The sequence below is a fragment of the Talpa occidentalis genome, unplaced genomic scaffold, assembly GCF_014898055.3.
Source record: "Talpa occidentalis isolate TD23 unplaced genomic scaffold, MPIMG_talOcc4v2.1, whole genome shotgun sequence".
In the NCBI taxonomy this organism is placed as follows: Eukaryota; Metazoa; Chordata; class Mammalia; order Eulipotyphla; family Talpidae; genus Talpa; species Talpa occidentalis.
The window spans coordinates 103,494,153-103,638,331 of NW_026555331.1; the positions used below are offsets into that span (position 1 = coordinate 103,494,153).

Below are 144,179 nucleotides of genomic sequence, written 5' to 3' on the forward strand. Positions count from 1 at the left end.
ATAATGTCACATGAATTTTTCAGTTTCCAGGGACATATTGTTGTAGAGTAACCCCGATACAAAACAGGGTACCTGACTGTGGGTCCTCACCTGCACGCTTAAAAGGACTTATCAATGCTCTACTGCAGGCACACGCGAAAGGTTAATAAAAGGTTTATTTACAAAGGAAGAGAAATGAGGAAATGTACAGCTCAGGGAGAAAAGTGGGAGACAAAGTTTTAAATGAGTCCTACCCGATCTGCCAATCAGGAATCCCAAATGGCGCTCTGAGAGCTGGCTGCAAGCCAGGAGCTGTGTAACCAGGAGGCAGCGACAGCGAGCCCCCCAAGGCCCACGTGTTTGGTTTTTATATCCAACCTGGCTGCTTAACTCCACCCTCAGGTCCCAGCCACCCTCCCTTTGGTGGTGATGGAATTTGTCTTTCCCAATGTCTTGATGGCTTTAGTCTGGAGTGGGGGTGGGGTCCACAAAGCCTGTATGGGATTAACTCAGGACATCATTTCCCCCTAACAATATGAGTTATGTTTATACTTAGTGTATTTGGTGTGCAATGATATGTCTAAAATGCACATACCTTAAATCTGACACAGTGACATCAAGTGAGGACATGCTGTTGGGAAAATGGCAGTAGTAGACATACTTGATGCAGAGTTAACCACAAATGTGTTAACATCTGCAATGCACAGTAAAGTAAGGCAATAAAATAAGGTTTGCATTTCAATCTACTTAAAACTGATATGTAAAATAAGGCAGATATTTTGATGATTAACCCTGATACTCATTTCTACTGATTTTCAAAATCCATACAGAAGAAAAGGAAATACTACAATAAACTATTACACTCATGTAGTGTGTAACACAGTCAACAACAGGCTATGGAGGTACAGCCAAAATTGCTAATTGCCCGGTCAGTGTTGTAAGGCCATGATGTTTCACACTGGCAACAGTCTCATACCACATGTTGTGATAGCATCATTTTCACTTCTGTTTGATTTAAACTTATACTTTGCTCATCATGGCCCATAACTACAAAATGTACTGGTAATGTGTTTGCGAGGTGAAATCACCTAACAAAGCATTTCTTTTATGATGTATCCCCATTGTTGAGTGATCTCCTTACAGATTAGCACCGCTTTCAACAATAGGTGCACAGATGATACAGAACCTTCTGTTCATATCAGAAGTTAATAACCTACATAAATTTTAGTTTAGCAAGGGCATATCTGGAAATGTATGTTGTCCATGTATTACTTTATTATCCCTTATTATATTGCTTTCTTACTGGCAGTGTTAAAAATTGCCACAAATTTAATGACTTAAAACAACACAAAAGTAGGGCCTCCCCGGTGGCGCAGCGGTTGAGCACTGGCTTGCAAAGCTGCCCTCAGCCTCTGCAGCACCGGTTCGATCCCCGGCTGCCAGGTGAGGGTCCCACATGGCGCACAGACCTCTCCTGCCGCCAGCTGCTCCCCTTAGCAGTGTACTTCGTCAGTCTGACTGCTCTGCTGTCCGCTCTGGCTCTGGTGAATTCTCTCACCCTCCTGCGCTTCTGAATGTACCCAGTGCTTGTATAAATAAATCTTTAAAAAAAAAAATAACAAATTACAAAAAAGTGTTAAAGGTTCTGGAGGTAGAAGTCTGAAATAAGTCTTACTGGGCTAAATTATCAGCCCAGCTATTCCTTCTAGAATCTGATGGCAGAATCCACTTCCTTTATCTTCTGTTCCCAGAGACTATGTACATTCTCCTGACTCCTTCCGTCTTCCAAATAAGCAGTGCAGCTTAGTTGCTCTCTCAACAGATTCACTTCTCTGTGCCTCATTTTACTCCTTATAAAAATAGAAATTAATCACAAACTTGTATAAAGATAAAATATATGCAGGTGAGCAACTTCCTCAAAGCTACTTTATATTTAGTTACCAATATATTACATCTATTGTTTTTGATAGGGGCATATTAGAATTACATGGAGGTTCCCCAATTAACCAGTTGCTGGGTAAGAGTTCTTTGTAGTTTTCCTATTAGATTAATATAGATACATTAGATATATATAATTTATGTAAATATTCTTACATATAAATGTTCTAGATAATCTTACAATGTGTAATGACAAGTCTATGTAAATGGATTCCCATTAGTGAAGTCAAGCTTATAATTACTTTCCTATCAGTAGCCATTCATTACCCTATATCCTCACTTATATTTCAGCTAATAATATTGATCTTATTTTTAGCCAATACAGTGGCATCCTGTTTTAATCTGCATGTCTGATGTTTTTGATGAGCATTATTTTCATGCTTAGTGCTATTTGCATTTTTTCACCTATAAATGCCAATTTTGCAAAAAATTTTAATCGGCGGTTTTTTTTAAAAAAAAGATTATTTTTATGCATACAGGAGCTGGGATACAGGCCAGAGGTGCAGGGAGGGGGTGTGTGAGAGGATTCACCAGAGACAGAGTGGGGAACAGAACAGGGAGATTGACTGAAATACACTGATGAGGGGAGCAGCGGGCAAGTGAGGAGAGGTCTGCTGCGCCTTGTGGGTTGCTTCCTGGCCGGGGATTAAACTTGTGCTGCAGTGGCTGCAGTTAGCTTCATGGGTTGCCTCTTAACCCCTTGCGCCACCAGGGAGGCCCTGGCTCTTTTTTTTAAAGATTTATTTTTTTTATGCATACAAAAGCTGGGGTGTAGGTCAGAGGTGCAGGGCGGGTGAGAGGATTCACCAGAGATGGGGAGCAGAACAGGCAGATTACTGAAATACACTGCTAACAGGAGCAGTGGGTGAGAGAGGAGAGGTCTGCTGAACCATGTGGGTCAGCTCCCTGGCTGGAGATCGAATTCATGTTGCAGTGCCTGGCAATGGCTTGATAGCACTGAGACATTAACCCCTGCGCCACCAGGAAGACCCCTAGTTGATAATTCTTTTTGTAAGAATATTGACACTTAAATTGGTTGTTACAAACATTTTCTCCCACTGTGTATTTTTACATGATTTATGGTATGTTTTCAGAATTGTATGTTTTCAACTCTTACCAGTCTGTATTGTCGTGGTATCATTGCTAAATTTAAAAACCCCAAGTCTCCATTCCTTGCCCAGAAAGCAAGTTTGGGAGACTTGCATGGATAAAGGAAGTGGATGGGACACCATGGGAACATGGACATTAAGCTGATGATCTGAAGGGCTGATCATTATCTATGTTAATTCAGATCATCAGTCAGGGTACACCCAAGACTAGTCACCCTAACCAGTCAGTGATGCCGGGAGTATAAATAGAGTCTCAGACCATCACTCTGGACACAGCAGACCTCTCCTGTCTAACAGTGTATTTCAGTAAATGTGCCTATTTTGTTCTTCACTTGTCTCTGATCAATTCTTTCACCTCTGTACCTCTGGTCTACACCCGATTCTCCCCTATGACATGTATATGATCTCAACTTTTTGTTTTGTTTGAAAATACCTCTCCAGTTCTGAAGATGCAGTCATATAGACTTTTCAATTTTCTTCTATTTTCATTGTATCATTTTTATTTATTGTCTGGTTTAATCATCAAGTCCAAGAAAAAAAAAATCTCTAGGATAAATAAAGACGGTGCTTATAGTATTAAATATGATAAGTATTCTTAGAATTTGACAGAAATTTCTGAAAGGCCTCACATTTCACTTCATGGAAAGGACTTGTACTAAAGACTTCAACTAAATCTTAGGTGTGTGATGTTCACAGTGCTCTTGTTATAGGGCACCCCGATACAAAACGGGGTGCCTGACTGTGGGTCCCCACCCGTGTGCTTAAAAGGACTTATCAATGCTCTACTGCAGGCACACGCGAAAGGTTAATGAAAGGTTTATTTACAAGGGAAGGGGAAATGAGGAAATGTACAGCTCAGGGAGAAAAGTGGGAGACAAAGTTTTAAATGAGTCCTACCCGATCCGCCGATCTGGAATCCCAGATGGCTCTCTGAGAGCTGGCTGCAAGCCAGGAGCCGTGAAGCCAGGAGGCGAGCAACAGCGAGCCACCCCAAGGCCCACGTGTTTGATTTTTATACCCAACCTGGCTGCTTCACTCCACCCTCAGGTCCCAGCCACCTTCCCTTTGGTGGTGATGGGATTTGTCTTTCCCAATGTCTTGATGGCTTTAGTCTGGAGTGGGAGTGGAGTCCACAAAGCCTGTATGGGATTAGCTCAGGACATCATTTCCCCCTAACACTCTGACTGGTAACAGAAGATGCTAGAGGTGCTAAAGTAAATCTAACCCCATTCAATCTGGTAGAATAGTTACACTCACAACCAATTAACAGACAATTCTCATATGGGGGTGGGGGGTATAAGGTGGTGTGAGTCAACCATAAATTTATCTCAATTTTTATATCATTTGCTTTCCATTTTAAATAAGGAATCACCCACGATAAGTAAATTCACATGTAGATTTATTACATATTTTAAATTGTACTAACTTTACTGATATGTTCCCTAGGATAAATGCAAATATTAAGTATGTGAGATCTTTCATAAAATCTCTCTAATCCAACTGGTGTGTAAAAATTAAATGATTTGTTTTTTACAAGAATAGTTATGTCATTGATATTAGCCCCAACTAATTTATATTCCCACTTAGGTCTTTTAATGCCTACTAGCTTTATCCTAAAGCAGATACAAGCAAACTTTCTTTGTACAGGAACACACACCACATATTTTAGATTTTTGTGGACCATATGATTTCTGTTATTAACTACCAATTCTGACCCTATAACATGAAAGCTACAGACAAATGAGCCTGGCTGTGTTCCAGTAAATCTATTGACATGAAATTTGAATTTCATGTATTTTTCACAAGTCATGAAATATTTTTTTTTTTTAAATCTTCTCAGCCACTTGAAAATGCAAAAACCACTCTTACCTTTTGGGCCACAGAAAAACAGGCAGCTGCCAAACAAAAACATACAAAGGGTAAGATTTAGCCAGAGGCTTTAAATTCACCTATTCTTGTTCTATAGGATTAAGGTATGTAGATAAACCTCTCTAAAAGAATGGTTAAAAAGCTTTATCTTACAGTAATCATACCCTTGTAGCTTCTTTTTATCACCGCGTATCATTACCTTCTGGGACCAATGTTTGGAAAATTCTGTTTGAGTCCCTCCTTCTCTCAGATTTCTCTCTTTCCCTAGGCTGTTTTCTGTGTGTGTGGGGGCGGGGGGGGACCCAGGGCACTGTACTGGGGACTCCCATACCTCTGCTTTAAACTACTTCCCCTAATGTCAGACACGGAGGCCCTATGAAATTAATCAAAACTTTGTGATGTGTGTGTTAACTGGAGAAATGGTCTATGTATAACTGCTGGGTCTCATCATTAATAACCAAAAAGTGGGTTTAAAACTGTTGGGGGGAAGGATGCCCTGAACGAACTCTACAAACACAGATTTTATGGTTTCCACCCCTACTCCAGACCAAAGAGATCCAAGACACCAAAAACTACAAATCCCATAATGTCATCACCACCGAAGGGAGGGTTGCTGGAAACTAAGGGTGGAGTTAAGCAGCCAGGTTTGGTATCTAACTAGACATGTAAGCCTTGGAGTTCACTCTCTGGGCTTTTCACCGGCTTTCAGCATGCTATTGGATTTCAGCTCAGCAGAACCGGTAGGACACATTCATTCACCAATTTATCTCCCTCTCTCTTCCTGAGTTACTCATTTCTTCATTTCCCCTTCTTTTGTAAATAAAACCTTTATTAACCTTTTGTACGTGTGCCTGCAGTTGAGTCTTATTTTAAGTCCCTTTTAAGCACACGAGTGAGGACCCATAGTCAGGCAACCCATTTTATATCGGGGTTGGCTGAGAACAGTTTGGTGCCCAATGTGGTTCACCACATTACACCATGGTTGACCAATCCAGGGTAACTTTCCTTGCATTTGTCACCATAAGCCTGTAACAAAACTACTGTTTTTGTTCTTCCCTGTAGCATTCTTCAAATATTTGGTTTTTTTTTTATTTTATAATAGATTTATTAACCTTAACCTTTTAAAATCTGAACTTATAGGCATGGCAGACCTCTCCTGTCTCACCTGCTGCTCCCCTCAGCAGTGTATTTCAATCAGTCTGCCTGTCTGTTCTCCACTCTGTCTCTGGTGAATCCTCTCACTCTCCCGCACATCTGCCTTGTACCCCAGTCCTTGTATAAATAAATAAATCTTAAAAAAAAATCTGAACTTATCTATTAGATTTAAGTTTAAATTTAAAAAATGGTAGTGGATGTTCCTTCATGAGACACCATCATAAATAAATCCACAAGATTCTGAAAAAAATGTCTCTTGAAATGGTGATATCAACTTAATTTCCACAGGTATTATTTCCTACCTTTCGGAACCATACCATACAGTATTTGGAGGCATGTTAAGCAAAATGTTCTCTCTCTCTAGACCTGGCAAAGGTGGTTTGTGTGTGTCAATCTGGGCAGGGCTATGACACATCTAGGGTTGCAGCTTAGCTGCATCAACAGGTGACCATGGAGGCTTCCATAAAAATCTAGAGAAGAGAGGGCCTCCCCTGGTGGCGCAGCAGTTGAGCGCTGGGCTGCGAAGCTGCCTGCAGCCTCTGCAGCGCTGGTTTGACCCCCGGCCACCGGCGAGGGTCCCACATGGCGCGGCAGACCTCTTGTCTTGCCTGCTGCTCCCCTCAGCAATGTATTTGGTCAGTCTGCCTGCTCTGCTCCCCACTCTGGCTCTGGTGAATTCTCTCAACCTCCTGCGCTTCTGACTGTACCCAGTGCTTGTATAAATAAATAAATAAATAAATAAATAAATAAATAAATAAATAAATAAATAAATCTTTAACAAAAAATCTAGAGAAGAGAGAATGTACCCTGGCCAAAAAAAAAAAAAAAAAAAAAAGTATTTTTGTTCACTTGTATTTATTAAAAGAAAAAAAGGTTGGGGGGGTGGTGGCGGGAATCCCATGGTGTCCTTATTCTGTGGTAAGATTTAATAACTTAAATAATAAAGTCACAAAATTTCCCCACTGCCCCCCCACCAAGGTACTTTTTCAAGATGAAATAAGTAAACTAGGGGACTACTTTGCCTTCCTTCCCCATCCTTTTCATATGTGTGCACTTCAACAGGATCCTAAAAACACCTCTCAAACATAATTTCACTATTAGACCCGCAGTGTCCCGGGGGGTCTGGTGGGCTTGTGGTGGGTCCGAGGTTGCTCCTGTCGTCTTGGAAATGCCCTGCCATCCTGTGATCTCTCTTTTCTTGTACTTTGTTCCTCCATTTCTTCTTACCTACTCCTTTCTGCTTTCAGTTACCCTGTACCTACTGATTTACATTTTTCCTCTAAAAAGAAATTTATGAGTTAGACTTCCTGCCTGAGCTTCCTGTCTCTACCCAGTCACACCTCTTTACTCTCACAGTCTGTCTTGAAATTACTAGTTCATTTGCCTGTCTTTCTATCACAAGCTCCTAGGGGGAGGACCTGTATGTGGCTCACTCTTTTAGCCTCTGTGCCTAGCACACACATAACAGGTTCTGATTAACCATTCAGCAAATAGATGAAGAAAATCTCAAATAATCACCTATTCAAGCACCATACACATTAACCTACTCCCAGAGCCTAAAAACTGTTTCCACCTAAATTTATAAGTTCCTTCTTTGCAATGTCATTACCAGCCATTAGCTAAAAATTCAACTTGCTTCACAACCCAGACACTTTAAGGTTTAGACAGATGCAGTTCATGCATGTATATGACATCTCCCAAAACTCCAAATAATATCTCAACATCGCAGCACATCTGCACCACACAGTGTAACTCTTTCATAGCAACAAAGGAGGCACTAGATTGATTATTTGACTCCACACCAATAATTTTTAACCCATTTGCTCCTACATAAAGGAATCCATTCTCCAGGAAGAGCCCTCATCTATAAACATGAGCTGGACACCCCCAAAATTACCAAGAAACCTACTCTTCAATAAAGCCAAATTGGGAGGAAGGGCAAATTGCTTGAATTTTGTATTATTTTTAAACCAGAGGGCTAAAAGTTCCACAACTTACTGTCACTCCTGATGCAGTTCTGGAACTTTTTTTTTAAGATTTATTTATTTATACAAGTACTGGGTACAGTCAGAAGCACAGGAGGGTGAGAGGATTCACCAGAGCCAGAGCAGGGAGCATGGCAGGCAGAAGGACCAAAGTACACTGCTGAGGAGAGCAGCGGGTGGCAGAAGAGGTCTGCGCGCCATGTGGGACCCTCCTCTGGTGCCGGGGAGCAGCCGGGGATCGAACCGGCGCTGCAGAGGCCGCGGCCAGCTTCGCAATCCAGCGCTCAACCAGGGCGCCACCGGGGAGGCCCAGTTCTGGAACATTTTAATATATTTAAAAAGCTCTAGTAAGTAGTAAGATTTGGGGACTGTATTATCCAATCATTCACTCATTTCCAGCCCTCTTCTTTTCTTGGAAAATGTTCCCTTTTTCTAAATTATGGATGTGTTGAGCTTGACCATTGCATTGCATTGCTTCTGAATTGGAATCATTAGAAAGCAGGGTATAATTGTGACTGGAAAGTTTACAGGAAGGTTGGGGGAGGAAATGCCCACATTGGCAGCAGCTCTGAAAGGGACAACAACCTCTGGCAGGTGGGGCATTTCTACTATTTGCGGGTCTACCTGACTCTTGCCTGCCTTTCCCCACCAGAATGTAGACTTCATTACATTGCAAAAAATTTGAATTTTGTTTTCTCCTATATCTTTATTGTCTAGAACAGGCCCAGTTAGAATAGACACTTAGTAAACATTTGATGAAGGAATGATTACTGGGGAGATCACGTCTCCAGTACAATTAACCCAATCTCACCTTTTCCTTCCTGTCCTCCACAGGTTGGATCAAGTTGGCTTCAGAATGTAGAAAGTCATGTATCCTCAGGGATCATGGCTTCTTATTGGATTACACCTACAACCCAGCAACAATAAAGAGCAGATTTCTCAACATTTAATGGACAATCTTAATAATAAATAAATTTTATATTAGGACACCTACGTCCACCCACCCACCTGCACTTCCCCTCACCTGTCTTTGGGGGCTGGTGGTTCACTCAATAATTGAATGCCTATCTCCATAAATCTGTTAAATGAGGCATGTGGCACATGCCAAGCAAAATGTCTAGGACCAGGAGATACAGTAAGTTATGACATAGATACATTTAGGACTATTAATGAAATAATTTGGGTAAAGACAGTGAACCTAGACTATATTGCTAATGTAAAATTATTTCTATGTAGCTTTACATTATTATCATACATTTAATATAATACTAAGCAAGAGAAAGAGAAGAGGGAATGCTTGAATTTTTGGAGGTGTTTGTCACTGGGAGGTGAGATTATAGAATTTTTTGGTGGAATAGGTAGAGTAGGAAGGGAATTACCTCATAAGATAGCATAATCAGTAGATTTTGGAGTTTAAAATCCTAGCTGGTGCAGTGGTTGAGCGCTGGGTTGGGAAGCTGCCAGAAGCTTCTGCAGCGCGTGTTCAATCCCTGGCTGCTCCCCAGCCACCGGAGGAGGGTCCCACATGGCGCGCAGACCTCTCCTGCCGCCCGCTGCTCCCCTCAGCAGTGTGCTTCGGTCCTTCTGCCTGCTCTGCTCCCCGCTCTGGCTCTGGTGAATTCTCTCATCCTCCCGTGCTTCTGACTGTACCCAATGCTTGTATAAATAAATAAGTAAATCTTTAATAAATAAATAAATAAATAAATAAATAAATAAATAAATAAACAAATAAAATAAAATCCTAGCTGTGCCACTTAACTGCATTACTTTTGGCAAGTTGACTTTCATCTCTCTATGCCACAGTTTGCTCTTCTGTAAAATGAAGATAATGTTAATAATATTAGTGACTTCTTTAGAAGATTGATGTGAGGATTCAAGGAAAAGAAGGTATTATATTTAGCACTAGAGCCTGTCCTATATTAAACAAGCAATAAACTAATAACTATATTCACTTTGCTGTGTTTTCTGAATTGCACGTATTCCTTTTATAACAAAAAGAAACAAAATGAAAGTAAAGGCATGTTTCACTGCCTACTGAACCATCAAAAAAACAAATCATATGAGCTGAGAGAATGATATCTGTGACAAATCAAACATATAATATAAATAAAATATTAGCAAATATTTAACATCTACTACATCCTGGCTCATGATTGCATTTTTTTAAATTTCCAAATGATTTTTATTTCTTTGTATTTTGGAGTGTGGGATTGGATTTGTGGTAAGAATTGGGGCAGGACACCAGAGTATGTGCCCCCCAGGATGGCACAGTACAGAATCTGTACAACCTCGCATGTCAGTGGAAACATGGTCAGGTATGGATGGGCGTGGTGGAACAGGCATCCCTCAATGAGGGGTCAAGAGTGGGTCTTGAAGCCAGTGGGTTTGGGCCAGTTTTTGAGGCAGACATAAGTCAGGAGAGGCAGGCACCAGGCAAACCCAACCTAGGCCTCTTCTAATCATGCTCATACTTGGCTGAGTCACAGTTCTAGGAGCTCAGAGTCCTGCCTTGCTGGGTCACTCAGTGTGCCTGGTGTCATTGTGAAGTTCTGGTTGGTCACTGTGTTACCCTATCCAAGATTACAGATTCCCAGACCAATCGCAGATTCCTAAAACTAGCCAAAAATGTAATCCAGCACATTTCTACAGCAGTGAAAATAGAATCTTCCTGTTATTGACTGAACACAAGCTCCTTCATGTAAGTGGCACACCTGGATTTTATCTTTTTTTTTTTTTAAATATGTAGTATTGATTTTTATTTATTTTTTTAAAAGATTTATTTATTTATTTGTTTGTTTGTTTGTTTGTTTGTTTATTTATTTATTTATACAAGCACTGGGTACAGTCAGAGGCGTGGGAGGGTGAGAGAATTCACCAGAGCCAGAGCGGAGAGTAGAACAGGCAGAAGTGACGAAGTACACTGCTGAGGGGAGCAGTGGGCGGCAGGAGAGGTCTGCGCGCCATGTGGGACCCTCCTCCGGTGGCCAGGGAGCAGCCGGGGATTGAACCGGCGCTGCAGAGGCTGCGGGCAGCTTCGCAACCCAGCACTCAACTGCTGTGCCACCAGGGAGGCCCACACCTGGATTTTAAACTCCAAAACTTACCAATTATGCTACCTTATGAGGAAATACCTCCTACTCTATCTGGTCCCCGCAAGATTCTCCTATAATCTTACCTCCCAGTGACAAGCACAACTAAAATTTCACAAATAGTATATGAAAGTTGATTGAAATGGTAGAATAAAATGACTATTCCACAAATTGTGTTTTACTATTTATAACACTGTTCTTCTGTAAGTAACTTTCAAGTATGTTTCCATTTTAAAAAAATGAAGAAATTCATGCAACAATTCTATTTCTAGAAATATATCTGAGAAAATAACCAAAACAAAAAGAAACATGTAGATTTGAGATTATAAAAGAAGCATGATTTATAGTAGAGAAAAATTAGAAACAACCGTAATGCTAAAAATAGAAGGCCAGTTACATCATGGGAATAGGGAAATAGTTCTAAAAGTGTTAATATTATCCTTTAAAAAGAATAAGTATGCACAGTTTAAAGCAATATGTGAAAATGTTTTCAAAATAAATGAAAACAAATGCATCACGTTGCACCGATGACAATGCTGTGAAACACGTATTGGGTGGGACAATTAGAGATTTTCTGTAGTACTTTCTGAGATATAATTTAGATATGATAAAATGCATCAATCTGAAGTGTACAGTTCCAAGATTTTTTATAAATGTATACAATTATGGGGTCATCACCCAGGAGAAGAGAGAGAGTCCTGCTTTCTTTCCAAAAAATTCATTTTGACCCTTTTCCACTCAACCCTCACCAACCCTTCCCCACACAGTGGTGACCGTGATTCGGGCCTTCGGAGAGTATCATTTAACAAAAATGTTAATATTTTTATTCTAAGTTGTTTAGAAATCCATTCAAGAAAAATTCAAGAGGTCCCTGGTGGTGCAGGGGTTAAAGTCTCAGCATTATTAGCTATCACCAGCCACTGCAACATGAGTTTGATCCCTGGCCAGGGAGCTGACCCACTTGGCACAGCAGACCTCTTCTGTCTGGCCTGCTGCTCCCCTCAGCAGTGTATTTCAGAGGATCCACTTGTGTTGCTCCCCACTCTGTCTCTGGTGAATGCTCTCCCCACTCCACACCTCTGGCCTATACCCCAGATCTTGTATGCATAAATTAATAAATAAATAAATCTTTTTAAAAATTCAAGCAGAATGTAGTTGTGTGTTCATACCTGAGGTCTGGCCTTCACTGACCTGGCCCATGGGGAAATCACAGATGGTTTTTGTACCCCACTGTTCCTCATCTGTTTAATGAGGAGAAGAAGAAGGTAAACATATTGTTGTGGGAATTCAGAAGTGTTGTAAGTAAGGTCTCTGTGGTGCCTGCTTGTGGGTGGCACTTCCTGAGTCTTTGTATTTTTTCCCTGTAGTGGTCAGTGTCCCAGGGGTTGCACGCTGGATCTCTATCGTCTCACAGTTCAACTGAGATGCCTGTCAACTTTTAGTCTACCTCTTTTTCAATTTAATCATCTATAAATTAAACACCTTGAAATTTTCAGAATACATAATACTCTGGGAAGGATGTGAGAACCTGCAAGTGAAAAGACTTCAAAAACTGTTAAATAGCATTACCCAGATTGAGGGCACTACTCTGAACACTGGCAGGCCTTCCCAGGCGCTGGTTTAAACCCTTGTGAGAACAGGGGCCTCCCTGGTGGCACAAGGGGTTAAGACACAACCTATGAATCTATCAGCAGCCACCGCAGCATGAGTTCAATCCCCAGCCAGGGAGCAACCCAATGGCGCAGCAGACCTCTCCTGACTCACCCGGGGCTCCCCTCAGCAATTTCAATCAATCTGCCTGTTCTGTTCCCCACTTTGTCTCTGGTAAATCCTCTCACTGCCCTCACCTCTGGCCTGTACCCTGCTCTTGTATGCATAAATAAATAAATAAATACAAAAATTAAAAAAAAATAAAAAAATAAACCCTAGTGGAAACAGGCTCAGAGGGTCTTGGATACAGCGAATTAGTGATGGAACTAAGATGAGAATTTAGACTAGGGTTTTGAGTCACCTCCCAACCTCCCAAGTTTGACCTCACAACACCGACATGTCACAACACCTCATAACCATGTAATTTAAAAAAGAACAATGAAAGCATAAAACACATATTGGAAACCATTGCTGAGTTTTCTTTCTCTGACTTGAATTTCTTTTTTAAAGAACTACTTTGTCTCAGAGACTACATAATTACTTCATATTATCTTGCCATCACATACTTTTTAAGCCAACTTAGTGTCATCTATATCCATGACAACAGGTTCCAATGTCTACTTCTGCTTTCACCATGGGAACGTGGAAAAAGAGGCATAATTGAGAGAAAAATCCCCAGAAAATTGGATTTAATACAAAGTGGGGAAAAAAAAAGCTAATCTTGGTGAAATAAATAGTCATTAGTATAAGCATCTTCCTAGTGAGAGCAAAGTGGAAACTTCTCATTTACAGTATGTTATTAAAGGCAAAAAGGAAAAGTAGTGCATTGAAGCATTTTAAATAGAGCTTTTTTTTTTTTTTCAGTTCCAAAGGTAATTCTTATTCATTCTAAAAAGAAATGAAAAGAAATGAAGGGAATTTAAAAAATTCACTGTGAATAATTTGATGTATGCTCTTCAATCTTTTTCACCCTTTTTTTTTCTAAATATGAGAGTCATGTTAGATATAAACTGGCACACATGAATTCTAACTTTTTAATTCTTCACAACGAAACAATATGGTTTCAATCCCTCTTCAATCTAGGAATAGATGGAATGAAATCCCAATCAATTAAATCTCACACTCTTTTCTGTCTGGTCTGAGCTTTTTCACCTTTGAATTTTAAGAATATTTTTCTCTTCCACTGATATAATGGCTACTGCATACTGAACAGAGATAGAGCAAATGATTCTAGGAAATGTGGGGGGATCCTTTGTTAATATTTAAAAAATATAATCACATAGAAAATTTTTTTCACTTGCCTATTATTCTAGTCTCAATATCTTTTTTTTTTTGTTTTTTTAAAACTTTATTTATTTTATGCATACAAGAACTGGGGTACAGGCCAGAGGTGTAGGGAGTGATTCACCAGAGACAGAGTGGAGAACAGAACAGGCAGATCTACTGAAAATACACAGCCGGCGAGTCGGGAGAGATCTGCTGGGTCATGTGGGTAGCTCCCTGGCTGGGGATCGAACTCGTGGTTCAGTGGCTGCAGACAGCTTCATAGGTTGTGTCTTAACCCCTTGCGCCACCAGGGAGGCCCCTCAATATCTTTTTTTAAAAAAAGATTTATTTTTAATCTATGCATGTAAGAACTGGGGTGCAGGCCAGAGGTGTGGGGGTGGAGGGTGAGAGGATTCACCAGAGACAGAGTGGGGAGCAGAACAGGCAGATTTACTGAAATACACAGCGGGTGAGACGGGAGAGGTCTGCTACGCCATGTGGGTCAGCTCCCTGGTTGGGGAACTAAGTCGTGCTGCAATGGCTGGCCAGTTTGATGCTCATCCGAGAAAGTGTAGGCATTGAGGGAGAGAGGCAACTTAGAGACAGGGATGGCAAGTGACCAGGTCTGAAGCAGACTATACAGATAGCACTGGAGTGTTCAGCGCCATGTAACCCAGTTCAATAATCTAGATGGAATCTGAGGTCAGTGTGAACTGTTATAATTAAGAAGGGTCAAAATTAATCACTTATATTGTGTTTTAAGAAAGAATTAACAAAAAAAGGGTAATTTGCATGGGTGTATTTAACCATTTCTATGCTGGGGAAAGGGAACATGAAACTGGATAGTTCATTCCATTTGACCAGGACCTGCCTGGATTTTTAAAATTCAGCAAAATGGGCCTACCAGGTGGCCTAGGGATTTGGTTTTAGCTATCACCTCTATGGCCTGAATTTGATCCCGGGCCAGGGAGCTAACCCACATTGCACAGCAGACCTCTCCTGTCTCCTCTGCTGCTCCCCACTCTGTCTCCCTTGAATACTCTTGCCCCACACCTCTGGCCTACAACCCAGTTCTACACAAAAAGAAAAAAAATTCCAACCTTATAAAAAAAAAATTCAGCAGAATCACTTCTCCCCACGAAGGAAATGTGTAGTTCATGGTTTAAAATATACAAATAATGGGCCTCCCCGGTGGCGCAGCGGTTGAGCGCTGGGTTGCGAGGCTGCCCGCGGCCTCTGCGGCGCCGGTTCGATCCCCAGCTGCTCCCCGGCCACCGGAGGGGGGTCCCACATGGCACGCAGACCTCTCCTGCCGCCCGCTGCTCCCCTCAGCAGTGTACTTCAGTCCTTCTGCCTGCTCTGCTCCCCGCTCTGGCTCTGGTGAATTCTCTCACCCTCCAGCGCTTCTGACTATACCCAGTACATGTACAAACAAAACAAACAAACAAACAAATAAATAAATAAATAAAACATGCCTCTAAAAAAATATATATATATATACAAATAATGAATAAAACATCATTAGTGTCTATACAGTGAAAACCAGTGTTCTTGTCTTAAAATTGGCAGAATTAGAAACTGCACCCCCTTTCCCTCAATGGGTCTAATAATCCTAATGACTATAGCTTGCATTGTTTTAGAGATTAATATATTCCAGAAACTAAATGTCTTACTTATGTAGTTGACTCCAACTCCTGACACCCCTCTGAATATGTATTGCTTCTCATCCTCATTTTTCAGATAAGAACTTGTATCACAGAGAAGTTCGGTAAGTTCCTCAAGGCTGCACCATTTAAGAGAAGTGGTTCTGGGCCTCAGACCCAGAGGATCTGACTTCCCTGCCTGTTTGCGTAATCTACACATTTGCTTAATTCTATAAATTGTAGTGAGGTGGACATTTCTGGACACAAAGAAACAAGGGCCCAGTCAGACGGCTTGGCGTTATTCGCCATAACTAGAGAGGCTAAGCAAATTTCATCTTCCTGATCCCTGATCTGGTGTGGCTCCTTGAGTGGTTGGGGTGGATCCAAGTGGTCGATCACAGCTGCCCACTGTCTTATGGATCTTATGTCTTATCGGTCCTTAGTGGATGTGCAAGTCTATGGCTGGTTTCTCTATAATTTTTAACCAAGAGGTTAAAATTCACCTTGTAAGTTTTTTTTTTTTGGCTTAAAAGAACTCATTCTTCTTATTTTTTAATCAGTTGATACTCAATTTCTTTATTTAACCAAGCCCTAGTAATGGAGGTTTCAGATGTATCTAAACAATGATGCAATGACTAACTGTGGATATGTCCTTTGCATAAGCGAAGGTCACACTATATTCCTAGTAGTGAAATTATTATATCCGAGGGCATAAGCATTTTTTTAAGACTTTTTTTTTTTTTTTTAAGATTTATTTATTTATTTATACAAGCACTGGGTACAGTCAGAAGCACGGGAGTGTGAGAGAATTCACCAGAGTCAGAGCGGGGAACAGAACAGGCAGACTGACAAAGAAATACACTGCTGAGGGGAGCAGCGGGTGGCAGGAGAGGTCTGCACACCATGTGGTACCCTCACTGGTGGCCAGGGATCTAACCGGCTCTGCAGAGGCTGCAGGCAGCTTCTCAAGCCAGAGCTCAATCGCTGCGCCACCAGGCGAGGCCCAAGGGCATAAGCATTTTAAAGTTTGATTGTACTTCATTACCCTCCAAGGGCATTCCCACCAAAAATATATGAAAGTATATATATGAGAGCATCCACTTTTTGGATTATATGAAGATATAAATAAACACATCTTTAGATTGACATCCCCTTGCTCCCTGAATCCAAAACACAGATTTCATTCTTCCAGGCAACATTTTGGTAAGGAATTATGCCCCCTTGGGCAGAAAAGAAACACTGTGAATAGAGAACATGTGTCTATTCCATTTATTAGAAAATTATGCTCTCTCCCTTGTAGAATTAACCAATAGGTGTGGCCATGGTTACCTTAAATCTGTCTGCTTAATTCTGTGTTGTGGACAAAAGCAAATTTCTAAAGCTCAAAATGTGTGCACGAGACCCAGAATGCTGTGGTTACAGCAAGGCACTGGTCACCACAGATGGGGCCAAAGAAACCTACCATAGGGTAGGTTTCTTTTTGTCTCTTGATAAGTGTTTTGTTGTTGCACAAATTTAATGCTTATTCTACCTTTGTGCCATAATCTTGGATCACCAATGTTACATAAGTAAAAAAAAGAAAAGAAAAGAAAAGCAAACAAAAAACGGACATAAGAATCACTAATGTTATTAAGTAAGGAAACAAAGTCTAGTAGCTGTCCGCAACAGTACAGCAAAGACAATGCTGTAAAAAGAAACACAGAAAATTGTTAGGAATCTGTATGCATCTGTGGACTATGGTGGAGGACTATGAATGTTTTGGTGGTGGGTGCACTTTGGTGGTGATACCTAACGGGGAGGGGAATCTTAATGTTACCTCAATTGAAAAAATAAATAACAATAAAACAAAGGAATCTATATGCATCAAACTCATTCAAACTAGCAAAATATGATCCTGCATGCAATGGAACATAGACTTTTTTTTCCTGTAGGATATGGAAATACATGTTCTTTTTTAATATTGTGAATGAGTAAAATGTGTTTGTAATAGTGATTCAACTAAGCTATTATACAGTAAGCCAGGAATACACTTGTGGATTCTGGGGATATGTATTGCATATGCTTTGAGTGGATGGTAGACATTCTAGACAAAATTTATGTATATATATATATATATGCATGTATGTTTATGCATGTGTGTATATATACACATTTCTGCATGTACACATACATGTCTATATATGTACAGAAATAAAGACAAAGGTGAACGAGACTTCTCTTTAAACTCAGCAACATTTAGATGGAAATCAAATTTAAATTCAGTCCACTCTGCTTCTGAAGAGGTTTTGCTTTTGGTTCAGCTCCCAAGTCTCTGCTGCTTGTTGTAGTCTCCCATGAGAATACTCAGAAGGTGTCTTTTTAAAAAATAAACCTATTTTTAGTGATAGAGCCACTCTCTAGCTATGTCTGCCTGGGACTGATAGCTAATCATATCTCTGGAAGTCACCCTCCCTAAGTGTGTGACACCCTCTCCATTTTCACCCTTAGCTATACTATTGCTAACAACGGCTCTACAAAAATCTGTTGAATGCTACTTGTATTGCTTACAAAAAAGGAAGTGAATGTTGCTACTGTTAATTTCATTTTCTCTTAACTGGAAACTGAAACAGGCTCTCTGGATAAGTAAAATTTTTTAAATTTCCAGCATCAACTCTACCTAGGGCTACCCCAAGGTGTAGCTGAGGAAGAAAAAAGAACCTCTCATTGATTTGAAGCAAAGATATGGGCTATTTATTCTCTTCTTAAAAAGTGTGTGGAGTTTTGGTTGTTTTCAATTCCCTTTGCTTTGTGGAATGGATATTATAGGAGAAATCCATATACCCTAGCTAGCTCTTCTCCATGCATTACCAAAATAGTTGGAGATGAATTTCTATGGAAAAAGGTGTCTGGATTTGTTTTAATCAGGTGTAGTAAGACAGCAGACATGGACATCGTGGTCTTGAAGAAAGGAGCTTGAACTCACAGATCCCCCACGCAGGAGGCACACCCCATCACCAAGGGTCCCTGGGGAAGAACCAGGGACAGTCTGGAGGCAGAAGAGTAAGAAAGGGCAGAGGATAGTCCACAGCATTTGGTGAACTTTTTAAGGGAAAGAATGGATTCTGCAAGACTGGTACAATACACATTTAGGATTGGATAGTTTGATTAATGTCAGTAAACTCTGGGCTATAAGGGTGCTCCCTAGTTGTACAGCACCTAGTCCTGGGGTGATTTGTGGTGGTGGGAATACTGGCTTGGTGTGTGAGTTTGATAAAGGAGACAGTTGGGGCTGTGGGTGCTGGATTGGTTGGTTTGTGTATTAGAGATGCACTTGCAAGGTAGTTGTTTGCTATCTATAGCAATTAGCCCTGGGGAGGGTCAGTTTCTCCAGGTTCAATGTCCCAAATAGCAAAGCATCAAGAATTCAGAACCTAAAAATATGTAACCAATATCTTAGGATCAGCTGTTTGAGGTTTTCTTGGTAGGGTTTTTCTAAAGTATAACTTTTCAGTTTGCTACCCTCTTCCTTTCACTCCCCTCCATACAGCCTAATGACCATCTTGGATGTACTGCCTGTGTTGGGCACTGTTTGGGGGAGCTCTGGAACCCTGCAGGCACAGTCCCTGCATCCAGGAAGCTCACAGACTGGTGGGGAAGGTGGACCTCAACCTTGAGATGGAATTGGACATTCAGGGATCTTCACAGACTTTCTTTCAAAAAATATTTCTCTTCTTTCTAGTTTGGATGTCTTCCTCTAACATTTCCTGTTCCCTCCTGCTTTCTGGGTTTACAGGAATAGTCAAGAATTACAGGAAATAAAAGGAAAAGAGATCTAGCTCAGTTTTAAAGATCTCCCTACCTATGAAGTGTGGGCATATAATAATTAAGGGTCTTGGTTATAGACACTTGTATGGGCCAGAATCCTCTAGTTAAGAGGGGTGGTATTCTTTTGTTTCATCTCATGTGAAAAATGTGTGGCACTATTTTCCAAAGATATCAAGCAAATGAGTTATTACAGAGACAAGGGAGTATATACCAGAGAGCACCTTACTTGACACTTATGTTCTTTGACCACTGGCATGGCAGGGGCATTGATGATAAAGTATGGTGAACAAGAATGCCTGGGACTTCCATCATGGCAGCTGTTTTCAAAGTCAGTGCATTTTCTCTGCAACGCTGCTCTCACTCACAGCCAGACCTGGGACTGTCTCAAGAGCCCTTCAAGAGACCTTGGTGTCTTCAGTCTTAAGATTGTGATTGTCGGGCCTCCCTGGTGGCGAAAGGGGTTAAGTAAGCACAGCACTGTGAAGCTCTCAGCAGCCTCTGTAGCACAGTTGGATCTCTGGCCGGCCAGGGAACTACCCACATGGCATAGCAGACCTCTCCTGTCTCACCTGCTGCTCCCCTCAGCAGTGTATGTCAGTCAGTCTGCCTGTTCTGTTTCCTACTCTGTCTCTGGTGAATCCTCTCACCCCCCGCATCTCTGGCCTGTACCCCCGTTCTTGTATGCATAAATAAAGAAATCTTTAAAAAAATATTGTGAGTATCTCTCTTCTACCAGATTTTTAATGTTTAAATCCTTGAACCATTCATGTTACATGAATTCAAATAATGTAATTGTGAAAAACATGAGAAATAAAAGCTTAGCACAATGATATATTTATGGATTTGCCTTTTCCAGACATTTTATAAAAGGGGATCATGTGGGGTCTCCCTGGTGGTGCAGGGGTTAAAGACACAACACTATCAAGCTATCACCACCACTGCAGCATGAGTTTGATCCCCAACCAGGGAGCTAACCCACATTGCGCAGCAGACCTCTCCTGGCTGGGGATGCAACTCATGCCACAGTGGCTGGCAATAGCTTGATAGCGCTGAGACTTTAACCCTGCGCCACCAGGGAGGTCCATATATGTGTCTTCTTTAGGAAATAAAAATGAGGGCCTCTCCTGGTGGCGCAGCTGTTGAGCGCTGGGCTGCAAAGCTGCCCGCAGGCTTTGCAGCACCAGTTTGATCCCTGGTGGCCTGCAAGCGTCCCACATTGTGCCACAGACCTCTCCTGTAGTGCCCGCTGCTCCCCTCAGCAGTGTATTTCATCGTCTGCCTGTTCTGTTCCCTGCTCTGGCTCTGGCTCTGGTGAATTCTCTCACTGTCCCGCGCTTCCGACTATACATAGTGCGTGTATAAACAAACAAACAAACAAACAAATAAATCTTTAAAAAAAGAAATAAAAATGAAAGTATAATTTACATATCTTTTATTACCTGCCTTTTTTCACAAGATGTGATATCATAAACTTCTTTCCATCCTTATATATATTCGCTTGCTTTTGTTAACTCCTTTCGTTTGCTGTTCGCATTAGTTGCTCCTTTTTCCTTCCTATTTTCTCTTCATCCAGTTGTCTTTGTATTTTTAGTGAACTTACATGTGAACACCCTAATTTTGTCTGTGGAGGGAAATTGGAGAGTGTGCTCCCTTAGGTCTGGCTATTGCCATGACAAGGTGACCTTTGTGCTGCTGGGAGAAAGTTTGTCAAGTAAGCTAGTGCCCGCCAGGATTTAGGAGGAAACCAGGGCTCAAGGTGTGTTGGCCTCACAGGAAACCACTCTGAAGTCGTCAAGTTGCCTGAGTTCCTCTAATGCTTCTCAAAGTCTCCTTGTATTGAGGAAAGGGCCTAACAGTCTTCTCCTGTGCAGCTGCATAGCAGTGGGTGGATCTGACAAGGGCAGATTGTCTCAGGCACTGGAAGGCAACGCTGAAACTTCTGGACTGGGGCTGGGCTCTATTAAGACAAAAGAGAAAAAGATTCTTTCCCAATTTGCCTCCATTACAACAAAATACAAGAACTTCTTTGAAATAACTTTGTGAGCAGTGGATAGCAACATGTGATTGTTGGAGCAGGAGAGGAAGATTATACTGATTCCAGGTGGTGATTGAAGATGACTCATCTGAGGACTCCTTTGGGGGCTTCTAAAGTGACTGGAAGAGGGACCTGGGGAGAGAAGCTGAAGTTCTACTTTTTTCTTTTAACCTTTTTTTTTTAAAGATTTATTTATTTATGCAAGAACTGGGGTACAGGTTAAAGGCGTGGGAGGGTGAGAGAATTCACCAGAGAGAGCGGGGAGCAGAACAGGCTGATGGACTGAAGACACTGCTGAGGGGAGCAGCGGGCGAGACAGGAGAGGTCTGCTGTGCCATGTGGGAATCTCCCTGGCTGGCCAGGAATCAAACCTGCGCTGCAGAGACTGCGGACAGCTTCACAGTGCAGCTCTCAACCCACTGTGCCACCAGGGAGGCCCCTGAAGTTCTACGCTTGGGCAAGAGACAACTCAAAGTGTTGTGATTTGGGGATTCACATAGATGCGCCATTTATTTATACTTAGAGATAGAGTTCATTGGTGGGAACTTCAGGTGGGTTATTTTGATAGGTCTGATGTTAACTATCGCAATAGTATTTTATTAGCTAGTATATCTGTAGCATATCTGTACAAACTAGTTACATAAGATTTTTAGGAAAGAGTTATTTGTTAAATATACATGTTGTGTCCTCTCTGAGGAAATACAATAGATCTTCCCACAAGATGATTGTGACGTTGAGTGATGATCACATATACACACACCAAAAGAACCAGAACAAGTGTTCTTTCATGGGGTTGTCCAGTGGGGAATGTAGGGTGGTTCCCAAGCAGATATGAAAATAACTCGAGAGCAGGAGAAGGGGCAGACTTGGCCTAGTAGGGTGTTTGGGGGTAAGGCCAAGCGAGAACTCTGAGTCTGCTTCAACTTCCTGTTGGTGCCGAAGTGGAGAGCACCAGACTTCCTTATCAGTTTGCCCAGATGAGAGACAGAAGAGGAAGAGGGAGTTGTGAGACTTAAAAGCTGTCAGGAAATATTAAAAAATATACCAGATTCTTTTTAGAATATATGACCTTGATAAATAATTATCTTGATGCCAGCTAGTTGCAACTGACATTTTTTTTTTTCCACAACATACTTTCATGCAGACACAATGACAAACCATTAAACTTGAATTTTTTTTTTTTTTAAAAGGACTAAGTCACATACAAAAGAGACAGTCTGCTTTACACACCCCAAGCCTTGCTGCATCCTAAGTTCTTTTCCTTTGGATTAGCTCTGGGAGTTGCCCCTATGCTGCCCCCAGGAATATTAACAATGACACTTCTGTGAGCTGCAGTAGGTTATCATTTGTGTCTCTGGAACAGGGGGCCATGATGGCTTGGTAGCATTCAGAAAACTACATTACAAGGTGTGGTAAATGAGAAAAAATGCGTCATCATGCAGGAATTAATGCAATAGTTACATCTAGTTGGGATTGCAGAAAATTTGCTCACAAAGGCTATTTACCCCACTTTGATGAATTTAATGAAATAAAATTATTCATAATTGTCTCAAGCATGCTTTGCAGAGCTGTAAAACCAGGCTGCGTTGACTCAGGGAAAATGTAATTCATGCTTATGTAAATGTTGATCAGGGAAATTCTTGAAACTCTATTTGTATTTTCCAATGGTGCTTATCAGCACACTTAAGAGGCCATGGAAAGAAAATTGCAGACATTGAAGCAATGAAACATGTTCTTATGAAGGGGAAGCCAGGAACACTGCTGGTACAGCAAAATAATAGGCTTGACTTAAATGGTTATTCTGGGGTGTTATAAGGTTGTAGGGGAAGGCATCTCACACAGTGGAATACTTTTGGGCATATGACCTTCCTTGGGACCAAATTCTAACTAGGAGCCTGCAGTTTCTCATTCTCAAGAGGGAATCCTTGGAAGAATCTTTGTACAGCTTATAGGAGGGAGACTATATCCAAGTCTCTTGGCTGGGCAGGGGCTGAACTGCAAGATACCACATGTGAAGAGAATCAAATCAGACTTCTTGTCTTCTCCATACACATGTGCACGAACACTAACCAGATGAAGAAACAGAACATTATCCCATGACCCTTTCAGTAACAACTTCCCACTGCTGTAACTAATAGTGCTACAGATAACATTTATCTGTTATGTGTTTTATACACTATTTATGTTTGGATTCATTCCATGACATTTTTCTATGAGTCATCTATGTGCTGTGCTTGCAATAGGTGCATTTGCCGTCAGTGTTCTGAATAAAACAATTTATTCATCTCTCCTGATGTTGATGGTCATTTGGGTTAGTTGATGATTTAGGATATTGTGAAACATGTTGCTACATAACATTGCTATATTCTCATACATAGGTAGTGCACGTATGAGTGCATTTGGGGGGCGGGGATTCTTGCAATAGCATATTCATTATCCATAGGATATATGATTGTTTAACTTTAGTAGATAATAGTGTAAGATTTTTCCAAAGTACTTAGGAGAGTTCCAGTTGCTCCACACCTTCAGCCAAATTTAGTATTACAAAATTCTTTTGGTCAGCAGTTTTAGTGACTTCTTTTGATCGTAGTTTTAATGATTATTTTCCTGGTAACTAATAAATTCGAACACCTTGTTATATGTTTGTATATTTATTGTTCATTCAAATATCATCTGGGAAATTCAAGACTTCGCTTATTTTTCTACTGAGTTGTCTTGACTTTTAAAAATTGATTGGAAAGAGTTGTTTATTTTGGATGTAAGTCCTTTGTCAGATTCACATATTGCAAATGTCTTCTCCCAAACTAATTTTTTACCCAACTCTTCTGGTACCTTTGATGAACAAAACTTCTTAATTTTAATGTTATCTACTATATCAAAATTTTTTTGATGATTACTGCTCCTTATGCCCTGTTTAAAAGAAATCTTTATCTATCACAAACTCCAGCAAATAACATCTTAAATATTTTTCTAGAAGATGAATATTTTTATCTTTCACACTTTGGGTTTATATATGTTGCATCTTGAAATGATATTTCTGTATAGTGTGATGTTAGTTTTATTTTAAATGTCTTTTTTTTCCTATAAACAATATACATACACACAACACACCTATGTATCCATAAATGAGTTACTAATGTTTATAGGCCCTGGGCCAAGAGTAAAATAGACACACATGCACCATATGTCTAAATATTGAAAAGTTATTAATCAAGCTAACAAACAGTTAAATATACCATAGTCTTTTCTTCTACCTTGACAGATCTATATTCATAAAGTCAAAATTGAAAAATATGTTCATTCTCATGTTTTCACATGATTGATTTTTGGTAACCAATCAGAGATGACTAAACTTAATTACTATTGGGTATGTCTTGGTGTTCTGCTGATAGACTGGTAGTGTTCGTGCGAATGACAAAGTAATTATGTCCAAAACTCATAAATTGTTACATGTTTTTATCGTAAAGTTGCTTTTTTTAATGTTTATTTTAGATAGATCATAGATTTTATTGTTATGACCAAGATTTTCACATATTTGGTGTTCTACTGACAGCAATAACCTAAAGAATTAAATATAAGCTGTAACTATGGACAACAGGAACAAAACTTGAATATAGTTCTATTAAAAATATCAGATGTTTCCAAAAGTCATTCTGCTAAAATAGCCATATACCTATTAAAATTAAAAAGCAAAATCAATATTGAAAATTTAATTAAAATTTTTTAAATAAACTAACAATTTTTAATTTTATTTGTTGAAAAATGAATGGCCTGATTTTTCATACAGACAAAATTCTTTATAATTTTAGTGTTCACTGCAAATTTAGTTGCCCACATAAATAATCAGTATCACATATTACCCAATTTATGTCTAAATCCCACACAGATAGAAATTTAACAGTAATTGGAATTGTTTACAATTCCAAAAAAAATTTTAAACTTCTATGAATAATTGCTGCAAAAACAATTCTTGAGGCCTCCTAAACATGATCTGAAACCAACAAAGCATTGTCTGGTAGTACAGAGAAATGACACTTCGTTATGCAAAATTTGCTGCACACCAACCATGTCAAAGGAAGGATTTGAGAGGTAGAGTGTCAGGCACCCACCCTTTGCTGCTGCTCACCCTGTGCTTCCTGCACTCGGAAGCAGTATGTCTCTGATGCTGGCAATGACATAACCCACAAGCCTCACTGTGCCGGCACTGAGTGGTCTTTGTACACTGAAATGCATTACATGCTAAATTTTTAGCACATAGAAAACTAACTGATGTTTATCCATGTGACCAAGTTAACTTGCTTAATCGACCTGAAGATGAAATCTGATCTCAGTCTTATTGTAAAAAGTTCAGTTGTTAACACACAAAGAGCAAGTCTTCTAGGGCCACAGAACACCATCTGCAGGTTGTCCCTGAACAACGGTAGGGGGCACTATTCAAAAATTGGTTTTACAAGTTTTAATAAAATGATAGATTTCCAGCAGATGGCAGTACATGGTCTGAAAGGGAATCTTTTTTTTTTTTTTAAAGATTTATTTATTTATGCACACAAGAGCTGGGGTATAGCCCAGAGATGCAGGGAATGAGGCTCCACCAGAGACAGAGTGGGGAACAGAACAGAGAGATTGACTGAAATACACTGCTGAGGGGAACAGCGGGTGAAGACAGGAGAGGTTTGCTGAGCCATGTGGGTTTCTCCCTGGTGGCGGGGGATCGAACTCTTGCTGCGGAGACTGTGGATTGCTTCATGGTGCGGTGCCCAACCCCTTGCTCCACCAGGGAGGCCCAGGGCCCAGAGGGGATCCTTTTTAAAATGCTCACAAATGTTGTTTTATGGGCTAGCATTGGTACTGGGTCATTCTTCTCCCTAGAGGTATTCATTGTTTAAAAGTTGAAGCTGGGCCTCCCCTGGTGGCTCAGGCAGTTGAACGCAGCGCTGTGAAGCTGTCCACAGCCTCTGCAGCACAAGTCGATCCCAGCCGGCCGGTGAGATTCCTACATGGCACAGCAGACCTTTCTTGCTTTGCCCGCTGCTCCCCTCAGCAGTGTATTTCAGTCAGTCTGCCTGTTCTGTTCCCCGCTCTGTCTCTGGTGAATCCTCTTGCACCTGTGGCCCGTACCCCATTCTTGTATGCATGAATAAATAAATCTCAAAAAAAAAAAGTTTGAAGCTGTTTTTTCTAGACAACATATTTACATATATTATTTATCTATCAATCACCTATTTATTATATATTACATATGTACACAGAACAAGGTTTTTAAATTTAAAGTTTTTTTTAAAGATTTATTTTGTTTATGCATACAATAGCTGGGGTGTAGGCTAGAGGTGTGGGGTGGGGTGGGGAGGTGAGAGGATTCACCAGAGATAGAGTGGGGAGCAAACAGGCAAATCTACTAAATTACACTACTGAGGAAGCAGCAGGAGACACAGGGGAGGTCTGCTGCGCCGTGGTGTCACACTCCCTGGCTGGGGATCAAACTCATGCTGCAGTGGCTGCCCATAGCTTCATGGTCGTGAGACTTAACCCCTTTTGCCACCAGGGAGGCCCCAAAACTTTCTTTTATATAAATAGCACACTATTATTTTCTATTTTACTTTTTTCACTTAATAAGTCTTGAAGATTTCTCAATGGCAATTCATAAACAGATTTACTCATTCTCTAATTTGAAGCATAGTTTTCCATCCTATGGTTACAGATTAGTCAACATTCCTGTATTGGTGGACTTGGAATTTGCTTCCAGAATTTTGCTGTTACAAAGCTGCAATGAACATACATAGTCTCTATCACATGCATGAGGGTTTCTGTAGGAGAGAGGAGTGCTGAGAAGCAGTATTGCTGGCTTGTACTGATATTTACAATATTAATTTTGATAGAACACCGCCAAACTGCTCCCCCAATTGCTTTTTCAATTTATACCCTCATGAACACAGCATGAAATATCTGTTATAAATATGTGATAGTCTCAATAAAAATTTTTACTATTGAAAAATGGATTTTCCTTTTATGCTTATTAGCTATTAGTATGTTCTCTTGTGAACTATCCATCTTTTGTGCTTGTCTTCTGTTAACATATTTTTGAATGTGCTCTATGACATTTGAAAGGTTCAGAAGGGTATGGTGTGAAAAGTAATCTTTCTGTGCCTCTTGTCCCTACCACCCTGTTTTCCCTCACCAAAGTGTATCTTTTTTTTTTAATTTATTTATTTTGAATACAAGAGCTAGAGTACAGGCCAGAGATGCGGCGGGGGGGGTGAGAGGATTCATCAGAGACAGAGTGGGGAACAGAACAGGCAGACTGACTGAAATACACTGCTGAGGGGAGCAGTGGGCGAGTTGGGAGAGGTCTGCTGTGCTATGTGGGTTGTTCCCTGGCCGGTTGGGGATCGAACTCATGCTGCAGATGCTGTAAAGAATTGCTTCATGGTGTGGTGCCCAACCCCTTGCGCCACCAGGGAGGAACCAAAGTGTATCTTTTCAGATCTATTTCATATATATGGATGGGCTATTTTAAAAAAAAATCTAGGCTTGTGCATGTCCATTCACAGAAAATTGTATGATGAGTATGAGTATATTCTCTTCTGTAGGAGAGTTTGGATCTGAGGTAACCATTAATTCAGGAAAGATGAAATGTGCATTACAGACAACAATATAGAAGTAATTTTTATGAAATTCTTTCTCACTCTACATTGTTTATATACATTATCTCTTAAATTCAACTGGATAGGTACTACTTCATAGGTAAGAAAATAGACTTGGAGAATGAAATGACTTGCCCAAGGTCATTTGGCTACTAAGTAAAAACTTTGGGGAAAAACTGAGCTTTTGGTTCTGGAGCCTTAACCACTGCTCTCTGCTCCCTCGATATGGCTGTCAACTAGAATGCACATTTGATCCAGAGCAAGTACCTTGTGTATGCGTTTCCATTTGTCTTGTTCTAAGCTTCCTTGTAGGTGCCTGCAATTTATGGCAAAGGCCTAGAAATTAGATGACTTAGGGCTGGATTTATGTTCAAGACATGCTCAGTAATGCTAAACTTATTTGCTTTTTGGATCAGTTTTAACCAATTTATTACTTTTAGCTTGTAATAATAAAATCCCATCATTGAAACCAATGCTTTCAAAATGCATTTTTTGATTAAATAAAGTTTTATTTGCTCTTTCTTTTTCTCTTTCTTTTATTTTTTTAAGGAGTGAAGCTATGTTGGCAGAGCAGAATGGCCAGGATGTGCCTGCTGCATGCATTCATTAGGTGGGCTCTGTGGAATAGTGGGTAAAGTACCCACCTCTCTGCTGAAAGTGTGCACCTACTGGTAGTTGTGAAATAATAGAAAAAATGTGAATGGTCTCCACTCGCAGTTTCTGGCACAGAGTTCTTAAAATCCTTGCAGTTTCCTGAGTGATAAGAACTTTAGGAGAGTTTTTGTCCTAAGATTTGCTCTTTAACCCTACTTCTTGGTATAACACTCCTAAATCCCTTTTTATTTCCAAGATCCCTTGTAGTATTTTTTGTTGTAATGAGGCAACTCTTGGGTTCCTGGATAGCTTTAGGATTAGAGCTGGTCACCAGGAAGTCTAAGGCATGATTAGAAGCTTGGAACTTCCCACCTTCCCCATCCTGTAGAAAGGAAGAGGGAGTAGAGACTGAGTTAACATTTGATACTCTTATGTGATGATGCCACTTACCTAGTCCACAAAAATCCCCCATATCCGGATTCAGAATTTCTGGTTGGTGAACACATCTATGTGCTAGGACAGCGGTGTTAACCAACTCCATGGAGAGAGAAGCTTCTGTGCTCCTGCGCCATGTCCTTATCTACCTCTCCATCTGGCTGCTCCTCTGTTACCCTGAGTTCTGTGAACCATTCTAGCAAATGTTTGAACACAGAAAGGGTCATGTTCAACAAAACTGCTTCTGGTGGCCATTGATTTCTTTATGTAAATAAGTGTCACAAAGTGGAATTCTTCAATATAAACTTGTATAGTATGTCTTTGTATATATGTATTATATTATAAATTAATGCATACTAATGGTTTTTCTCTCTTTTATAAATGGGATCATTTGAAAAAAAGGATCTTGTTGCTAAAACTATTTGAAACCACTAAATGTGACTATTGTTAAGAGGCTAATATAGGAGCCTCCCTGGTGGTGGGACGCAATCTATGAAGCTATCCATAGCCACTGAGGCATGAGTTTGATATCCGGCCAGGGAGCTGCCCACACGGTGCAGCAGACCTCTCCTGACTCACCCACTGCTCCCATCAGCAGTATATTCAGTCAATCTGCCTGTTCTGTTCCTCACTCTGTCTCTGGTGAATCCTCTTACCTCCCACACCTCTGTCCTTACCCCAGTTCTTGTATGCATAAATAAATAAATCTTTTTTTAAAAAAAGAGGCTAATGTATTCTGAGAGAGCTGAGAGTTTGGATAGGAGAATGGAAAGTAGGAGGTGAGTTCCCCTGAGATCTGACCATGATGAAATATATGGGGCTTGGACTTGAATGGCTAAGGGGAAGGGAGCAGGTCAAAGGTGAAGTGACAAAGTTAGTAGATTTGGGGTGCTGAGAGAACAATAGTCCACTAACAAAATGAAGGAAGATGAGGGGCCAAAAGGTGAATGAGCAGTCTCAGTCTCTTCATCTTACAGATAGTAAGCATGTGCAAAACTTTTTTTGAGTCTTTTTTGCCAAGGAGTACATAAGAGAGGTATTTTGGAAAAAAATATATTTATTCAAAGAAAAGAGACAAGGGCTTAAAATGGAGCCAGTGATGCTAAACTCCATATCACCAAACCAAGTCTGAATAGCTAACTTAATCAGTTTCAGCCCCTCCCAGGATTGGAATCTTAAAGTTTCCAATGTGAAAAGAGGTCCACACTGGTGAGGACATCTGCTGGATAGACCTCTGTGTCCCCTAAAGGAAGGTGATCATGCCACGACCATCCCACTTTTATCCTGTCCTGTTGCCTTCTGCCTATAAAAGTCTTTCATTTGTATAGTTTTTGGAGTTCTTCTATCAGAACTAGCTCTCTCAGGTCTCTGCCTAGACTACAAGTAGAGAGATAAAAATGAAATGTCATCTGTCCTTTCCTTTTCAAATTCAGGACCAGTGCTCTCCCAAGCAGACATATTGCCTTCCTATTTTTTTCATTTACTCTGGCTTGGCCTGGCAAGATAATGCCATTGTTTGTATCTCCTAGGCCATTGTTTGTTTGTTTGTTGAAAAGGGTGGGGGAGGCAGGACAGAGAGGAATAATCTCTGAGACTATTGGTTTGCCACTATTCTCGTGATTCTGTCTTCTTCCTACCACAAACGGCTCTCTGATTTCCAATGTTTCATTTTGTTGAAAAACAAACAAACAAACAAACAAACAAAAAAACAGCTCAGCTCTTCCCTGCAGTATGAGACTTCTTAGCTTTGTGGGTCTGTTTTTCCATCTTTGGCTAACAACCCCAACCCAGGGGACCTGGAGTCCAGGTTTCATAAAAAAAGAGACACGGGCAAGGGAAACAGAGTAAAGCCACTTGTGTGAGCCACAGACACTCACATTTTACTGGCTTCCATAGCAGTCATCTTTCCCTAACTCTGGAAGATGTTGCAGAATCTGCTACAGTAATATATACTCAAAAAAGTCCTTAGAATCTCTGGCCAAAGTTGTTATAGACTTTGATTGTCCTTTAGGTAAGAAAGGGGGTGTCTGTGCTATGACCAATACTACTTGCTAATACTTCTAGGAAAGCTGAAACTCAGTTACATTAGGATCACTGAACAACCTTCTTGCCTTCAAAAAGGGTCACTCCTCCAAGGGTGTTTTTCTTTGATTGGTTTTGGTCTTAGGGATCCTGGCTCTGAGGTCTACTCAGAGATCTCATATTGGTAATTAATATTGGGAATTATCCTGCTTATAGTTATTGTAATAATCTCCCTGGTACTTTGTATTCTCAAACCTTTAAATCTTGTCTGCAGCCACTAATCACCAAACAGTAATCTCCTTACGACTGAACCATCAGCGAAGGAATGAAAAGAATGACCTATTTCAAGAAGTGTGTCAAAAGTCCTGATCTAAATGACTCAGAGGATCAGTGAAAACCTTGAGAACTTAAGGGAAGTAGCTGGAAGTAGCACTGGCCCAAGGCCATGCTCTTAGGCTGAGAAGCAAATGAAAATTCAATTGTTAAAAATAAGAAACACCAGGCCCAAAATGGAGTTGTTTAGGTCAACCCCTACCAAAACATAATACCTAATCTAATAATAGTTTTAGCCTCTTCCAAAAATGGTATTTCTTTTTTTAAAGATTTATTTTTATTTTTTAAATACTGAGTAGATATATATATATATATATATTTTATATAGAGGCATGTTTTATTTATTTATTTATTTGTTTGTTTGTTTTGTTTATACAAGCACTGGGTAGTCAGAAGCGCGGGAGGGTGAGAGAATTCACCAGAGCCAGAGCGGGAGCAGAGCAGGCAGAAGGACCGAAGTACACTGCTGAGGGGAGCAGCGGGCGGCAGGAGAGGTCTGCGCACCATGTGGGACCCTCCTCTGGTGGCCGGGGAGCAGGTGGGGATCGAACCGGTGCCGCAGAGGCCGCGGGCAGCTTCCCAACCCAGCGCTCAACCGCTGCGCCACCGGGGAGGCCCTTATTTTTATTTTTATTTATATATTAATTAATTTATACAAGAACTGGGTACAGTCAGAAGTGCGAGAGGGTGAGAGAAATCACCAGAGCCAGAGCAGGGAGCGGAGCAGGCAGAAGGACCGAGGTACACTGCTGAGGGGAGCAGCGGGCGGCGGGAGAGGTCTGCGCGCCATGAGGGACCCTCCTCCGGTGGCCGGGGAGCAGCCGGGGATCGAACCAGTGCTGCAGAGGCTGTGGGCAGCTTCGCAACCCAGTGCTCAACCGCTGCACCACCGGGGAGGCCCCCAAAATGGTATTTTAAACCAATCAATCTGGAATTTCCTGGTGTGCGCTAGTGAGATAATTTGCATAATTACAATTACCTGTTTTTGCAAAAGAAGGGTGGCTTTGTCTGATGTAATCTAGGGAAGCCTTCTTCCTAACTCTAAGTCTTCCATTTTGTGTTGCTCTTAGCAATGCCTTTCTACTTGCTACATGGTTTGCTGTGTGCTGAACTTGTTACAGGGTAGGGAGAGGGGCACCCCAGACCCAGCAATCCTGCCTGTTCTAAATAGGTTCTGCCATCTGCCGCATTAATACAAAACATGTAAGACTTTAATGAGAAGGAACTTTAATACAATTAGTAAACAATACAGGAAAGACAACGAATATAGTTTCTAAATGTAGCACTCAAAGTTACCCATCCTCTCATTGGTAAATGTCCGGCCAAAAAGGGTTGGCCCAAAGAAAGGCCCGAAAACCTTCTCTAAGTCTGAAGCACCTCTGTCAGGGACCACAGAAAAGAATCAGAAACAACCAGACAAGTCTGGAAGGAAAAGAGCAAAATCAAAATCAAGGTAAAGCTGCCATTGTTATCCTCCCCTGGGGTGTCTCACCCACATCTGTTTCAACCAGTCCACCACCAAAAGGCAAGCGCAGTTTCTTCACGTCTCTCTGCTCCATGTGCCTCCTTCAGTCTCCTTCTGGTTCCCCATCCTGCTTCCTTTCTTCTTCTGTTTCTTCCCCAGCTTCTTTTCTTCTCTTTAGTTCCACCCTTCTTTGGGTGGGACAGGGAACCTGAAACTTCCCTTTTCCTGGGGCCTACCCTGTTACAAAGTGTTTAATAAAGCCAATTTGATCTTCAATTTTATTTTGAGGCAATTTTTTGTTAATGGTACCATGACTGTGTTTCTCAAAAGCCAACCAAGCCCATTCATGCAATGTTAGACACACACTATAGTTTGCTTTTCAGTCAATACTTTTGGGCATAGAGACAAGAATTTGAAAAGCACACTTTGATTTTCAAAAGGGATCTCCTTTACATTCACTGCTGCGGTATGTGACTTGAGTGCAACTTTAGGAAATAAAATACCAGTGATTCAGATTCAGCAACTCAGGTTCAGGACATTTTGGTATTTTAGATTCAGAAATTTTGGTATGTAAAGTCAATTTATGTGTGGACAATAAATACACATTTTTAGGTTGGCCTGACTCAGCAGCCAGGTGTGTCTAAAAGGAAAATTTGCGCTTGAAAAGTGAAATATTAGGGTACATTTATTGTTCCGTTATTCAGTTATCCATGAGCAGTTTCAGTGATTATTGCAGTGGTTATCCATGCAAACAGGTGGGTAAGACACAGCCCAAGGCCATCTGTGAAATGACTAATTCGGGCCCCTTGACAGATCTCATTTATGTCCCCCAGTGCCCCATTTAATCATTACAGATTTCAAACATACAGAAAAGTATAAAGAATTCTACAATAAACATCACCTAGATGCTCTCATTCTTGTTTATCACATTATCTATCCTTCTCGCTCCCCTTTCATCAACCTTCCCCATAATTTAGGGGGTGAGCTTAGCAAGCTCAAGGTAACTTTCAAGTGAGACTTCCAAAGGTCAAGCCTGAACATCTTCAGGCTTAGCATCTGGGCACGGAGGGTGCCCACCTCCCCTTTTGGAACTCGCCAACGCGGGAGTAGCAATTCCAAGTGGGTAGCGCCGCGGCGCCCCCCGGCGGCGGCTCGACGGCCACCCAGCCGCCAGCCGGGCCGGGTTCGGACTCCTTTGCCGCGGCCTGGAGGGCGGGGCGCCCGGCCTCGGCGGGGCTGGGCTGCGCCTGGCGGCGGGGGGCGGCCCCCTGCGGGCTGCGGGCGCTGAGCGCGGGCGCGGGGCCGCGGCGTGCGTGGAGAGCGCGGGCCTGCGCTCGCGTGCGTTCGTGTGCGCCCCTGAGCGCTCGCCGCCCCGGAGCCTTTGAGTCAGCAAACTCCGCCGCCTGCCTGCCTGCCGGCCCTGCTGGCCCCAGCCGCCGCGAGCACCCGCCCGCCGGTGAGTGACAGGAGACCCGTCGCGGAGGCCTCCCTGCGCCCCCGGGGCCGGGCTCGCGGCGGGGCGGAGCGCACACCGCCCTCTCCGCGCCGGGGGCTCGGGGCCCTTCCCGGTGCGCCCAGGGGCGGCTCCCTGCGGGCGGGCCGAGGCTTGGGTCCCCCGGGGAGGAGGCCCGGGAAGCTGCCTCCTCCTCAGACAAGAAGTGCAGGGGCAGCAGAAATGGTCGGTTGGTTTGTCCTGGGAAAACGTGGGACTGTTGGTTCAGGTGTCACGGCTGGAAAGACACCGGGGAGAGAGGGTGGCCGGGGGCCGAGACGGTGTTCTGGATGCCAGAGAAAGTGCGGTGGCACCTCACGCCAGGCCGGATTTGAGTGGGCATTTATTTATTTATTTTTTCAATTCGGGAGAGGGTAGTCTTGAGTTTGGAAATTGGGAGGGGACAGGCTGTGAGACTGAGGGAAAAGGCCCTGGAGGAAATCCACGATAACTGATAAGGCAAGCCGGGTCTGGTGCCTCGGGAAAGCAACAGCCTGCTGTTCAGTTCTGATGTGTCATACTTCTGGTAGGTTACACGGGTGATTGAGGGAAATGTGACGGGGACGTTGAGCAACATGTCCTGCTTTTAAAGGAAGGGCTTCTACTTCTGCAAATCACGTTTCCATATCAGAGTGAAGGAATGAGAAATTCGGAGCTGGAAGAAGGCTTTCACGTGATCGTGTTCAAACCTTTCATTTTATGGACGGCGAAACTAAGGCTCCGGGAGAGGAGTCCTTCAATCAGGTGGATGCAGAAACAGGCCTCGATTCCGGGGACCTGAGCTTGCCGCCGCAGAATTCCCCTGTGGGGGTCCTGGGGCAGTCTCAGGGAGAGATGCGGGGCTTGGAATACGTCAGCTTCCCCTCTTCCCGGAGCGGGTGGGGTGAGCCGGTGAGAACTGCCTCCTGCCTGTGTGGACCCAGCTCCTCTGGGGCTCCACAGTGGGAGAACAGGGGAGGTGCCTCTTGTGCCGCATCTGCCTTCACCAGCAGTGATTCCTATTCCTAAGCCCCTCCCATTTTTTTTTTTTTAAGGAAAAAAGCAGTTTTGAATGAAGATTCCGAAAAATACATTTAGACGTAAATGTAGGAAATTGTGAAGTATCGCGGTTAGCGTTGACTTGTAGGTAACCAGGCATCCTTTTCTTCTGTTTGTCTATTTCATGCACCATTAATAGCAACGGAGGTTGCTGTCCTGGTGAGGGGATTGTTGAAAGAGCCTGGACACTGCACCTCACTGGCGGCTCCCTTGACTGGCACCCTGCTTCTTTCCTCGCCATTCTGGGCTGTGGTAGGAACTTCCTCTTACTTTACTTAGGGGGAGACCTCCTGGAGTTTGGTGTCCTGAAAATAGAAATAAGAGCGATTGCTCTTTTCCAAGTAGCATGTATTAATTAAAGACGAAAGTGTGTATTCTACAGCCTTCTACCTGACTTTTCAGCACTTTGATGTCTTTCCTCAGCTTAGGATCTCTACTTTCATTTAAAGCGGTTGCCTTGCTAGTTAAACTATTGTGGAAAGTGGCTTCTTTTTCCTCTTTCAAAGTCAGGGCTATGGTTAACAACCACCTGTGAAGGACTGAGACCAGGGTGTGCCGTCTTGCATTACAAAGAGTTGCAAAGAAAGGTTTTGGCCAAAGTGATGGTTTGCCTGGATGGGGAATATTGCTAACTTCAGACTGTTATCACCAACTTCTTTCTCCTAGAAACCTAATAGGTATGAGTCAGCTTTTATGTTCTCTATGCTCTGTTCAAATAAGAGATTATATGGGGTAAGAGTTATAACTTCTGGTTTTCGACTCATTGGACTTGATATCATGGCACATTCATTTGCCAGCAGAGCTATTATTACTGGCAGGGCACTTAACCTCTCTAAGTCTGACATCCTTTATTCAGAAATTTTAATAGGTAATGGTAATCCCTGCCTCCTAGAATTGTTAATATCAACAGCTGACATTTATTGAGCATTTATTATGTGCTAGGTTGTGAAAAGAGTTTTTATATGGCAGTCTTACTAATCTTTACAACAAACATTATGAAACAGATTCTCTTTACATCTGGGGAAACTAAGGCATCAAAGTATTTATGACTTCCCTAACTCATCAGCTCATAATTTTAACCACTAGCAAATTCCCAGATTTTTATAGTAGCTAATAGTTAGTTAGGGCTTAGTGTGTGTGTCAAACCCTTGAAAAAGGTACTTTTTCCTTGAAATAGGCACCTTTTTTTAAATTTCCTACTCTCTTCCCACCATTTTTTCCCCCTGCAGATTAAGAAACTGAGGCACAGAGCCCAAGTCACAATTGGTTAGTGATGGAGCCACAATTTATTTATTTATTTATTTAAAAGATTTTTTGCAAGTATTTATTCATGCATACAAGAACCAGGGTACAGGCCAGAGGTGGGGAGGGGGTGAGAAGATTCACCAGGGACAGAGTGGGGAACAGAACAGGCAGACTGATGAAATACACTGCTGAGGGGAGCAGCAGGTGAGTCAGGAGAGGTCTGCTGCGCCATGTGGGTATCTCCCTGGCCAGGGATCAAACTCGTGCTGCAGAGGCTGTGGGTAGCCTCATAGGTTGCGTCTTAACCCCTTGCAGCACCAGGGAGGCCCTGGAGCCACAATTTAAACTAGGCTTCCATCTCTGGAATAAGTACTCTCAGCTTCTTGCCTGTGATTGCACATAAAGCTTAACCAGGCCTAATTGGTATTTCATTTATTTTTACTAAGTAACCACTCCTTCTTCCCTCCCAGTCTCTGTGGAGGACCTGCTTTTAGTTCTGTAAACAGTTCAACTTTGCTTAAGGTTTTGTGATTTTTGTATATGTTTCTGTTGTATTCTTTGTTATTTTTAAAAGCTGTGGTAGGTCTCAGTGATTTTTTTTTTTTAAGATCTTATTTATTCATTTATACAAGCACTGGGTGCAGTCAGAAGAGTGGGAGGGTGAGAGAATTCACCAGAGCCAGAGCAGGGAACAGAACAGGCAGAAGGACCGAAATGCACTGCTGCGGGGAGCAGCGGGCAGCAGACCTCTCCTGCAGGAGAGGTCTGCGTGCCATTTGGGACCCTCGCCGGTGGCCAGGGATCAAACCGGCGCTGCAGAGGCTGCGGGCAGCTTCACAGCCCAGCGCTCAACCGCTGCGCCACCAGGGGAGGCCCAGGTCTCAGTGATCTTGACCCTGGGAATACAGAGAGGCTTTAGGGACTGTGAATCCCTTGAAAATGTATTATATTATACTCATGTGCAAAAGTGTATTATTCTGGGCGAGAGAATCCATAATTTAATGTCAGATTCTTAAATGGTGACCCATCCATGGTGGAAAGAAAGGTTAGTAATGACTGTTCTAATAATCTCACTTCACAAACGAGGCAACTGAGGCCAAGTGAAGAGACAGAACAATTTAATCTGAACTACATAGCTAATTAGTAGTAGAAAGGGCAATAAAACTCAGCTTTCCTTACTTTTGGTCTCTATTAAATCTATCACATACCACTATTTCCCTTTGGAATAAGTGGTGCCAGGTGAATAACTAAGAAATGCCAGAAGACTTCCCCTGCTCCCCACTAGGCTGCCCTAGTGTATAGGAGACCAGCTAAGCTTCCTGGGCAGGCCCAGAAAAATACAACATCCTTTGGCGGATCATCTTGTTAACTGAACCACTTTACTATCATTTAGGATGGGACTATGCAGCCCTGACAGATATGGAGGGGAGAGATGAAAATTGGGGAGGTGAGGAAAGATTCAGAACACACATTGGTAGACACAGGGAGGCCACTCAGCTCTCTTAGTAGAATTGTAAGCGTTGGCAGTTTTCGCTGAGAGATTTTTAAATTCAAATAAAATTCCATGAAGCCTGAGGTTTCTGTGTAGTGTATGAATGAATCACTGGGAGGTCATGACACCTCTTGGCCAAAGGTTGATGTTCCAATGACTAAACAAGACTGAGAGGTCGTGAGATCTTTATTATTTAGGCCAGCCCTATAGCTTCACTTAATTTTTACAGACTGATAAAGCTTACCTGAAAAAAATTTTTTTGGAATGTGTTGTTCAGCCAGAATTCAAAACATACAGACATGGTTCCACTGTGAAAGTAATAATAGTGTGTGATAAAATCAACACTGGTGCGGCCTGTTGGGACAGTTCACTATCCACGTGGGAAAAAATGAGTTCTCTGCCTCATATTATTCCCCAAAGTAAATTCATTTAAAGGGTTAATGTCAAAGCCTAATTGTAGATAATAAAATATACACATAAATATTTTTTAAAGCAACTTGGAGTTGGAAAGACCTTGCCAAGTTTAATAAGACTCAGAAACCGTAGAAAAAATATTGATCTCCATGAAACATTTTTATAAGGAAAAAGGTGTCATGAACCATGTTAAAAGGCAGATGACAAATCAGTAAAGCAAATAGTTGCAACATGTATTAATAGGCATGAACTCTTAGATAGCAATAGGAAAAAAATAATCCAGTAGAAATATGGGCAAAAGCTATTAGTAGATAATTCACAGGTGTGTGTACGATGCTTGCCCTCACTAATAATCAGGTGACTGTAGATTAAAAACAACCATGAAACCATTTTTACTTACTTGTTGAGGGTATGGGAAAATAAATTGTCGTGAGATGTGTAAATTGGTACAATCTTTTGGAAAGGTACTTGGCAGTGTTTATAACATTGAAAAAATTATGTTCTTTCTAATGCATCGAGGACTTTACCCCTTGGAAATAGTTGCCTACTTGAACAAAGGAGAAAGTTGCCATAAATGAGCTGATAGGGAGAATGTCCATTATGTCCATTATATATTCATGAATGAAAGCAAAGTGCAGCACTGTAGTATGATCTCATTTTTTTTGGCAGCAGGGAGTGGGGGGAGGAGGAAGTGGCTGCCAGATATCCAGTTGTAGACAGTCATTACCTTTGGGGTAGATTTAGAAAGGGCCTGGTAGTAAGGAGCATTTCACCTGTAGATTCCTATTTATTTTTTTTTAAATTTTGAAATGATTTTAAACTTAAGGAAAAACTACCAAAGTAAACTTTTATTAAAAAAAATTATATAGTGGGCCTCCCCAGTGGCACAGCGGTTGAGCACTGGGTTGCGAAGCTGCCTGTGGTCTCTGCAGCGCCAGTTCCATCCCCGGCTGCTCCCCGGCCACAGGAGGAGGGTCCCACATGGCGCGCAGACCTCTCCTGCCGCCCGCTGCTCCCCTCAGCAGTGTACTTCGGTCCTTCTGCCTGCTCTGCTCCCCGCTCTGGCTCTGGTGAATTCTCTCACCCTCCCGTGCTTCTGACTGTGCCCAGTACTTGTATAAATAAAAATAAATAAATCTTTAAAAAAAAAAAATTTCTGTAGTACTGGGGGAAACAAAGGACGGTACCTAAAATGCCAGGGATAAAAAAATGACAAAATGACTTGTGTTATGAGGGTTCTCTGCCTAGAGCCTTTAAGCTTGGCGGACTGAGTAAGAAATGGTCTTCACTTGCTTGGAGGGCCAGTCTTCTGTATTTTAGTTGAGTATTCCCAGCCATCTTTCTGCTACTCCTTCCAAGAATTGTGCCCCAGCCTCCACTCCTGAAGGTTGGAATTGTATAAACCAAGAACATTACTCAATTCAGGAGTGTATTTACTCTAGATTATGAGGTCTTTCAGCATTCACCTCTCAGTTTAGTTTCATTTCCTGGGTCTAGTTTTGTTTCCTACAAAACTAGTTCTACACCTCTCATTGGTATTATCTCAGAATAACTCCTCCCCTCTCCTCCCAATGGCCCACCTTTTTAATTTCCAACTTGGGCTTTCTCAACCTGGGCTTTTACAGTTTGGGTATCATATTATCTTTATGCAGCTAAAAATCTGTATATTCTCTTGCTCTTAAGAAATCTGGCTCATTAATAGGGGGATTTATAAGGAACTACATATGTAGATGTCCTTGATTCCACCCCTCTCCCATAGCCTGGATACCCTTAGATAAGGAAGGGAAGCCTTTTGGATTTAGACCAGAAATTCCTAAATTCCTATTAGCTGTCATTGTGCCCTCTACTAGGATGCCCTTGATTCCTGGAGATGGATTAACAGAAAGGGGGGAGGTGAATATAGGGGCCACCAGAGGACAAGATGGACTTTGCCTACGTCCAGCCCTGTGTCCAGGGACCTGATAAAGCTTTTGATTTGTTTCCAGGAACATTTTACATTTATTTGGCATAGTGACATATTTTAGGAAAGAGATGGGGACCGACATCTATGCAGTACTCACCCCACACCACACTCTGCTCCAGGATTTTGATTTACATGCTATCATTTAATCTTACAAAATGGGAATTAACACAGCCATTGTCTGCTGCCCAGAGATATTTTATGACTTGAATAAGTCACAAGGCAGAATTTGAACCCACAGCTGCTCCCATGTCCATCTTTTTTTTTTGACCTTCAGTGCTCTGTTTTAAGGTTCTCACCATTGTGTTTGCTTTTAGGGCCCAGATGGCATTCTTTCTGATAAAACAATTAAAGGAAAAATCTTGAAGCTACACCAGGTACCTCATTAGCCTCAGGTAGAACCCTGAGGCATGCATTTCTGAGCCTCAGACATACTCCAGGCAGGTTGTAAAGGTTGGGGGTTGGGTTATCATAATTTTTTTTCTCTGACATCATGGGAAATCAGGACATTGTCCTGGTTACTTACAAAAAACTGTGAGGTAGATGTAAAACTTGAGAGTATTTAGCTTTGAGATCAGTGGTGGTACAGAGTTATTTTCTTCTTTTTTTCCCATCTCAGGTATGCATTTTTCTTCTTTGTGCCTATTTATGCTGCCCTGATTCCACTGAGGTCCCTGTAGTATTTGGCCAAAGTTCCCAGGGTATCAGAGAAAACATGGAAAGACACAGCTCAAGCCTTGTGAGTCCTGAACATTGTGCATGGGCACCTCCCTGACCTGGACTTGAGAGACCTCCTTTGCACCCAGGAGACAGATCCTACCTGCCTGACACCAGCAGTAACAGTGTGAGCTGCCACCTCTGCAGCTCTGAGAGGAATCCTGCATTAGACTGTTTTCCAGCCAGACGACCTTCCTCTATCAGCAGCCACCCTCTCCTGTCACAGTCTGACTCAGACTGCCCCATCTACGTGCAGCTGGGACTTTCATGTGATTTGTGCTCATTTTGCGTGTTGTGTGCTTTTACCCTTCATTTTCCCCCAGCACATCTTTCTACAGAATGTACATCCAGGATTTCTGTGACTCCCTGGTTCCTGGGACCACGTTAGCCTCATGCCCACAAGGGCTGGGCTTGTCAGAGCCATGGATCCATCAAGTCCAGTTTTGCCACGTGTAGGCAGAATCTTCTATTTTTGATTGTCTCAGAAATGAGAAAGAGAGTGAGAGAGAACCTTAAGGGAAGGAGATTAGAAGCAACATGTTGATTTAGATTCTTATCAGCCAGTTTTGGGAGTTTGCGTGCATTGGCTTCAGCTCTGTTGGAGCGGATCACCTAAGGACCTTGCAAGGCTTTATCACTTACTTTTCTTTCAGGTTTTATAGTATGCTTGCTAATTCATCCCTTTGTCTGTTAGCTGTTGCTGGATATAAGGATTGGATATATACGGAAGAGAGACCCCCTAAAGTTAGCATTGGCGGTGGGAGGCTTATGGATGGAGGCAACTCTCAGCAACCACTGGGAACTGGAAAGTTTGAGGCTGAGGTCGCCCTTGCCCCCTCCGCTGTATTTTCCACGCGTACGTGGCTTGAAGCAGCTGGCTTGGCCCCACATGATTTTCCATTCAGGTGCTCATCCAAGTGCTCCGAGCGTCTCTCAGGCCCCTCGCTATACCCGCCTTTTCATCTTGTGTGCTGGAACACCCATCTCCAGCTTTCTTCTGAGTTTCTTCTGCTACTTCTGCTCCATCTGCTCCCTGCACTCTCCCCTGCACTAATTGGCAGCTCCTCAGGACTGCCCTGGGTCTCTTCCTTTTCTCTGCCCATTCTCTCTAGAGCTGTGGTTTTCCAGCATTTTTATGCATGAGAATTATCTGGGAAACATTGAAGCTGATTTCTGGGCCTTTCTTCCTAGATAATTTAATTCAGTAGTTCTGGGTTGAGACCTGGGGGAAGGGGTCTGTTTTTATTCCTGGGTGATCCATATGCAGTGCCCAACACCGTACAAGTTGGTTTTACTTCTTTTTCTGACTATTATTTGAAAAATTTCCATAAATATTTTTTCATTTCTGTGACTTTATTTATTGATTGATTGATGTTTCATACTTTATGAATTGAATTCATTAAACTTTATGAATTGAATAATTATTAAAATTTTCAAAAACAGGTATTATGGCTAAAGAAACAAACCCTGTTGTTACCTGTAGAAACTCTGTCTATTCCATTATGTATGTGTCCATTACAATGTCATTTTCTTTCTCAATATTTCAACAAGCAGTAGGAGTAGTATTGAAGATATCAGTTGAATGCCATTAAAGAATAATCAGATCTGTTCAAACTAGGTATATGTTATTTACTAAAGTGATAGATTCTGACTTTGGGGAAATTGCTGGCCACCACTTATATATGATCATTAAGAACTAACATTAGACTTATAAATTCTAATTTCATCTTTTACAGACTGAGGAAAGAGATTAACAATTTTATCCACATCAGCATGCTCGTTGTGAAGGATTGATTCCATCTCTTCAAATAGTTCTTTCTCCAGTTTCTTCATGTTGTCCAACATTGTTTTGGCTTTTTCCTCATTATTATCTGTTACTTCCAATATCTGTTGTTGATGTACTTGGTAGGGTGGGTGTCTTCTGTCAGGCTTATTGTTACAATGTGGCTTCTTTTTAACTGGCTCATCAAGTTCAAATATTGGTGAACTGGTATCCAATAGTTGTGAAATATTTGGCACGAATATGAAAGGCTTAAAAACAGATCTTTCAGGATCAGGCGTCCCTGTGAAGAAGTGAACACAAGGAAGACGGGGATCTTGAGGCAACACCATTTCTGTGACTTTAAACCACTGATTCCTTGATGCAGATGTCCAGCTTTGTCTAGTGAGTACCAAGCTTGTACATGTAACATGGAATTTGGCTGTGGCTCCTTGGATGTGTCATAGACATCTTTATTTGCCAAATATTGTTGATCATCCCCTGCCCAATTTTGCAGGGCCTAACACCTAGATAGTTTGGGGGCCTTCTTTAAGAAAAAGAGCACCACATTGTGAATGCAAAATAAGCTAAAGGGCCATGGAGGTGATCTGTGTGGGTGTGGACTTAGATTTGGACTTCTTTAGCTTCTAGGTCATCCCTCTGCTTCCTGCTCTAGCTTTGCCATCAGAATAAATTCTTATTGCACTCATTGTCCAGGCCAGAAACCTGGGAGTCATTGCTCATCTTCATCCCACATTGAGTCAAGGTGTTGGCTCTTGTCACAGTTTGTCTACTGCCTTCCCACTAGGTCTCTGGCTGACGTCATTTTAGCTTCTGATCCAGCCTCTCTCATTCCATTTCTCTCTTCTCCAATTGAATTTCCCAAAGGCAACCAGAGTCATCTTTTAGGAACATAAACTGAAATATGTTGCTCCCCTGATTTACTCAATCCCTCTTTGGGTTAGAGGGGTGTCACACTGCATGACCTTGACTTTCTGGGGACCAGTTAAAATTCATTGACCAGCAAATAAACTTTTTCTACACAATTTATTTGTATGCAAGTGGGGCTTGGGTACCTTGTAAAAAATAGGTTTTTGCCTTCTCAACTGTTACCTTCTCAACCTTGAAATGTGCTTTTGTATTAGCTAATTTGGATTCATTTAGAACACCCCTTGCCACCAAAAGAAAAGAAAAGAAAAGAAAAGAAAAGAAAAGAAATGGGTGTGTCTGGGGAGGCATACCCACGTTGCCAGCTACCACTTGCTTGTCTCATCTTTAATTTACACCCTTTCACTGACTGAACTTGGGTGCTATGTAAGACCCTCAAAGCACAGGCAAATTGGTGGTGAATATGCGTTTCCTGGTTTTCAATACATTTCTCTGGTGATTAGATGTTAAATAGTAAATTCACCCAAACGGCAAATTCAGACCATGTTTTGGGGAAGAAAGACACATTTCTCTTTTAACCCAGGTATCTGTGCTTCTGCTGTTCCTTCGAGGGCTAATTAAGCTTGGTGAGAACCCACAAGCCCCCGCCCCAGGGAAATCCAAACCTCTGCCCAGGTTTTCTGCTGATTCCCCCTGGGTGTGGGTTTTTTGCCTCTTCCCTAATTCACTTGGTCTTTCTCTTTTACCTTGCTCTAATTCCTGCTGTATCGAGAAATTCCTTTATAATGGAGAAAGTCGCCCTCCATGTGCTTTGCAGCGTGGTGGACTTTACTAGGTCATGGAGAAGCCCACCTTTGGGGCTCCTTACTTTCTTCCCTCTCCTGGGTTCCTCTTTCTGCCTCTTGGCACTGCCCCCCCCTCCACCTTCCTCCATGCTGTCCCAGGAGCGCCAGAGCCTTTGCCCTTTATGAGTATGGGTACTCCTATTTCCCCTTTTCTAAATTGCAAACCCAAGCAGTTCAAAGTATAGGGCTGAACAAGGGGCTTTGTGTGTAAGAAACACACTCTCCTTGGAAGTTACAAATACAAGCACACAAAAAAGGTTTCTGTTACAAGGCAATTGTTTTCCCCTTGTTTAATGATATAGCAGTTCCTATTGTATAGTGACTAGGGAGAAGACAACTGTATCTGTAGCACACCAGGTCACTGCTGGGCAGGACTTGAGGGCAGTGTTACCATAGCCATGGCTTCTGGTGTCTTGGAGGAGACTGGAACCTTTTGTATCAGCTTGACTATGGGTGATCAGACCCTCAGAATCAGGGCTTCTTCTTCCCAAATGCACGGGAGAATTACTATGCCAGGAAATCAATTTAATGATTTATAAGGAGGCACAGACTGGATGCTGGCTTTTTCTAGTTCACTCATTACCCTGATGGTCAGGAAACCTTGAAAAACTATGACCTCTCTTTTGAAAGCTTTGCCAACCCAAGTCTGGAGACAGACACGTGTCAAATGCCCTTGAATTACAGTCAGTACATTTGACAAATTGGGTTTAAAAAATAATAGCTTTGGCATTTTACTCACTTTTTTTTAAAGGACTTTATATGTGTCTTATCTTTGCCTTTTTGGATCAAGGCCAGGCATTGGATATCCATAGGTAAATAATTTGCCACAGGGAATGGCCAAGGTGTGTGTTCATATGCATGGGCTGGGTTTCAGAGCATATAGATTTAAAATATTCTGCTCTTGCAAATATTATTATCCCATCTGCCAAGACAGATACTTGAAGAGAAATTTTTGTAAAAGGTTTATTTATTTATGCATACAAGAACTGGGGTGTAGGCCAGAGGTGTGGGGGGTGGGGTAAGAGGATTCACCAGAGACAGAGTGGGGAGAAGAACAGGTGGTTCTAATGAAATACACTGCTGAGGGGAGCAGTGGGGAGACAGGAGAGGTCTGCTGCGCCATGTGGGTCACCTCCCTGGCCGGGGATTGAACTCATGCTGCAGTGGCTGCTGATAGCTTCATAGTACTGAGACTTAATCCCCCGGAGGCTTCATTGAAGAGAAAATTTTTTTAAAGGGACAAGTACTCTGGTCACGAAGAGACCTTCACATCTTATCCCTCAGACATGGACAGTAATTGACACAGTGAGTGCCAGGCACCTGCTTTTATATTTGTTTATTTGATCTTTCCTGTAGATCCATAAAGTGGACAGTTACCTCCTTTCAGCAGTAGTGGGAAATGAGTCATGAGAAGGTTAAATAATTTTCCCTGGCAAAGGGCTGATTAGCGATTTGGCATTGCACAACTGCAGGCCCTTTCCCGTTCACTGTGCCCCTCCTACTCCTATGGGGGGGTGGGGGAAGGTACTCCTTGCTCAAAAGTAAAATCTCCCTTCTTGCTTGTCCCTCAGACTACTTTCCATTTCTTTTTATCTGGACTCACTTTGCTTTGGACGGATTTGAACTTGACCAGTAGCTTGCAATTCTGACGTGTAAGAAACTGAAATCGCCTCCCCCCAGTAGCAGTTTTTTTGTAACAGAGGTGACAGGCTTTGTGGGAAGGGTGTTATTTCCAATGTGTTGCAATGCTTTTCCCTTTTGAAAGAAAATTTAGCACTCAGTTTAAGAGAGGACTATTTAATGCTGACTTTTGTTCCTAATTTGCACACCGGTACCCCTTTCTTAGGCCCAAATTGTTCTACAGAAGCCTAAAGACTGTTCTGCATCCATGTCCTATCTCATCCTCACCTGTTCTCAACTGAACTCACCTTACTCTCTCACCTCTGAAAAAAGGCCCCCTGTCCAGCCTCCTCATTCTGCTGGTCACCCTCATCAACTTCAGTCAGCAGACTTGTGAGTCATCCTTGACTCCCTTTCTCCATCACGCTCTCATCCAAGTTCATCTCTTTTTTTCCTTTTTAAGTTAGACTTGATTTTTTTTTAAAGATTTATTTATTTATTTATACAAGCACTGGGTACAGTCAGAGACACGGGAGGGTGAGAGAATTCACCAGAGCCAGAGCGGCGAGTAGAACAGGCAGAGTGACGAAGTACACTGCTGAGGGGAGCAGCGGGTTGCAGGAGAGGTCTGCGCGCCATGTGGGACCCTCACATCCCCGGCGGCCAGGGATCGAACCAGTGCTGCAGAGGCTGCGGGCAGCTTCGCAACCCAGCGCTCAACCACTGCGCCACCGGGGAGGCTCTAGACTTGATTTTTTAGAGCAGTTTCAGACTTACAGCAAAATTGAGTACAAGTACAGAGAGATCCGACATATCCTGCCCACCCATCTGCCCCACTGTTAATATCAGCACCAGAGGGCCACATTCTTCACAGTCAATGAACTTACAAGGAAACATCATCCTCACCCCAATCCATACATTACTCTTGGTGTTTGGTACTGTGTATGTTTTGACAAACATGAGATAGGTCCAGCACGATAGGTCCCGAATACTTTTAAAACTAGAAAGCTGCTGACAGCTACGTAGAGGCCTGCACTAGCCAAATTTGAAGATGAGAGACACCCCTTCAGGGCTCCGGTGTCCGGCCTTAGAGCACTGCTTGTGGACAGTGCAAGCAGCAGCAGGTGAGGGGCATTTTACCGCTCACCACCGGTGTCCCCACTGGGGCACAGGCCGCAGACAGAGGCCTGCAGTGATGGCGGCAGCGTTGGATCCTTTGCCATGCTGCTCCAGGGCATCCAGCCCCTGGATGAGGGTTGCAGGGAGAAGCATGGGGCCCCACTGGGCCAGCTCCAGCACTGTGACCTCCTCCAGCTGCAGGCAGTAGAGAGATCTGTGAAGTTGCAGTGGGGCTTCAGTGGGAGTCCACTCTGCAGTGCTACTGCAGGCTCCCCACTCTTTAGGTTGTTATACTGGCCCCACTGAAGGGCTACTGGGTGCAGATCTGTCCTCATTGAGGCCAGCTCTGGCTGTGTCTCCTCAGAGCCTACCAACCCTGAGGTCAGGGCAGGCTGGTTCTGTGTGGGCACCAAATTCCCTTTTATTTATTTAAAGATTTATTTAGTTATATGTAGAATAACTGGGGTGTAGGCCAGAGATGTGGGGGGTAAGAGGATTTACCAGAGATGGAATAGGGAGCAGAACAGGCCGATCTACTGAAATACACTGCTAAGGGGAGCAGTGGGCAAGACAGGAGGTCTGCTGGGGCATATGTGGGTTAGCTTCCTGGCTGGGGATCAAATTCAGGCCACAGTGGTGATAGCACTGAGACTTAGGCCACCAGAGAAGCCCCTCCCTTCTATATTTGGTGCCTGGGTGAGCAATGAGCTGATTGGTGCTGAATGGTCCAATCATTCTTGTACATCCTGAAAGAGGATATAAGGTAGGGCTGGTGCCAGCTTGGGACTCTCTCTTTCTCATTCTGTTCCTGGCCTATGAAGAAAGAAAAAAGACTCTGTTTCTGACGTCTAAAGAAGAAGAATCAACAGCCAACCTCCCAAGAAAAAAGAGAAGCCAAAAAACTTCACAGAGAAGCCAAAGGGCTTTGGGGGCCACCCTCCAGCCCTGCTTCTGACATCGCTGGAAAGGATCCCTGGATCTGGTGTCTCAAAGAGCTGTTTATTCTTGGTGTAGGCAGCAACTCACAAGGAGCTGTAATGCTGGTATTTTGACACTGCTACTGGTGACTGGTAGTGACCAGCACTACTGGCCAGTGCTACTCATCACTGTTGATGAGTGACTGGCTCTCTGTGTCTGGCTCACCTCTGAGAGCTTTTAAGTGCTCCTGATCACCTGGCATCACCTCTAGGTGCTGTTGCCTCTGTTACTGTCTGGGCCAGCATCTGGTGCTGTTCAGACCGGTCTTCAGATTGTTGTCGTGGGCTGCTGCGGTGTCATCTCAGTGGCCCCACCTGCAAGCACCTCCAGCTGCAGTGAGTTGGATTCTAGCCTGCTGCTTGCCAGTGTGCCACGAGCTCCGGGCCCTTGTTGACAGGACAGCACCATCTTGAACGAGCGACCTTTTCTTTGGGACTTCTGGACACTATTTGGGGTGAGATAGCTGGTCACTTGTGGCCTTAGAAGCTCTTTTCCCCGTTTGTTAAATAAACCCAGTTGGTTGTTCCCTGAACCCGAGTGTACTTGCAATTGTGTACATGGGTGAGAACCCAGAAACAGTGATCTGTCCTCTATTGGGCACTGCCTTTTGAGGCTATAGCCCTGGTATAGCCTTGTTACAGGACTCTCTCACTTTCATTGCCCAAAGAATTCTCTGTGCTCTCCTTATTTCTGAGTATACTTTTCATTCACCTCCCCGCTGCCCATCTTCAGTCTATGATCTTTTCAGTTGGCTGGTGCATTCATTAATTCCATTCTCTTTCTTGTAGCCCTGTTACCAGTGCTGTTTCTTTTCACACCTTCAGTGAGCCTTGCATTACAAGTGAATTGTTTCATATCTGTTTCATAATTATTTCATATTTGGTCATTTCTAGGTCTTAGCACTCAGGGACTATTACTTAAGTATTAAGGAAGTATGTTTTACTAGGACCATCCCTAGAACTATCATACAATAGGCTCTCAGTGATTACTTATTAAGTGGAATTATCATTGTACTTTAGTTATTCTAAGGAGATCCTTTATAGCTCTGGCCCTGAGGAGGTCTGTCATTGGAATGTACTGCCCTTCTCTCAGTATTTTTTTCTGAAAATGGGAAGTCATTTCCAAATGTTTGGGTGTTTCCACCTTCATGTGTGACATCAGTAATTCAATAGATTAGGTCACCTTCTCTACTCATTACTGTTCTTAAAACATTTATATCTAAGGACGTAGCTAGGATGCTGTGTTCGAGGTTGGGCTAATGTGTGGTAAGAAGGGTGAGGCCTTTCATGAGTCCTTCTACCTGGATGCAGATTCTGGGTCCTTCTCTTACTAGCTTCATAACCTTGGACACTGTTTCCTTATATGCAATATTGGAATAATAATAATTCTTGGTGGGGCTGTCTTGAGGATGAATTAATTCAAGTTAGAGTATAGCTCAATGCCTGGCACATGATTGTTATTTTTCACTTTGGTTGTTACTTTTGCTTATTAGTGGCATAACTTTAACATTATTTCCCATTCAGATTCCCCATTGTTCACTGGAGCTAGGTCAGGAGGAAAGATAGAAAACAATAGAGGGAGACACGTGGGCTTGAAGGCATTCTACTCTGGACTGAGGCTGGCTCACTCAGTGCTTTCTGTCCCCACGAGGTAAATAAATGATTAGCTATAGCTGGAGGAGATAGGCTGGCAGGAGAAACAGGGCCTCCTGTTCTTAGGCCCATCCTTCCATCCCATGTGTTTGGACTGCTGAGAAACTTGATTGATGGTGATGCAGAAATGGAGAAAATTAACTAGGACTTATTCAATCCAATTTAATTGACCCAATTTTTATTGGGCATTTACTATATGCCAGGCAGTGCTAAGTGCTAGAGTTATAAAGCACTATTCAAATAAATGATTTGGACAAGGTCCCTGCCCTCAGGGCACTTCTCAGAGGACAGACAATACACAGGAAAATAGATTAGTAGATAAAATAATATAGACTTGGTAAATTCTAGGAGAAAATAAAAGGATCGAGTATTACAGAAAGGCCCCCCGGAGAGGTAGCATTTGAACCAAGACTTGCAGGTGGGTTGAGTCAGGTTGATGGTGAGATGGGGGGATGTCAGAGGGAACAGGCTGCACAAAATGCCCTGGGTGGGAGTTTCAGTACTGACCAGGGTGAGCTGACACTATGAATGTGCCGATGAGTTCAGACAAGGGGTTGATTGAAGAACCAAGGGGTTTATGGGGATTGTGCAAATACAGATACTGTCCTCAGAACAGTGGTTTTCAAAGATTTTCTATCATTGGTCCACTGAGGGAGCATGTGTTCCTGCAGTAGGCAAGGATGGGTGGTATGGGAGGACTAGGAGATATACTTTGAGAAGGGTCTCCCATGATTTGGAAATAGCTGACCTCCTCGTTCTGAATTGAAAAGCACACCTCTTCATGTTCCACTTAAAAGTCTTAGGATAGAGGGACATTCGTAGCCCTTACTTTTCAATTAATTTTGCAGGTTTATATAGGCACACTGTAGGTACATGAAATTCTGACAGTTGATGGGAACATTGGCATCAGCATTTGAGGGTGAGTCTTATTTAGTTGATCACTGTGTGCCCAGTTAAATCCTGTTCTTGAGTGGAAAAGTTATTAATCACATTCTTTTGAAGTTATTTATTTAGAAATGACATCGGAGATTTCCCTTAAGATTTTAATGCACATGGATGTTTTCCTTTTGTTGAGAGGCAGGATATGGGAGAGGAGAGAACAGCTTCTCATTCAAGAGCCCTGCATTTGAGTCTGGACCACACTATGTGGTTTTGGGTGGTCATTTAATCTCTGGGTATTGGGCAGTGTACATTGTTAAGGATGAAGCATTGGAAGGAATGTATGCGATGCTACCATTTATCGGAGACAGGAAAGAGGAAGTTTTTATTCTATACTCTTATATTTTTATATTTTGAAGCAAATATTAAAAATTAATAAAAATAAAATAGAAAATAAGAAATAGAAACTTTAGTAGTTGAGGTGAGGGTTAATAGATTCATTAGCATTGTGTTTGATCCCTAGATTATCAAGCACTATTTTTTTTTTTTTTTTACCATGTACTATCACTATCACTGTTTGGGAGTATTGCAAGGGGAGTCTGGGTTAATTTGGGGACACAGAATGTACATGACAGAGGCCTATGGAAGGGCCATATATTCATGCGTTCAGGGCCTGGTGCAGCTGAAGTATGATGGGGATTCAATTTTGTTCTTGTCAGAGGACCTTGTTTTCAAGGTTTATCTGCAAAGATTGTGGCAGGTAGAATAATGGCCCCCAAAGATGTCCATGTCCTAATCCCGGGAACCTGTGAGTATGTTTCCCTGCTTGGCAAAAGGGACTTTGCAGATATGATTAAGTTCAAGACCTTGTGATGTGGGGATTATTCAGGGTCCTTGAATGTGGAGAACCTTTCCTGGCTGTGGTCAGAGGTGTGACCATAGAAGAAGGGTCAGGGAGATGACAGGTTGCTGACTTTGAAGATGGAGAAAGGGGCCATGAGCCAAGGAATGCAGGCAGCCTTTAGAAGCTGGAAAAGGCAAGGAAACAGATTGTCCCCTAGAACCTGTAGACGGAACACAGCCCTGCCAAGGCTTTGATTTTAGCCTAGAGAGATCTGCATTGGATTTTTGACCTACAGACTGTAAAATAATAAATCTCTGCTGTTTTAAGCCTCTAATTTGATGACAATTTGTTACAGTATCCATAGGAAACTAATACAAAGGTGATGTAGGAATAACCTCAAAACTTTTTTTTAAAAAAAAGATTATTTATGCATATAAGAGCTGGGGTACAGGCCAGAGGTGCAGGGGGTGAGCAGATTCACCAGAGACAGAGTGGGGAACAGAACAGCAGGACTGACCAAAATACACTGCTAAAGGGAGCAGTGGGGGCAACAGGAGAGGTCTGCTGCACCATGTGGGTCACCTCCCTGGCCGGCGATTGAACTCATGCTGCAGAGGCTAAGGATTGCTTCATAGTGCTGTGCTTAACCCCGTGTGCCACCAGGGAGGCCCAACCTCAAAACTTTGCTCTCACAGACTTTCTGATCTAAGAGGCGAGAGAAGACAAGAACCTACTCAGTCTTTACAATACATGGATATGGAAAGTAGAATTGAGGTGTGCAAGGAGCTGACCACAAGGGAGTCAGGAAGGTTTGGGGAGAATGTAGTATGTCGGGAGCAGGGCCTCTGAAGCTGCCTGTGCTGCTGAATCTTGACTGCCATTATTAGCTTGAGGAGTCTCTTAATCTCTCGGTGCTTCAGTTTTCTAATCTGTAAAGTGGGGATAGGTAATAATGCCCCCTCAAAGGCCTGTTGTACAGAGTAAATGAGCTAATGTGTGTAAAGTACTTGGGGTAGTTCCTGGCCATCCTCAGGCTTGTGCAAATGTTTACTGTTGGTAATTTGTGCTAATGGATGGGTAAGGCAGAGGCAGGCAGAGAGAGGTGGTGAGGCATCTGGGGACTGCAGGCCCACTCTCAGGGAAAGGAAGAGGAGGACTCTTATCTGAGGGGTGGGAGCACTTGGAGGTGGGGGGCAGGAAGTAAGGCGGTTCAGGAGCATGGAGCTGAACAGATGGTGGTGGTCTTGGAAACTGATACAGCAGAGCACCCATTTAGTGCCCTAGAGGGTTCAGCAGATAGGATGATAATGAACAGAGTAGGGAGCACTGATCATTTTCTTTAAGTGGGGATTCTGAACTCTGGCTCCAAAATCTTCCTACTTGCCTTGTTTTCCCTGCTCCATCACCCCAAATGGGCTGATGTTTCACCAAGATGACCACTCCCCATTCACTGTCTAGTTTTCCCTGCTACCTACAGATGAGTTTGAATTTGGGGCCACCAACTGATATCACCAGGACTCACTGTCTCTAGAGAGAGAACATTGGCATCTGTATCTGTCTCTCGTGTTTAGAGACTCACAGTTGCCTGCTCCTTCTGGGTTCTGATAGTGAGTAGAGCAGTAACCTCAGCTCAATGATAGGACCTTGGCAATTCTGCAAACTGATGGCCCGACCAGATAGGGGTGAACCTGGGCCCCTTCCTCTTGTCATTCAGAAGCCTTTCAGCCTGAAGCCTTTCAGGCCTCTGAGCCTGTAGGACTGATTCTTGAACAGACAAGCCACAGAAGCTTCAGGGCTTTTGGAGAGAAAGATCCCGAGGAAGGGGCGCTTTAGGCAGAATTAGGAATCTGGACTTTCTGGATCAGCTGCCTCTTCGATGTGGGTCCTCCCTCTGCCTTTTGGTAAATCCCTCTTCCCCTATCTCTGCCCAGATTATGCTTACAGGCTCTGGGATGCCAGCGTCTCCCAGGGAACTGTCCTGAATAGGGACCAGGCCTTCTTTCCCCTAAGAACATGATGTTCCTGACTCTTTTCATCCTCCTGCCCTCTTTTTACTTCTACTTTTGACATCTAAAAATTTAGGTCACAGAATGTGAGTCTTTCAAGGTCTCTTCTCTGCTATATTATCTGATAAGTGAAATTGTGCAAAGGGACCATAGCAAGTTGTTACTGTTATATGATGAAAAGGCCCTAACCTGTTTTTTCCCTTGGGCAAGTCATCAGCCTCCTTATCTGAGAAACAGAGAGCTTCATACTCTCTCCACCTCAAAGCGAAGTGAAAGGATAGCATTCATTTGTCCCTCTGTCCATCCATCATCTACTGAACTTCATTGAGGACGGATACTGAGCCAGGAAACCTGTAAAAACTGTTGATACAACAGACATGGTACCTATCTGACCTGGCTGGGGTCTTGCTAGTTCTGTGGGGTTTAGGGGAGACTCCGGAGAGCACTTTGCTTTGCCCTTCCCTTGGGCACATGGAGGTTCTTTTGCTCTCTGCCTCTGCTTACAGCTGGCGCCTGGGTGGTGCTTGTTCCTGCTCCTTCTCAGAATGAGACTGGGAAGAATCAGCCCCCTGCAGGGTGACTCTGGGGCCAGTTGTGCTCCCTGCACATGGGGTGGCCTCCCAGAGCTGTGCCCTGAAAGGGGAAGAGGAACTACTGTCTGCAGAAAGTGACTCAGCTTTGGTCACTGTCGGCTTTGTTACATAGTTGCCAGGGGGAGTTACTGGAGATTTAGGACCATTGTGATGAATGACTTGAGTTGCTTAAAATGATATTCTGAGAAAACTCAGGATGCCTATAGTCCTGTGTGAGTCTGGCTATTGATCTACTTCATTCAAAGTGCAGGCCACACATAATTCTTAAAACTTTTCATTCATTTCTTACAGGGCACTTCAGGTTGAGATTGTTTCCTTCCTCTCCCTCTGCCATTTTACAGCTCAGGAGACAGACTTGGACTGACTCTACACCCAGGTATAACAGACTTTGGAGCAGAACCTCATTTTCTTCTTTTATATGCTGTGCTGCATGTCTCAGGAAGGGACCTAGCATTTACATTTAAAAAATGCAAGAAGCATACTAGAATATAAGAAATTAGTAAGAATGTAGAAATTAGCTGACAAAAGAAGGGGCTAATTGTGGTGTGTATGTCTGTAAGAAGAGACATGACAGATAATCAGCATTTGCACAATTTTATGGTTCCTGCACTTCTCTCTCTGTCCTTCCTGAAGGACTGGAAAACCACTTAGCAGATACCTGATTATTTAAAATTTTTTTTTATTTTATTGTGGTAAAAATCCTGAGCATGAGATCTACCCTTTTAGCAAATATTTAAATATATCACCCGGTGCTATTAACTGTAGGTGCAGTGTTTCATAGCAGATCTCTAGCTTATATTCATCTCGTCTTTTTTCCCCAAAGTATTATTTTACTTTCTTGATGCACTTTCCTTTATTAAGAGATGATTTGACTGAGTTTTTTCTTGATTGTTCTGCTGACCTAGGACACCCTTCTATCTCTGGGACTCTAAAAAGAATATTCGGTGGCATAATATACCTGAAAAGAATACATGTTAAAAGATTAAGGAGTTCAGGCCTTGTGTGAGATTGGGGCTCTGCCAAACCAATGTTTTTTCTCTTTTTTCCTGAACATTCATGTAATAATATTTCACCACCTGCTTGTCTTCACCTTCTCTCTCCTCTTACAGTTTATTGTTCACTGTGGCATACAAATGAAAAAAAAATATGAAATTGAGTCTGTCATCAGACTGCATATCAAATCCTGAGTACTGAAGAACTTGAAATTTTTGAGAGTAGCAAATACAATTTTCTTTATAAAAAAGTTAGCCCTTTGATTCGTTGGAATAAAATAGCTTGTTTTTGGAAGTATTTTCAAAGGGCAGGCTAATCTCATGAAGGACTTAATGCTTCCACTGGTCTACTTTCATATTAGGAATGGTTGCAGTATGAGATGGTGCAATATGACTTGTTTAAAACATACTGCGCTGAAGCCCGATGGGGTTTCCTTGTGACAGTGACTTGTGAAGAAGTACTGAAGTTTAATAAGTATTTTTTTTTTGTGTGTGTGTGTGCTATTTCCTTTATTTTCGGTTGCTTTCAGTTTCGTAGTTGAGTGTTAAGAACAAGCTTGTGAATGCATGTGATTCTGCTGAAGTATTTTAAGAAAGATATTTGAGGAAAGGACTAGAATGCAGTTAAAATAAGAAAAATAAACCAGAAATAAGCTGTGTGTGTATATGTGTGTGTGAGAGAGTCAACCAAAATGAAGCAGAAAGTGGTTTATTACTAATAATGTATTAATTCTGTAAATGAGGAGTCCATACCTCTCTGCCCTCTTTCAAAGTGGAAATGCTGCTGTGTGTTACCTCCAGGAGGTGTCATACTTGAGATCTTCCAGTTCTGAAGAAGAGCTTTGCTTTAGCCTTCCCTTGCTCCTCAGAACGGTCAGCTGTCATTGTGGTGCCCACTTGTAGCAAACCCTGGGTTCCTGTCCTTCTGTAGTGCAGTGCCCAAGGGGCTGATGATTTCTCAGCACTGTTTTCCCAATTCATTCACTCAACCAGTGTAAATGTGTGTGGAGACCCCATTTACTGGTACTGTGACAGAGGTCAGAGGTCCTAAATAAACAAGACCGGGAGGAGCTGGGTTGTCTGGGAGCTTATAGTTTGGTGGGAGAGACACAATAATAATTCAATAGATTTACGCAAATAAATTACTCCTCAGAACTGCAGTGGAAGGCAATGGGGCAAGGGATTTGTGCTTTCTGGAAAGTTATGACAAATTCCCAGGGTTAGTGAGATTGGAACCAAGATCTGAAAAGTGAGTACAGGTGGGTTGAATTCTGGCAGTGCCCTTGAGCACGTTGGTGACCTTGTGGTGGTGACTGAGCAAGTCAGTTCACCTCTGTAAGATTTAGTGAAATGGGTGTTTGTAAGAATTAAATGAGACATGCACATAATATAATCAGCACAGAGGCCAACACAGTTGACACTTGTAAATGGTAGCTTTTTTATTACCTGTGTTTTCTGTTCATTTTATCAGAAATTTTGAAAAGACACTATTCAAATTTTTTTTTATTCTGGGAATAGTTCACTTGGAAAAAGGAAGTCTAAAAAGAGATTCATTGATCATTTTCAAATAGGCCAGATTTCCTTAGCATCTAAGGTATGAGAAAGGCCCTTACAAAGCTAGCTGTTGGTATGAAATCTCATTCAGATTGGGGTTGAGTTACAAGCAATTGTAAATATAGTACCAGGACTATATTTGTCCAGTGAGTTTTGCTGCAGTATTTGTAGTAACATAAAGATATATCTTACAGCTAAGTGTGGAGGGGCCCCAATGCCTCCTTTGAGGACAGTAAATCTTGTTTTTCTCTCTTATAATGCACCCTGTCCCCCCCTACCCCCACCCCCGCCCCAGGAAATCTAGTCTCAGGGAGGTTAAATAACTTGTCCAAGATCACACAGCCAGAGTCAGATCATTAGAATTTGAAACCAGATGTGAATGGCTCCAAATTTGAACTTTAAACATTTTGATGCTGCCTTTCAAGATGGTTATTGAAGATTATCTAATTCCTGTGTCAACAAGGTAGGTGTGTATCAAAAGATTTATTTATTTACATGATCATGACAAAGGCTTATGAAAATGTGATCTCTGGAGAGCATGGAGAAGCTGGTTGAATTTATTCACTGAATCAGTAGAAGCGGTTATATAACATCTTTCTGGATTGTTATTTTTCTAACCGTTGTAAACCTTGTTTTTACTGTACAGGTCTTGAGCACTAGTGTACATCAGTTGAGAATTAAATTTATTTTAAGTGTTTGGAGTCTATATATAAAATAATATTTTTTGCTCTTTCCTCATATCATTTCTGTGCCTCAACTCTTCTGCTAGTAGTTTTCTCATCTTCAGTTTAACTCTTTGCTGCCTTACATGTATTTGGGAGCTGAGTCAAACCCATCTGGAAACAAAATAATATATTCAGAGATGGGTGTAGACAATATGGGTGGAAATATGAAAATATCTAGCAGTGAGACCTTTGACCAAGAAAGCTGTTGTGCCTGACACCACCCCAGGCTTTCGTCGGGTCTCTCTGGGCTGGGCTTTGCTCAAATCTAATCCATCAGGATTTGTTCTGCAGTTTTTATTTTGTTTTTCTGCTAACTCAAATCTTGTTTTAGAAACTAAGTATTTTTGACTGATGAGATCTGAATAAAAATACAACCTGATGTGTCAGCTAAAGGAGGGAGAAATGTGAAAAACTGCTCGAGAGTCAAGTGGTCACTTTTCCAAATCTTGTTTCCCCTCCTAGTAATTGGTTTTTCCTGATTTGGTATAGAGGAATAAAGATAACTGTGGGCGCCTATTTATTTTATACATTTATATGTGATATCTATTTATATACTTTATATTTTCCAATTACAAAAGTAATATATTTTAAAATAGTTAGCTATCTATGATTGTATGAAGTAAAAAAAAAAAAACAAAAACAAAAAACAAAACACATTCCCTCTTCCCTGCCCCAACTGCACTCACTTTGCCATAGTACATCCTTCTGGAATCTTTTCCTCTTCATATCCAAGCACATGCATGTGTGTATATATATATATGTATACATGTATACACTTTAAACAATGGAATCATACTGCATATTGTTCAGTAATTTGTTGTTTCTACTTTGTGCATCACGGGCATTTCCCCACTGTAGCATTTACAAGGTTTTCCTCTCCTTTTGAACAACTACCGTGTATTCCACAAATGCATCTCATTTTATTCACTCATTCCCTTACTAATGGCCTTTGGACTGTCTCAACTTTTTCAGTTCGGAACATGGCTCTGGCAAGCATCCTTGCTCACTCATGTGTCTCTGGACCTAGTGCTCATCTTTCTCAGGGATCCATCCCTTCCTAGAAGCTGGATGCAGAGCAGAAGGGTGTGTGAGCTCTAGACTTTGGGGTCAGTAACCCTGCATTCTGGTGAGCAGAAGGGCAAATGTGACTGGTGGAATCAATCCTGTCTTATGTGTGCATCTGGTTCTCCCAGCTGGCTTTCCCAGTTTATGAAGGTAACAGTACTTAAATCTTGACCCTTACTTCAGTTTAGACTTCCACGGAGCACCAGATATGTCAAACGGACTCTGGCATGCGGCTAGTCTTGTTTTGCATTTGTTTTCCTTCTTGGTATTTTGTTAATCTTTGGACTTTAACTCACAGATGAGATTACAAGAATATCTTTCTTTGAAAAAGACTCCCACTGGCTTTGTTTAATTTGCTGAGTTTTGTGACTGTTTACCATTGAGCCCTTTCCTGGTCAAACTGTGTCGGCCAGGTGGCTTTCCTGGTCTACTTCAGATGGTGAAGTCGTGGGTCTAGCACGCAGAGGTTGCCAAGGTTTTGTCTAGGCAGGAAAAGGATGCTGTGCCAGGAGATAGGTAGGTAGGTAGGCTGCTTCCACTGGCTACCCTCTTGACTTCAGCGGCCCCTGCTTCTCTATGTTCAACAGTATTATGGGGTTGATCAAAACACATTTTTCAGTTATACTTTACTGATTTTAATATTGGGCTCTGACAGGTCTTCCAGCCAGGGTTATTTGTGTCAGATCTCACCCTTTTCACCCCCCATCCACTTACTACCTCCTCCCCACCATGGCAGACATCAGTAATTTTGCCCTATTCCCATGGACCCACCAAGCCCTTCCGGTCTTTCTTGAGCACCACAGGCAGTGAGTATTGCTAGATTAGAGTTGGCACACTGTGCACCTGGTAAGACTTTCAAGACCCACACTTGAGAAGGGGGCGGGGAATGCAGAGAGGAGTGATATCCAGATCTGTTGAATTCTTGGAGCGCTAAAATTTGAAGAGGAAATTTGGGTCTCAGGGTCCTCCCTGATGGCGCAAGGGGTTAAGTCTCAGCACTATGAAGCTGTCAGCAGCCACTGCAGCACAAGTTTGATCCCCGGCCAGGTAGCTAACCCAGGTGGCACAGCAGACCTCTCCTGTCTCGCCCGCCGCCCCCCTCAGCAGTGTATTTCAGTAGATCTGCCTGTTCTACTCCCCCCTCTGTCTCTGGTGAACCCTGTCACACCCAACACCTCTGGCATATACACCAGCTCTTGTATGCTTAAATAAATAAAATAAATCTTAAAAAAAAAAAAAGTTGGGTCTTAGCTCAAGATTGTTAACTTTTTGCTTTGTATGGAAAAGACATTAAAGTCTCCCCCCAAACCTATCAGATACAATCCCTGTTATTTTTTGAAAGAAGGGAATATTCTAAAATCTAAGAATAAAGGAGAGAGTCCTGTAAATGCAAAGAATTTTAGCTTTTTAACAAGCTAATGCATATTTTTCTTTTCCCTATTTTGCTGTGGAACATTAGAAACCTGGTCATGAATCTAAGTGCCATTTAGGAACTTCTGTAAATTTTGTGCTCCGGGAAGTGTTTTCTTTATATTTGGGCAGTCTTACAAGGCAAAAACTTAATTCCTTTAATCCAGGTGATATTGCTTATTGATAATGTATACTTGGGTGAATGTTTTATTATTTTCACATAATAGGACTAATTAATTATTTTACAAAATAACAAAGATTTGTAACTCTTTGAGGTTTAAATAAGCATCTGTTCTCATAGTGACTCTCCTGTTCAGTTAATTCCATGGTTATTGTTTGCCCATCTGCAATTATATGCCAGGCACTGGTCATTGTCTCTGCTCTCTTGGATCTCACAGAGAAAAATACATAGAAACAAATGATGTAGAGCCAGTTTGTGTTTAAGTTCTGCAAAGAAAATAGTATAGTTGGAGAGAGAGTGACTTTGTGGGGGGAGCTTGTTGAAATACTGCAACAAAGACGACTTTGGTGACGTTTGAGCTGAGGATATATCCAGAAAAGATTCAGGGAAAACCTTTTCAGAAAAAGGAAATAGTATGCAGAGGTCCTGGGCTGGAAAGAAGTTAATGTGTATGAAAGAGAGGAGACCAGGGTGGCAGAGCTAATGATGAGGAGAGTGGAAGGTGATGATCAGGAAGGTAGGCCAGCGTCAGACTACTTAGGGCTTATAAACCATGGTAAGGGATTTGGAGTTGATTCTTACTGCAGTGGGAAACTATGCGAGGATTTGATCCAGAGGCAGAGTTTAATCTGAATTTATCAATGAAAAGATTACTCTGAGTGTTTGGAGAATGGATTATTTGGGGCAAGAATAGAAAGTTATTTGGGAGGCCATCACAGTCCAGCTGGGAGATGTGTCCAGAACCAGGGTTCGCCAGCAAATATGGTGATAAGATTTAGGGTGCATCTGAAAATAGTGCCAATAGGGTGTGTATCTGTGCACAGCTCCTTCCATGCTGTCCGAAGATAGTGGGTGTGCAATAAATAATTGTTAAAGCTAAGACTGAAGGAGTCAGTCAAGCTAGAAGGGAATGGGACTACCTTAGTCAAGAAATGGAATTTAAAAAGTTTCCTCCTACTACTTATTTTTTTACTCTCCTTCATTTAAGTTAGAATTTCTCTTGAGTTTTATACACTGGTCATCTATGTACCCCACACATTAATTTCCTTTAAAACTATCTTGAATACTCAGCAATAGAGGAGTGGTAGTATGCACTCAGTGAACTGTAGGATCTGGTATTTAGAAATAGATAATGATAACTTTGTTGTAATGAAACTGAAGAAAAGAAGCTAACGCTTATGAAAATAATTTGTACACATACATACATACTTTTTAGCAATAAAAAATATGCCAGTGAGAAAAATACAGCAAAGAAGTACATAAAATTTGTGATAATGTTTGTTTATAGCAGTAGGTTATGGATATTGTGACCAGAAATACATTATCATTTAAGCCATGACTCTGGAAGAGTGTGTGTGTGTGTATGCATGTGTGTGCACTATTAATAATAACGTGACAGCAGCTGTAGCCCAGGACTGTCCTGAGCAACTTGGGTTATAGAGTCACCTTAGTTATGGGTGCTGTTGTACTTCTCTGTTTTTCAGACTTCCTGAATGATATTATTATTCATATTTTAAAGATTTATTTATTTATGCATACAGGAACTGGGGTATAGGCCAGAGGTGTGTGGGGGTGAGCAGATTCACCAGAGACAGAGTGGGAAACAGAACAGGCAGATCTACTGAAATACACTGCTGAGGGGAGCAGCGGCCAGACAGGAGAGGTCTGCCATGCTATATGAGTAGCTCCCTGGCTGGCCGGGGATTGAACTCGTGCTGCAGAGGCTGCAGACTGCTTCATAGGTTGCGTCTTAACCCCCTGTGCCACCAGGGAGGCCTGAATGATATTATTTTGACTTTAATTTAAAATAAAAAAATGTAAAAAGAATTATTTTGCTTTAGACTGTTTACTTTCAGAGGCCAGGGAACATTTCCTTGGACTGTCTCACCTAGCACTAGGTCTCTCCTGCTTCTTACTGTGGTGGGAAGGAGTATGGGGAATGACTATGTTGGTTTCTTTTAAAATCCAGAATTCAACTGACTAATTTTAATTTTTTTTTTTTTTTATTTATTTATTTGTTTGTTCGTTTGTTTTGTTTACACATGCACTGGGTACAGTCAGAAGCGCGGGAGGGTGAGAGAATTCACCAGAGCCAGAGCGGGGAGCAGAGCAGGCAGAAGGACCAAAGCACACTGCTGAGGGGAGCAGCGGGCGGCAGGAGAGGTCCGCGCGCCATGTGGGACCCTCCTCTGGTGGTCGGAGCAGCCGGGGATCGAACCGGCGCCGCAGAGGCCGCGGGCAGCTTCGCAACCCAGCTCTCAACCGCTGCGCCACCGGGGAGGCCCTGACTAATTTTAATTTAAGAGATCTTTTTGACTTAATGATTCATGAATTGGGCAGCATCCCATCTAGCAAACAGAAAGGTGCTCTGAGGCGGGGGGGTATAGCTCAGTGGTAGAGCATTTGACTGCAGAAAGGTGCTCTGAGGAGCTATACAAAAAGAAAAGAGGGATCAGGAGCAAGGAAGAATACCTGCAAAAAAGCAGATTGAACTCATGCTGCAGTGGCTGGCAATAGCTTGATAGTGCTGAGACTTAACCCCTTGTGCCACCAGGGAGGCCCTCTTGGCATAGCAGACCTTTCCTGTCTCTCCCACGGCTTCCCTCAGCAGTGTATTTCAGTGGATCTGCCTGTTCAGCTCCCCGTTTTGTCTCTGGTGAATCCTATAACCTCCCCATACCTTTGGCCTGTACTCCAGTTCTTGTATGCACAAATAAATAAATATTTTTTTTTTTTTTTAAAAGCAGATTGGTCATTTTCTGTGAGGGGAGGGAGGGGTTTATCAGGAGATGACTCACTGGAGCTACTCAGAGAACTCCTGATGGACTGGAGTAGGATTCTGTTTCTGGGAAAATCAAAGCTATAATTAAATCTTGGTTTGGTAACAGGGGATTTAACGTAAGTGATTCCATTTTGGACCTGTTATCTTGTTTTTAACATCTCCTTCAAGCTGGGAAGCCTTGCAGCTGTGATCATTTTTCTCCCCCTAGATTCTCACAAGGGAAGGAGCTGGAATAGCACAGACTTCAAGATGACCTTTTCTTGTGAATGATAAGATTAGGATCCTGGAGATTCAAAATGACCTAAGGGCTTGCGTAGAACCCTTGACAGGCCTGTTGACCTTTTCCTTTCTCAAAACTAAAGGTTAGTTTTTGGAATTTGCTGTTTAATTTTTTCCAACATTAGTTTGCCTGATATAAATTTACATTTGGTTGTCTTGTATCTAACCTCACAGTGGTGACATGTAAAGATGGCAATTTATTGGCTCACACTTGAAGTTCTGTGAAACAAACTTGGAGATCTAAAAAATATGTTACATGCAGACTTTTCAAACTAAACCTGTATTAACAGTAAATGCTGAAGGGTCAGGGCTGATACTCATCTCCATGGACTTCAGGGATAGTTTACTATCTGGTTAACAGTAAGACCTTGAGCAAATTATGAATAGTATTCCTTTACCTTTTAGCTTTCCTGCTTTCTAATGCAAGAAAGTTAAATACTTTGGTCAAGAAAACAGGGAACATGCTCTTCCCACTCTCCAATACCTTGTGAAAAAGGTACTGGAAGGAGGTATTTAAAGGCGGCTCTTTAAATATCCAACAAGACAGGCCTGCAGCCTTGGACCAGCTGAAAGGAGGCTATGTGTCTGATTCCATCTTTTCTCTGGAGCCTCATTTTCTGTGACCCCCTCAATCCTAGCCACAAGGGACTACTTCCTGTTCCTAAACATGACTTGCACGTTCTTGTCTCCTACATGAAATCATAGTATTCCTGCCATCTACACCCACTTCTGCCCTCTTACCTCCATTGTGAAGGCAGTTTGCCCATGGGTTAAAGGGACCACCAACACGACCAGTGGGGCGAGACCCCCGTGGATTCATTTCCAGTCCTGTAACTGGGTAGCTCTGTTACCTTTGACAAATTGTTAACTACTTGGTACCTCTGCTTTCTTAACTGTTAATAGGGATACTCTTCCTACTTCTTAGGGTTTTTATGATAATATGTCTATATATTTATAAAGAAAATGCTTAGAGCAAAGACTCTTCATCTGGAGCACTCTGTATGTTGCTGTTACTATCTTTCGAATTCCAGCCCATCCTGTAAGCCTGTTTTCACTAACCGGCATGAGGTTTGGGGCCTGCCACCTAGGTGTGAATCTGAATCCTGCCGTTTATCAATTGGGTGACCTTGGATGGTTATTTAATTATTTGAAAGTCAGTTTTCCATCTAGAGTGCACTGTGTCACATGATCACTGTGTGACCTGTGTGTGATCTTTCTGCAGGTGCATCATTAATACTTGACACCTGGAAGACACGCAACAAGTGTTAGTTTCTGTCTCCCTCACCCATTGTACTCTTTATCACCAGATGCTTTGTTTGGATGTCTTGTTTGCATGTCTTCCATTAGACTATATGTTCCTCCATTTTTTTCTACACAGCATGCATTTTTTCTTTTATTTACTCATTGATTTCCTCACTTAATTTGTTCATTTTGTCTCTGCCTGTTTCTGTCTCTCCCTTTCTCTCATTGACTCAAAAATCATTTACTGAGCACCTGCTAAGTATGTTGAAGCTAGGAATCTATCATTTTTGCAATTGGAGTCCACGAGAGAAATGATTAGAACCTGATCTAGGCCAGTGATTGGAGTCAGAGGAGGGGAGGAGTTTCAGAGGCATTTAGAGAGGATTTTTCTGAGCTGGTGGACCATTTGGGTTTGGAAGGGAAAGGAAAGGAAGGAATCAGATCCCTGAGTAGGATTCTCACTTGGGTTGATGTGGATGACGACACCGTTAACTAAAATGGGCAATACAGGGGCCATGGATGGTCAGGGAAAGAGTGTTATCTGATAACCAGACTGTCTTGGACACAGTGAGTTTGAGGTACCTGCAGGACGTCTGGATGGAGATGGCCACTACAAGGTGACTAAATGGGCTCAAGGCAGTTCCAGTTCTTGGCCTTTTTACACGTGATACAGAATAATCAGAGTGGAAGGGAAGAGGGCCACCGGGGCCCGCTGAGGAACTGCCCTGAATAAAGCAGAAGGTGGCAATGGGTCCATGGCTTCTGCAGGGAAACCTCGAGAGGTTCCTTAATGTGGAATAATGTCCCCACAGAGAACATGCCACTCACTGTGTGCTTCAAGGTCAGCCCTTCGGGTATTAGTGCAGAAGTGGGGAGAAGACTGCCCTCTCTCCCAAGTGGGTCTCACCGTATCACCTTGCAGGCCCCAAGTCCACTGTCTTTCCTACCCCAGCAACATTCTCACAATCCTTCTTGAGTAGGCGCCTTGCTCACTTTCTTTTAGTAGCAGTGTATCACATTCTCCCCTCCGGATAAGCACAAAGAGGACACACACCGACAACCATCTCACCACACGTACACACCTGGGCCGTACTCCTGTCTGAGCCACCATCGCCTCTGACCTGCACTATGTCAGTAGCTTCCTAAGAGTCTCCTGCTTCCATTCTGGTCCCTTGCAGTCTATTTCACATCTAGTAGTCAAAAGAATCCTGTTAAAATATGTCAGATTATATCACTTACCTGTTGAAAATGCCCCACTGGCTTCTAGATTCTTCACTGTGGTTCCCAGGGTCCGCATGACCAGGTCTCTGCCTCCCTCTCTGAGCACGTCTCCCTCATGCCTTACTCTCCAGCCACACTGGCTTCCTTTGGGTCCCCAGATAGACCCAGCTTGTTCTGCTTGGGGCTTTGGCTCTGGCCATTCCCTCTCCCTGAGAACTTTCACCTTTCAGGGTTCTCGCATGTCAAGTGTCACTTCCTCAGCGAGGCCTTACCTGACTGACTGAATGGGAAGTAGTCCCCACAAAGGCCTGGAGCCCTGGTCATCTTGTGCCTCCTGGTCATTTTTTGTATTGCTCTGTCTTGGGTGTCTACAGTAGTCTGGTCTTTAATAGGTTGAATGAATAGGGCTGCACATTTGCATGGGGATAAAAGGAATTTTAACTTGTCTGTTGGAGGAAGAAGGGACTAGTGAAAAGGAAGAAGTTGTAGTTATGGAGGTGGGAGAATTAATGGATCAATATCTTGGGAGCAGGTAGGGGAGATGAGACAGGAGAATTTGATGCTTTTCTTTGAGACGGAGGAAAGTGGGTGAATGTATGGATAGATTTCAAGGGGGCTGAGAGCAAAGATGAAGAATGGAAACCTGATGGCCTTACTATTTTGATGAAGGGATAGATAGGGTTGTCAACTGACAGAGAGGGAGCAGACTAGGAGGAGGTAAGAGGCTGGAGGTGCGAGCCATGGTCTGGAGATGCCTGGATGAGTGCCAAGGCTCCAGACCTGGAGGGCCCACTGAGATTGGAGCAAATAACCTGGTGCTGGAGCAGATGGGTAGGACAAGAGAGGAAATGGATAAGACAGGGGTTGGGCTGCTCTGCATTTATTCATGGAAGCAGTTGGTGTGTCAATGGAACAGGAAACTGAGGGTGCTGGAGGGAGAGTGTGGTGGAAGCAAGTGATGTCCAGAGGGAGAATAAGAAGAGTAAGACCTAAATTAAGGTGGTTGTTAATTCACATAGGAGAGCAGAGTTTGCATGAAAAAGGAAGTGAGAAAAGGAAGGGTGGGCTGCAGGTAGCTGAGAGCACTTTTCCTTCTACATTTCAAAGAACAGTTCCTCTTTGGGTTTTAACCATAAAATAAATACATTGTTGGTACACAGAGTTAGGTTGTAGGATTGTAGGAGCTGGGCAAAGCAAGAGCAAAGGGAAAAGTTAGGTAATTACCCATGAATAAGATCTTCCTTGGAAGGATCAGGAAAAAGTGAGGAAGAACCAGCAGGAGACTCCTAAATATATGGGAATGAGGAACAGGACCCTGAAGAGGGGAAGTCATACCAGGAAGTAAGGAGGAGGGCATCCGTTTGCTTCCTAATGTTAGTAAACAACATCCACCCAAATAAATTTATCTAGAAATCTAAGTGGCCTACTAACCCATGAGTGGGCAGCATTCCATCCAGAAGTAGAGGGGTCCTGCAAAGAGTCATACAGAAAGAAGGGTCTGTCTTACCAGGGAGATGACCTCATAAGTACGGTCCTGGAAAATCCAGATGGGTTGCTTTAGAGTTCTGCTTTTGGGAGGGGCTGAAACTGTAGTTAGGTTGGGTATTAAGACCTGGTTGGGGTCCACATTGGGTCTGTTGTTTCTTTTTTAACAGTAGCTAATTCTTGACATGTTATTGTCTGGAGATAATGGTTACAGGGAAATGTGGTTTTCTCCTGGTCTGCCCAGGAGAATGAGTAGCTTCTACTTGGGAGGATTACAAGGCAAGGGGAGGATGGAGAAGCCCATGTAATAATACATAGCTGCTGAGGTGGATGTGAAAGTGGAGCCTGTATGGGGTATAGCTGAGAGTTCCGTGGGGAACAGGCTTGGAAAAGAAGGCCAGCTCAGAGCCTGGGAGGGAGAAGAGAGCCCCAGGGGATGGATGGTGCCTGCAGACCCTTCAGATTGGTCAGGCTCAGTGCTGGAGGGAGCACTACTTTATTTATTTATGTGTTTGTTTGTTTGTTTATTTATGTATTTATTTATAGAGATTTTTAATTTATTTATGCATGTAAGAACTGGGGTATAGGCCAGAGGTGTGGGGGTGAGAGGATTCACCAGAGACAGTATGGGGAGCAGAACAGGTAGATCTACTGAAATACACTGCTGAGAGGAGCAGCGGGTGAGACAGGAGAGGTCTTCTGTGCCACCTGGGTTAGCTCCCTGGCCGGGATTGAACTCGTGCTGCAGTGGCTGCTGATAGCTTCATAGTTTTGTACTTAAACCCCTGTGTCACTAAGGAGGCCTCTTGGGAGTACTACTTTAAAAACGGCTTTATTGAGATATCAATATATAGTATAATTTACCCAGTTAAAGTGTACAATTGAGTGTTTTTTTTTGTATATTCTCAGATATGTGTAACCATCACCACGATCAATTTTAGAATATTTTCATCTCAAAAAGAAACCCTGAGCTCTTTAGTATCTATCACACCCCTCTTCTAATGCCCTCCCCGACCCCATGGGTCAGTTCTCCCCTACATATGCTTTTTCTCATTTTTTTTACTTCAATTATATTGATTCTAGTTAGACTGCGCCCCCACCCCTTAGTGTGTATGTAGGGGAGGCAGGGTCAGACGGCGCAGGACATGCTCATGTGTCCCTAGCACCTGTTGGTGTCAGGTGGCACTTCTCCCAAACGCCACCAAAAGAGTTGTGAGGTTCAAATTCTGTATGTATTTTTTTCTGGTTTCTAGATTTTATTTTATTTTATTTTTATTTATTTATTTTTTGTGTGTGGGACCCTCACCAGCTGCCGGGGAACGAACTGGCGCTGCAGAGGCTGCGGGCAGCCTTGCAGCCCAGCGCTCAACCACTGCGCCACCAGGGGAGGCCCTGGTTTCTAGATTTTAACCTCTAAATTTGAACAAGCAGTCTATTCATGAATCAGATGTTATAGGGAGGAGGCAGTTAGTGCTTTCACTGTTTTATGCACTGTGAACCCGTATTTTTTCAGACTGCTGATAAACCTTAAAAACTAACATCTTATTCTCCATAATATTTTTTTCCCTTCTCTGATAAATTTAGATGCTAATTTTATTTGGGTTCCCAACTTTAATTGACTTTCTGATTTCTGCTGGTTTTACCATTTTGGTTGCCTGTTTAAAGTTCTTGGATGACTCTGAGGAAGAAACAGGGGGCCTGGCTTCCCCGAGGTTCTGCACTCACTGCCCATCTGCCCCCAGAGGGCAGGGATCTATTTTGCTTTTTCTCTCGAGTTGAAATCTTTCGATTACGCAAGTTGGGATCTCCCTCAATCTTCCTCCAGTTAGGGTTGCACAGGACGCTGGGAGACACTGGATACTTAAACCACTGGGAAAGTCAGTGTTCCAGGCTGGTAGCCCTGCGGGCATCGGCTGCTGAGGCCGGCTCCTGTCATTCAGCTTTGCTGGTGGTCAGTTACCCTAATGGTTCATGAGATCTTTCATCTACACCATGACTTCTTTTTAAGTATTAGCTCTGGTCCCTTAGAACTCCAACTGTGACATCAATACCTCTCCAGTTTCTCTTTCATCCCTTTCCAGCCTCACTCAGTTCCCAGAGAACTGGCAAGTCTTGCAGTGATTTCTAGTTTCAGTTCTGGGAGGTAGCAGTGCCCAGCATTCCTTCTTTCCATGCCATGCCATGGGCACCTGACTAGCCTGCGGAGTGGCTTTCCTTGTCCATGATTCTGTCACCTGTGTCTCGGCAGGGTCACCTGTGGAAATGTCCCTCCAGCAGGACCTTGGCTAGAAGCGTCCCCTTAGGGATCTGAAGGGCTGGCTGCAAACCTGCCCAATGCAGTGCAGGCCTGCGGGTGGTGCAGAGTAGGTATGAGAAACACTGGCATTAAGTTAAACTTGGAATTGAAAAATAATCTCACTTATGAGAAAAGTCAGAAATCTGTGATTTTTTTTAAATTTGAATTTAAAAAATTGCTGAACTTTGTAGAGGAAATGGAATAGAAAGTGAAGTAACTTAGCTGTTTTTTGGGAGTGAGGAGTAATAACAGTAATTGGGTATGTTAAGTTTTACTTCTTTAAAAAATATATGTTTTTCAGACCTTTTTTTTAAATTTAAATTTTTATTTATACAAGCACTGGGTACAGTCAGAAGCACGGGAGGGTAGAGAATTCACCAGAGCCAGAGAAGGGAACAGAACAGGGAGACTGACGGAAGTACACTGCTGAGGGGAGCAGCGGGCGTGGCAGGAGAGGTCTGTTGCGCCATATGGAACCCTCGCCGGTGGCTGGGGATCGAACCTGTGCTGCAGAGGCTGTGAGCAGCTTCACAGTGTGGCGCTCAACCACTGCACCACCAGGGGAAGCCCTGGTTTTCAGACTTTAAAAGTAACAAATGCATTGCTAACTTTTGGAAAAATATAGAAAAGATAATAAAAGATCAGTGCTAGTTTCACCACTCAGAAAAGAAACTGATAGCTTGTCCTGTGTAGGCTTGTAGTTCTTGAATAAATATGTAAAAAACTAGAAACACACTTTAAAAAACCCACTTAACAATACATCTTGAACAGTCACTATAATTTAGTATTTTTCTGTAACATAATTTGCAGTGGCTGCAGGGCAATCTATTATGCAGCTATACCATAATTCATTTTTCCTAACCTATTACTTATGGATATCCTGGTTTTAATATTTTTTTTGGTATTAAAAAAAAACCAACAACACTGCATTGTGAACATTCCTCACATAAAGTATTTTTTGCACATCTGACTGTTTTTTAGCTTGAGTTCCCAGACATGGAATAGTTTAGTCAGAGAACATAAGTGATTTAAAAATGCTTTTAAAACATATGGCCAGTGTCTTTCAGAAATATTGAAATAACTCAGATTCCTACCAGCAGTTTTCAGTCCCATTTCTCATGAGTCTTATCAGCAGTGGATATTATCATTAAAGAAAACTTTAAATTAGGGCCTCCCCGGTGGCGCAGCGGTTGAGCGCTGGGCTATGAAGATGCCCGCAGACTCTGTAGCGCCGGTTCAATCCCCGGCCGCTGGCGAGGGTCCCACATGGCGTGCAGACCTCTTCTGCTGCACCCACTGCTCCCCTGAGCAGTGTATTTCATCACTCTGCCTGTTCTGCTCCCCGCTCTGGCTCTGGTGGATTCTCTCGCCCTTCTGCGCTTCTGACTGTACCCAGTACTTGTATAAACAAACAAATAAATTTTTTAAAAAAAGAAGGAAAACTATTAATAGAGAAAAACATTGTATATTATTTGTAAATTTTATGATCTTCTGTTTATAACATTTCTGTTTAAACATTTTAGATAGATTGATTATTGATTTTGTTCTCAAAACCCTTTTATTTTTACTTGAATAATAACATAGAATTTACCATCTTACCCCTTTTATTTATTTATTTATTTATTTATTTATTTATTTATTTATTTTAAAAGATTTGTTTATTTATTTATACAAGCACTGGGTACAGTCAGAAGTGCAGGAGGGTGAGAGAATTCACCAGAGCCAGAGTGGGGAGCAGAGCAGGCAGAAGGACCGAAGTACACTGCTGAGGGGAGCAGCGGGCGGCAGGAGAGGTCTGCGTGCTATGTGGGACCCTCCTCCGGTGGCCAGGGAGCAGCCGGGGATCAAACCGGCGCTGCAGAGGCTGCGGGCAGCTCCACAACCCAGTGTTCAACCGCTGTGCCACCGGGGAGGCCCCATCTTGCCCCTTTTAAGTATATAATCATGTTAAGTGCATTCATATTATTGTGTATTCATAATATGTGTAACATATTATTGTGTAAGTTTTTTTTTTTTAAAGATTTATTTATTTATACAAGCACTGGGTACAGTCAGAAGCGCAAGAGGGTGAGAGAATTCAGAGCCAGAGCGGAGAGCAAAACAGGTAGACGGATGAAGTACACTGCTGAGGGGAGCAGCGGGCGGCAGGAGAGGTCTGTCGTGCCATGTGAGACCCTCGCCTGGTGGCCAGGGATTGAATCAGCACTGCAGAGGCTGCAGGCAGCTTTGCAACCCAGCACTCAACTGCTGCACCACCAGGGAGGCCCTATCATTCTACTTTCTGTTTTTATGAACTTGACTTCTTTAAAAAGCTCATATCAGTTGAATCATAAAGTATTGTTTTTTGGTGACTGGCTTAATTTGCTTAGCATAATGTGCTCAAGGTTCAGCCACTTTGTAGCATGTGTCAGAACTTCCCCTTTAAGACTGAATAATATGCCATGGTATATACATACCACATTTTGTCCATCCATTCATCTGTCATTCACCACTTGGGTTGCTTCTTCTTTTTGGTGATTGTGAATCATGCTGCCCTGAACCTGGTTGTACAAGTATCTCTGCAGATCTTGCTTTGCGTTCTTTCGAATATACACCCAGAAGAGTGTTACTGGATCACACATTTATCAATTTTTGATTTCTTAGGAGCCTCCTTACTGTTTACTGTTTTCCACAGGAACAGTGCCATTTTTCATTCCTACCAGCATAGGAATTCCAGTTTTTCTGTATCCTGCCAATATTTACTTTTTTGGATAGAAGCCATCCTAATGGATATGAAGTGCTATCTCATTGTGGTTTTGATTTGCATTTCCCTAGTGACTAGTCATGTTGAGCATCTTGTCATATGCTTGCTGGCCATTTGTATATCATCTTAGGAGAAATGTTTACTAAGTCTCTTGCCCATTTTTAATCTGATTTTTTGTCATTGACTTGTAGCACTTTTGTTTCGTGAATTGACTACTGAATAAACTTTGCAAAATTTTCTATAGTAATATTCTTCATATGAACTTGTAAGGGTGTTTCATAAAATAAGAAATATGAATCTTTTGTCATATATACTGTAATAGTATGATTATATATCATTTGTCTTTAAATCTCTTTGAAACATTCAATAGGTTTACATTTTCATGTGGTCACATCTATCACTATTTTTCTCAGACTCTTTCTATACTTTTATGTGAGAGTGGGGAGGTGTTTATTAACCTTAGTACTAGGGTCAGTTTCTCTGGGTGTCCCAGAGGATTCTTCGGGGCCTCTCAGTGTCCATGGGCCTTCATGGGGCCTCACAGTGGCCATAGCATGAACTCCGTGGTGTGGCCTGCTAGCCTCTCCCCTGCAAGACTGTGAGCTGGTGAGGCACAGGTGTGGACAGAGCACAGCTCCCTCCTCTGTGCACAGGGAGAAGTCACAGGCACAGGGCTGGGTGCAGGTAGAAGGAGGTTCTCCTTTTGAAGTGCAGCTTTTGAGGACCCCAAATCAGGACAGCTCCTGTGTACCAGGAAGCAGCCACCCTCCCCCTGCCCCCACCTTCTTATATACCTCTGAGACCAACCCAGGCTTTTCAGCCACCCCTCATTTAGGCCTTGTCAACTGCTCACTAGGGTTTCAACCTCATATTCTATTTTCCCTCAAGGCCAAGACTCTTGTTTAACTATCTCATAAAATAGCCCTCCCTGGAGGCAGAATTGTAATGGGAAAGGAACCAGGTGAGACTAATGTCTTTTTCTAAGCATACGTCCCAAAGTGAAGTCTCTTCGACATTAGCAAGGTAATGTGTTCTCATGGTGGCTATAAGACTAGGGGAAAAAATGCATCAGAGGAAGCCATGTCAAAGCAAGATGGAGAGAAATAGAAAGATGGTATCATTTATATTACTTGCTTCCTCCACACCCAGCTTGAAGCTCCCAACTCTTGGAACCTGGCCATATCTTCTAAAGGGCGAAGAGGTTAAGTGTATTTTGTTTGAGGGTTGACTACGCCTTCTAATACAGCAAAGGAATAAAAGCTACAAGAGTTGTTTCTTATAAAAATACACTCATCTCCCCTTATTCTTAGAAAACCCCAGCCTGCCGTGAGGTTAGTTATGAATCCACCTGCACTTTCTTTTAGAACACATGAGAATTCTCTTGGTTTCTGTGTTGGAAATACAGAAAAAAACATGTCCATTTGGCTTCTGTAATGATATCTTATTACAGTGGGTCAATGGCTATATCTGAAAAAACCAGTTTCGTTCTGTTTAGAATATCCTTGTGGTTTTAGTATAAATTAATTCAAAGCTAGTTTCATGATTAACAACTTTGTTGGGGTGGTAAGAATCCAAAACTCTGCTACTTACGCCTCACATCCTGCAGCCCCCTTTTTCATTTTAAATATATTTGTTGTCCCTTATCTCAACGTTGGAGGAGACACATGATCCTTTTTCACTCTGCCCGCATATGTGGTCTACAGACTAGTCATTTGCTTGTCAGAGAGGACACCACCCATAGGTGCACAGACTGAACCTAGCATTACAAAGATTTCTTCCTGTTGATCTGGGGAACGGCTTTAGTAAGGCATAGGTTTTCAAGTGGAATGTTTGGTTGCCCATGGGTGTTCTGGGAACTACTGCCACCTGTTTTTGTATATTAAACTTTTTGGGGCTTCCCTGTTTATTCCGTTGCTTGTGGTTCCTGAGTGCTTCCTCACTATGCACTGCACACTAGAATAGTCACAGCAGAGACTGTATGGCCTGCAAAGCCTCAAATATTTACTTTATAGAAAAAGCTCCCTGACCCCTGCTCTATGGAATTCTTTGTTTTACAAACATTTTGTGTTTTATAGAGTGCCCCAAGGTAGAACATGAAAGCAGTTTTCTCCTGAAGTTTCTGATTTTAGCAAATCATCCTCCCAAGGTGGTGATAGAGTTGTGAGGACACACTTTGAGTCCCTTGGGTGACTCTCCGTGGCTGCCATGTTACCCAGGAGAGGGGCAGCCCATGTACCTGTCATCTGTGAGCACCAGCTCCGACCTGAGCAACAAGTTTGAGAAATCATGCCTGTTTGGAAAGGTCATGAGACTTAGTAATTTTTGCAAGGAAAGTGGGAAGGGATTGAATCACAGTGGGTGTCCATGGTTATCCAGTGTTGGTGGGGAGATAAAATGCCCCAAAGTCAGCCTTGTTGAGGTTCCCTTCCAGGCAGATCCCCAGACTTGCTGGCATGGATGTCTCTTGAACACACATAGAAAATTCTCTATTTACATTATTATAGCAGGCACATGGACTGGCCTGGGGACTTTGGAAATCTAAATGACTAAAATTTTACAGCCTACCCAAGAACATAGTTTTGTCAAGGGGTAGTTTCTGACAGGCAGCTTTGACCTTTTATCTTAAGCCATGTTATTATGTTATCATTCTGTTCCCTTCTCCCCATCAGTAAATTCCATGGCAGGGTCTAGTGCCAAGTGACACTTCCTGTTGTGTTATAAAGGTAGCATCTCTTCATACATTTTAATCTGCTTTTTAGTTTACATGAAATAAAAATGCTGTGTAATTTATATTAAAGTCAGTATTTCTTCTGATAGAAGAAATATTTATTTTAAACAATTGTAACTTCAAAAAGGATAAAATTCATGTGTGTTAACTGGGAAAATGCAAATAATATGAAAGAGTATGGAATAAAAAAATTAAAAATCTTACCCCCTCTACCCCTTCTTATTCTACTATATAGATTTATATATTAAAGTTTATCCTTGTAGTCCTCCCCGATGTGTTGAATCTGATTTAAACTTCCATTTCCTAGTTTGACTTGCCATCTCTGTGGCCATCCTATTAGAACTGTAGGGTTCTACCTGGGTAGGAAAAGCTCAGGCCTTTTGGGGAGAATTAAAAGCAAGCCTTGATCATTTCACATGATCATGGGGGTGGCGTTGCACAATGGAAAGGACAGGATTGGGAAACAGACTGGCTTGACTTGAAATTGAACTTGAGTTCTTTGGCTCTCTGTATACCGTTGGGCAACCTGACTGTGTTCTTACCTATAAAGTGAGGACGCTCAAATCTCCCTCACGGCATGGTTGTGAAGCTTAATGACACAAGGAAACACAGATGTGCTCTGCTGGAGAAATTTAGTCAGTTGGGGGAGACAGAATATACAAATATTATGAAGCAGGTGGGATTAGCAGGGGACTGCCCAGCGCACTACATCATGGGGCAGAGAGTTGGGGCGGGGGTGGGGAGTGATTGCCATGTTGAACCCCAGAAGATCAGTGGGAGTTTTCTGGGATATCTGGAAGGGGTGAAGGCATGAGAGTAGAGGGCCTACCTGGGCAGAGCTTAGGCAGTGTGGCAGAGTGTGGTGTGGGTAGGAACACAGCCAGATCCTGAGATGGTGTAGCCCGTGGTCTCACTTTCATCCAGGGCAGTAACCCCTCAATAACCCAAACTCTAAGCTGCTCCCCCTTCCAGCCTCTGTTCCTTTGCACATGCTAGTCTTTCTGCTTACACTATCTTTCTCCTTTTACATTCTTGGCTAAATGACACCATCCTTTAGGTCTCAGCTTAAGTGCCGCTTTCTCAGTAAAGCCTTCCCTGGTGACATCATCTCCTCACCTCCCATTGTTGTTTAATCCATATCACCTCATAAGCTCCAAGTCTGCTCTGGATGCCATTGTGTGTCCTTTCCTCTTCCAGCATGTGGCATGTGGCAGGAGCACCTTAAATATTTATTGAGTGAACGCATACATGACTGAATTTCTGCCTCCCCATATATAAGCCCACCCTATCTTTACAATCAAATCCCCATAAACACTCTCTATATAGTTTCCTGTGACTACTGTAAGGAATTACCACACACAAGGAGGCTCAACACACAGAAATTTATTTTTTTTTAAAGATTTATTTATTTATGCATACAAGAACGGGGATGCAGGCCAGAGGTGTGTGGGGGTGAGAGGATTCACCAGAGACAGAGTGGAGACCAGAACAGGCAGATTGACTGAAGTACACTGCTGAGGGGAACATTGGGCGAGACAGGAGAGGTCTGCTGCGCCATGTGGGTAACTCCCTGGCCGGGGATCAAACTCATGCTGCAGTGGCTGCGGTTAGCTCCATAGGTCGCGTCTTAACTTCTTGCGCCACCAGGGAGGCCCAGAACTTTATTCTTTCACAATTCTGGAAACTAGAATCTGAAATCAGGGTTGTAGGCAGGATCTCACTTTCTCTGGAGGCTCTTGGGAAAATCCCTGCTGGTCTCTCCCAGTTTCTGGTGGCTCCTGGTGTCCCTCCACTGGGGGTGTCTCGTCACCCCAGTCTCTGCCTCCATCTTCACATGGCCTTTTCCTCTGTGTGTTTGTGTGTGTCTTCTCCTGCCCCTTAAAGGACACTTGAATTTGGGGTCCACTCAGGTAATTCAAGGAGATCTCAAGAGTCTCAGTTATATTTATGAAGAACCCTTTTTCCAAATGAGGTCACATTCACAGTTTCTAGAGGTTCTAGAGGTTGGGACATAGCTTATTGGCTGCAACAATTTAGCACACTCCACCCTCTGTGAGCCTGTCCCTCAGCTGATCTGGGCTGGTTGCCATTTCCTGACTGACTGTCTCCTATTTCTTTATCCTTTGTGCGTGCCATTGTCACACCTCTGTGTCCTTCTTTTCAGAACACTTGACATGCCCCTGTCCTCCCCTGCCTTCAGGTGACCCCCCCTTGCCCCCGCCCATTCCAGGTGAAAGGAGCTTCCTTCCCCTTGGAAACCCGCTTCCACTCACCGTGCATGTCTCTCCCCTCCCATGAGAGTCCCTGCGAGGGTTAGCTCCTCAGTGATACCACGTGGGACTTGAGGCCTGAACTTCGTGTTCTTGCTTCCTCATATTCCCTGCAGGGCTAAAGATGTTAGTAGAGATGCAGGGACTATTTATGGATGATAAGAAGTATCCAGAAAGTGGCGTCAGACTTACACTATCAAAATAAAGGCAAATAGTGACCATGCAGCCATCATCACTGTTTGGGTGCTTCATACACATGTGTGTATATGAACTCAGGGGGTTACATTTTTTTGGCAGGGAGCAGGTGTAAACTCCAATGAGCCTATGTAATAAATGGGGGTGTAATAAATAATAGACAAGCCCAGGGACATGAAGAGTCTGGAATCCATGGATAGACTGACGAGAAGGTCACAATCAAGGTCCTGACCTCTTCCCTCCTGGGCCATAGCATCTCTTATCTGAACTGTGGAGTAGCTGAAATGTCATAGACTGACCCGGGTCACTGGTGAAGCTGTCAGGGCTGTCATCTGTAGTGGACCTTTGGGCATCCTGCCCCTTCCTCTCCATCTTACTGCCAAACAGCATCCCCCACCAGCCCCTCATAGCTTCTCTGTCTGCCCCAAATCTCCAGCCTCCGCTGATTTGCCAAGTCTCCAACTCCAGCCTCCTCTGATTCACCAAGTCTCCAGCCTGACTGCTTGGCTTCCAGTTTGAGGGTCTGTCTTCATCATCCAGTTGCCTTGGACCTGCCAGGTCCCAGCCTTCCACTCCTCTGTGTGGACTGCATCGGACAGGGGTGGGGGCGGGAGGGAGAGGAGAACAGAGCCTCCCCTTTCAGGGCCTGTGCTTGGTCAGGTGCTCTTGGGGCGGGGGGGATATAGGTAGAGGCCATGATACACACATCTGGTCCAGTATGGAGGTTCCAAATCACCTAATGTTGGCATCTTATTTTTCAGATTCATCCTGTTCTGTGCTGAAGATGTTTCCAGAACAACAAAAAGAGGTATGTCATCATGAATCCCAAAATAATCATGTACAATTGCTATTGATAACCAAGGGCCTTTGTCTGGCCTCCACCAATTAATCCCACACAAATTTTGAAAGAGCCAATAACTAGTTTCAAGCCAGGATCGTTTATTGTGGATCACACAATAAGAGAAGGGTGACAACTGCCCTGAGCACACTCTCAGCAGGGGGTCCTGGTTGTATGGGGTTGACCATGAAACCATAGCCAAGGTAGCAGGGAAGCAGGGTATTGGCTAACCAGGGTTTTTATACAAGAACCGGGGTACAGACCAGATGCATGGGAGGGTGAGAGAATTCACCAGAGACAGAGTAGGGAACAGAACAAGCAGACTGACGAAATACACTGCTGAGGGGAGCAGTGGGCGAGACAGGAGAGGTCTGCTGCGCCATGTGCGACTCTCACCAGTCGGCCGAGATCGAACCGGCCCTGCAGAGGCTGTGGACAGCTTCACAGCGTGGCGCTCAACTGCCTGCGCCACCAGAGGAGACCCAGGGTTTTGTGGTTTTTAACAGCAGGAAGGTAACAAACTGGGACCAGGGTTCCAGATACTCTGTCATACCTTGATGCACTGCCATTCATACACCATAAATCTGTGGTGGAGACTGCAGAGCATTCCAGGGGAGGGCTAGTAAAAGAATAGAAACCCTGCCCTCCTGCCCCACTGCTCCTACTCTCTAGCACTGGTGCATTCTTGGCCTCAGTTTTGGTTTCAGTGACTGTTCCATCTCTCATTTCACTCCTACCCACTGTTTATAAAAGCATCTTCTTCCATGGCTCAGAATTCTCTCAGGGCTGCATCCCACCCTTTGCTTTGCATAGCCTTCCCTGACCTGCTTGCTTGTTGTTCTGCATCCTGGCCTCATACCTGCTCCCACCTCCACTAACAATCCAGGGAAGCCATCAGGCCCAGTGTTGCTGCTTGTTCCTCTCAAGTCTCTTGACTGGTTTCACGCAATTCCCTTCCCTAGTCTCAGTTCACTTCACCCAAGTTTAAAGCCTTAAACAACCCATTTCAGAGACTTCTTCCAGAAACTTCTTTGCTAGATCTCATATCCTTTCTTTCAGCCCTATATTTGGGTTCAGGTTCTCCTCAGAAGTTCAGCCCACATCTATCCTTTAATGTTAGTTTGGGCACCCAGCTATTCAAAGGCAGTGTTTAAGGTTTTTTTTTTTTAGACTATTTTTTAATTGGCCTATAACATGTACAGTAAAATAAAAAACTGTCCTAATCTTACATGAAAGCTTAGTGGATTTTTTCTTGCGTATCTACCTCTGTAACCACCATTCAATTGAAGTATAAATGTTCGTAGCACCCCAGAGGGTCCCCTGTGTTTCTTTCAGTCAGTCCCTGAAGGTGGAGACCTCCCAGAAGCAACCCCAGGCAACACTAGGACCAGGTATACCACCCTCCCTCCCCAATTCTGAATCAAACAATTCTGGGGCCAAGCTGCTAACTCCAGGAAATACCTGTTCCAAACAGCAAGTCCCCACAATAGTGCCCTCACTTCTGATGCCCCTTGCTGGTTTGAGGAGTCTCCAAATCATCCTCATTTTTGATGGTTCATGAGAAAGATTTACAGAAATCACTGAAAGCTACTGGACTCATAGTTGTGGTTTATTTCAGGGAAAGGATACACATTAGAACCAGCCAAAGGAGGAGACGCGTAGGACAGAGTTGAGGAAGGTTCAAAAGTGAAACTTCTGATCATCTTCTCTTTATGGAGTTAGTCTCCTGGCATTAGTGTGTGATAATATGCACAGGGGAGCTCACCTGAGCCAGAGGTTTTATTGGAACTTTTTTTTTTTTAAGATGTATTTTTTATTTATACAATAGCTGGGGTAAAGGCCAGAGGCACGGGAGGGTGAGAGGATTCACCAGAGACAGAGTGGGGAGCAGATCAGGCAGACAGACTGAAAGCATTGCTGAGGCAAGCAGCGGGCATGACTGGAGAGGTCTGCCGTGCCATGTGGGAATCTCCCTGGCTGGCCGGGATCGAACCAGTGCTGCAGAGGCTGCGGACAGCTTCATAGCGCTGTGCTCAACCCTCTGTGCCTGCGGGGAGGCCCTGGAGCTCATTTGAATACTGTGTGTGAGATTGACCTTTGGGCCCCTGGTGATCGGGCTAAAATTTTCAGTTTCCAGTTCCTCCAGAGGAGGAACTGTGCCAGGGTTGTCCCAAGCCCTCATCAAATTCACACAGTAAAACTGTCCAATGATCAAAATCCCAGCAAACAAAGACATATTCCTGTCAGGCAGGACTTTCAGGGTCTTAGAAGGCACCTCCCAGTGGCTGAGAGCAGGGGCTGGAACTCCCTTTGGATAAGGTCATTCTTCACTACACACCTGCATCAGCCTGACTGCTGGGCAGACTTGGCCAAGGGAACAGGTTGTGCCCACTGCTGCAAGGCACGTTTTAAAGGTTGTTCTCTTGGGGGCGGAATATCCAACAAAAGCAATGAAGACTTTTTTCTAATTAGAACAAACTTTTATTTTGCTTGCTTGGTTTAATCACTTTGTTTTTATTATGATCTCATTTGAATTAATAAAAATTATACATGAGTTTTAACAAACTACATAAAGGAGCAATTTATTGACCTTGCAAAAGTCCTTTGTTATAAATACATACACAGCACGGGGCCTCCCTGGTGGTGCAGGGTGTTAAGATGCAACCTGTGAAGCTGTCTACAGCCACTGCAACACGAGTTTGATCCCCAGCCAGGGAGATGACCCACATGACACAGCAGACTTCTCCTGACTCGCACACTGCTCCCCTCAGCAGTGTATTTCAGTCAATCCTCCTGTTCTGTTCCCCACTCTGTCTCTAGCGATTCATCTCACTCCCTGCACTTCTGGCCTGTATCCCAGTTCTTGTATGCATAAATAAATAAATCTTTTAAAAAAATAAATACATGCACAGCAGTATTATAGCATTAGGAAATTTTAAAGTAGAAAGTCATTCAAATGAAAAGAAAAAATACTGCGTTTAGAAAAAAGGTATAATTAGTAGAAATTTACTTTAACCTCTATAGTAAGGAAGAGCTAACAAGAGCAGATTCTGGGTATACTGTAATATTCTACTCTTGGTCACATGTCAGACCAACTTCTACATGTGGCCCTAATGTTCTGACTTTCAACCCATCACTCTTAAAGTCAAAGCTCCTAATTGTTTCTAAGGATTTAGAAGAAGTTCTTAGGTTTCTAAAGCTCTGTGTGATCTGACCCAGCTTCTTTCTCCTGGCTCATCTCCTGCCTTTCCCCCAGCCAGGTATACTTCTCACTCCTTAATTTGGAGCTTGTTTCAGAGTCTTGAATGAGTGCTGTCTGCACTCCGGGCCCCTGAGCTTCCACAGATGTTTTCCCCATGGCCTGGAATAATCTCTCTTCCGCAGCCTTTATGCCATGCTGAATGGCTCATTCGACCTTAACCTTCAGGCCTCAGCTTAAAAGTCAAGAAGAGGCTTTCTGAATATCTCAATTATAATAGATATTTTTATCTCACCGCCTACCCCAACAGCACCGTATAGTCAGGGCCAGTTTGAAGTAGAGGAAGGTTTGGTTGTGCCCTTAAATATCCTAGTGACTGACTGTTGTTTAGTGGGAAATGATTCAGGTCAACTTAAGTGCCTATGTAAGGGCCAAATGCAGTATCACTGATTGTTCTAGACCAAGGGGGTGGTGTGTGTGTAAGTACTTTCCACTAGGTACACACAGCAGACTTTGCCATTTTATCATGAGGTTGGCATGTGAGTTGAGACCTATTTACTATCTTTGTTAAGATTCAAATGACCTGGGAGTGACATCTTGGTTGCATCAAACTGGTAGTGCCAGCCTAGAAGTTTGGTAATTCTTTCTTTCTTTCTTTTTTTTTAAGATCAGGGGGTAGGAAATCAAATGCAGTTTCTCTTGTTAAAATAGCTTTATTACTATAATAAATCTGGAGAGAGGAGAACAGGGAGTGAGAGTCTCCCTTGTTAGTTAAACATGTTCCATTTGCACATTGGTTTGAATTCCCAGGAGAGCAGTATCCACGCTGATGGATCTTCCCCATAAAAAGGCCTTGGCATTGGGCCATTGTAAAATGAAAATGAATTCAGATTCATTCATGCATGCAACTTTAATTTACAATTAAAATATTATGGTTACATATTTTAATAAGAATAATTAGATGGGCCCAACTGAATCAACTCTTCTGTTTAATGAGACAGAACCCAGACTCCTAATGAAAAAGCAGGTGGCTGTAACAGGAAACACATTTTAGTCAGTGTCCTCTGTGGAGTCAGGCATTTTTTTGCTCTTTTTACATTCTAATAGGCTAGCGACCACTTTGATTTTTCTGCATTACTAAGGAGTCTTGCCTTTAACCCCTTTGAACTCATTTCTGAAGATGTGTGAATACACAGTTAACTCCTGCTGGACAGAAAATTACACAGAACACAGTATTCTAGCCCCTCCATGAAACTGTTCCTCTGCTCAGAGCTCACTTGATGTAAATGGGACAGTCCCTACCAATTTTATGTGACTTGAAAGGTAAAACTCCTTTTGTGTGTCTGGTGGAGTATTAGGGGGGTGGGGAGGTAAATATCCCCTTCTCTCCTGGATCATGATCATCAAATTCTATTGTTAGAGATGGCCATATCTAGGATAGGAGATTCTTCACCCTTCAAAATGTACATACTCCATAGTGGATATAATAGCAACCTCCAGTTCTTGACCCTTCAGTGATCATAAAGCCATCAGCACTGTGACAGGGAAAGCCTGGAGTGTAGAGGCCAAGTCTCAGGGGTGTTCAAGGTGCCCCAAGAACCCTGTGCTGAGGGAGGGGCTGGGGCCCCAAGGGAGAGATGGGGAAGGATAGGCTGCTGTTTTGCATCTGTTGCCTCTAAGCTTTACATTTACATGTTCAAGAGACCTGGTCAGACTAATGGTAGGTAGTACTTGGACTTGTTCTTGGGATAGCATGGTTTTGATACTGGGAAAATGATTGAAAACTGGCTGGGCTGGAACCAATGCATATCATTAAAGAATATCCCATGCTGGGCCTTTGAAGGGGGGAGCTAGGGGATAAGACAAAACACTCTCCCACTCCCCAAAATCTAGATGTTTTCCCTTCCTTCTTTCCTTTTCTTAGTCTCTGACTGTTATGCCCAGTTATTACATTTTCCTATTTAAACATAGTTTTGTCTGAACCAGTCCCAAATTAAGATTCCCTCCCTCATTTTTTTTTCCTTCCAGAGTTTAAAGGAATTGTTCATTTCAGAACATTTTTGGAAAAGTGTAAGGGAAAAAATAGACTTTGGGCTATTTCTTTCCAGTCTTCTATACATATGTATATATCATTTTTAGAAAAATTGAGATCATATAAAATTTATAGTTTAATATCTCACGTTCTTCTAGCTTAGTATTCTAACACATTTCAAGTAATACTTTGTCAGACATGATTAAATTAAAAGAGGCTTCCAAATAGAAAGATAAGAATTAGTAAACATAAGTCTATCTTGACATTTGTTAAGAAATGAAAAAAAGAGTAACTTCATAGTGAAGAAATCTGATAGATATCATCTGTAGGTAGTGATCAAAATCAACAGCAGCAGTGAGATGTCATAGTGATAGTGCATGCCCTTGATGGGACGTGATAAGAATGGCACTGTGGCCTCTGTGGTCCTTCTCCCTGAACACGTTACCCTGCTGTAATTGTGAGAATGACTTCAGACAAACCCTAGCTGAAGAACATTCTACAAAATGCCTACCCAGTACTCCTCAAAAATGTCAAGATCATCAAAACAAAGCTGAGAAACTTGTTAGAGTCAAGAAGACAAAGAGAACACCATCGTTAAGATAATGCAATACCCTGGATGGGATCCTGAAACAGAAAGAGGACCTTAGATTGAAACCAAGGAAATATGACTAAAATGTAGACTTTAGTTAATAACATCAGTATTGGTTCATTAATTGTGACATATGTACTGTACTAATATGAAATGTTAACAGGGTGGGACATGTGAGTATTCTCTCCCATCTTCACAATTTCTCTGTATATCTAAAACAGTTCTAAAATAAAAAACATTTACAACAAGTAACATTGAATTATATATGCTCACATACAAAGATTTCTAAAAGACTGTGCAGTGAATAAAGCAAAAGATGCAAATAGTATTTATATTATGCTCCCATTTGTGTTAAAATGATGTGTGCATCGCTTATGCATAAAATGTATAATATACATGACAGTCCTGGATAAGTGGGTAAGAAACTGGTAATCAGGCAGGGAGGGGACTTCATTTTCTTGGTGTACTCCTTTACATTTAAAATTTTGCCTTTCTCTCTTTAGAACGTATTTTAATATTTTTATAGCAATGAAAACAATCTTACATTTTAAATATAGATAAGTATTGGGATATCATTATTTTCATGGTGTCAGTATATGTTACACATAAATGGTAAACGTTTTCAGAATTAGGTTTCTGACTTACTTTCACTTTCAAGCACCATAATTGCTCCTTTTCATAAAATACTTTCTTCATTCCTCTCCTCTCCTCTCCTCCTCCTTTCTTTTACTTTTCCTGGTTTTACTTTTTATCATGAAATTTTTAAGTCATGAAAATAAAGTTATGAGCCTCCATGTAATCTCTTACCCAGCTTCAGCAAATATTCGCTCATGACCAGGCTGTCTCCCCACCCCACCCCCACTTCCTCCTGTTACCACACAGTGAATTATTTTAAAGGAAATCCTAAACATTGTGTAATCTCATCTGTAAATATTTCAGTATACATTTCCAACAAATGACACTTTTTAGAAACAAACACATCTTCACACCTTAAATAATTAACATGAATTTTTTCAGACCATTAACTATTCAATGTTCAAGTTTCCCTGGTTATTTTGAAAAAAAAAAATTTTATAGTAGTAGTTCCAGTTGTGAACCAGATAAACACCACTTTTGGCATTATATTACTGAAAGTCTTAGTCTGCCTTTCTCTCCCTTTTGCAATTTATTTGTTGAAGAAACTATTTCTTTTGTCCCATAGAGGTTTTAACATTCTAGATTTTGCTGAGTATGTCCTATGGTATAGTTTAACGCAGGTTGACAGTTACTTTTTGTTGCAAGAGATGAGTGTTTTCCCCCATACCTTTTCTGGTGTATTATAAGACTCAAAAAGGAAACTCTCCTTAATTTTGGGTGCTAATGGTATAAAGAAACTTGCAACATCATAAGCTTTTTTAAGTCACGTAAAAGTCATGTAGCTGAATCTCATCTATCCCTAGAAAGTAGTAAAAACTTTCTTAAAAACTGTCATTCAAAACAACAAGAGTATGGCATTTAAACACCTCCCACTAATAAAGTGGGAAATAACATTCCTCACAGTATGTCTTTTAGCTAATTTGTCATAACTATTATTAGGAAATAAAGGAAAGTTACTTGATACATTCCTTCTGCATTTCAAATTAGTCAATTGTAAAATGATAGCGTGTAAAACTGGCTAACTTTTAGTTTGAGAGTGTTCTGTCGGAGTCTTGAAAAGAACCTTGGTGAATAAGACTTTGGTTAAATTCTGTAATCATTAGTTGCGTAGAACAGTGCTTACCACAGAGCCTATACTAATTGACTGAATGAATGATGAATGATTGAAACTTTGCTTTGGGATAGGAAAAAATAATACCCTGAGAAAGTGAGTACAAAATGAAACATGTTTTCATTTTTGTGATAGAAAATTCTTATCAAGGCTATGAAAAATTAATACACCTAGAAATTCTACTTTATAGCCTTTGTTTCTACTTGTCTTTTAAAAATTAACATGTCGTTATATCTACCAGAAAGATTAAATCTAGACTGTGAGAAAATGAAAAGGAAATACAGCTATCACAATCACTAAAATGAAAAACAGTGATAATCCCACTAGAAGCTGATAGATGTGTATGGGTCTCTCAATGTGGTGTTGATTTGCATTTCCCTCATGGCTAATGATGTTGAACATCTTTTCATAAGCTTGCTTGCCATTTGTACGCCCTCTTTGGTGAAATGTTTCTTTGTATGTTTTTTCTTTTTCCTAATTGAATTCTTGGTTTTTTAAATGTCGAGTTTTGAGGGTTCTCTACGTATTCTAGATACAAATCCTTTGAGGGATGTTTACTTTGCCAGTATTTTCTTTCAGTCTGTAATTTGTCTTTTCAGCTTCTTCACAGGGTCTTTTGAAAAGCACAGGATGTTAGTTTTGGTGAGGGCCAGTTCATCACCTTTCCTTAGGTGATTGTCCTTTTGGTATCACGTTGAAGAACTCTTCATCTAGTTCTAGTTCTAAGTCCCAAAGATTTTCTCCAACTATATTTATTTTTTTTCCCCAAAAACTTTATATCTAGATCTGGATTTACATCTAGATTTATGATCCATTTTGAGTTAGTTTTTGTATAAGGTACAAGGTGTAGGTCAAGGTTCTTTTGATCTGTGCATATCCACTTGCTTCCGAACCACTTGTTGAAAGGTTATCTCACCTCCATTGAATTGTTTTTATACTCTTGTCAAAAATCAGATGGGCATATTTGTGTAGGTTTTCTGTTCTGTTCTGTTCTATTCTCTGGGTTTTCTATTCTGTTCCATTGATCTGTGTGTCTGTCCCTCCGGCAGTACCACACTATCTTAGTTAATGTTACTATATAGTAAAAACCCTTAACATCAGGAAAAGATATCCCTCTTACTTTTCATAATGGTTTTGGCTATTTTGGCTGTTTTCTATGTAGATGTCTGCTAGCTCATCTGTTTTTTTGTTTTTTTGTTTTTAATATTTATTTATTTGTTTATACAAGCACTGGGTACAGTCAGAAGCACGGGAGGGTGAGAGAATTCACCAGAGCCAGAGGGGGAGCAGAACAGGCAGACTGACGAAATACACTGCTGAGGGGAGCAGCAGGTGGCAGGAGAGGTCTGCGCGCCATGTGGGACCCTCGCTGGTGGCCAGGGATTGAACCGGCACTGTAGAGGCTGCGGGTAGCTTGGCAGCCCAGCGCTCAACCGCTGCGCCACCAGGGGAGGCCCTAGCTCATCTGTTTGTTCAAAAAATCTTGCTGGGATTTTACAGGAATTGCATTAAACCTATAAATCAATTTGGGGAGAATTTATCTTCCTGTGTTGACCCTTCTAGTCCACAGTATAGGCATATACTTATATAGACACATATAAAGAAGTATGTTCTTTGATTTCTTCAATAGGATCCTATAATTTTCAGTATACAGAACCTATATGTCCTTTGCTTTTTAATCTTCTTTGTAATCATTTGGTTAATTAACTTGCAAACAGTTCATGAGCACTTACTCTGTCCTAGTGCTGTGCTGCTAGTGCTAGAAATGTAAATGTGAAATACAAAGCCTTTGGCAAGGTAGGCAGGACAGAGTTTTAGAAGCACTTACTGTTTGAACTGATATTTTAGCTGGTAGCCAGGAAGATACATTTTCTTCTCCAAAATAATGGAATTTTAGTAGAACTGGAAATTGCCTGAGGTTATTTCTAAAAGAAGCACTGGAGATGTTTGAGAGCACAGGGTTTGGAACAAAGTTGGACCTCAGTTTGAAGCCTAGCCCAGCCTCAATGGCCATTTGACTCTGGCCCATTGGCTTAAGCATTTTAGAAGTTTTATTTTTTTATCTGTAAAATGGGTTGCTGATATTACTGACCTCTTAGGATTGTTGTAAACATTAAAGGAAGTCATGTATTAACATGTATCACAGTGCCTGGCATGTCAGTGCCCTGTGCATTATAGCTGTTGTTATTACTTTCATCTCATACCAAGGCTAAGGAAAAAAAAGACAAGGTAGGTGGATAAATGTATAAAGGTTGAACCTGGACTGGAAGTGGGGAAACAAGATACACTGAAATCAGAGTGATTATTATAAGAGACACAGGAATGAGATTGCAGAGTCTAGCAGTCTCTCTTTTTCCAGAAGCCTGTTTTCACGTGGAGAACAGTAGGGATCAGTTAGTGTAAATTTTTAATTCTACTCTGCCTGGTTTCTTCCTTCCTAGTAGATATAGTCATTAGGTCCAAGAAGTCATTAAAGTGTTTAATAAGGTTATTAAATTGACTAACTGCTGCTGCTAAGGCAATTTTCATAGGAAATCCATATGATTCTAGGTATGGGACTCGGAGCTGTCCTCTGTGGCTGACAGGCTGTCAACATTCCTTTGAAGGATGGCAGGCAGCATCGTGAGGGATGCATCTAATTAAGAGATTATAGGTGAACCTTGGCTTCCTGGTGGTGCTGTTCATAGCTGGAAGTATGGTGAACTTCACTAATTCCTTCTAATTGCAAGGTGGGGGAGGGGTGGCCCATCTGAATTATAGAATATTTTAAGATAAATGTACATTTATTACTTTCAATTACATATTTTAACCCCAAGTAGGCTAACAAATTGTTGTCTGGAACTAGTCTTAGGGGACTAGTTACTTCTTAAGTTACTGAAGCTATCGGAATGATTTTCAATTATTTCCGTGTAAATAGATGCTTCTGGAGTTCTTTAGGCTGCCCAAAAACCTTCTGTTCTCATAGACCTTAAGCACTGCCCTTGTAGCCTTATGCTATTAATTATGCACACCCTTACAGGAAGGGGTTTGTTAAGTTAAGATAAACTTTAAACCAGCTACTAACTAACTTAACATTAATTCATGGAGACCAAGAACCCAAGTGGATGAAGTTTTTATTTCAACTGAAGTTTGATCTCATCCCCCCCCCCCAGGGAATTAATTAATTCCTACGGATATTCATTTGTTCATTAAGTAATATTAATGAAATGCATTGGACTTGTCACACCCTCATCTAAGCCATCCTAAAGGAGCTTAGCATCTGGTCAAAGAGGCCTAAGCAGTGAGATGAAGTGAGGAGGGACTCTCACCAAGATCTCAGAGACATTAGTGACTTGGGGGATGGTCAACTTTGTCAGACCGGGTGAATCTGAGCATTTCCAGAGAGATTCCAGAATTACCACAGACTGAGATGTGTTTTGAAATGAATTAGAATTAGCCAAAAAAAAAAAAAAAAGATGGCGGAAAAAGCAGAAACTGGGGGAGGGGCAGCAGTCTAGGCAGAGAGAACAGCATGTTCAAAAGCTTGGTGGTATGAAAGGCATGTTTGTGCCCTTGGAGATGATAGAGTGAAAATCATGAAAAGCTATCTTGTGCTCACTAAGGAACTTGATCTTGAAGGGGCAAGTGTTACAGGATTTCAGGGAAATGACATCATCAAATGGGTGCTGTGGAACCATTTTTGAATTAGTGTGGGAGATGAATTGGCTGTGAGCCCAGAGATCAATTAACAGTTCTTGACTTAATGTTGGACAAGTGGTTCTTGAACCAAGGCAGAGAGTAGAGAGATTGGAGTTGTGGGTGGCTCAAAGGAGGGTAAATCTGAAGGCTTGGTCAGCGTGGATTGGGAGATGAATCCAAGGAAAAGTCTGGGGTACCTGGGTTTCTGGCTGTTTGTTGGGGAGCAGAATGACATGGAAAGGATGTGGACTCTGGGATTGAGAGATTTCCAAGTGGAGCATGCCAGGAAAGGGGCTGGATCCATGGAGAGACGCCTGGACTGGGATGGAGATAGGCTCATCAGCTTATGCCGGGTGCTTGGGGCCACATGTTTGGGCGAAGTCGCTTCTGGAATTGCAGCAACAGCAGGGTGGCTCTCAGACTGCTGCAACATTTAAGAGAATGAGAAGAAAGAAGATTTGCTATCCATGAAAGAATAGTTTAACACTCCAGCCAAGTTAAACTTTTTCAGGATGAAAAATATTTGGTCTTAACACCATAGTTAATTTTGACTTTGCCTTTATTTATTTATTTATTTTTTTTTATAGAGGCATGTTTTATTTTATTTATTTATTTGTTTGTTTGTTTGTTTTGTTTATACATGCACTGGGTACAGTCAGAAGCGCGGGAGGGTGAGAGAATTCACCAGAGCCAGAGCCGGGAGCAGAGCAGGCAGAAGGACCGAAGTACACTGCTGAGGGGAGCAGCGGGCGGCAGGAGAGGTCTGCGCGCCATGTGGGACCCTCCTCTGGTGGCCAGAGCAGCCGGGGATCGAACTGGCGCCACAGAGGCCGCGGGCAGCTTCGCAACCCAGCGCTCAACCGCTGCGCCACCGGGGAGGCCCTGACTTTGCCTTTAACATACATTGCTACTGGTTTCTTAAATTAATAATTTTTACCTTAAGAAAAGTTATTCAGTTGGTTTAGCTTTTCTTCATTTCTTACTGCCAGTGTTTGTGAGGACACCTCAGTGCTTTGGGTTTGTAAGTTCTTGCCTTATTTATTTATTTATCTTTCTATGGTGACCTGGCGCCTTTTTTCTTTTAAACATTGAAGTATAATTGACATATAACTTTTCAGGTGTACAGCATGATTCAGGATTTGTATACATTGTAAAATGATCTCCACAGTAAATCTAGTTAACATCTCTCACCACATAAAAGTTATAAATTTTTTTCTCGAGAATTTTTTAAATCTACTCTTAGCATCTTTCAAACATAAAATAAGGTTTTACTAGCTATAGTTGGCATGCTGTGCATTACATACCCATAACTTATTTATTTTAAAGCTGAGCATATATACCTTTTAATCCTCTCCACTTGTTTTGCCCACTCCCCCTCACCCCCTCCTTTGGGCAGCCGCCAATCTCCTCTCTGTATCTGTGAGCTTGGATTTTGGTATTTTGTTTTGTTTTGTTTTTTTGAGATGAGATAGATTGGACAGGAATTATTCCCATTTTCTAGATATGGAAACAGAGGTCCAATGAGTAAATTCATAGTAGAGGAAGTCGGTGTACTGGAATTTACCTCTAGTCTTGTGAGAATGAATAATTCAGTGTACTAGCCATGAAAGGGGACCTTACTCCAAGTTTATATGTTAATCATTGAGCAGTAGCAGACAAAGAGGGAAAAAAGTCCTGATTTTGTTCCAGATGTCTGTCGTTACTACCATCTTCAATTAATAACATACTGAGTGACCAGGGTGTGTGTGACATTATAGTAACTAGACTTTATAGTTTTAGCTCAGAAACCACTTTTTTTTAATCACAAGTTTGTAGCAAATTGTCATATGTGTTTCTTTTGTCTTTTCATTTTTGTTTATTCTGTGTAGTGGCCCACTATTTTAGTAATAGGTCAATATGGAACACTGAGCTGTTGGAAATAATTCCCCTTTTGGGTTATTCACGAACTTCTGACTCTCTGGTGGAAAAGTGGAGCTGCCAGCACCCTGTGAAGGGATGTGGTGACATGTGTCCTGATGACCAGGAGTCTCTCCTGCAGGCTGGCTTAAGTGGGGGCAGGGTAGTCTGGTTAGCTCTTGTCAGCACTTGACCTTGCTCAAAGTTACAGGCCGGGCTGACATCTATATTAGGCACAGTGTCTGGGGCCCATACTGCTTTTAGGGGCTCATGAAACTGTTTTAGTTTCTTTTAAAATCAGAGGAATAAAATGAACTCCTAGGTCAAAGAGAAGGTTTTAATATGTAATATTAGTATATTCGTCTTTATGTGCATATGATTGTAAAGTATGATTTAAATTTGTGTGTGTGTGTGTGTGTGTGTGTGTGTGTGTGTGTGTGTGTGTGTGTAGGAAAGAGCTCATGAAATCAGAAGTGCCTAGGGTCCGTGAAAGTCAGAATGCAGTGCTGGGTGTGTGTGATGCTTTGGAGAGCAAATGTGACCCACTGTGGATGCTGATCTTGCTCACCTGTTTGTCCTTCTGTTCACTGATTCATTGATGATTGATGCATCTCTTTCAAGAACTGTGGGTGTGTACAAAGCACTCCAGGAAAATCACACACACACACACACACACAGTGATAGGAGACTGAGGTGAAATGTACAGACTAAGGGCAGGAAGCCTGGGTTTTGTTTCTGTTTCCTCCCTGTTTCTGGGCAGGATCTGCTTCACCTCTCACCTATGTGCAGTGAGGATCTCTTATACTTTGCTTTACAACTAGTTTTTAATCCCACCTATAATTTGAAGAGGGTCAAAAATATATAGCAATGCTCTCTATTGCTATTTATTTTTTTATCTTGTTTTCCTCTCTCCTTTAAATGACTCTAAAAGCATAATGAAATATAATGGAAAAATATTAAATAAGAATTCTCTTGAACATTAACTCATAATCCTTATAAACCAAGAGTAAGCAATGGGGCAGAATGCAAGTCTCAAATGCAGGCGCAAAGTGTTTGTTGTCTTAGGTGAAACTTGATAGGTGGCAAAGTTATTTTTAGGGAATAGGGGCTATTTTTATCTCTCTTTTTTAAATTCTCTGTAGTGAAAAATTCTCATTTCATCATCTGCATAACAAAGTAAGTGCCCCGTCCTAAAAACCCTATAATCTTTATCTCTTCTCTTGTACAGCATCTACAACCTGCCTCTCAGAGAGGCCAAAGCACAGCAGTGAGAATTGCCTAAAATTTCAGCCTTGAAGCTACTTAAAAAAAAAGTTAAAATATTTCAATTCAATTCAATTAGCAAATTTATAATAACCAAGCGACTAAATTACACCTTAGAATTTATCATGCCAAACATAATACTTTTTAAATGTACATGTTGGTGCCTTTTGAATAGTAAAAGGCATTGTGTTCCACATTTTACCATGTTTTTCTTTTTATTATCTTTAAAAAGGGAACAAAATTGTCTGCTGTGTGTGTTTTTTAAACATGTCTAGCTTCTACCTCTAACATGAAGCTGTTGTGAAGATGAAGTGATTTAATCCATGGGAAAGTGTATTTTTAAATGAGAACTATAGTGTCTAAAAAGAGTTGATCTTTCCATTAATAAGTTACCACTGTTTGTTCTCATGAAGCCAGTGCATACAGAGTCATTTTCAACTCTCCTTGCTTGTTTTTTATATGACTTTCTTATTTGTGTTCTAGAAAGTGATTTATTAGGCGGGACCTGTGTTAGAGAGAGGAAGAAAGTAAGAAATGACAGCTTTTAAAATTTAAGGGAAGTGTGAACCTATTTTTCATGATTAAAAAATTAAAAATCCATTTTAGATTATATTCTTATTGTCTTCATAGAACCCATAAAGTGCTCCAAAAGTGCATTCAGCTCAGTTTTACATTATTTTAAAAATTCCATCTATGGCAAAACTTTTTTGTGGACTTCCTATAATGTCTGATTCGTTACTTTTACTTCTTGTTTTTTAAAGGATTACAACCACAGTGGTTTAAGTTCATTTCAGTATTGTTTGAGTTTGGTCATTTTTCACCTCCTTCAGCCCTACTGGCAATTCTGAAATATATTTCTTTCTTTCTTTGTGATGCTCCTACAGGAATTTGTAAGTGTCTGGGTTCGAGATCCTAGGATTCAGAAGGAGGATTTTTGGCATTCTTATATTGACTATGAGATATGCATTCACGTAAGTACATGGTCCACAGCTCACAGCAATCGTGGTGATTTTCATTTATTTATTTATTTATTATTTCAAGATTTATTTATTTATTTATACAAGCACTGGGTACAGTCAGAAGCGCAGGAGGGTGAGAGAATTCACCAGAGCCAGAGCAGGGAGCAGAACAGGCAGAAGGACCGAAGTACACTGCTGAGGGGAGCAGCGGGCGGCAGGAGAGGTCTGCGCGCCATGTGGGACCCTCCTCTGGTGGCCGGGGAGCTGCCGGGGATCGAACCTGCGCTGCAGAGGCTGCGGGCAGCTTCGCAACCCAGCGCTCAACCACTGCGCCACCGGGGAGGCCCTCGTGGTGATTTTTAGGGAGCATCCTGGATGGGGCAGTCTGGTTTACTTTCAAATGAAATTTGTAAAAATTTTCCTAATTCAAACAACCAAATTTGAATGCTTGCATCTTAAATGAAGTAGTTTTCTAAATTACTTTAGAAGATGTTTTCTTAAGTTGAGAAATTATTTTAATTATTTACTATAACTTTGTTAATATTAATATTTCCATGTTTATTGCCTTTATGTACAAAGATGTGAATACATCTAAAATTCACAGTTAAAGAGTATTTATAGCTCATTAAAGATATTTCTTTATGATTTGTTATCACATAATGCTGGATAGTATACTGAACGATAAATCTTAAATTTTGAGAGGATATAAGCTTCCCTAGAAAAGTGATGTGCAATGTTTTCTATATAGAATGGGGAAGTAGGAATGAATATGTGCAATTACCTATATGTGCCTTAGTCTAATCTGATTATCATAAATAAATAACTAAAAAATGATGTATTTTATTTGGGAAAAAAACTGATTCGTCATCTTTTGAACAGGGTCAGGTCATGTGCAGCTTTCAGTGATCATCTTAACAAGGTTCTACATCTTTCTTTGCAAAAGGCCAGGCAGTAAATATCTGTAGTTTTGTGGGCCTTTACAGTCTCTTAAGAGACCACTCAATTCTGCTGTTGAAGGATAAAAGTAGCCATAAACAATATGCAAATGAAGACTGTAATTGTGTTCCGATAAAACATAGTTGGTGAGGACATGTAGCAGGCCGGACTGGGCCCCTAGGCTGTGGTTTATTGGCCCTGATATTGAAGGTGGTCACTTTCCCCACTTGATTTAGTTCACACTTTTTCAGATTTTATCTGTGATTCCTTAGCACAAGTACAGTATAATTTAGCCTTTACTCTTCCAATTGTATGTAACTACACAGTGGACACCCAAACATTGGCCATCATGATGTCCTTTTATTTCTGTCTTCCCTTTTTTCTTTCAAGTTTCCCTAACTTTAGAGAATAAACAAAGTAGAAATTAAAAACTGTTTTTTTTGAAAGATTTTTTAAATTTATTTATGCATACTGGGGTATAGGCCAGAGGTACTGGGGCGTGGGGTGGTGAGAGGATTCACCAGAGACAGAATGGGGAGCAGAACTGGTGGATCTACTGAAATACACTGCTGAGGGGAGCAGTGGGCAAGACAGGAGAGGTCTGCTGCGCCATGTGGGTTAACTCTCTGGCCGGGGATCAAACTCATGCTACTATGGCTGGTGGTACCTTGAGAGCACTGAAGCTTTAAGCCCTGTGTCACCAGGGAGGCCCTGCAGAACTTTTTTTTTTTTTTTTTTTGATGATTGTGTTGAAGGTTGTTGCCAGGGTCAACCCAGCATTTTGATTTTGTTAATAGTTCTACCAGAGATTCATAAAGTGTGGAAAATTATGAAGTGACTACATCCAGCTAAGCATTTGAAAATGAATTGAAATTCTTTTGTTGCCTTTTAACTTCCTGTAAAAAAAATTAGGAATCCTTATCACACACTTTTTGGTAGGCATGAAATTTAATTATCCTCAGAGTTAATGAAAGTATACATTCTTCTCTGCTATGTAATTAGTAGGGTGTAAATTCAAACATGTTCTCTTGAGCCAGAAATGATGGGTTCCACAAATTTGGTGGTATTCTGGCATTTCTTTGAAATGCTAATTGACAATAAAGAAATCTTGTTTTGTTTGATAGTAGAAGCAATAAACAGATAACAGATTTAGAGAAATTACTCCATGAGTGTTCTCAGTATAGTCTGATCCTGATGAGGCTTTCTCCTGTTGTTGTATGATTAGGAGTGGATGGGACTGGAATGTTCTAGTAACCTCCTCAGAGCTATACCCATGGAGTTTTGCAGGTAGAGAAGCTGCTGTTTAACTTACTTAAATTAATCTCAAGGGAAATGATATCAGGTTCCTGAAATCTTAGCATTTCCTTGGAACTCTAAAATAGTGGACAATAGCTGGGTAGTCCATCACATATAAATTCCACTGAACTTGAAAGAATTATAGAGAGACTTTAGTCTGATGTAGGCACCAGAAGAATTTCTAGTTACTGACATCCAAAATGATTCAGAACAGAGAAATTAAAGGGAATTGCAGTTAACCCAGTCTGTGTCTAGGGTGTCAGGAGTCTCCCTGCTGTAGACTGGTGATCTCCAGGGAGAGAGCTCTGAGAACTAGCTGCCCAAGCCTCGTTAGGGCACTAATCTTGGAGTAAATGGCCTGCTGGCTTAGTCCCCAAGGATTACATTAGAATGAGGCCCTGGTATGCTTTGATATCCACACAGAATGGTATTGGGTCACAGCCTCCGTCCAGCTTGTTTTGCTGTTATATTGTCAAAGATTGATGGGGTGTAGACCAATAGCTTCTTAAGGGCTCAGTCTCTTCAATTCTCTGAATCCTGGGGTTTTCTGAATATTATGAAGTTCAGGTGTACCAGGAATCATGCCATACATTTCGCGGGAATGGTTTAAGAACTAATGTACATAATCACTTAGATTTCCCCAGGAAAACAACGGCTGGGTGCTTAAATGGTGGAATAATGACAGTTTTTTAAATAATACAAATCTTGAAGATAAAAAATTTTTGTTTGACAATATAAACATGAAATCAAATTTTGAAATAGAGCAAATAGACATCCTTTTACAAAACCAAGAGGCAAATTATTTTTGAGTCTCTTGTCTTACCCAAAGGAGAAGCAAATGTATTTGCTAGTCTTATGTTTACCCACAGGAGAAGGATTGCAGTTCTCCTTAGGATGGGGACTCTCTAGGTGGCTTTCTCCAAGTATGCCTTAGGGTAGCTGGAAGGAAACCAACATCTAGTAACTAATAATAATATTAACAGGTAACACTTGCTAGCTGCTTATTAGACCTTACAACCACTCTGTGGAGTAAGGGTACACTGTTTCATCCATGGTTTACCAGTCAAGAAATTGGAGCTTCAGGTGACTTGCTTTTAGCAGAACTAGGGCTGAAATTTGTCCCTCCTCACCTCCGCCCTACCAAGTGGATGCTTGTCCCCTCTGCCAAGCCTCTCTCGAACTCAGATCACACTCCCTTTCTCATCTCACTTAGAAAGGAAATGATACACTCTTTTTAAAAAGTGATTTCAGGATTCCTGGTGATTGTGTGGTCTTCAGCAATGCAATGTCAAGGACAGATGGCTTCTGTGATGTCATGTCAAGGTCATGAGAAGGTATCTCTAACCCCCAAAGTTTCCTCCAGCTACATGGATGGTAGCTGGATTGTGTTAAAAGGCAACAAATGATACTTAGGGTTTGTTTCATTTTTGTGACTCATCTTTGAAAGGAATGTAATAGAACAGGGGGCTGCTTCGGGTCCCAGGGAGTGGCCAGGTCATGTCTTGCCCCGCGACAGCACAGCTCATTCATGTCATCCCAGCTGACTTCTGGGCTGTTGTATTGATGGATCATGTGCCAGGTTTCAGAATCAGGCATAGCTACAAATATGCTTTTCGTTGTTTAAATCCTACTTGAAATCAATCTTGGGACCACATATTGAATTATTGATATAAGAAAAACATTTTTTTCCCTCAAGTGAGACTCATAATTTCCTTTTTCTCTAAACAGACTAATAGCATGTGTTTTACCATGAAAACATCATGTGTACGAAGAAGATATAGAGAATTTGTGTGGCTGAGGCAGAGACTCCAAAGTAATGCACTGCTGGTGTAAGTGATTTTTTTTTTTAAAGAGTATATTGAGGAGATTATTACATTCAATATTTAATAGTTGACATGCATCAAGATATACAAATATAGACGTTCTTGATTGCAATTACAGCTTTGGTTTTGTAGCTGTTACATCTAAGTTTGAAACTGATCGCTCGAATTCTACCACCTTTTATGAGTATTGCTTGGAAAAGTACTGAGAAATGTTTTAAATAGGTTTCTCTAAGTTAATTGATTTGCTCATCCCCTTATTATATTTGTAATATATGTAACTATATTGTAGTTTTGTGATAATTATTAATATGCATAATTTGCTTGGTAATAATAACTCTGGGGGTTTCTATAACTAACTTCCTTTGCTTTGATGATTAAACACATTTTATTTTCTTTTTCATAAGACAACTGCCAGAACTGCCATCTAAAAACTTATTTTTCAATATGAATAATCGCCAACATGTAGATCAACGTCGACAGGGTTTGGAAGATTTCCTCAGAAAGTAAGTATGCAGAAATGCTTGTGGCCACACAGGGATGTGAGCAGTGTGCTTTGCAAGAGTTGTGTGACCTGTGATGGTGTGTGTTGGGGGGAATATGACATTCCTGAAATGCTAATAATCAGCCCAGCAGTTCATTTCCTATATTAGAGCGCCATCTTGTGGTTCACATCATAGGTGTCTATTTGGGACCAAATCTAGAAAGTAAACAATGAATTAATTGAATCAGAATATCATCCCTTAAAGTATAAAGTAGATCCAAATTACTTGGGAGTTTAGTTGACTAAAGTAAAATTTTCCAGGAAATAAATGTGCCTTATTAAAAGGCACTTATTAAAAACTGTCTTCATTCACAAAATTTAGCTCTGAAAGACCAAATCAGTTCTACAATGGATGACTGATGCCCTCTGGATGCCTTTATATGAATAGTTTACTCTTTGGAGGGAATGATTATAAGGGAGTATTTATTGGCATTTGAATAGTTTCAATAGGTTATTCATTCTGGATTACTACATGATGGTATGTACTGCAGTTAAAGTAACTTGGATTCACGTCACTATAATTTTTCACACTCTTTAGAATGCTACAGTATCTATCCCATAGAACAGCACATATGTTTGCTCACATTCTTTGATGTCAGGCTGCCTGGGTTCAAATCTGACTGGAGGCTCGGGCAAGTCTTTTATAAAATGGGCTTAATGATAGTACTTAATTCGTAAGGTTGTTGAGAGGATTAAGTGAGTTAATAAATACAAAGCATGTGCAGCAATGTCTGGTATATAATATGTACTACCTAAGTACTGGCTTTAGTAGTTTAATGCACTTAACAAGTGAAATCATGTTATACCAGATTTTTCAAATGCCCTATTTTATAGATAAAGAAATAAGGTGGGTGATAGGACTAGTTAGTGCAGGTCTAGTCTTCTGAACTATCTTTTTCTGCTTGCTTCAGGATCTGAAGTAATCTCTTTTTGAGTTCACCAAATGGTACCTTAGAACTGGCCAGAAATAATGCACTAGCTTCTCACCACACCCCTCACTCCTGAGAGATTTGGGTATGACGTATATATATGAATATTGACATTTATTTCTATTAGATCAGTAGAATGCTTTCCTCTGAAGGTGTTATGGAGGCAGGTAGAAACATCCAAGATTAAAAATTGGGGGATGGGGGAAGAAAAAGAAGCCAGAGGTAAAATGATAGGTGATCAGAAAAACAGATTAACCCAGCTAACTCCTTGGAAAACATCAGAGTGGTATCATTTTGGGTGTCACAGCCACGAGAGAACAAAGACTTGGTCAGTTTTGTCCTGCCCTTTCCTCCCGAGGATAGCTCCAGTTTTAATTGTCCCCTGTACGAGACCCAGGTGGTTGATGGCCTTGCTCTTAAGATGTGGTCCCTGCTGCCTGGCGTGCAGTGAGGCTGTCGCTCCAGATGCTGCCCGGGGAGGCTGCAGATTGGCCATTGCCAGTGAGGCCTAGATGGGGACAGCCAGTCTTGCTGTCGCTGTCAGCACTGGGGAGCTGCTTGTCTGCTGGACGGAAGTCTTACTTAGGTCAGAGGGCAGCACGTGCCTCTGTATTTATGTGCTAGTTAAGCATGGAGCATGTGTTTTTGACCAGGAATAACTTCATTGTTTTCAATACGACCTTTCCTTCCATAGTTGAGCTACCAAATAAATGACTGAGTATCATTCTGTGCAGTGGGGTCACGCCGGCATTAGGTTATTTTTTTTTGCATATGTTGTCATTTGACTGTTTGCTGGTTGAATTTGATGCAGATGACAGAGTAGAAAGTGTCCTGGGTCTGGAGTATGAGCAGGGATCCAGGTCTCCCATGCATCTTAGATTCTGATTTTTTTCAGGCTCTATAACCTTGTAAAAGTCACTAAAGTCTTTTAAGCCTTGGTCTGCTAGCAGAGTGCCCTCCTGTCGCTCATGGGTTGCCATCCTCACTGGTTGTTGGTATCGTTCTGATGGTGGCTCGGGAAGGGCTCTATTCAATATATTTATTAAGTGGCTCCTTCAGACCCTGCTGGGTTCTGGAGATAGAGGGCTGCACAATGTGGACTCAAGTTCTTGTGTTCTGGAGCTTCCACTGCAGTGGCGATGCACGGTATGTAATTCAGGGCATGACGAGATTCACTAAACTGGATCTGGATCACATCCAGAAGCCACATCATGGAGCAGACCCTGAGTTCTCCTGTGGTGTTTTTGTTCTACTTTGGTAGGTAAACATATGCCTTCAAACTGATGAGCTTTATATTAAAAACAAAAGCTGGTGGTTCTCTGTGGCTTGGACCTGATCTAAGCAAGGAGTCTTATACCATATCACATGGCTGTAGTCAGGCCTGACCTAAGCCTTGTTTCCCCACTCCATTCTGTGTCCCTCAGATTCTCACACACAACTCCCCTGTTCTTTGTCCAGTTTCTGTATAAGTGGTAACCTTACATGTCTTTGCCCCTGGTATACTCTCCCTGTCTTCGTTTCTCACACACCTCCCTTCTGTCCCCCTGCACAGTACCCCCACCCCTAGCCCAAAGCCACTATGGGAATCTGGGTGCCACCTGCAACTCAGACACCTCAGTGCCGCGGCCTGACCTCTGTTAAATGTCTTCTTGGGGCCCCACTCTTTACCCATGAAGTAGAGCTACACCAGTAGCCTTCACTGCGCTCATTGTACAATGCTTTGGGAACTTGTGAGGAAAGACAACACGGCATTAAAATGTGAAATGTGCTTGCATTCTAGCTATTTAGCATATATTTAAAAATGTTTTTTTCTATAAGTTTTGAATCAAGAACATCATTTGTATTCAACCTCCAGAAACGGCGCCACCTCTGTGCACATGCGTGTGTGTGTCCAGTATGATTTCTTTTCATTTTTAGGTCAGTTGTGAAATAATACATATTTAATAGCAAAGTACATATCCAGGCCAATTCACAGAGGAATTAGAGAGGAATTGGTTCTTTGACTAGGTGCCAAATAAGAATAATTTATACCATTTAATGAACATTTGCTGTATGTTTAGCTTTTTACATTTTTACCAAATACCTCTAACAATTCTAGGGGTTGGATGTTTACTCAGTTTTATACACAAGAGAATTGCAGGGAAGGTGGAGGAACTATATTAATCTTAGGAACCAGCCAATTTATAATTAGCAGAACTCTTCAATGCTGGCTAAATTTGGCCAGTACAATGGTGATATTTTTCTATTGTATTAATTTTTCCTCAATCTTGGCCATAATTTTCCTTTCGGATACCCCCCTGTCCCAAGTCTAATTATAAACTGAAAGTTACTTCTATCAACAGTTATGGTAAAGGAAAGTTAAAGACTAAAATTATAAGTTCTTTTGGTAAGTCTCTAACTCTGAATTAATGTTAAGCATTCCTATTAATTTTTTAATTTGATCGACATCAGGAACAGAAGCTAGCTTTCCTTCCTTACTGAATGAATCCCATTAATCTAACTGTATTTTTACAACGTAGACCTTTGTATTACGGTTTAGTATTTCTTAGAAATTTAAGGAATTTTTTTACAGGAGGATCTCACTGTAAAACTACAGCTAGTTTTACTTTCTCTCTCTCTCTCTCTCTCTCTCTCTCTCTCTCTCTCTCTCTCTCTCTCTCTCTCTCTCTCTCTCTCTCTCTCCTCTCTCCTTTATAACTCCTTGTGTTCAATAGAGGGCGCCATAGCACACATCATGAATGTCTTCAGTGAAGATTTGTAGGTTTTATTTTTTGCTCATGGTGAGAGGTAAACAGGCTGAGTTAATTTTTTCTCCCTACATGAAGCTGCTAGCCTTCCACACTCTATCCACATGTCTATATTTATCCTTATATTGTGTGCTGTAGACCTAGGGTTTCCTTAGTTAGGATTAAACGGTTCTGCATAGCTATTTATTGTTCTTAATTGAACCAATATATAATACACCTAATAAAATCATGTGGAGGAAAACCAGATTTTCAACTTGTGTAATTCAGAGGAAAAACAGGTTTTCCTATAAAGTTTTGTGTAAAGTTATAATGGGGGAGGAATAACTTTTGACTCATGTTGTAAATATCTTTTCAGAAATTCCTTTAAAATCCTAGAGACTAGTTTTTATTCCTTTTATAAAGCCTTGAACATTATATACATTTATTTTTATGGCAGTTTAATTTAAAAAATGGCATTTTGTTGACTTTTACATAATAATCTTTATGTTTGAAGTTGATTTTCTGCTACTAGATTTGTTCGGTGTGGAGACAAGTGTGAGTCAGGTAGAAAAAGGCCTTGATATGATGAGGATGGCAGTCATAGTTCTTACTGATATATACAGTAAATCAGATATTAATTAAAATGAGCTAATTATGCTGACCGAACCAGTTGGGAAAATGCTAATAATTTTGTAATTTTAATTTCGGAATGAAATATATGACTAAAAATAAAAAGCACAGATACTTTTTGTTGTTGTCTATATCCATGGCCATGGTGGCATAAATTTAGCTAATGACACCAAGGAAACAAACCCAACATGGTGCCCAGCAGATACACGATGCTTGCTTGAACTCTGAGCCTGTGCGCGTGTTCATGGTCCCTCCCCAGCCACATCTCTCTCTAACTGGCAGTGCCTAGCTCCCCATTCTTTTTTCACCTGGGTGTCCTCCAGGTGGCAGTATTAAGCAGATAACACTGGAAAATAATGAGTCTAATGTACAGTAAAATTGGAAATTGAATTATAGCTCAAGAAAAAGGACAGTAGCCTTGAGGTCCCGATCAACCTGGACTCTGATCACTTTTGTTGGCTGTACCCATGTGTTAGGTTACTCGCAAGTTAATAACAGCGTGTGAGCAGTTCAAGGCTCAGTAGAATTGCTTTAGACATGAAATAAAGCGAAAATGAATTTGTGTCCAATATCATTGGCATTAGTGCTCATTACTTTTGTGGTGTAATGCCTCGAACCATCTAAAATCAATTTTAAAGATTACCCATTATTTTATAAAGAAAATAAAACACATTTCCAACAGAAACAAAGCAGTAAGTGTAATCCTATGAACAGTTACTGTGTGTGGCTGGCAGGAAACCACTGACAGAAGGACACAGGAAACACTCCGTTCAAACTTCACAGCAAAATGCGAGTTAATATTAATGGGTCGTTGCTATATAAATCTTTTCTTGATTTGAAGTATTTAAAACAAGAGTGGTAAACATTTGTAAATGTAGAAAATAAATCTCAAAGAGTAGTAAAAGGGATTTACTACTTTACTACTTGTACTTGGTAAATTAATCTTTACCATGTGATTCCCTGTGATCTTCTGGGAGAGCCTAGGGCAGAGGACATGGAGGAGGGGGAAGTATTTAGCTGCTTAGCTTGAGATTTTACCTTTTAAAAAGCACAAAGGCTTCTCTTTTCCTTTTGGTAACCCAGTCAAGAATACTTTCTCACCCTGTATTTGTAAGCCTTTAACATAAGCAAAGGGAACGATTCGACTTTGGTTTTATATGATGCATTTTTAGACGGTTGCCTTCTTGAAGAAATAATTGTTTTAGTTTGAAGAAAAGGAAGTATTCTAATGACCTTGGGTTTAAAGAAATTGGTATGAATGGCCAAAACATACTTACTTTTCTAATTACTCGTTTAAAAATGCAGAGTATAATGTAAGCCTCATAAGGTCTGAGATACATGATTTGTTTTTTTTATTTTTCCATAGATCTCTGAAAATCCCATGTTGGGCAAAACTTTAGTTGGGTTTTAGTGTTCTAGTTTTGTCCCCTACGTGTTGTCTTAATGCTATTTAATTATGGATCTATTAATATGGACTGAACTATCATATATCAAACTTTGTTATGAAGATAAAACCAACTTTTATTTAACTATGAGTGTACTTTGTCTTGGTTTCCTATTCTAAGACATATATTTTAAGGAAGAAAACACTCAATAATAGTAATAAATGCAAATTTTGCTCTAGGGTAGTTTTTAATCTTCTATGTAGTTCTAATACTCGAGTAGAAATTTGTACAATCTTTGTAAACTTGGATCTTGAGCGTGGGAAGGATAGTATGTACTTATCACAAGACTTCAGATTTTAATTACATACATGGTAAAATTGGCTGAGAGCAATTTTACTTGTTGGCTCATTTTAACACAGATATGCAGCATTGCTGAAGATTTTTGAGAAATTTCCAGCTGATTTTCAATATTCGAAAATGGCCACTTCTCAACTGAGCCCTTGTAAACTTGTTCATAAGCTTCCTTGTAAAGTTTTAAAATGTGAAACATGCTGAGAAATGTATTGACTTTTAAATATAATTTTAATAGTAGTTGAAAGTTTTGATGTCTCATGACAGCCAAGCCAGTAAAGATCACAGAAGTGACGTGCTGCTTGGCAGTAAATTTTTTTAAAAAGTAGCATAAATTTCTCTGACTATATAAGCAAAATATTTCCATAATTAATCCACATGGTCATAACAGATGGTTAAATTGAAGAAATGTCCTTGAAGTTATTCTTTTAACAGATGTTCTTAACTATTAGCTTCATGTTTTTACTCACCTAAATTTCCAAATAATTGAATAAAAGTTAACATATGCTTTCATCCCTTTAATAGGCAGAGTCTGTAATTGATGAAAAGTTTGCTATAGTAGAGAAATGACTTCGGTGGCACATTACTCTGTTTTCTCTCTCTCACCTATAATTGTCCACCCCTGCTCACCAATCACCCCCGTTTCTCTCACTTAGGGTCCTACAGAACGCACTTTTGCTCTCAGACAGCAGCCTTCACCTCTTCTTGCAGAGCCATCTGAACTCAGAAGACATAGAGGCGTGTGTTTCTGGGCAGACTAAGTACTCCGTAGAAGAAGCGATTCACAAGTTTGCCTTGATGAACAGACGTTTCCCCGAAGAAGATGAAGAAGGAAAAAAGGAAAATGATATAGATTATGATTCAGAAAGGTATTTCCTGGCGTTTTGATTTAATGTATACATATTTATACAACACATAGTGCACATATGCATGTGTATAGATATATACACTCACTTCACTTTTTTGTTGATGTAATACTAAGATAATGAAAAAATTAATTGACTGAGATTTTATTGAGCTGTGACAGCTCATCATAGTAGTCTTCACACACACCTCCACACTGAATTAATGAATGCAGTAGAAATTCAATTATCTGCATTCTGATTATGTGACTTTCATTTAGTCAGACTTGAATTATTCGCGTTTAAATTATCTAGCTAAAAAAATATCCAACTGCACTCCAAATGGCTAATTAAAAGTCCAAATTTCCTGTCTCTCTTTGTGACTGGAGATAATTAAAGTTCTCCTCTGTTACTCAGGCTTTGAGTGTGTTGTGAAAACCAATTTCCTCTTTTTATTATTTCCCCCTCTTCTTTTCCAGTTCATCCTCTGGGTTTGGACATAGTAGTGATGACAGCAGTTCACATGGATGTAAAATGAGCACAGCTCCGCAAGAATCCTGAAAAATAATTCTAATGTTAACATCTGAGGAACAGCAAATGATGTCCAGTCATAGGGAAGAAAGCTTGCTAATAATATATTCTTACCTAAAGTTCACTGTCATGATGTTAGGTATTTAAATTCTTACGAGCCTCTGGGTTGTTTATTAGTGGTATTTTTCCATTGTCTTATTTTGGTTAAGCTTCTGTAATAAGCTAAAAGCCTGTGAATGCAATACTTACCTCCCTAGGCAGACATTACTGGTAAAACAAGAACCTATTGTGAATGATTTATATGTGTAAAATATAGAGTTGGCTTATTGAATCTTAAAAGATAGGTAAATAGGTAGCATTTAAAATCCAGGTAGCGCATTCCTTCTTGTATCAATGGAGCAGTGTTACTATAAACACAGTGTGTTTGGTCTTCACCACTATAAAGACCCACAGCAGCTTAGACCAACCTGTCTCTTTCAGACATGCGGCTCCTGTTTTGTGGACACCTCCCCTGCACTGGAAACACTACTTTTTGGGTGTTTGAGATATTTTAGGAGCGTTTAACCTTTCCAGTATTCTATTTCACACTCAGATGGAATATGTATATTATCACTAGAGACATGTTAAAATAATGCTTTCATGTTAGAAAAACAGAACTACTACTAGTAATCTTGCAATGTATCAATTCAGACATCCATTTTCATTGTCCAAAAGCAGCTTAAACACATGGTTTCTAGAAAGAAATCATTTGTTGTCATTATCATTGTATAATTACAATTATAGTTTAATGATTTATTTTCTGACTAAATGTGTCATTCCTTATCACTAGATAACTTTCATTGGTTGGTACTTGTTACTTTTCTTAAAGTTAGAAATAGGATCTTATAAAAATTAATACATTTAATTTTACTAATGAATAGTCCCATAATGTAGAAAAAGGACATCAACTTGCTGATTTCAGAATTATTCATTTTAAATATGCCATTTCTTTTTAGGCATCTCCCTGAGGATGGGTATAATTTTACTAAAATATCTTTTTTTTTTTTTTTAGTGGCACAAAGATAAAAATGTCTAAAACTACTTTGCACATCAAATTTCAGATGAGACAGCATTTTCTTGAGATAATTGTCCAAGTTTCTTTCTTGTTAAATGGTACAGAATATCTCTGACACAGGAGGATATTTTCACATAACTGGGAAAACTTGTTGCTTTAATTAAATGTTACTTCATTTTGTTTTAACAAGGAGCTTAAAAGTCGCTGTATTAAAAAGTCTTTGAAATGCTTCTGAGAACAGAAACAAATGAAATTTAGAATAAGAATGATTTCCTTAACTTTTCCTGTTTTTGTTTTTTGTTTGGTCTAAAACATAATTAAACATTTGTAAATATTTTAATTTAATGTATCTTTGATACTGTGAATTTATCATTTAAAACTCATTATTTTTATTCAGGGGAAAAAAAGATTTAGCAATTTCTTTATCTTGCTAGCATGTGAAGTTTGCCATCTAGTCATTTAGGAGCAATCCCTCGCTCCTCAGTAATATTTATTTCATTTCACATTATTTCTGTATTACAGCAGTTTTCAAAAGCATCCAATGTACCACCAATTCTCATATTTTTATGATGTAACATAGCCATTATAATTGATATTAACTAATGCCCAATACCATGGTATATAAACTTCACAAGATCATCGTTTTCACATTAAACATGAAAAAATCAACTTAAGTTTGTTGGATTACTTATTTTACATGAGAGAATTTATTTCTTCAGATTTAGACCTAAATTCAGTATGTTTCTGAATGGCAATTTTTCACAAGAAACTTTGGTAAAATTTGTTTTACTATTCACTATAGTTGTAAACATTTGAGGCTTTTTGCGCTGACTTGATTGTTTTGCTATGTAAGCACTGGTTTCTTAAAACTGATTTCCTGCAGCTGAGATATTTAGATGAACTTCAGCCCCCAGTGGCTTTCTTGTTCTGTTCAAGCCTCTTACTTTTCTCTGGCTTATTTTCATAAAGTTTTCCTTAGGAAGAGAAACTAGTTACCTAAGTAAACTAAATATAGATTTGAAATTATTTTTAATGTAACTTAAAGAATTCAAATACTGGATGCTTTGTGATTTACATATAGCAAAACTGTTTTTCCCTGGCTAATTCTGACAGGGTGAACTTTCACTTCTAAAGCCAGTTTATAGGTTTTGTTTTAAAATTGGTTTTATTATATATAATCCGTACGTGTCAACAATAAAAGTCAACAACCTGTTACTTAGAGTTTCTTTTAAAGTCTCACTTGGAAGAAGCTGATTTAAAGTCTAGATAAAATTCAAAGTTTTAAAAATGACTGAAAAGCACAAATGTTTAAGCAATATTTTAAGTCCCTCTTAAAATACTAAGTATCTTGCAGTAGTTTTTCAAGCCTAGCTCTTATTTTATTGAATAATGACAAACAAGTGATTTGCAATAACCTTGCTATTGTAAGGTGAAAGAATAATATTTTTATGGCTGTAAAGAATTTGAACAAACTCATTTAATCTAACTATAGTTACCATTATATTCAACATAAGTTGTTTTATTGTTCTGAATTCAGTTTATAGTTTCTTTGTGCCTTAACCATTCATCCTCATTGAACTACTGTAGTGCAAATAAGATTTTCAGTGTTTCAGCTATAAAGGAAGACTTTATCACGAAAGGCCTCTAAAATTTTAAGACAAGAGCTAAACAAAAGATTATTCAGTTTCTAAATAGTTTTCCTCTTAATATTTAAATCACTGGTATCCTATTAACAGAACGAGATTTCTTTTCAATGGAGGAAACAATTTATTTCAGAACAATTGTGTTTTGTTTGGAATACATATCTTTTCTTAGTATATATAAACACATTGTCAAATACAAAATGCTGTCTGACATTATTCAATTTGACATTCAAAGCATAGACAATTTTCTTTGCAAATAAAGGTCGCTAAGAATTAATACATTTTAGTAAGTATGGAGCTTAAAATTTAAGGACGTAGATAAAAAACAATTTCTTTAAAACTTGCAACATTACAAAGGATTTTGGTTCTAGTCTTTGTCATATGCATCTCACAAACGAGTCACCATTGTCCCTTTAAGTCAGACACAATTGCTCTTCACTCTTGCTGGAAACTTTTCTAGATCATTGTTAGGAACAGTGCATTGGACATTAATTTAGTTAGCTGCGCAAACTCTGGTAGTTAATGACCCTTTTCTCTTTCTCCTAAATTCCAAAGATTTCTTTTCAAAAGCTATAGAGGAAAAAAATTAAGCTACAATTTCCTGCTGAATTTAAACTCTGGTCTAAAGACACTATGCAAATCTTTTATGCTAAAAGGAAAATACCCTTTCTCCCCCGACGAGAAGTGTAGATTCATCCAAAACCCCACACCGCTTGTCTTTGCTGCTAGAGGCACAGCACGGGCATAACTTGTGGTTGTGTTTTTGCTAGTTTCTTACCTCTGGGCCTTCTTTATAGCTTTGCCCCCCACCCCACCGGCGGTGCGGCTCCCGCGGCTGCACCCTCGGCCGCCTGTTGGCTGCGGCGCCTCGGCGGCTCGCGCGCCCTCCCGCGCCGCGCCCCGCACACGCGCGCTCCCGCCTCCTCCAGCCCCGGCTGCTCCGCCGGCGGCTGCGACTGGGTGGCAGGTAGCGAGCCGGCCGGCCTCGGTCCGGTAACCCATGGCAACCGCCCTGGTAACCCATGGCAACTGCGCTGCGGAAAGAAAGGGGGGAAGAAAACCGGTGGAGGGGGGTGGCGGGCGGCGAGTGGGAACCGGCGCGCGAGGACTGCGGTTTCCAGCCCAACCTGCCGCGCCCTCGCCCCGGCCCCACCTGCTTCCAGCCTGGGCACCGCGAGGCCCCTTCCCCGCGCCGAGACGACAGCTCTGGCTGCTCGGAAAAGAGTCAAAAATAATGCAGAGGGGCCTAGGGCGCTGGGTTTGGGGTGCAGGGACCTTGACCAGCGAAGACCGTCCGGGGCGCTGGGCGCAGTCATTTCCAGGGCCCCCCTGGTGTGTGGGCGCGCGCGCGCCGGGACCCGGCCGATCCGCTGGGTTTTCGGCCCCGCCGGGCTGAGTGGGCCGCGCCAGCGCCGGGGGGTGGGGGGGGGGAGGCGTTGGTGGCGGCTGGTCCCAGTCTGGGGCTGGCCCCGAGTCTTTGTTTTGCAGACGCCGGCGCGAGGCTGCGACCCCCGGCCCCGCCGTCCGGCCTGAGCCGGCGCCAGCGCCCGCCGCCGGGGCCTGGGTGTGGCCGGGGCCTGGCGTGTCTCCGCGGAGGCCCCGAGTCGCGGTGCAACTGGGGCAAAGCCCACCCGCTCGAAATGCTTTATCTGCGCACGCACCGCACGCATTAGTGAACCCCAGTCCTCTTGAGTCTCCCCAGGACCCTAAATCCTGCCAGGCTGCAGAGGGAGAGGACAGTGGCAGAACTGGGCCGCTGGGGACGAAGCGCGTGTCTCCGGGTTCAGAAACGACCCTGGGTTCGGGTTTAATGGGTGTAGGGGTGTGGCGGGGAGTAGGCGGGCGGGTAGAGACAAGTCCCCCACCCCACTAGGCTGGGCGCCCAGAAGCCGAACTGTGTTCCTTGCCTGGGGAGAGGAGCGCGTGGCCCGCGGCATACCCGGCGCAAGGCCGCCAGGGGCCAGGCGGGGGCGCTGCCGGGCTGGCGCAGCGGCGGTGGTTGCTGGAGCTCGCGTCTGCTAGGGGCTGACGGGCTGGCTGCGTGGTGGAGTGGAGTTAGGGCTCCCGAAGGCAAAGAACCTGTGCCCCACATAGATCACAGATCGCAAGCCAGCCTTAGGAGCACTATCTACTCGCTCATTATTTGCAGGACCCAGAGACCATCTTAAGATGATACTGGGTCCACTGGATACCGAGGACCCAGGAACACAAAAAGTCCACTCCACAGGGCACTGCAGTGGGATGAGGACACACCCCGCTGGGAATCTGGAAGTCTGCACTTCCAGGTCTAGTTGGACCTGGAATAACTAGCCGTGATTGCAACAACATTTTGATGTTTTGAAAAGGAAAAGATTTGGCCTAGCTGTTTTTTTGAAGTTCTTTGACACCCCAGTTCCATGTTATTCTCCCTCTGTAGGTGTCTATCAGTTATCAGTTGCAAGTCCAGACAGCAGAGCCTCTTTGAAGGTGACACCTACACAAGTATAACACACACACACACACACACACACACACACACACACGCATTTGTACAATATATGTTCCAGAAAAGGTGAGTTAAATCAATAGTATTTCACAGAGCTGAAACCTTTACTGGTAGACAAAAGGGAAGCTGGCTAGATAAGGAATTACATCTTAATCCCTTCCATGAAGAAAGGGTTAAAATATCCTCCTAATTATTTATTTTTGCTGCCACAGATCTTAGAAAAACTTGATTTATGAAAATGTGCACATTTGGGTTTTAACAGTCTACTGGGAACCCGGACCAGAGGGGATTGTGTAAATTCTTGGAGGTAAAAGATAGTTACTTGCCTGCCCTGGCATCCTTCTGTACACTCCCAGCCCTCTGCGTAGTGGTGTACTGGGAGCCCTGTGCTTTCATTTAATTTTTTTTTTTTTAACAAAAGCAATTACAGAAAAGTGCAAATTTAACGTGTGACATTTAACATTTTGCCGTGGCAGGCAGCCTCCACTTAAATGGGGCCTTTCTGCAGAACAACAGGAGCCAAAAGGCCTTGTGTCATGGAGTAATGTAAGACACAATCTGGGCTGCAAACGCACAATGAATCGGGAAGGATTTATGTAATTAATTGACCAGTCTTAACCTGTTATCGTGATGTAAGGAATTTGGAACTCATTAATTTGGGCTCTGACAGATTTCATATTAGAGCTGGCAAATATGGATTGAGCCTCTTATTCTTGTAGCAGCTGGAATTTCCATGACAGTGAGGATTAGTGAAGAAGACCTATTGCCTGAGTCAAGCTGCCTCTTTGTAATCAGTAGCCCTGCTCTGCATTAAAGGGATAATGAAGAAAAAAAGAAAAAGAAAAAGCACATTACCTGGTCAAAGGAGTGGCAGGGCGTGTGCTCTCTCTGCTCCTGTACTTATTGAGCTCAAACATTTGTAGTTGAATGAAAACATTAATTTCAATCATAAAGTTAGGTAGTTTCCTAACTTGAGCACCTTGGGTGAAGGAGAAGGTGGAAGGGTGTCAGGGTCTGGTTTGGTATTGTCAAAGTTAGAAGGGCTGAAAAGCCGCAGCTTTCGAATTTCCTATATGTGCACACACAGGCTGTATGAAGGAGGAAATAGAAGTCTTATGAGGGGTAAGTGCGAATTCTTGTAATGTCATTCACAAATGAGCAGTTCAGAGCCTGGTCCAGGAGGACTGTCTTTCTCAGGAGCCACTTACTGTCCCTTGGTCAGAGCTCCTTGGTGGACCTGGTGAAACCCAGTGCTCACAACCAGCCTTCTGTCGCTCGTCTAATCAGTGCCAGCTCCACATTATATATGTTTAATGAATCACCCATTTGGAAAAGTCTAGTTTCTTCCTTGAGATTTTAAGAAAATGAGTAAAAATCTAACTTTTATTCCCCCTCCCCTGCGCACCCCCCCAGGATTGACGATCAGAAAATTCCTTGGTTGAAAAAAAGTTCCCGGAGATTATTCTAAATGCTTTTTCTTTTCCTCCCTTCACAATAGGTTTCACCTATTGCTGTGCTATGTGATAAGGTTAACATAACAACTGCCATAAGGGTCATTAATACAGGAAGATAAGCAAAGTTGCACATTTAAAACATTTGCAGGGTATCATTTGCCTCCTGATAAAGAAGCCTTTGGTAACAAATGCAGAGCACAGGCACTGAATACTTAACTCTACACAGAATGCCCCATTGAACTTTCCTAATATAGTATTATTCATAAATACTCTTCAAAACTGGGGAATGACTGCTTTTTAAATGTTTTTTTAATTTGTATTTATCTTTAAAAATTCCATCAAATAGAAGACATTTTAAGATACAATACTGTTATACTATAAATCTTTGCAAAAACAAAAAGATTTCCAACGTTCTTACGCAACCCTCTATTTTTGCTGTCTTGATTCCAGCCAAATTCCAAAGTAAAGAATTTTCTTTTTAGTTATATCACAATGGACTTTAATCTAGCAATGAAATAGTTGGCACAAAGATTTGTTTTGTGATTATCTTGTTAAGGAATGATTTCTTCAGCTTTGGTTCCATTTAAATGAATGCATAAAGATAAACACTAGAAATTTGCATCAATGTATTAATGTTATCCTTCACATTGAGAGCAAAAGAGAGCTAGTAGTTGTTATTGGTATTATTATTTCAGTGGAAAAGCTGTGAAGATAAACAATTGATATCAGCAAAACATGGATAACTAGTATAAACTATGACAGGAGCGATTAATAGTGTGTATAAACACACTTCAAATTTGTATACACCATCTCAGCTCTCACCTAGGGATTTCTTTGTATTCTTTTAAAAGGGTAATTTGTAAGTTGACAATTACAAGGTTATCAGCTCATGTGCTGTGTGCACTGTTTACATATTAGAGGTCTGGAATAGATTTATTGAAGCTTGATTTTTTTGAAGAGAGTGTTGACTGGAAGGAAGTCTGGTAAATTGGGTTCTGGCTCTGCCACTGCTGACCAAAAGCAGTTCCCAGCCTCTCTGGACTGTAGTTTCCTCACCAGAACTGTTAGATTGGATTCAGAATGTCATTTTAACTTGCTCATCACAGTGTTAATTCTGAGGGATGCTAATAAATGTTACTTTAAAAATGGCATATGTGGGGAGGTTTCCACTCTTAGACATATTGAGTTAAACAAAGTTTAACTTAATTTTCTTCAGGATTTCTCGGTGCTGTTCGTATGTTAACATATGCAGTGAACCCTTAAGTATGTATTTGGAGGGATGGAGTGGTTATTGTAGGCAGTTTTCTTAAACTGATTCAAAGACGAGTACTTGGGTCATGTCACTCAACCTTTCCGGGTTTTGTTTCTTCATTTACACCATGAAGGTAATAATACAAGACCAGGGCAGGTATGAGGTGCTAATGAAATCCCTTGATATTCCTTCTGTGTGGGGGGTTCTTCTCATTCCCTCCCAGTGCCCTCTTGGTTAGCTAATTGGGGACTGATAAAATGTCTCCTCTGCCCTGAGGCCAGCTCTGACCGTACGCATAATACAGTCAGGGGCATTCTTTCTATACATGACCCACCTCATGTCCCCACATGCCTTTCTGGTAGCATTTCATCTGACACCCCTAACGTTAGCCCTCAACCCACAGTTTCATACAGAACACATTCTAGATGAATTACTGTCATACTGCAGGCAAAAGGCCTGCAGACCCTTCTTCAGAAGAGCTTGGAGAAAGTCTGTAATCCCAGGGATGTTTGCTTCTTTGAACTTGGAAAAATGGTTGTCCTGAGGGTGAACTAGAACTCCCAGTTAAAGTGCCTTGTCTCTCATTTCTCTACAGCAGTAGACCTTGAAATGGTAATGTAATCGTCCACTCGTGAGGTCGATGTGGCAGTCAACAAATGCTTGGCTGGACATTACTATTTTCATTGATCAAAGCGCCCATTCAATGAAATATTTTGGTGAAATATTTTTAGACAAACTTGTTTCTGATAAGATACTGTGCCTAGTGCAGTATGTGTGTTTTCGTGTGTGTGTTGTAATAGTAGTAGTCGTAGTCGTAGTTGTAGTAGTAAAAGAGACATTCAATAAATAGCTGATGATTAAGTTTGTGAACATATTGCAAAATTTTCTGAGGACTCAACCCACCCCCTGACCCTCAGCCCCTCCCTTGCTATATGAGGCAAGAAAGCAAAGCCATCCTCATAGACTTAAAGTGTGAGCGGGCTCCATCCCATTGCTTACTCAGGCATTCTGCTGCATGAAGCTAAAGCCAGACTTCTCATACCCACTGTGACCAAGGAGCTAGATAAAGAAGATTTAACAACAATTTTATGTAAAGAAGATTTAATATGAAGTCCTTAGCCTTTGTAGCTCTGCAATGCATTCTTTAAAAAGAGAAATATTAAATCTCACATTGCTTTCCTCTAGCATCAGCATATCTTTAGGTTGGGACAACTCAGAACTAGAAACCCCTCCTCTCAAGGGTAGTTACCTTCTTAATGCCAGTGACTCACTGTTCCTGTCTATACAAACCAAATTCAAATTTGTGCTTTTTGGAACAGCTCTCAGAGAGTAAAATCTGTCTGACTGCTTCCCCAGTTGGAATCCTCTCTTTGATTGTCTAATAAACTCTTTGTCTATCACTGAAACTTCATTTCCAGTTAACAAGTTGAATAGGTTAGGATTTTCTCCAGACGCATGCAACTATCCCATCTAACTCCACCTAAAGCTGAAGCCCAGGCCGACTTTAAAAAGCAATTGAAAAGTAATTTAAAACTTTACTAAGGTCCTGTAGAAAACACCAAAGGTGTCTAATTTTAACAACTAAAACTTTCTTAAAAGCCTCTGTTCTTGTCTACCTGTTTGTCTGTCTGTCTGTCATCTACCTATTTATCTCACATGACCCTGCAGCTTTTTCAACCCCCTGACAACTTTAGCCTCTTTGCAAACTTCTAAATCCCAACCTTTTATACATACTATTGTCTTTCTCCCCTTTCTTTAATCTTCCATTCTATTCCTTGCAGTTCTCCCAGATCTCAATGTAAATCCATCAAGATAGTCTCTGAAACTCTAGGTTTCTGCTCGCATTAATTCTAACCTGGGCAGTCATAGTCTAGAAGTAGTTTGGCAATGACAGTATTCTCCTGAAGATGGGTCAGAAGGGCTGAGGGGGGAGTGTGGAGCATGCTGGGGTAGAGAGTGGGGGAAGGTTGGCAGCACTACAGGTTATTATGATTTATTTTTTCTGGTCACAGAAGTGAATATATTGAAAGCCTCCTGAAACTCCTGATTTTATTTGTTCATTTATTTATGAAAACAAGTTTACCTTGTTTTGCCTTCCTCTTTGTAGGTCTACATGCCAAATTCGTCCTCTGACCTTCAGGAAACCTTGCCTAAACACACAATGTAAAATCAACCTCATTTTAAAGTACCATCCAAGAAAGAGACTGTGAGTCTACTTGTCAATCCATTACAAGGATTAGCAACTTCTTTAGGTAGTTGTTTTAAATCCACGTGTGCCATGCTACATGTTAAATCCAATCTATGGCCAGATCACTTAGGTCTCAGGTAAAATGATCAGAAGCCTGGTGTGAAGCCACAGGGTAGGGAGGAAACTGGTGGGCTGGAGCATATGCCCTCACGGCCCACCAAAATTCAAGCCTCAGAAACACCGACTTCAACTGTGCTGGAGATGGAGACAGAAAGACCAAACCTGGCCTTGGGTGGGACACAGCCTACAGGGAGGCTGAGAATTACAACCATGCTTTATGGAAAGATAATGAAATGTTTTCTTAATCTTTTATTTCCTAGTTGAATGTTTTTTTTTTTTTTAAGATTTATTTATTTATGCATATAAGAGCTGGGATACAGGCCAGAGGTTTGGGGGGTGAGAGGATTCACCAGAGACAGAGTGAGGAACAGAACAGGTGGATTGACTGAAATACACTGCTGAGGGGAGCAGCCGGCGAGACAGAAGAGGTCTGCTGTGCCATGTGAGTAGCTCCCTGGACTGGGATCAAACTCACGCTGCAGAGGCTGCGGATAACTCCATAGGTTGCCTTTTTTTTTTTTTTAAAGATCTATTTATCCATGCATACAGAGCTGGGGCGCAGGCCAGAGATGTGGGGGGTGGGGGGCAGGAGAGGCTCCACCAGAGACAGCGTGGGGAACAGAACAGGCAGACTGACTGAAATACACTGCTGAGGGGAGCAGTGGGTGAGACAGGAGAGGTCTGCCTTGCTATATGGGTTTCTCCCTGGCTGGCTGGGGATCGAACTTGTGCTGCAGAGACTGTGGATTGCTTCATAGTGCAGTGCTTTACCCCTTGCGCCACCAGGGAGGCCCGGCATTGCTGCATTTAAACCATAGACCATTTATTGTGTCCAGCAGTTGCACCGCTGCTGCAAGCACATTCACTGTATAAGGCAATTTTGCCATAAAAAATAAATTCACAAAAAATAAAAGAGGGATGGTCATTAAAAAGGACATAATGAAACATGAAAAATTAATAAAATTAAAAAGACATACTCATCAGAAATCATATCACCATTTCTCTTTAGGGCTTATGAATAGCGTGATCCTTCTTTGTCTCCAACTTCTAATATTTTGAGATAAATTTGGTAAAAATGGCATTAGAAAACAAACTATTGTATGTAAATTAGAATCGATTGCTAATGCTCTCAAGGATTGTTGTGAATTATTAGTCACCTTTTTTATATATGCCATAGCTTGGTCAACTTTTGTTTTTGACAGGGGGAAGGGCAGACTGTGCTCACTGCAAGAGTTGCAAACTGAGAAATTATCATTTTTGAGTAGACTACAATCTTGTTTTCTACTCTCTTATTTTATTCTTCCAAAAAGTTTTCTATCAAGTTGGTTTACAGAGTTTTATCATCTGTCCCCAAGCCCCTCATGTCTACTAGTCACTAATAGACCATTATGAGGGCTAAGATTTATATAATATAAAATTGGGAGTACTGTGTCAGTTGAAACAAAACTGTCAAAACAAACTTTCAACTATTTATTTTATCTTTTATAGCAAAAGTGCTTTAGATGTTTGGCAAAAAAACTTGTGGCAAATCACTTACAGGGAAAGTACCTAGAACCAACAATCCTTTGAAATAAGTACCATTATTCCCATTGTATAGATGGGCCTATTATGAATTATGAAGAAGATTCATGGAAAAGAGATCATAGATACCAATTTGGAAATTCTCTGAGAGGGGAATTGATAAAGACTGTCTTGTACAAATGTCATGTCGATGAGACCGTCTAAAACCCCACCTCCCAGCTACCTCACCCCTGCCCTCCCTCTGCCTTGCTTTATCTTCTCTATAGAGTTACTGCCTCTATCTCCTTTACTTACCTGTTTGTTTTTATCTTTCTCCCCTGTACCACAAAGGCAATATAAACTATTTGTGCAGGCAATATAAACTATTCTGTTCACTGTGACACCCCATCTGCCTAGACTAGTGTCTTGTATATAAAAATTGCCCTAAAGATATTTGTTGAATGAATAAATGAAGGAATAGAAGTGGATGATCTCTCACAACTGGAAGAGATTTAGAGAAGGGTGGACAGAAGGTAAGGAAGAGAAGATCCCAGCGGAGACTAAGGAAATTTAAGGGGCAGAAGGCAAAGCCATGGAGGACAATTCCTAATAATGAAGAAAGTGGACAGTATCAAGAGGACACCAGTGGGCAGCAAGGTCAGGTGTTGCTGAGAGCTTAAAAATGGCCAGGACCATTCCATTTAGAGTGAGTTCTCTCTGGTAATGTTGCTCAGCAACTTGATGTGGTATTGAGACTCAGCCAACCATGAGGTTTAGAGTTCCAGAACTGCATTGCTTGATGATGTAAAGTTTGGTCAATCTTTGATCACCTGTGCCTTGGTTTCTTTACTTGCAACATGGGTGTAATACCTTACCTTGAAGCATAATTTTGAGAATGAACTGAATCACTTATTGTACATGAAAGTCAGGTATATGTGTGAATTAATATGACTCATTGATTTGCAGTAAATAAAATAAATATATAAAACTAAAGAAAGTTAAAATTAATGACCATTATTATTTGGGAATAGTTGATTTTAAGACAAAACAAAATACAGGCTTATTCTTGCTGTTATTTTCAAACACCATGCAGATTCACTTGAAAGTGAGCACTTCTATTTATAAGTTTGATTTTGGGATATTTTCTTCTTCATACTACTTTCTGGGTTTTCATGCACTTCCAGCCTAGGCTATTTATGCAAATGCGTAACTTGGAAGTCAAGAGGCAACAACATTTCAGTTCTCTGTCAATTGGGCTAGAGTGCTGCTTCCAACTGAAGTGCTGCTTCCTTCCCCGACTCTCTCCCAGGACATCTTGTTTTTCACCCTCTGTGGCCAGGAGGTTACATATTTGTGACTTCCTAAAAAATCACCAGTTATATTTATGTATTAACCTTTTATGTAGCTGATTTGGAGATAAATTTAGTCTCGGTGACGGAAATTTTAACATTTTCTGAATATTTTCCTCTAAATTCACAACCATATTTGGCAGCAAAGAAGCTGTGGGATGAATAAGCTTCCATGTTGCTTAGCTGTAGATAGGGAAATGCTGGCAGAAATTTGCAAGCATTTGCATATATACAATTGTCTGTCTGATGTTTGCCTCCATGCTTTTTCTTCTCCTCTGCCCCTTGTTCCCTTTGTGCAGTGAATTACTAATACAATACAGATAATGAAATTTCTGATCCCAGCCTGCACAGCAGACACACATTTTGGAAGGTATCTGGGGAAAATGGATAGGTTCTCTTGATCTTGTTGCTTTATCCAGACAAGGAACCAGAGAGGAGAAAGTAATTACAGGGACTTGTCTTTGAAGGTAGAATGAGTGGCACTGACAGGATTTCTTTTCAGAGGATGTTGTAGAGATGCTATTTTCTTATTAATACCAATAGGTATTTCCCTGGAAATAGAGTTTACTTATTAAAATGTGTGTTCAGCAGATGGGACACTGTCTGCAGGAAGCAGAACAAGTTCCGTCCTTGTGATTTCAGAACACAGTGGGTCTAAAGGGCTGGTGAAGTTTGCCCCCAGGATAGAGGCATTCCCCAGGAAAGACTCAAGAGTGCAAATACTAGAGGCAGGAGAAAAGCAAATTTGCTTCTAAAAGCATCTTTTGGTGCATCAGGGCTCCTCTGTATTCAGGGGCCACCAGGTTCTTGCAGCAGAAGCTTGGCTCTGTCAGGCAACCAGAGATGGTGACTCAGCAACCCTGATTAATCAGGTGTTGGTAATATCAGAAATGGTCTGCTTACCTGACTTCAGAGTGTGATCCTAGAAAGTTCCCTGGAGAAAAGAGCTGAAAAGTGAGTTTAATTGGAAACTTTTTAGGGTAACAACATTTTCTTATATCTATCCCTGGGGTGGGCCAAAGTTAATCAAACCCAGGCTTTTATAACAATGAGATGAATAAATAATGCAGTTTAACGGTCGGTGTCCTATGCAATCATTGGCATAACATGATCACCTTGGGTTGTAAAAGTGTGTGTCTCCTCTTTTTAAGTTATCCCTGATTTTACCTATTGCTGACCTTTTACGATACGTCTTGTAGTAAACACCAATTCTGTTTGCTGAACAGATTTCTAAACAACCCAAGTTTATGCTGACAGCTTATATGAAAAGAACAAATATTTGCTTTTTATTTCATGTAAATACTTGCATGCTGTCAAGCAAGACAGGTTTAAAGAGGCTCAGATTTTGTCTTTCATAGCTCACTAAGGGACAGCTAATCTATATCAGAAATAATTTTAGATGTAGAACTGCAGCGTGTAAAATACAGACCTCCCACTGGTTGAAATGACGTTAGTTGAAGAAAAAAATTTAGCTGAAAAAGGTTATGAAATGTTTATTTTGTCATATAGCTTAAATATGTCAGGAATGAAATAAAAAAGAGAGAAATGGTTTAGAAGACTGTTCCAACAGCTATTACTCTATTGGAAATTAGTTTAGTGGTATTATAACACTTTAAATAGACATATATGAAATGATATAACTTTACATCAGAACAGTTTAAGTAAAAAACAGCCATAACATTATTCTAGATGAAGTCGATTCTTTCCTCGAAATTACCAGTGTTCAAGAATTCACCGAGTTGTGGGTTTTTTTTTTTTTTTTTTTTTTGCTTTGTTTGTTTTGCTTCCTTTCAATTCTTTCTTGGCATAGCCCATGATGAAGCAGGAGGAAGTACAGTATTGTGGTTGTGGTTTTGTGGTGGAGAGTGAATGAAAGAAAATTTCTTGAACAAATGAAAACAATATTCATCCTAACAATGCCCATTGGGCTCCACCCCGTGGAGACTTACGCTAGTATGTAAAATTCATTTGCAGATATAATGAATACCAATCTGAGTATGAAATATTCATTATGTGCCATGTTGTTTCTGTTTGGATTCATGCTGTCTGCCATTTTAGGTGGGATCATGGATGACTTTTTCCCTCTGACTCTGCCTGTTTCACGACGCCTTCCGTGCAGTGTTACCTGCACAGGTCAGCTGCAGAGCTGCCTCCTGCCCTGACTGTTACCTCACTTTCTTTTATACACCGGGGAATTGACTGTTCAGGTACTGCCATTTGCATTCTACAACACATGTTCTAACACGGAAGGAGAATTTTAATAAGACCTCCAAGGGGGCTGATGATATTTTTAGAAGGAAGGTTTCCTACAAGGGAAGTGCATGGAACTCCCAAGAGAAAGCTGTTGAAAACACCCCCTTGCAGAGGAACCTGTGTCATCCCATTTTATTGTCTACCTGTCACCATAGCCCTTGCATGATTCTGACAGGCTGCTCTTTTCTCTTGTAGCCAGTGCTGCTTAATGTCATTTTCTTGGTTGAACATCTTTATTCCTGACTTGTTACAAATCATTAACTAGTTTCCAGGTTTCAGTGTCCTGGCTACTTTTGACTAGTAAGTCATTTGGCATAACAAGGTTTTTCTTTATCTACTTGCTAAAGAAAATCTCTACATGAAATGATCAATGTCCCACTTTTTATGAATCCTAGCAGATAGGAAGTGCCTGTCATCGGCTGCAAGACATCTTTTCTGAAAGCATATTCTAGCTCATATAATAGAGCTTGACAGACACACTAGGTAACGATTATACTGTCTGTAGAAGCTTCAGACAATTGAGGTGAAGAGCAGAGAATTTTACAAATATGCTTACTTGTGATGATTTCAAATAAACATAAAAGCAACATTGTTTTAAATTAGATTTCTTAAATGAAATGTTTTCAAACATAAAATTGTTTGAATACATTGTGAAAAGCGTTCAGTAGTTTTAACAGTTGTCAATTTCTATAAACACACTTTTAAAATGTTATATGTAGTATTGCTAAGAGGAGGACTGGCTGCTTTTGGACACTCATGTTAAAAATAATAGGTACAGACATGTGGTTTGAAGACATATTGCTAAAATATTAGAAAAAACTTAGACTTTAGTTTGCTTTTGCATAAAGCTACTCACGCATGAAATTAATGTAACTAGAAATTTAGATCTTTTCCTAAATTACTCCCTATTACTAAGGTTTTAAAAGTATACTTATAAATGTACTTAAATGTACTTAAATGTTATGAACAAATCTATTAATGAGATATCCTAATATTTAAATCCAAAGTAGGATTATTTATTGATCCTTGTTCAATTGATGGGATAAAGAAAATTTTAAAAAATCGATTACTGATCTAGAATTCTATTAGACTCTGTCTTATAGAAATGGTTGAGCAAGTGCATAAACATGTATGTCCAATGTATGTGGCATTGTTTTTCAATTGTGAAAAATCTGAGATAGCTTAATAATCTATTTATAAGGGAATGGATAAACGCACCATGATATCTCTGTACAATGGAACATTATATTGTTACTAAGAGAATGAGCTACAAATGTACTTGCCAATATGGAGAACACCTTTGACACATTGTTGGGTGAAAAAAGCAAATTGCAGCCCAGAGTATAGAATGTGATACCATTTTTGCGTGTAAGTAGAACTGTCCTCCTACCCGCCACCCGCCCCCCATCTCTGGATGAGCCTCCAGTAAGGATGCACACCAGATGACCTCTAGGTGTGAAGGCATGTGGGCAATAAGAACAACAACCTTTTGCTCATAATACTTCCATATTATTTGAATTTAGATCTTCTAATGTTTATAGACCCTCTGAGTTAATCTGACTATCTGATGAATAATTTAAGAACAAAATTGCATGTCATAGAAAGGACAGGATGAAAAGAGATAAGTGTAACTACTTGCAATTTCTAACAAAGAAGCATAGCTTCCTTCCTTTCCATTACCTCTAGCACTTAGAGCATTTGTGTTTCTCTAGGTATTTTAACAGCAGAACCTCAAAATCCAGGTGCACATTCTGTCAACCCTGCGTGTGTGTCATTCCAGGCAGCGGCTGTGGTCCTCAGTTGGTTTCTTGGTGCTGTATTTCAAATCAGCTCATAAATTATTAATGGTACATGTGTAGGTCAGAGACACACTAACCCTGACAATCATTCCATAATATTCTCTCTTTAGCATTAGAAGAGAAGAGAAGAGAGTAATCAATATGCACCATCAGAGGTACATTTCACATAGATATGGTGTATGCACTTAGAAAAAAAGAGTCAGATCTTTACAAAAACCTGTCAGCCTGGCATTAATCTTGTATTATGAGTAATGTGGCTATCTATGAATCTTTAATATTTTTTAAATGATGAAATTGTATGGTATGCTCTACCAAAGCAAATTTGATAAAACGTGAGAATAGTTTGATCAATGAAGATGTTGATATACATGAATAAAAAAAAATTTAAACCTACTTTATTAAAGCAGAAAAAGCAGAAGCTGTATCTTGACCTTGGGGTAAATTTTCATCCCCAATAAACTTAGTTCTACCATTATTCATAATGTCTAGAAATTACTCTTTAAACAAGTTACAAAATAATTGTTTGGCTAAAATCATCACTCTTCTAGACTAGTTGCTCTGGCAATATAATACTAGCAACCAGTGTGGTGCTGGCTTCTCCATGATAATAGAAACCATATTTGAAAATTCCTAACAAACATTTAGATTAATGTTTCATATATAAGATGTAGCAGTGCTTGAGAAAGATTGTGAATCCAATGACTGGTTAGAAATATTGTTATATTCATTTTTTTCCCCATGAAGTTATCCTGGAATAATTTATTCCAGGTTTAATTTTCAGTGAAAGTAAGAAAAGTAGATCAAGAACTTTGCTTATGAAATTTGCCTAATGAAGAAATTTTAATCAGGGCTTGTTGAACTGAAGATGAAAATATAGTTTGTTTCTACAGATTTGAGAAGAATTAACATGTATCTGATTGTTAATATTTGATTCTTATTTAATTATTTATGATATCAAGGAATGAATCTGTCAAGTAAATAATGAAATGCGTACATGCAGCATATGTAATTAGGTTAGGTGCATAAATCCAAAGTGTTCACTTTATAGTTGTCAGGGTAAAATTTATTAATAATGAGAAATGTTAAGTGAAGAAAATTCTTAACACAGTCTACCTCATTAGTGTGGATTATAGCAATTGTTGGTCGAAGAAGGGGAGGAGGAAGAAGGGAAGTTAGGCTTCATTTTCCTAGTTGTGCTTTTATTATTTTAAAATATTAGTCAATTGGAGCACATTTTATTTTCTCCTGTTTAGAAATGTATGATTTGAACAAATGAGTTGTGGGTTTGAATGTTGCAAGTGGTATAATTCCACTCTGAAACAATACAGACCCCAGGGTTTTTATATCCAAACAATTGTTTATGGGCAAACATTTAACTAATATTTGAAAGTTAAAAAACTTACTTTTATGATGGAACTATCAGATTCTACTCTTAAAATTTGGATTTAAATTCACTGTACATGTGACAAGATAGCAAGCAATGCATTATCAGCTGGGCTTTTCCATTTTTAAACTCTTTTCTTCATTAGCTTGGAATGAAGGAGAGAAGTACCTAATCAAGTATGTTCCTTTTCCCCTGGGCTTGCCTGAGCTGCTGAGACACATAATGAAACAGGAATTTTTTATGGTAAAAAAATTATATTTAGAATTAGCCAGCTGGACTCAGTTTAAATGACCCTGATTTTGTTGGCAACATGCAAAGCATCCTAGTCAGGATCTGGTGGAACATACACCTTCTTCTCTCCGTAAGGTCTGATCAGGGCGTTGACCTTGGCTGCGTCAATGTCGCAGAGCTTCAGAGCTTGTGTGGCCTGGTCTGTGGTGTGGTCGGCACCAGCTCGCTGACCTTGACATCCACAGTGGCCACGTGTGGTGTTGCTGTCTGTCTTCTTCATGGCTGATTCGGTGGTTGTGGGGAATCTGATGATGGCACAATGCCACGCTTGTCTCTCCTGAGGATGCTCTTCCCAGGGTATTTGGGGTGCCTTCAGAGTTACAGTGTCTTGGGCTGCGGGAAGGTGGGTGATTACAGATGCCTTTCAGCACTGCTTTCTTGGCCTTCAAAGATTTTGCTTTGGATTCAACTTTGGGAGGGGCAGGAGTTTCCTTCCTTGCTTACAGTGCCATTTTCACGAAATAGGGATTTGAGGAGACCTTGGGTACTTGTGAGTGGGGTTTGATGTAGGTAGCATTAGGGAGGAATCTCTGGATATGATAGAATAGAGTTGAGAGGACACATTCTCTGTCTCTGAGGATCTAGTATGGACCCTGCCTCTGCAGGGACCTGGCTGAGTGGGTGCCACTGACTCTGTATTAAAGAATTTGATTTGATAACCTGGTTAGCCTAAGTTCTGTTCTTAATACTAATCATTAATAGCACTGTGTGGTGTTAAGGGCAATCAACCAGAAAACAGGATAATGTAATTCTACTTTGCCACTGACTGGCAGGGCAACTTCCAGAAAGTTCCCTAAACCCTAGGGCCTCACTTTCTTCAAATTGGAGGGCTGTAATTCTGGTTTTAGTGGTCTCTGTGCCACAGGGGTAATGTTCAAAATCATCTGATTTTGTGTAACTAGTTCCATGAGCATCTTGAAAAAGGAGGGGAGAGAGGTAGTATTATTATAGGAACATTCATCATCTGACTGGGTATTGTTATAGAGGCAGTTATACATTTATTAGAAGATGGAAGATATAATCACAAAAGGAAGTCCGTGTATTATTTTAATAAATGATATGAATCTAATTATAGTTGCCACTTAAGAACTTTCTTGCCTCACATAGATAAAAGTTAAAAGAGAAATAAAAGTCCTAGTTAGAATAAGGAAGTAACATTAAAAAACAAAACAAAATGTAGGTTGCAATTTTCCCATCTGCCCTGATTAAAAGAGGGGATTGGTTATTTAATAATTTTTTCTTCAAAAGATTTTGTGATTCATAGGTTTTCAAGACAGTAATATCTTGATGGGGAATAATCCTGCTAAGAAATCATTTGCTAAATAAATGGAATTGTTTACTGTCCACCTGACCTGAATTCTTAGATGTTTACAAACTAAAGAAATTAGGGCTAAATGACTTAATTCAGTTAAGCACTAATTTTGTTAAAGGTAAACCTTTGTGTATAGTCCAAAATATGGTTTATTATTTAGGAAATCAAAAGAGAAAACATGATTTTACACCCCCTAAGAAAAATATGGGTTGAATTCAGCCATTTCAGTGTGACTCAATTATAGTATTTTTTCAAATACACATTTTATAGAAAGAACCAATATAAGAATAATCTAAGTGTGACTATTTTTAACTTTCAAATAAATATCATACGTTGTAGAGAGAATCTTCTAGTTGTCAACAGTCCTTATTCTTTGGGAATCATCCTTCCCTACCTCCCAAAATCTAGATTCTTGAGAAAAAGTAATTGTTTATTTATTTATTTAAAGATTTATTTATTCATGCATACAAGAACCAGGGTACAGGCCAGATGCGCAGGAGGGTGAGAGGATTCACCAGAGACAGAGTGGGGAACAGAACAGGCAGACTGAAGAAATACACTGCTGAGGGGAGCAGTGGGTGAGACAGGAGGGGTCTGCCACGTCATGTGGGACCCTAGCCTACTGGCCAGGATTGAACGGGTGCTGCAGAGGCTACCGGCAGCTTCACAGCGCTGCTCTCAACGGCCTGCGTCACCAGAGGAGGCCCAAATTGTTTATTTTTTTAAGCCAAAAAGCGTTTTCTATGGTTTGCATGGAGGAAGAAGTGACTAGAAAACTGGCTAAAATCCAGCTTTTGCTTGTCTTATCACTTCCATGTCCTCTCTTGGCTAAATCCTGATTAGTCATCAATGATGATAATCTCATCTCACTTGCCAGTGATAGACATGTGATCCTGTTCTGACCAATGAAATAAGAGAAGAGATCTTCTGAGGGGGTCTTCTGGTATATTTTCCTTCTTGTAAGATGAAATCTAAGGTAAAAACAGTTCCTTGTTTTCCCCCTTTGCTGAACTTTAAGCCATGCAGCCATGCTGAGACCTTGAAGAGAACCAGCTAAGGACAAGGTCAGCAAGCTGAGACTGGCAAATGAAAAGGTGAAAATAACCTGGGTCCTTGACCTTAATCATTATTGAATTAACCAATTTCAGCACCTGCTTTCCTGAGGCTTCCTCCATGACATGTTATATTTTCCTAGTTTAAATTAATCAAGACAGATTTCCTATTACATCAAAGTTACAAAACCAAAAGGCATAACAAACTTTGTGAGGTTTATACATTCCACTAACATTCTTATCACCCATTTTATTTGTTTTCATGATAACATTTAAGTTCTCCAACTATGAAAATATGCATTATTTTAAGAATACTGAGTATCATATGAACATAAAATTTACATTAAATATTGCTAAAAACAAATGGAAAATAACTCAATATTTTGTGTCACCATATGAGAGGAATCACCAGATGAGAGGCATGGAAAAGGCTTCCTGGAAAAGCTGGTATTTACTCTAGACCTGGAAGGATTAGTGGTGTTTGAACAGTTGGAGACGGGTTTCCTAGACATTGTGGCCAGCCAGCATGCTGAAGTTTATGTCCCGGGAGAGGAAATGCAGCAGTATGACTTGAGTAGATGATAGTAGACAGATAAGTCTAGAACTGGTTAGGTGCAGATTGTGGAGTTTCTTGAATGCTTTACTAAGGGGCTTGACCTTCCTTTCCTTGGTGGTGGGAAACATGTGTTACCATGTATTGATTCTGGATGAATTGTTACAGCATATAGTCAATATTTTATTTTTTTTAAGAGGCATGTATTTTTATTTATTTATGATTTATTTGTTTGTTTGTTTGTTTTGTTTATACATGCACTGGGTACAGTCAGAGGCGCGGGAGGGTGAGAGAATTCACCAAGCCAGAGCGGGGAGCAGAGCAGGCAGAAGGACAGAAGTACACTGCTGAGGGGAGCAGCGGGCGGCAGGAGAGGTCTGCGCGCCATGTGGGCCCCTCCTCCGGTGGCCGGGTAGCAGCCTGGGATCGAACCAGTGCCACAGAGGCCGCGGACAACTTCGCAAGTCAGCGCTCAAACGCTGCGCCAGCGGGGAGGCCCTCCAGTCAATATTTTATATAGTTTTGGGGACTTATTTGAATAAAAGGTATACATGGGGCCTCCCCGGTGGCACAGCGGTTGAGCGCTGGGTAGCGAAGCTGCCCGCGGCCTCTGCGGCGCCGGTTCGATCCCCGGCTGCTCCCCGGCCACCAGAGGAGGGTCCCACATGGCGCGCAGACCTCTCCTGCCGCCCGCTGCTCCCCTCAGCAGTGTACTTCGGTCCTTCTGCCTGCTCTGCTCCCCGCTCTGGCTCTGGTGAATTCTCTCACCCTCCCGCGCTTCTGACTGTACCCAGTGCTTGTATAAATAAATAAATTAAAAAAAAAAGTAACTGAAGTGAAATGGGTTTGATGTATGAAAATGGCATGTTAAAAAAAAAGTATACATGACTTTAATAAAACAATGAAAATCAATTTTCCATTCTAAGTTGGATTCTGTGTTTTAAAGCAGTTGTCCAGGGAAAATAGTAAGTGACTGGTTACACATCCATTGTTTTCCATGATGTTCAAAACAAGAGGCAACTTCTCTAGAGAGATGAGGAAGGCCAGCAAACAATAGTCAGGCTCAGATACCTAGAGATGCCTGGGTAGGCAATGATCAAATTTGATGGAAAAGAGTTGAGGAAAAGCTGCTTAGTGCCTTGAGGTTGAGTAAGTTTGGAGGTGAGTGCAAGGAAGAGAAATAGGCAGTGTGAGGTGTCATTTTAAGAGCCGGGCTGGGTTCAGTTCCTTTTCTCATTTTACTCATGATGATATATGGGAAAAGACGTGACCAAATTTCTGGAGTTTCTCACTTGTTTACTTTATGCACATTTTCTTTTTTCAAAAAAGGAATTAATCTTCAATATAATCCTGAATGTTTATAAGGCAGCATGATTTCACTGCTGGTAGAGACAGAACTAGAATATGGCTTCCTTAAACATGAGCCTTCATACTAAGTCTACTAAATCCCACAGATCTCTGCAAAAAGGGGCTTGCTGGCGGACTCCTTCCTGGTTACCAGGTAATCAGAGGCCATCAAACAACACACTGAGCTAAGATATCACCCAGCAAAAGAAATGGGGATTGCTTCCCAGTTAAAAAGAGATGTTAGTAATAGAAAAGGAAGCATTTCCCACAAACCCCCGCAGATGTCCCCTGGCTTGACATTGGCCCGGACTGCTCACCTGCACTTTTTCTGAGCCAATCCTTGGAAAGGGAAGGGGGTTGAGCATAACAAGTTAGACTGTTGCTGCTCTTGTTATTATTAATAAAGATGATCTAGTTTCTGCCCTGGAGGTGTCCCTATGTAGTAAGTGGAGCAGTCACAAGGTCTGAGAGTGAGTGCTCCCCTCTTTTTATGCCAAAGGGAGAGCTTCTCCACAAGGACTGTTCCTTCTGCAGTCCTGCCTCCAATCCCATCTGGATGGGCGGGTGAGGCCTGGGGTTTGGGAGGGATTGCTGCACTGTGATGCACCAGTGTCCTGGTTGGCAGCTGGACCCCAAGGCTGGGGAGGAGGAAGCAGCATCACCCCTCACCTGCTTGCTCATAGGCGAAAACGGGGGCGATCGAGATGCTTTTGCCCTTAATCACCATGGTGGGTTCGGGGCCCATTGAGGCCCAAACCCTGCCGTCTGCGTTCAAGGTTACGAATCCTACCCAGAGTGTTCTACTTTCCGGGCATTTCTGGACATGCATTAGAGGGCGGTTAAAAGGCAGGGCACTTGCATAGCACACAGGCGCCAGTCTCAGATAAGCAGACCTCAGCCGCCCCGCCCGGGGTCCTGCTCAAACCCCACCCGCCCGGGGCGGAGAGGCAGAGCGCGGCCGGGCGGGGGGCGCGCGGGGAGGCGCGGGCGCTGCGCGGGGTCCTCTCCAGGGCGCGCGGCGGCGGCTCCGGGGTCTCCACCCGCGCGCAGCCCGCGGCAGAGCGGAGGCAGCGGCTGCGACGGGCAAGCCATTTGCATTCGCCAGCAGTCATTTTTATACACGGAGGTAATGAAGTTGTCAGCGGCGCCCCGAGTGTGGCAGAGCCTGATATTCAAATAGACCTGCCGGGTGCGCCCGGCCCCCCGCCCCTGCCCCCCGGCCGTCCTGCAAATCCCCGGATGAGCGCGGCGCCCCGTTTGCTCCTGACAGCCGCGGGCGCTTTGTCTGCCCGGCACCCCCACCTCGCTCCCCGCTCCCCGCCTCCGCCCCTCGCCCGGCCTCTCTCGCTCATCCCCCGCGTCTTTGTCTCTGCCCCTCCTCCCCTTTGTGTGTCTGGGAAGACGCGGCTTCAGATGCCAGCGCCCCTTCCCGGGCTGCCTGCGGTGACCCCGCAAACCCGATGCGCGGGGCCCGCTGCCTCGCTGACGCACATCTGGGGGGGTGTCAGTCGCAGTGAGGCCAGCACCCTCACACCTAGCGTGGCCTCTCTCCTCCCCGGCAGTCCCTCGCCTTCCTCTTCCTCGCCATCAAGAAAGAGTATCTAATGCCGATGTTATCCCCTGGGCCTAAATAGCTCTCCGCCCTTGGTGATGCATAGTTGTGGTCATTTTTATGATTCCCAGACCCCAAACGTATCCACCCCCTCAGGCTGCTGAGAAAAGGCCGCTGAGCAGGTGCAGCCCTGGCGAGAAAACCAGACGCGCTGCTCTGCGATGCGGTTGCTGAGGACAGAGAACGTCTACGCCGCCGGGACCCCCCTCCCGCGCCCCGTGCAGTGGGGTGCACTGGGGCAGCCCCTGGCCACATGTGGCTGTTGAGCGCTTCAATGTGCTAGTCCATATCTGACTGATGAAAACAAAGAATGTCAACTGTCTTATTTAAAAACATTGATTAGATATTGAAAGGATAAAATTTTGGATTTTTTTTTTATAATTAAGCCTCTAGACTTTATTTATTTAGATTTATTTATTTATTTATATAAGCACTGGGTACAGTCAGAAGCGCGGGAGGGTGAGAGAATTCACCAGAGCCAGAGCGGGGAGCAGAGCAGGCAGAAGGACCGAAGTACACTGCTGAGGGGAGCAGCGGGCGGCAGGAGAGGTCTGCGCGCCATGTGGGACCCTCCTCTGGTGGCCGGGGAGCAGCCGGGGATCGAACCTGCTCTGCAGAGGCTGCGGGCAGCTTCGCAACCCAGCGCTCAACCGCTGCGCCACCGGGGAGGCCCAAATTTTGGATATGTTGGGTGAAGTAAAATATCTTATTAAAAATCTCTTTTGAACCTTAAAATATGGCTAAGAGAACATTTCGAGTGACCTATGGGACTCATGTTGTGTTTCTACTGGACAGTACTGGTTAGAAGTTTACACCTCAGGGGCTTTGCTCAACCCTCTCACCTTACTCTGCCTTAACTTTGGAAAAGGCCAGTGAGTGAGGGAAGGTTCTTGGCTCTTCAGCATCAGACACCTGGGAAAGTAATTAGGAACTACCTGGGATTACATTGAGAACCTTGACCACACTGGGTAGAAGCAGTGGCTTGGATTGCATGGGTTGGCTGGTCCATTCCCTTTGTTCCCTGTAAGAAAGACCCGCACTCCCACCACAGTGGTGCCACAGTTCCATGGACCAACTGTCCATGTGTGAAGTTGGGCCTCTAGGAGTGCTTTGTGCCTTTTAGGAGTTATTTGTCACACACTAAACTTGCTGACATGCCATTTAGAAGAGTGAATACTGTGTATGCACTGTAACAACTATTTCATAAGTATTTTTGGTGTACTTCGTTCCTCAGCATGCTGGGGCTGCAGAGTAAGGGCTCCCGGAGTATGCATTGATACGATGCGCTGCAAATGATCCAGGCATGGGGGAGTCCCCGGGTGTGCATAGGCTCTACACACGGACGCAGCTCCTACAGGGCTTTTATGGCGCAGCTTGCCAATGATCCGTGTGTTAAAGACTCCCCAAATACACATTGACACGATAGACTGGAGTTGTTTGGGTCTATCGTGGCAATGATCCGCGGATAATGGTGGTATCTTACGCACTTTCATTGAGATTGGAGTGCTCCTGGTCCTAATGGCACAACCAGAACTGCCCCAGTTAAGTCCCTCTGCAACTGCCTGTGCAGACTGCCTTGGTCTTTGACCTCCTGCATCTTGACACTCTGGCACTGCTAATGTTTGTTGGTATTTTAATTGACGCAATTGAGTTAGCATTTTTTCCCCCAAGTGCACTTTTTATAATTTAGTACCTGGATTGGGCGTCCATGTACTGATGCCTTCCTCTGGTTAACGATAAACTGAAAACCTTGGAAAGGTCATACTTAAAGGAAAAAAGTGGTTTGGGGAGACTAAGTTTGGGAGATGCATATGAATTTGAGAGTGTTAATATGAAATAAATAACCTTGGTCCTAAGAAAACCTAGTTGGCAAAACCAAAATAGATCACACACGAAGGTGATACGAAGATGGAAGACACTTTTAGGGATTATAAAGGTAATATATTCAACAGAAATAGAACTCGAACACTGCAGAAGTACATAAAATAAAAAAAAATTCTTCCATCCCTATTTCTCTTCTATGCCATCCGCTGTTATAATCTGTTATTATTCATATGTTCTTTTAGTAATTTTTGTACATATACACGGATATGTGTCTTTTTTTTATTCATAGAAATGGGCTAATACCAATCATTACTCTTCAATGCTTTGTATTTTGAATTAATAACGTGTGAACATTTTCTCAGTACATTTAAATCTGTTGCATCCTTTCCTGTGATCGCATGAAATTTCAGGATATTTCAGGATGCAACAATTAAAAACTATGCTTTTTCAGTCATCACTGCAATGAATATCCTTATTCATTTGCAGAGTTTGTTCGTAGGATAAATTTTAGCAGTGAAAATGCTGGGACAAAGAGATGCACATTTAAAATGTTGATGTATATTGCCAAGTTATCACAGAATGATTGTACTGCCTTATTCTTTAACTAACAGTGTGTGTTGCAGTGTCCCCCACTCCAGACCAGCACAGCATTTTAGCGTGGAAGACACTCTAATGTGTGTGAGTGAATTTTCCCCTAAGTGCTCTGCATGACTTTATGGTGAGAGCCCAGCACTGGGGGCTGTGATAAATACAGGGAAGTATGGAAGTCAGACGACAAAGTAGGAAGTCGTGTAAGTCAAGATAAAAAGTGATTGCTTCACAGAACAGGCTGTGGTCAGTTGAGTTTTGGTAATAGCCCATCAACATGGGAGAGCTGAAATTGGGCCACATTAATTAATCACTCAGCACATATTTGTTGAGAAGTTGCAAATGACTTCTCTGGATTATAAGCCCCTTGAATGCAAAAAAATTGTCTTTTTATCTCTGTGGCTTTCGAACACTTAAGGAATGGGGCCAGTCCTAATTTTTAAAAAAGTATTATTGTTTTTATTTGCTTGTTTAATTTGACCTTTTATTGTCCATAATATACTTGTTCTGCCTGAAGCTGGGTTTAAAAGATGGCCAACATTTAATCCTTGCTGCCAGCAGCTTACGGTGGGAGAGACAGTGAGATGTAAACCAGCCTGAAAATTCACATAATACCAACAGAGTGAACAATGAGCAACTCACTCTGATGGAGTGAATACTTTCCCCGAAGTCTGATATTTGAGCTGAGTCTTGGAAGATGATTAGGGATTGGTTTCCAGACCAACAAAGAAGGTCTTCTAGGCGGAGGAAACCACAATAAAGGGGTAAGCTTTGTGGGAATGCAGGTGTGAATGGCTCACAGGGGTTATGTGGTGAAGCATGGCCTACTTGTGAGGTGGCATTGAGTCCGGCGTCCTGGACCTCAGAGTGGGTGAGCTACAGAGGTGGAGTTGTTCTCACTCAGGCTCTGTATAGGAATTGTAGTGGGGCATTCTGAAGTCATGGAACTCCTAAAGCTTAAAGTACCTCATTTGTGAAATGGGATATAGAGGCTAGATGATTTATAATATTTTCATAAGCTCTGAAATTCTAAAATTCTGTTGAGTTGCAGGACTTGAACTTGCCTGCAAGGACTTTGTCTTCTAGTCTATGTGCCAAGGAACACTGTGTGGTGTCTCATCTTCTAAGATGGTAGCCAGTGAGTGGTTATAATTTGCTGACACTAATTGCCATGGTCATTTATCATGGTCTCAAAGGCTACATACACATTTTGGAGAAAATAATAGTAATAAAAATGAAGAATACAAAACAATAGCGGACAACACACATCTTTTGATAGTTACTCTTCATATGCAACTATATCCTACCTTCACTGAAAGTTGAACCACTGCTTAAATGGTTTCTAGAAGTATATTGTGAAGTTGGATGGCCAGAGTCCTGTTTCTTGGGGTTCGTTTTGTTGGATTTGATAAGCATGCTATCCATGTCTTATTTGTGGCAGAGGGAGACATTTTGACAGAAGTAATGTCTAAAGATGGAATGGAGAGAAATTTGTGGTCTATTGATTAGAGAACTCTCTTGAAACTGACGCTAGTACTCAGAGAATTATTATCCTTTCCATGTGCCCATCCTGCCAGAATGAGGGAATGGATTTAAATCTGAGCTGTCCTCCAAATGAACTTTATGTAATTCCCCCAATTTTTAGAATCAGGGTTTTCTAAGTTGTCTTTGAGGATACCCTGGAACAAACAAAATAAACACAAGCAGACAGCCCAGAGGAGCAGCCATGTGCCATAGTAACATCTTTTGGGACTGGTAACTTGCCTCAGATGAGGGATTTCACCAACTTATTGGTGTTTACCAACATTGAATTATTGAAGAAGGATGTCTTGCCAGCCCTACTCTTAAGAGTCTTAAATTTTGCAAATAAAAACAAGAGATATGGAAACCTCACAAAATCAAATTATCTGCCCTACACTGATAGTGGGGATTTCCAAAATAGCTTCCTATGAGGTTATCTTTTATGTTGAATCCAAGGCAACAACTTTGAAGGGGTCTCCTGACTCAACCAAATTTGGTGTTGAGCAAGTCCTGGGCACTGAGAACAAATTTTAAATTTTCTTAAAAATTAAATGGCAGCACAATGTTGTTGAGAATATGAAGAGAGAATTCTGATTGCTTGGAGGGGCAGGTGCCAGTCCCTAGTCATTGTCAGAACTCTGGGTACATTCAATCCTTGCACAGGACAGCAGAGTCTTTTATTAATGACCCACTTTTTAGATTCAAGGAGGAGAGTCAAGATGGTTTTAGAAGAATGGTTATTGTGAAAGTGTGGTCCCTCAGCTGGTATGAAGTAGAGCAAGTGGTAGAACATGTCCTGGATATTATTGGGTATCATAAAACTTACATATTTCTACACCAGTGAAGGTCAGGAGGGCTAAAGGTGCCATGAGCACCACATAGAAGTAATGCTAGCTGTTCATCCTTGACTGGTCCCTAGCTTTCTTCATGGCTATTTATCAAGATTGAGACTAATTAACTGGCAACTTCGCAGTCATTGTATAGTTGATATACTGCAGCTATGTCGTGATTTTGGGTTCTTCTAGGGCAGCTTGGGAAAGAATGAAGTTACACCACTCAGAATAAGTGTCCAGAAATTCTTTTGTGCTTATGATCTAGCAAAGTAACGGACCCTATCTGGGTGCTCAGTAAGAACTGATCAAATAATTAGCAGAGAAGAATGAAAGAAATGACCCAAATGTTAGATGAATAATAAAAGGCAATAGAATTTTAAAACTCTAGTATAATACCTTTGTCTGTAAAGAGAAATGACTGAAAGCCTATACATGTAAGTGATGGGACCTAACTTCTTATTACTAAAAGTTGAAAAAAGAAAAAAAAATAGAAAAAAAATGATCAATTTCTGAGCTCTTCATGTCTTTTGAAAAACCCAAGTATAGGAAGATCTCTCAGAGTAGACTGTATTTAGAATCAGTTGACTTGAAATCTTGAATTTCTAATCCAACGAGATATCTTTGAATAAGTGACACATACCTGTGAACTGTACTAGTGTCTCAGAGCTGTGAAGCTCCTAACTGAAGTGAAAACTAAGGAGAGAAAGAAGATCCAATAGGAATGTGCAAAGGACATTCCAAGTTTATGAACAGATTGTCAGGATGAAGCAGGAAAGTTCCCATAAAGAATCAGAATTTTTTTTCTACCTTAGAAACAATGTGGCATCTTCAGTAAGAGGAGCTCAGACTGTGCACAGAAGACTGAATTCCTGAAAGAGTTATTTAACTGTGGAAACCACCCTCATACTTCACAACATAGGGCTGCTGAGAACTCACAGTCAAACCATAATGTTGTTTTTCTGGCATGAAATGTAAGAAATCTTGAGGATAAACCCTATATAAGTAGTTTAACTTGGCACCAACATTTTTAATATCAGGTTGCAGAGTGTCTCTAAAGTTTTGGGACCGAAAGCAATTCTTTAGTGGCCAATGTTGCTACTTTAAGAACTACTGGGTATTTCTTTATCTCCTGGTTGATTCAGTGATAGTCTTCTGGCCTATTTTTTTGTAGGTGAAAATGTTTTATGGTTGGATAGGGTACTACAGTACTTTTCAAAGAGAGGTTAGCAGTTATGACATACAATGCTTGCTAAATTTCATTTTATTTTTAAAAATTGTATTATTTTTTATTGAGGTCATGTTGGTTTACAACACCATATATAACTTAGGAGTATAGCCTAAGCCTTAGCCTCTTTTCCTCTTTTCCTTCTCATCTTTTCAGATGTATGTTACTACACAGCACACACCACAGCACCCACAGTCCTCCTTTGGGCCCTCTCCCCACACCCCTTGCTCCTTACTCCCACCCTCTTCCTACCGCTCCCCACTAGCCTTAATTCTATAGTCAGATTTTTAAAAGTTTGTTTTGGTTTAGTTTTGTCTGTTCCTTTGTGTGTGTTTTTTCTCTTTGTATTCCACATGAGTGAAATCTTCTGGTATTTGTCTTTCTTCTTCTGACTCATTTTACCCAGCCTGCTAAATCTTAAAGAGAAATTCATTCAGTGGTAGAGGTACCACTGAAAACAGCAATAAAACCTTCCTGGGTTATTCTTGAGCACATCCAATTTTTAGATTTCCCTTGGTTAGGGCTGCAATGACATGATCTAGAGTTATTGGTTGGTTCTTTAAAATATTAAAAGTTATATATGCTAGAAAAATAGGTATGAGTAAATAAAGACTTCTTTTTAAAAATAAAAGCAGCTTTATTATTTTTCTTAATAGAGAAAATATATATACTCATTATAAAATAACCAAAACAACTGTTGGGAAATATAAAGAAAAATTATTTTATAAATTCTCTTTTTAGATTAGTGATACTAACTTAAGAAGTCGTAGTTGTTGCCAACAATTTTATCAGTTTATTCCCTTTTAAAAAATATTTACCAGGGGTTTTTATATTTTTTATGAGATAAAATTTATCAGCTCTCCCCTTTTCCATTTCTGGCCTTTGACTCATGAGAAAAAAGACTGCTTTTTCCCTAGATAATAAAAATTTTCATCTCTTTTCCCCTATTACTTTTATAGTTCTAATTTTTAGATTTAAATTGTTGAACCCTCTGGAGTTTAACTCAGTATAAAGAATGAGGCTGGGATCCAGTTCTATTTATTTTTTCCAAATGGCTAGCTAGTTTTCATGATCATTCTTGAATAATTTATCTTATGCCCAATGATATAAAATGCTACTTTTATTAGCTTCTAAATATCCATATATACTTCTGGACTCTGCCATGGTCATTGGAGCCCTGGGCATTTCTGTGCCAGCACCACACATTGTATATCTCATTACTATTCATTTTTGGAATTTTCATGGCAGGTCCTGAATGTTTATTCTTTAGAATGTTTTTTCTAGGACAGGGAGAGGGGCAGCCCAAACCCCGCAAACCTGCCTATTCTAAATGGGTTCTGCCATCCGCCGCATCAACACAAAACATATGACACTTTAATAGGAAGGATCTTTAATAAAAACTAGGAAACAATACAGGTGAGGCAAAGAGTCTAGTTTCTAAATGAAGCACCCAAATTACCCATCCCCTCGTGGGTAAAACTCCATCCATATGGGGTCGGCCCAGAGCAAGGCCCCAAAGCCTGCCACAAGTCTAAAACATCTTCCAGTGGGGACCCACAGAAAAGGGTCACAAACAATCGGACAAGCCCGGAAGGAAAAGAGCAAAATCAACATCCAGATAAAAGCTGCCATTGTCACCTCCCCACAGGTCTCACCCACATCTGTGTCACCCAGTCCACGACCAAAAGACAAGCGCAGTTTCTTCACGTGTCTCTAGGCTCCATGCGCCTCCTCCAGGTCTCCTGGCTCCATCCTGCTTCCTTCCTTCCTTAGTCTCTTCTTCTGCTTCTCCTCTTCCTGCTCCGCTCCACCCTTCCTTGGGTGGGGCAGGGAAGCTGGAACCTCCCCCTTTCCTGGGGACCACCCTGTTACAGTCTCAAAGAAGATCCTATTGGGATTTTGTTAGAATTGCATTTAATTTATACATTAATTTGGGGGAGAGATGGCTTCTTTACAATTCTGAGTTTTGCTTAGTTGTTTTAAGCCTTTGAAAGTCCTGCTCTGTCTCTGTGTATGTCACAAATAGATTGTCTCCTGTAGAGTTTGTTTCTGGTTATTTTATGGGAAGTTGTAGCTTTATAATTAGTCATATGCTTCTTAAGTGTGTGCTTAAACAAGCTACCCTTTGCTGTATTTTGGACCAGGTATGCAATACAAGCCTGTGTTTTGAAAACAAATGCAAGTGGATCTTTGATATAACTTTCAGCTGCCGATAGTCTCTGGGTAGATCCTCCGGTCTAAGCCTCTTTTCCTCATTTGTAAAATAGGAAACATTGCTCGGATTTGTAAGTATTGATGACACTTATATCACCTAATGTAGGGCTTGGCACCTACTAAATGAGCAGATATGGCAACTGTTTGAGGGCCAGGGTAACGAGATCAGTTCAAAATTCCTTACAATGTTGAATTTCCTGGAAGTTTTCAAAAAAGTATTCATAGATAACAGATTTTTAAAAAATACTGTTAATGAAAGCAGTATTCTAATAGCCTTTCCCTACTCCTCTTCACCCCCCACTTCCTGTGATAGGACATTTGATGTGAATAAGATCTCATCAACAACTGGATTCTGCATTTGAGCACCGTCATTGCTGAGAGGTTTAGTCCCAGCCATATCACAATGGGAGGCCTGGCTCCTTCTTCTTACATGTTAATTAATGGTTACTTGGGGAATTGGAGGAGGGGCTTCAATGCGTTAATGACTTAGAGAAATACATCTGAGGTACACAGACAATTTGGAGTACCCAGTTAAGGATGATTTGCCACATATAAGAGAGCTAAAAGAAGGCTTTCGAAAACAGGGGCATTCAGCTACACAAATAGTTAGCCCCACAATCTTAATGGCATAATCACCAACATAACTGATTCAGCATAATGGCCTTTTAATACTGAAACAATTACTTTGGATAATAAAATAACATTTTTAATTTGCTTGACACCAAATTTGACCTATGTGGATCATCTGATGGTGAGGTGAGGGGAAGGGGATTCTGTTGAGTTCTAAATATATTATAAAGTGATTATACATAATGTACATAATGTACTTCTGACCTGAGATGCTTTAAATAGCTTAGTGAAAAAATAAAATTATTTTTTTTTTTTTTTTTTTTTTTTTTTTATAAATTTTATTGTTATATTCCCCATACAATTGCAGCCCCCCATTCTGACCCCAATCCCTCCACTCCCGCCCCCGCCCGCCTAAAAGTGTCTCTGGCTCATAGTTTTTTGTTGATTTTGATTTTCACTTTCTTATAGTTATTCATTTTCCTGGTCCCTTATTTAAGTTTTCTAGATTCCTGCTATGAGTGAGACCATCCGGTATTTTTCTTTTTCTTTTTGGCTTATTTCGCTGAGCATGATCTCTTCCAGCGCCATCCATGTTGCTGCAAATTGCATGTGTTTATCTTTTTTGAATGCTGAGTAATATTCCATGGTATATATGTACCACATCTTCTTGATCCAGTCATCTATTTTTGGGCATTTGGGTTGTTTCCAAAGCTTAGCTATTGTAAACAGTGCTGCTATAACATAGGGGTGCAGGTGTTCTTTGGAATTGATGTTTCTGTGTCCTTTGGGTAAATACCTAGGAGTGGAATTGCTGGATCATATGGAAGCTCTATGTTTAGTAGGTCCAGAAATCTCCACACAGCTCTCCACAGTGGTTGGACCAGTTTGCACTCCCACCAACAGTGCAGAAGGGTTCCTTTTTCTCCACACCCTCGCCAGCATTTGTTGTTGCTAGTTTTTTTAATATGTGCCATTCTCACTGGTGTAAGATGGTATCTCATGGTAGTTTTGATTTGCATTTCCCTGATGGCAAGTGATGTTGAACATTTTTTCATATGCCTGTTGGCCATTTGCATTTCCTCTTCAGAGAAGTTTCTTTTTAGCTCTTCTGCCCATTTTTTGACTGGATTATTTTCTTTGTTGTTGCTGAGTCTCATCAGCTCTTTGCAGATTTTTGTGATCAGTCCTTTATCATTAGTGTTGGGTGCAAAAATGTTCTCCCAGTCAGTGGGGTTTCTCTTTGTTTTTGTTATTGTCTCTTTTGCTGTGCAGAAGCTCTTTAATTTGATGTAGTCCCAGCTGTTTATCTTTGCCTTCACTATCACTGCTTTGGGTGATGTGTCTGTAAAGATGTCTTTGATGTGCAGATCACGTAGTGTTTCGCCTATATTTCCTTCTATATATTTTATGGTTTCAGATCTTATGTCTAGTTCTTTAATCCATTTTGAGTTGATTTTTGTGTATGGTGTGAGGTAGTGGTCAAGCTTCATTCTTTTGCATGTAGCGACCCAGTTTTCCCAGCACCATTTATTGAACAAACTTTCTTTGCTCCAATGCATAGTCTTTGCTCCTTTGTCAAAGATTAGTTGACCATAAATCTGTGGATTTATTTCTGGATTTTCTATTCGATTCCATTGGTCTGTATGTCTGTTCTTGTTCCAATACCATGCAGTTTTGATGATTATGGCTTTGTAGTATAGTTTGAAGTCTGGGAGTGTAATGCCTCCATTCCCTTCTTTTTTTTTCAGGAGAGCTTTGGCTATTCGGGGTTTTTTGTGATTCCATATGAATTTCATCAATAATTGTTCTATTTCTTTGAAGAATGACATTGAAATTTTGATTGGAATAGCATTGAATCTGTATATTGCTTTTGGAAGGATGGCCATTTTAATAATGTTTATTCTTCCAATCCACGAGCAGGGGATGTCTCTCCATTTCTTTGTGTCTTCTTCTATTTCTTTTAACAGTGTTTTATAGTTTTCTTTGTATAGGTCCTTTATCTCTTTTGTTAGATTTATTCCCAAATATTTGATTTTTTTTGTTTCAATAACAAAAGGGATGGTTTTTTTGATTTCTTCTTCTTCAGATTTATTGTTTGTGTATAGGAAGGCTACTGACTTTTGCATGTTGATTTTGTATCCTGCCACTTTACTGAACTGATTGATGAGTTGAATTAGCTTTTCTGTGGAGTTTTTGGGGTTCTCTATGTATAATATCATATCGTCTGCAAATAGTGATAGTTTGACTTCTTCTTTTCCTATTTGGATTCCTTGGATGTCTTTCTCTTGTCTTATTGCCCTGGCTAGGACTTCCAGTATTATATTGAAAAGCAGTGGTGAGAGTGGACATCCTTGTCTTGTTCCAGATCTTAATGGAATTGCTTTCAGCTTTTCACCATTGAGAATGATACTGGCTGTTGGCTTGTCATAGATGGCCTTTATGATGTTGAGGTATGTTCCTTGTATCCCAAGAATTTCAAGGGCTTTTATCATGAATGGGTGTTGCACTTTGTCGAAAGCTTTCTCAGCATCTATTGATATTATCATATGGTTTTTATATTTCTTTTTGTTGATGTGTTGGATAACGTTGATTGATTTTCGGATGTTAAACCATCCTTGTGCCCCTGGAATGAATCCTACTTGGTCGTGGTGAATTATCTTATGGATACATTGTTGGATTCTGATGGCTAAAATTTTATTGAGGATTTTTGCATCAGTGTTCATTAGGGAGATTGGCCTATAGTTTTCCTTTTTAGTGTTGTCCTTGTTCGGTTTTGGTATTAGTGTAATATTGGCTTCATAGAACGTGTTTGGTATTGTCCCTTCCTTCTCAATTTTTTGGAAGAGTTTGTGAAGGATAGGCACTAATTCGTCTCTGAATGTTTGGTAGAATTCATTTGTAAATCCATCAGGTCCTGGGCTTTTGTTTTTGGGGAGGTTTTTGATTACCATTTCAATTTCGCTAATTGTAATTGGTCTGTTTAGGTGTTCTATTTCTTCTTTATCTAGCTTTGGGTGATTGTAGAGTTGTAGGAATTTGTCCATCTCCTCTAGATTATTAAACTTATTTCCATATAACTGTTCATAGTAGTTACTGATTATTCTTTTGATTTCTGCTGTGTCCGTTGTGATTTCTCCTCTTTCATTGATGATCCTGTTTATTTGTGCTTTCTCCCTTTTTTCCTTTGTGAGCCTGGCTAGGGGTTTGTCTATTTTATTGATTTTTTCAAAGAACCAGCTCTTGGTTTCATTGATCTTTTGGATTGTTTTTTTAGTTTCAATTTCATTTATTTCTGCTTTGGTTTTTATTATTTCTTTTCTTCTACTGGTTTTGGGGTTTTTTTTGTTGTTCTTTTTCTAGATCTTTGAGCTTCGAGATTAGGTTGTTTCTTTGAGTTCTTTCTTGTTTCTTGATGTGAGCTTCTATTGCTATATATTTTCCTCTTATTACTGCTTTGATATTGGTGTCCTCCTTGTCGTTCAATTCAAAAAATTTTTTAATTTCTTCTTTGATCTCCTCATTAGTCCAGTGGTCTTCCAGTAGTGTGGTTTTTAATCTCCATGAGGTAGGAAAGTTCCTTGCCTTCTTTTTATGGTTTAGTTCTAGTTTGATGCCTTCATGGTCAGAAAAGATGGTTGGTATGATTTCAATCTTGGTGTATCTGTTGATGTTTGTCTTGTGCCCCAGTATGTGATCGATCCTGGAGAATGATCCGTGTGCCTTGAGAAAAATGTGTACTCCGTTTTTTTGGGGTTTAGTGTTCTATAGATGTCTGTTAAGCCCAATTGCTCTAGGTCCTTATTTAGAGCTTTGGTTTCTTTACTTATTTTTTGTCTTGTTGATCTATCCATTGTTGATAGTGGTGTGTTGAAGTCTCCCACTACGTATGTGTTTTCTCTGATGTCTGTTTTCAGAGAAGACAACAGTTGTCTGATATATTTTGGTGCTCCTTCGTTTGGTGAGTATATGTTAATGAGTGTTATTTCTTCTTGAAGTATTGTCCCCTTGATCATAATGTAGTGACCATTGGGGTCTCTTTTTATCTTTTTGAGTTTGAAATCTGTTTTATCTGATATAAGTATAGCTGTTCCTGCTTTCTTTTTTGGCCCATTTGCTTGTAGGATTGTTTTCCATCCTTTGACTTTGAGCCTATTTTTATCTTTTGTAGCTAAATGTGTTTCCTGGAGACAGCAAAAGGTTGGGTTTTGTTTCTTAATCCAGGCTGCAACTCTGTGTCTTTTTATTGAAGAGTTTAGTCCATTTACATTTAGAGTTAATATTGATATGTTAACATCTGTATTTGCCATTGTGTTTGTCTTTCCTTTGATTTTATTTATTTATTCTTTTAATAACTTTTTTTTTTTGGCCTTCTTTCATTGTTATTCGTCCCTCTGAGGTTCTGGCTTTAGGACTCCTTGTAGTATTTTTTGGAGTGGGGGTTTAGTTGCAATGAAATTCCGGAGTTTCTGTTTGTCTGGGAAGGTCCATATTCTTTCTTCAAAGAGGAAGGAGAGCTTTGCGGGATAGAGTATTCTTGGTTGGCATCTGTTTTCTTGGAGTCTGTTGACTATGTCCCTCCACTCTCTCCTTGCCCGTAGTGTTTCTTCGGAGAAGTCTGATGTCAGCCTGATTGGCTTTCCTTTGAATGTTATCTGTTTCTTCCCTCTTGCCAGCTTCATTATTTTTTCCTTGTCCTGGATTCTAGGGAGCTTTACTATTATGTGTCTTGCTGTATTTTTTCTTTCGTCGTGGAAGTTTGGTGTTCTTCTTGCTTCTTGTATATCAATTTTCAGCTCCTTCTTCACATTTGGGAAGTTCTCTTCAATTATCTCTTTGAATATTTT

The 144,179-nt window shown here is 41.3% G+C and overlaps 1 protein-coding gene across 5 annotated transcripts; it reads left to right on the forward strand.

The window, feature by feature from the left end:
* Window positions 1-34,434: 34,434 nt before the first annotated feature.
* On the forward strand, window positions 34,435-108,662 carry SNX10 (sorting nexin 10). 5 transcript variants are annotated; one of them, XM_037509528.2, is made up of 9 exons: window positions 54,704-54,765; window positions 54,845-54,929; window positions 78,483-78,529; window positions 93,447-93,490; window positions 93,848-93,934; window positions 97,883-97,983; window positions 98,382-98,480; window positions 105,196-105,408; window positions 105,861-108,662. In XM_037509528.2, the coding sequence occupies exons 1-9, from the start codon at window positions 54,750-54,752 to the stop codon at window positions 105,940-105,942; spliced, it is 774 nt and encodes a 257-aa protein (XP_037365425.1). In that variant the 5' UTR covers window positions 54,704-54,749; the 3' UTR covers window positions 105,943-108,662. The 5 variants fall into 5 exon arrangements, with proteins under 5 accessions (XP_054548409.1, XP_037365445.1, XP_037365425.1 ...); XM_037509535.2 differs by lacking the exons at window positions 54,704-54,765; window positions 93,447-93,490 and adding an exon at window positions 63,471-63,624 and having other exon boundaries at window positions 54,892-54,929; XM_054692434.1 differs by lacking the exons at window positions 54,704-54,765; window positions 54,845-54,929; window positions 93,447-93,490 and adding an exon at window positions 34,435-34,468.
* The last annotated feature ends 35,517 nt before the right edge of the window (window positions 108,663-144,179 follow it).

What these genes read in the sequence shown, in the direction of transcription:
- SNX10 (XM_037509528.2), top strand. An exon ending in TGGACTGACTCTACACCCAG is followed by an intron (nt 54,930 to 78,482) that starts GTATAACAGACT and finishes CTTATTTTTCAG; the next exon opens with ATTCATCCTGTTCTGTGCTG. An exon ending in ATAGATTATGATTCAGAAAG is followed by an intron (nt 105,409 to 105,860) that starts GTATTTCCTGGC and finishes CTTCTTTTCCAG; the next exon opens with TTCATCCTCTGGGTTTGGAC.